Source organism: Mobula hypostoma, chromosome 24, assembly GCF_963921235.1.
Source record: "Mobula hypostoma chromosome 24, sMobHyp1.1, whole genome shotgun sequence".
Lineage (NCBI taxonomy): Eukaryota > Metazoa > Chordata > Chondrichthyes > Myliobatiformes > Myliobatidae > Mobula > Mobula hypostoma.
The window spans coordinates 51,903,808-52,015,491 of record NC_086120.1 but is presented as its reverse complement, the minus strand read 5'-3'; the positions used below and the strand labels follow the sequence as shown (position 1 = coordinate 52,015,491).

The 111,684-nt window shown below is 47.7% G+C and overlaps 3 protein-coding genes across 5 annotated transcripts; 2 read left to right on the top strand and 1 right to left on the bottom strand.

Annotated features, from left to right (window-relative positions):
- The first annotated feature begins 6,827 nt into the window (after window positions 1-6,827).
- Window positions 6,828-36,858, top strand: nr2c2ap (nuclear receptor 2C2-associated protein). Its single transcript, XM_063032664.1, has 5 exons — window positions 6,828-6,951; window positions 23,349-23,439; window positions 28,156-28,261; window positions 30,272-30,340; window positions 36,478-36,858. The coding sequence occupies exons 1-5, from the start codon at window positions 6,914-6,916 to the stop codon at window positions 36,654-36,656; spliced, it is 483 nt and encodes a 160-aa protein (XP_062888734.1). The 5' UTR covers window positions 6,828-6,913; the 3' UTR covers window positions 36,657-36,858.
- Window positions 36,859-38,677: 1,819 nt separating this feature from the next.
- rfxank (regulatory factor X-associated ankyrin-containing protein) lies at window positions 38,678-69,906 on the bottom strand. 2 transcript variants are annotated; one of them, XM_063032663.1, is made up of 10 exons: window positions 69,618-69,906; window positions 69,298-69,416; window positions 57,677-57,990; window positions 55,388-55,507; window positions 54,787-54,852; window positions 52,375-52,475; window positions 48,500-48,625; window positions 46,641-46,707; window positions 44,446-44,526; window positions 38,678-39,900 (listed from the first exon to the last, which is right to left on the bottom strand). In XM_063032663.1, the coding sequence occupies exons 3-10, from the start codon at window positions 57,984-57,986 to the stop codon at window positions 39,845-39,847; spliced, it is 927 nt and encodes a 308-aa protein (XP_062888733.1). In that variant the 5' UTR covers window positions 57,987-57,990; window positions 69,298-69,416; window positions 69,618-69,906; the 3' UTR covers window positions 38,678-39,844. The 2 variants fall into 2 exon arrangements, with proteins under 2 accessions (XP_062888733.1, XP_062888732.1); XM_063032662.1 differs by lacking the exon at window positions 69,298-69,416 and having other exon boundaries at window positions 69,618-69,903.
- Window positions 69,907-70,411: 505 nt separating this feature from the next.
- ankle1 (ankyrin repeat and LEM domain containing 1) lies at window positions 70,412-103,920 on the top strand. 2 transcript variants are annotated; one of them, XM_063032232.1, is made up of 10 exons: window positions 70,444-70,534; window positions 72,484-72,687; window positions 77,629-77,781; window positions 79,410-79,515; window positions 80,494-80,620; window positions 86,887-89,931; window positions 91,325-91,487; window positions 97,078-97,237; window positions 98,616-98,745; window positions 102,133-103,920. In XM_063032232.1, exons 2-10 carry the CDS (start codon window positions 72,596-72,598, stop codon window positions 102,291-102,293), a joined length of 4,137 nt encoding a protein of 1,378 aa, XP_062888302.1. In that variant the 5' UTR covers window positions 70,444-70,534; window positions 72,484-72,595; the 3' UTR covers window positions 102,294-103,920. The 2 variants fall into 2 exon arrangements, with proteins under 2 accessions (XP_062888303.1, XP_062888302.1); XM_063032233.1 differs by lacking the exon at window positions 72,484-72,687 and having other exon boundaries at window positions 70,412-70,534.
- The last annotated feature ends 7,764 nt before the right edge of the window (window positions 103,921-111,684 follow it).

Genomic DNA, 111,684 nt, shown 5'->3' with positions numbered 1-111,684 from the left:
GAAACTTCAATTATTTATTCCTCTCTGTAGATACAGTCTGACGTACTGAGTTCCTTCAATACTTTGTGTGTGTTACTCGTCCTTCAAAGGCTCACTCAAATTTCTACAGATGTACCGTGCAGAGCATTCTGATTGCTTATATCACTGTCTGGTACGGAGGGGACACTGCACAGGATCAGAAAAAGGGGCAGAAAGTTGTAAACTCATCCAGCTCCATCATGGGCACTAGCCTCCCAGTATCCAGGTCAGCTTCAAAAGTTGATGCCTCAAAAAGGCAGCATCCAACAAAGGTTAAAGTTAATTTATTATAAACGTGCATATATGTTGCTGTATACACCCTGAGATTCATTTTCTTTTAGGCATACTCCATAAATCCATAATAGAATATTAACCATAATAGAATCAGTGAAAGACTGCACAAAATGAGCATTCAACGTGTGTGCAAAAGGCAACAAATTGTGCAAATATAAAAATAAATAAATAAATATTAGTAAATAAATCAGCAATAGGTATCAAGAACATGAGATGAAGAGTCCTTGCAAATGGGTCCACAGGTTGTGGGAAAAGTTCAAAGATGGGGCAAGTGAAGTTATCCCCTCTGGATCAAGGGCCTGATGGTATTAACTGTTCCTTAACCGCTGTACCTTCTTTCTGACGGCAGCAATGAGAGGAGAATATGTTCTGGGTGGTGGGGTCCCTGATGTTGTTGTTTTGACACCGTTAGTCTTGCGAGACCATGGATCTGCACCTGGAAAGTCTTCACTCTCCAGGGCGCAGGCCTGGTCAAGGTTATATGGAAGACTGTCAGTTGCCCATGCTTCAAATCTCTCCTCTCCACGACACCAATGTTGTCCAAGGGAAGGACATTAGGACCCATACCTCTTGGCACCGGTGTCGTCGCAGAGGACACAAGGTCACAATATGTTGCCTCGGCTGGGGCTCGAACTCATGACCTTCAGGTCGCTAGTCCAATGCATTAACCACTTGGCCATGTGCCCACACGGTTTTGACACCACTCAGCCAGATTGTCAATCTCCCTCCTGTATGACGATTCATCACCACCTTTGATTCGGCCTGTGGCAGTGCTTAGCCCCACAGTCGTAAGTATAAAGCAAGTAGAGCAAGGGGCTAAGCACACTGCCCTTTGGTGCTCCTGTGATGATGGAGATCGTGGAGGAGATGTGACCAATCCAAAATGACTGGGCTCTACAAGTGAGGAAACACGGGATCCAATTGCACAAGGACGTATTGAAGCCAAGGACGTGAATCTTATTAAATGCTGAGCTGTAATTGATAAAGAGCATCCTGATGTTTGCATCTTTGCTGCTCAGGTGTTGCAGGATTGAGTGAAGAGCCATTAAGATGGCACCCGCTGTGAACTTGTTGAGCCAGTAGCAAATTGGAATGGATTCAAGTCGTTTCTCAGGCAGTTGTTATGTTTCGTCACCAACCTCTCAAAACACTTCATCAGTCTGGATGTAAGTTCCACTGGACAATCATCATTGAGACAGGTTACCAGGTTCTTCTCTGGTACAATTGAAGGCTGCTGAATTGAGAGGTTAAAGGTGTCAGTGAACACTGCAGCCAGTTGATCAGCACGGGGCTTTATTACATGGGCAGGTATCCCGTCTGAGTCGGATGCTTTTCGTGGGTTCACCCTCCCAAAGGATGCTCACACATCAGAGACTGAAATCACACGATCATCGGGCGCTGCGGGAGCTCCTGATGCTTCCTCCATGTTTTGATGGTGAAGTCTATGTCGCTTGATTTTACTTTATAAGAGGTGTTAGCGTACAAGTCCTGCCATTAAGGTCTCCTGTCACCCAGGACATGACTCTTCTTATTGCTACCATTAAGGAGAAGGCACAGGAGCCTGAAGACCCACACATTTAGGAACAGCTCTTCCCCTCCACCTTAGATTTCTGAATGAACAATGAACACATGAACACTACCTCACTTGTTTTCTCTCTTGTTTTGTGCTACTTTTTAAGTTTATTTTTTAATATACACTTAATGTAATGGTAGTTTTTATTAATGTATTACAATGTACTGCTGCCGCAAAAAAACAAATTTCACGATAAGTGCCAGTGATATTAAACCTGATTCTAATTCTAATTTCTTTGTAACATTGATATGCTTCAGGATATCCCGCCCCTGAAACTCACTCACGTCCATGTTCTTCTCCTTCTTCTTTGCCCTGAAACGTTGAGTGTGTGTCTTCAGGCTCCTGTACCTCCTCCCTGATGGTAGCAATGAGAAGAGGGCATGTCCTGCTTGACAAGGTCCTTAATGATGGATGCCATTTTCTTGAGGCATTGCCCTGTGAAGATGTCCTGGGGAGGTCAGTGCCCATCAGCACGGCTGAGTTTACAGCTTTCCTCAGCTGTCTCCAATCCTGTGCAGATGTTCAAACTCCCTCTCTGACTCTTTATTCATTTCCATGAATGTCCCCCGACCTGCTGAGTTCCTCCAGATTTTGTGTATGTTGCTCTCTGAATGCTGACTGGATGTAACTAACTGACCAGTCCAATCGACTGACACTTCCATAACTGAGTTACTAAGGAGAAAAGGTTGCCACACAACACTTGAGCTGCTTAGAATTGATTCTTCTGCTTGGCTGATCATGTTTTGCAGCATTTCCATTGATTCCACTTCTGTTAAAAAAGCTACATTGAAGGAGATCTCGTTCTATAAGGATACTTGTCGTATAAGATAAGGGTTCTCAGAGAATAATTCAAACGAAATACTTACATAGTTCTTCCTGTGACCTCGCAGTACATAATGAGTTTCATGGCCACTGGAAGTATTCACTGACCTATTGCCTGCTATGCAAGCACTCAGTGACACTGGCACCCCACCTCCTCCGAAAAACAGGACCTCAGGGTGTGAAGGGCCTGGATTACCAACTGTCTGGGAACCAGCATGAGGTGACAGGGAGATGTGGGGCCAAGAGCGGCCACTGCAGGGAACACAGCTACTGGAGGGAGCGATGCTAACACAGTTAGCTGGAGACCAGGATCCATGTGGAGTAATCAGAAGGAGAGGTGTGCAGAAAATGGAGGAGATGCAGGGGAGGGCAGCATTAATAGTGGAGGAGAGGAAATCCCATATTCATTTTTATTTTATTTTATTTAGACATACAGGTTCTTCCAGCCCAACGAGCCTGCGCCACCCAACTACATCCATGTGACCAATTAACTCACTAACCTGTACACCTTTGGAATGTGGGAGGAAAGCAGAGCACCCAGAAGAAATGCACGTGTTCACCGGAGAACACGCGCGCCCCTTACAGAAGAAACGCATGTGTTCACAGGAGAACGCACGAGCTCCTTGCAGAAGAAACGCGCGTGTTCACCAGAGAACACGCAAGCCCCTTACAGAAGAAACGCACGTGTTCACAGGAGAATGCGCGAGCTCCTTCCAGAAGAAACACACGTGTTCACAGGAGAACGCGCGAGTTCCTTGCCGAAGAAACGCACAGACAGGTTCAATTGAAACATTTTAGCAAAGTTTAGATAGGTAGAAATAAGAGGGTTTTGGAAGGATATGATTTAAGTGTTGGTAGATAGGACTAGGCAGATGATCAGGTCAGCACACATCAGATGGGCCAAAGGGCCTGTTTCTGTGCTGTAGTGTGCTATGACACGATATTGGAAGGGAACATTTTGCACAGTTATGGACAGAGGAAGGAAAGTGAAACAACCAGGATTGGTCTCCTATAGATGGGCAGAGTGGCCTTGTTCTTTGCTGTAACCATCCTGTCGTTCAGTAAAGGCTTTCTGTCAGTGAACATCTTCAGCACTCAGACACAAAGGCAGGCCCCAGAGTTCTAGCAACTTCACTCGACCAGCATTTGGTGGTGAAATGCCCCATCTGGTGGTGAGTTTAGAGTTTAAAGATTAGTTTGCTTTGTCACATTTACTTATTTAGAGAAATTGGGTAGAACAGGCTCTTCCAGCCCACTGAGCCGCATCACCCAGCAACCCCACTGTTTAATCACAGGAAATTTTACAATGACCAATTAACCTACCAACCAGTATGTCTTTGGACTGTGAGAAGAAACCAGAGCACCCGGAGGAAACCAAAGTGCAAGCAGGTAGAACATGCAAACTTTTTTTTACAGAGGACAGCCGAAGTGAACTCCAATCTCTGACACCCCATGCTAACCATTACGCTATCGTGGTGCCCAATCATTAAAACATACAGTGAGACGCATCAAATCGAATCAGCAAGAATTATGCCAGTGTCACCACGCTTCCAGTGCCAACACAGCATGTCCACAACTCAGTAACCCTGACCCGTACGTGTTGGACTGTGGGACAGACCAGAGCATCCCGTACGGTCACAGGGAGAAGGTACAGACTCCTTACAGACAGAATTGAACCTCGACCCTACCGCAGGCACGTTGTGCAGTGTTGTGCTGTCCGCTATACTACCTTGCCACCCCCACAATTACACTGTTCAAAGAGGGCCACTGTGTGAGCTGAGCCATTCACTTACTGTAATTCACAGGTTTTCTCCTCCATCATTATGCATTGTGTACTCCTGCTGCAAAGACAACAAATTTCACAACAGACAGTATGCCAGTGATATTAAACCTTATTCTGATTCAACCATCAGGCTCCTGAACCAGTGAAGATAACTTCACTCACCACAACTCTGAACAGATTCCAAAACTTGCAGACTGACTTTAAAGGATCTTTACAACTCATGTTCTCAGTATTATTTGCAGTGTTTCTCTTCTTTTGCACATTGGTTACTTGACTGTCTTTGTCTGCTCTTGTGTAATTTTGTTATGTAAAATTCTACTGTATTTCTTTTTCCCTATGAATGCCTGCAAGAAAATGAATCTCAAGGCAGTGAGTGTACTTTTTTATAACTTTACTTTGAATTCGTTCTGCATTATAGTACTTAAATCACAGGGTACTTCTACCCACTAAAATGATCTCTCCCTCCAACACTACTTTCGAAACCTGGAGTACTGTGTGGAGTTTTGGTCTCCAAATTTGAGGAAGGACATTCTTGCTATTGAGGGAGTGCAGCGGAGGTTCATAAGGTTAATTCCCGGGATGGCGGGATTGTCATATGTCGAAAGATTGGAGCGACTGGGCTTGTACACTCTGGAATTTAGAAGGCTGAGAGGGGATCTTATTGAAACATATAAGATTATTAAGGGATTGGACACACTGCAGGCAGGAAGCATGTTCCTGCTGATGGGTGAGTCCAGAACCAGAGGCCACAGTTTAAGAATTAGGGGTAGGCCATTTAGAACAGAGTTGAGGAAAAGCTTTTTCACCCAGAGAGTGGTGGATATATGGAATGCTCTGCCCCAGAAGGCTGTGGAGGTCAAGTCTCTGGATGCTTTCAAGAAAGAGATGGATAGAGCTCTTAAAGATAGCGGAATCAAAGGTTATGGGGATAAGGCAGGAACTGGATACTGATTGTGGATGATCAGCCATGATCACAGTGAATGGCTGTGCTGGCTCGAAGGGCCAAATGGCCTACACCTGCACCGATTGTCTATTGTCTATTGAAACAAATCTCTTTTGTTGATTCATGATAGGGGTGTGGGAATTTGCTTCCCACAACAACAGCTGGGACACTGGTTTCAATTCTACTTCCAAGTACTCTGAACTGACAACTGAAGCTGCCCAGAATGGCTGGAAGACCAAGATTTTACCTGTAGAAGTGGGATGCAGGGGATTCGTTGCTACATCTACGACCAGTCTATTGAGGAAGATGGGGGTGAGGGGTCACTCCCTCCAACTAGCAATCAAGTCCTTGTCAAATGCAGCAGAAGAAAGAAGCAATTGGATTTGGATTAAAAGGAAAGACAACAACTGGGCTGCAAGATGAAGACAGGAGGGTATGGAACTGAGGGGGGTGTATCTGGAATGCCAGGTAGCACTGTTGAGCCCCCTGGAGACGTTGTGGGCTTATCAACGAAATGTCAAAGAAGGAGGGTACCTACGCTCCCTCCTTGTCACCACTCCAAACCCACTGCCAACATCGAGAGTGCCGACTTACCATGGGGATTGAAACATCAGGTCCTAGTAGCTCTACCCATCCCCATGGCAACATGGTCCTCTCTACTGCCACCAAGAGGCCACTCTCAGGCTGGAGAAGAGGCACCTCATGTTCCATCTGGGTAGCCTCCAACCTGATACAGTACCATGAACATCCAGTTCTCCGATTTCAGGTAATTTTTCTCCCTCCCACTTCCCTCTTCTTCAATTCCCCACTCGGGCCTCTTACCTCTTCTCTTCACCTCATCTGCCTATCAACACACTCTAGTGTCCCTCCTCCTCCTTCCCTTCACCCATGGTCCACTCTCCTCTCCTATCGGATTATTTCTTCTTCAGCCCTTTACCACTGCCTCCAATCAGCTTCCAGCTTCTTACGTCATCCCCTCTCCCCCACAGATCCACCTGATTTCCCCCTCACCTGACACTTTGTCCTCCTTCCCCTCCCCCACCTTCTTATTCTGGTATCTACCCACCCTTTCCAGACCTGAAGAAGGGTCTTAGCCTAAAATGTCGATTATTTATTCCCCTTCACAGATGCTGCCTGACCTGCTGAGTTCCTCTCGCGTCTTGTGTGTTATTTCGTTAAACACCATTTAATTCTACTTACAGACAATTTATATCTGCTGAATAAGTTCACCGTACCTCACCGCTGAAAACCAATATCTTACTAAAGACGTTATATTTGCGAGACATTAATTCCAGTCCAAGTGAATGTAAATCTAGCTTGGATGAAAGAGCCACGGTGAATTTGACTCAGGCTAGAGATTCCAGGGTGATTGACAGCTTCCCGAGAACCGCAAACGCCTTTACGGTAACTGCCAAAAGTGTCGCGAAAGCAATCGCCACGATTATCGCAAACTGTGGGGTGCGGAGTTTACGGCAGCGTGATGGCGGAGTCAGTGCTTAGTGAAGACACGGTTAGCAGGTGAGCGCGCTCCCGCGGGGTTGTGAGCCTAGCGTTCGGCTCGTTCCCGTGGGAGGGGGTAAGGGGAAAGGACGCTCCCGATGGCGGGGTAGAGATACGTCTCTACCAAAGAAGGTGTAAGGCTGTCCTTCCCTCCCTACCCTGCAGGTCATCCTTGGTCAAAGTTTAGCACTTGCCTAGCCCCCCGATCAGGGTCGGGTTATGGTTATCCTCAGGCAAGGTGTAGTGCCCGCTTAGAACCCCCCCCATCAGGCTATGGGTGACGGTTCACGGTCACCTTTGGGCAAAGTGTAGTGCCTGTTTAGCCCATCCCCACACCCCCATCCCCCCATCAGTGTCACGGTCAGCCTTGAGCAAAGTGTAGTACTCGTTTAGCCCCCCCCCCCAATCAGGGTCTGGGTCACCCTTGGCAAGGTGTAGTACCTGTTTAGCCCCCCCCCATCAGGGTCTGGGTCACCCTTGGCAAGGTGTAGTACCTGTTTAGACTCCCCCTCCCCCCCCCCCCCGCTCACCGATCAGGGTCTGGGTCACCTTTGGCGAGGTGTAGTACCTGTTTAGACTCCCCCTCCCCCCCCCCCCCGCTCACCGATCAGGGTCTGGGTCACCTTTGGCGAGGTGTAGTACCTGTTTAGACTCCCCCACCCCCCCCCCACCAATCAGGATCTGGGTCACCCTTGGGCAAGGTGTAGTACCTGTTTAGACTCCGCCCCCCCCCCCCTCCGCTCACCGATCAGGGTCTGGGTCACCTTTGGCGAGGTGTAGTACCTGTTTGGACACTCCCTGCACCCCCCCCCCCACTGATCAGGGTTATGTTAAGCCATGGGAGCAGGTGGTGGATGGTCATATGAGCAGCTGGTGTATGTCTCAAGTCCTGGTTATACAACTACTGCAGGCAAGCAATCTCTGAAGGGTATTGTCAGTGGCTGGGGTCACCTGTCTTGTAAAGACACTGGCCAGAAGAAGGAACTGGCAAATCAGTTCTGCAGAAAACATTTGCCAAGAACAATGATTGTCGTGGAAAGACCCCGATTGCCTACATTGTACGACATGGCACAGAATAATGATGATAATGATAAAACCATAAGATATAGGAGCAGAAGTAGGCCATTTGGCCCATCAAGTCTGCTCTGTCATTTCATCATGGCTGATCCAATTTATCTCTCAGCCTTGATTTCTTGCCTTCTCCCCATATCTCTTCATTCCCTGACCAATCAAGAATCTATCAATCTGTCTGTTAAACAGATGTCAAGACTTGGCTTCCACAGCTGCCGGTGGCAACAAATTCAACTGAATGGGGGAGATGTGCTGGGGGTAAGGTTGAGGTAAAGGTTTGGGTTAAGGAGTTGGGGTTTGGGAATGAAATTGAGGGTTGGGTGGGAATTCAGACAAGGTACAAGACTGGGAGTATATTGGGGGATGGTTTGGTAAATGGGGATGAGTGACAGGGGTGTCAGGTATTTAGACGGATGGGCTGAGGGAGGAAGAGCCCGGCACAGATGGGTTTGCTCAGTAACACTGACTGCGGGAGGAGTGACAGCAGAGATACAGAGGATGGTGTCTGAGGTTTAGTGCTGGGATCTGAGCAGAGCCCTTGAGAAGGTGGGGGTGAGATACCTTATGAGCTGTTGCAGTTCCAGTCAAGCTGCTGCTGGCTGGGGGATTTCCAGGACTTTACACTGTGATGATGAACAAATACTTATGGCCTTCCAATCTGGATGGTGCATGAGTTGGAGGGACTGCAGGTGATGGTGTCCCTCTGCACACCTACCCTTGTTTTAGTTGGTGGACATCTCAAATTTGGAGAGGCTGTTGGTTTGGCCTGCGTGAGGATAATCTACACAGAAGAGAGATGTTTGTGGTGTATGAGGTCAGCCTTCCCATTGCTGCACTGCTGGAGATGGTCAGGCAGTATCCAAGGCCCAACCATCGTTGCAATGCTCAGTTCCATTTGCAACTCCTCGACAGGTGAAGTGACCCATGCCCTAGTGCCACAGATGGTCTAACCTCCTACCCCTGCCAGTCACCCTGATGGTTGGCATTAATGGCAAAGCCGATTGGACCAGTTACATAAACAGCATGGTTACTCAAGCAAGTGAAAGAATAAGATGGAAGAGAGTGAGATACCCATTGCCTGACCTCAGAAGCCTTTCTACTGTTTGTGTAGTGAGCAGGAGAGATTCGATAAGCCAGGTTTATAGTCATTGCAGTGCCAGAAGCTCGGTGATTAACTTTATGGAAATTTATAACATTACTTGTACGACACCGGGCCCCTAGGCCTGACTCGACGTAGTAGTAGTGTATGAGGGGTGATTGATAAGTTCGTGGCCTAAGGTAGAAGGAGTCAATTTTAGAAAACCTAGCACATTTGTTTTTCAACATAGTCCCCTCCTACATTTACACACTTAGTCCAGCGGTCGTGGAGCATACGGATCTTGGACCTCCAGAAAGTGTCCACAGCAGGGGTGATTGATACGTTCGTGGCCTAAGGTAGAAGGAGATGAGTTATACAACTCTCGTTACATGCACATACAGTTCAACTCTTTGAGTGATTATGCAGAAAGTTTGAAGTTAATAACTCATCAGGGGTGATTGATAAATTCATGGCCTAAGGTAGAAGGAGATGAGTTATTAACTTCATTACTCCCTTGTCCATTCGTCCCCCCATCCCTTCCCACTGATCTCCCTACTGGCACTTATCCTTGTAAGCGGAACAAGTGCTACACCTGCCCTTACACTTTCTCCCTCACTACCATTCAGGTCCCCAGACAGTCCTTCCAGGTAAGGCGACAATTCACCTGTGAGTGTGCTGATGTGATATACTGCATCCGGTGCTCCCGGTGTGGCCTTCTATATATTGGTGAGACCTGATGCAGATTGGGAGACTGCTTTGCTGAACACCTGCGTTCTATCCACCAGAGGAAGCAGGATCTCCCAGTGGCCACACATTTTAATTCCACATCCCATTCCAATATGTCAATCCATGGCCTCCTCTACTGTCAAGATGAAGCCACACTCAGATTGGAGGAACAATACCTTATATTCTGTCGGGGTAGTCTCCAACCTGATGGCATGAACATTGATTTCTCTAACTTCCGTTAATGCCCCTCCTCCCCTTCTTACCCCATCCCTAATTTATTTTTTTTCTCTCTTTCCCTCTCACAATAACTCCTTGCCTGTTCTCTTATCTTCCTCTGGTGCTCCCCTTCCCCTTTCTTTCTTCCAAGGCCTTCCGTCCTATGATACTCCCCCTTCTCCAGCCTCGTATCCCTTTTGCCAATCAATTTGTCAGCTCTTGGCTTCGTCCCGCCCCCCTCCCAAAACGTCAGCTGTACTTCTTCCTATAGATGCTGCCTGGCCTGCTGCGTTCCACCAGCATTTTGTGTGTGTTGGGGACAATTTAAACTAGAATTGCTGGGGGGTGGGAACCGAACTGAAGAGACGGAGGAAGGAGCTGTTGGCTCACAATAGAGAAGGCTTGGAGACAGTGCGAGAGGGAGGATAGGCAGGTGATAGAGAAGGGATGCGCTTAGACTGATGGTTTAAGATGTGTCTATTTTAATGCAAGAAGCATCGTGAACGAAGCAAATGAGCTTAGAACGTGGATCAGTACTTGAAGCTATGATGTTGTGGTCATTACAGAGACTTGGATGGCTCCGGCTGGCAAATGCAATGGGTCTCAACCCGGTGCCCTAATCCTGAAATAGGACGACCCCTAAGCCCTCTGCTGGCATCCGTGTGCAGTACATACGGCAATCAGGAGTCCGCAAAAGCCAGCACCGACACCTGGATCAGCAGCTCCTTCATCCCACCTCGATCCAAAGGGCTCTGATGGGCTACGATACTCTCCAACCTCCTGCCCTTTTTTCCCATTCCCTTTCTTCCCCAAGGGAGGTTAACTGCACAGAAGCTGATTCAACAGATGACTCACTTTCGCATAGCCCTTCACGAACTTCAGATAGTAACCAGAGAACCCGAGGAACGAACGCAGCGCGCTCACAGTGTGGGGTCTTAGCCAGGTGGTCACTGCCTCTATCTTAGCCAGAATGTTAGCTACTCCATTATGTGAGACTATGTGCCCAACATAACTAACAGAGGTTTTGTAGAACAAACACTTGTCCAGGGAAAGTTTTAACCCTTCATCTTTCAGGCGGCCCAGCACCTTCAGCAGCCTTGCTTCATGTTCTTCCAAGGTGGACCCAAACACTATGAGGTCATGTAGATATACCAATACATCAAGCAAATTCATATCCCCCACCGTCTTCTCCATGACCCGCCTGAAGGTTGCAGGGGCTCCCAATATGCCCCAGGGCATCCTTTCGAACTGGAGGAATCCCATGGGACATATAAATGTCATTTTCTCTTTATCGGCCTTATTCATGGGGATCTGGTGATATCCATTCCTCAAGTCCAGCACACTGAACCACTTCACACCAGCACACTTTCAATCCTCGGGACCGTATACTGGACAGGGATGGTACGCCTGCTCAGAGTCCAATAGTCCACACACATCCATACTTTCCCATTCTTCTTTCTGGCCACTACTATTGGTTACACATAGGGGCTTCAGGACTCGGTGATGATCCCAGCTTCCTTCATCTTACACACATGCTGCTGAGTATCTTCCACCTCCGCAGGGGCCAGTCTCCATGACTTCTCTCTGAACAGGGTGTCCTCAGTCATTTGGATAGTGTGATTAGTGCTCTTGGAACAATCCACATCAAACTCGTCAGTGGAAAAGGCACCTTCCAGCTTTAACTTCTTCTCTACCAACCTCCCAACCTGCAGGAACCGGGGAGTCTCCAAAGTTAAATGACTTAGTGGTCAACTTTCCCCCTTTGTCGAATAGTTTCTCCCCGGCGTGCCTCACGGGGGGCGGGGGGGGCACTAGACATTACCATCACCGGGAACAGATGCGCCAGGGGCATCCCCCACTTGAATAGTGTTCATAGTGTTCCTGACGATCACTGCCATTCTGCCCACCTGTATAACCAAGGGGTTTCTGCAGTTTGAGCCTAATCCCAGCCGGAAATCCCAACTACCCCTCATGGTCTTCTGAGGTGTCCACTAAGAGGGCCTCGCCCTCAGGCACTCTGGGAAATTTGGTCCCCATCGGTCTCACTACTTCCCCGGGCCGTAACACAATTGGCTTTGACTGGGTGAACCATACAGTCCCACGTCTACATTCAGTATCCGGCCCAATGCAACCATGCACTTTCTCAAAAGCAGCTCAAAACATTGGGTGCACGGACAATGTTCCCAGAAAACTCTCCCAGCCTTCTCCTTGCAGGCCCCCATGAGCCTCCTCACAAGAGTGGTGTTGGTCCCCACCAGAACCAAAATGCTGCCCTTCTTAGCGGGGTCCGGACAAACTGGCACTAATGTATCAAGGACCTCAGACACTACCACGTCGGCCTCTGAGAACTCCAGCTTCACTGACAAATTACGGTTCGTATGGATAATCACCAGCACTAAGACCCCAGATCTCCAGTGCACTGGATGGTGTCAATGGTAAATGCTTCAGATACCGGTTGTAAAATGAATGGTACAACAACATAACCTGCGACCCTGTGTCGAGTATGGCTCTAGCATAAACACCCTCTATCTGCAGCGACACACTGGAGCATGGACCCACTAAGCCTTTAGGAATGGGGTCTTTCACTTTCGGGGGTTCCTTGGTACAGTATATTATTGGGAACGTGTTCCCCTAGAGACACCACACTGGGTCTCCTCGAAGTTTTCATAGGTCTCTCTCTGCTTGGGGATTCACTCTCCGAGGGGCTTCCCACTGCTCACACTCCCGCCTGAAGTGTCCCTCTTCACTACAGTTATAAGACAATGTCGGCTGCTCGCCTTCTTGCAGAACCTCAGCCACCCGCAGCCCTCTGCATAGTCCGTCCCCTTAGGGGGTCCCCCTCTCTACCAGTCCTATCACACCCACTGTTAACACTGTTCTCAACTCTGCCGCAATCTCCTTTACTATCCGCCGGGTTGGGCTGGCCGTGGTCACCTCACCACTGGGCTACTGCCGAGTACTGTACCCTGCTGACAGAGCCCTCCTGCGCCTCCGACGCATTCTCCTCCTCCCGTACCTTTCTGATCAGCTCAACAAAAGAGGGAGGGGGCACGTCTTATGAGACAGTCGGAGACCGCAAGCGATCAGGTCCTGGGACTGAGTGCCTTTTTCTATCTGGTCATTCTTAACTGATCCATCTCAGCTGCCTGAATGACCCCTCTGTGCCACAAGCAATTTAACTGCCTCTCTAGCCAAAAAATGCAAGCAGAAAACTTCTCCCCCTTCTCCTGACACATGTACTGAAACCCCGTCATGAGCTCCGTTGGGCTCCCTGTCTTGCCAAAGGCGCTCTCCAATGCTTCCAGGTGATCATCAGTGTTGGCTAAAGGTTGCCATGTTTTCACAGCTCTCACCACGTCAGCGGCCAACCCCTCAAACTCTCAATCAATCTCTGTCTCTTTACGTCATCAGAGCATCGCCACTCATCTAACAACCGAGAGGTCTGCTCTGCTCAAGTCTCATGCTCCTCTTTCCCCTCCAGGGTGGGCGTTATTCCAGAGAATATTCTTAGCTTCCATTGGGGACCATCTGCTTGTACACTGGGTCACTTATTCGCTAGAGAGGCTGATGCCAACTCAGAACTCTCACTCTTCACTGGACGACGGGGACTAATTAGAGATTCCAAATCCGACCACTCTATCCCCTCACTCCTCAAAAACAACAGAACCCTGTCTTTGAAGTCTCTGCCCCCAGCTACTGGAAGCTCATCCTGTGACCAGGCCCGTTACACTACACTCCCCTCCTCCCTGACAGTATGGACAGGCCATGGCCCCGCCTCACCAGGGGCAACGATAGTTCCACTGCCAATACCTGAGTGCTAGTCTGAACTAAACAAGGTCTGTGCCTGCCATTTTATGAAACCTCCACCCTGCAATAGTAACTTTGCCCACAACTTTAACAGTAATCAAAAATCAAATTAACAATTCATCCGGAATACAAATATCCACCCCACTCACCATGCATACATTAGTTACTGGTAACCCCATGGAGGCACACCACCACTCCACCCCAGGTGCATCCATACCAGCACAGACTTAAACACACAACCCACTGGTTCAATGCTCAGGGCAATCACACAGCATCCAACGAAATCCATCCCAGAATGATACTCCCACAATGGCAACCTCAGGTTTGGCCGGCATGCGTTTATCCAGGGGAAGACAGCCTCTGGCCCAGCCAGACTGAGAGGTCTGGTTTGTGTGGATGCTGCGCGATGTGTTGCCCAGTTATAAGTCCGCACCGCAAAATATCAGATAGTACACCATATGCAATTAAACGATTGAGGTTTATAATTTTTAATCTGGCTACAGGGTTAGTAAAGAAAATAAAAAGAAAAAGGGTCCATTTTAATGAAACAGTCTTAACGCGCATGTTGGAACTCACAGTTCTGTCCATTCAATCCCCATCGACCTTCTCCGAGCGTCGTCAACTCCCGGACCCTCACTCCAAGTCCACACTGTTCTTCGGTCTACCAACTCTCTCCACTCGCATTTTCACTCTTCATCTCTCGCTGACAAAAGACCATGAAAACCTTCTCTTAGACACAGAAGAAGAAACAACACGCCTCTCCTTGGATGACGTACATTCCAAAGTCCCCTTTATCTCTAGTCATGACCCAAACATTGCTTCTACAGAGAAACTATTACATTAGCAGTGAAACATTACAGAGAGGCCATTACATTAGCTGTATTGCCGGAAGTTGGAGAATTCTGCCCCTGCCCCTTCCCCCTACAGTCCTGATGAAGGGTTCCGGCCCGAAACATCGACAGATCTTTTCCACAGATGCTGCCCGACCTGCTGAGTTCCTCCAGCGTGTTGTGAGTGTAGCTGTGAAACCTTACAGAGCGTTACACAGGGGAAAGGATGGTAGGGTACAGGAACCGTGGTGTACAAAGGCAGTTGAAAATCTAGTCAAGAGAAAAAGAAAAGCTTATGAAAGGTTCAAAAATCTGGGTAATGATAGAGATCTAGAAAATTATAAGGCTAGCAGGAAGGGGCTTGAGAAAGAAATTAGGAGAGCCAGACGGGCCATGAGAAGACCTTGACGAGCAGGTTTAAGGAAAACCCCAAAGCATTCTACAAGTATGTGAAGAGCAAGAAGATAAGACGTGAAAGAATAGGACCAATCAAGTGTGACTGTAGAGAAGTGTGTATGGAACCGGAGGAGGTGGCGGAGGTTCTTAATGAATACTGAAGCAAAGTATTCATTATGGAAAAGGACCTTGACAATTGTAGGGATGACTCACAGCGGGCTGAAAAGCTTGAGCATGTAGCCGTTAAGAAAGAGGATGTGCTGGAGCTTTTGGAAAGCATCAAGTTGGATAAGTCACCGGAACTGGATGAGAAATATCCCAGGCTACTGTGGGAGGCAAGGGAGGAAATTGCTGAGCCTCTGGCAATGATCTTTGCATCATCATTGGGGAGGTTCTGGAGGATTGGAGGGTTGCAGATGTTGTTTCCTTAATCAAGAAAGGGAGTAGAGATATCCCAGGAAATTATAGACCAGTAAGTCTTACTTCAGTGGTTGGTAAGTTAGAAACATAGAAAACCTACAGCACAATACAGGCCCTTCAGCCACAAAGCTGTGCCAAACATGTCCTTACCTTAGAAATGACCTAAGGTTACCCATAACCCTCTATTTCTCTAAGCTCCATGTACCTGTCCAAGAGTTTCTTTAAAAAACCTATCATATCCGCCTCCACCACCATCGCCGGCAGCCCATTCCATGCACTTACCACTCTCTGTTCCTGCCTGATAGCCTCATATTTCCCCTTACTCCAATTAAACACTTTCTTAACTTGTCTGTCCCTATCCCTCTCCAATGCTATGGTAAAGGAGATAGAATTGTGATCACTATCTCCAAAATGCTCTCCCACTGAGAGATCTGACACCTGACCAGGTTGATGGAGAAGATCCTGAGAGGCAGGATTTATGAACATTTGGAGAGGTATAGCATGATTAGGAATAGTCAGCATGGCTTTGTCAAAGGCAGATCGTGCCTTACAAGCTTGTGTGAATTTTTTGAAGATATGACTAAACACATTGATGAAGGTAGAGCAGTAAATGTAGCATATATGGATTTCAGCAAAGCATTTGATAAGATACCCCATGCAAGGCTTATTGAGAAAGTAAGGAGGCATGGGAGGCATGGTGTCCAAGGGTACATTGCTTTGTGGATCCAGAACTGGCTTTCCCACAGAAGGCAAAGAGTAGTTGTAGACTGGTCATATTCTGCACGGAGGTCGGTCACCAGTGGTGTACCTCAGGGATCGGTTCTGGGACCCCTTCTCTTCATGATTTTTATAAATGACCTGGATGAGGAAGTGGAGGGATGGGTTAGTAAATTTGCTGATGACACAAAGGTTGGGGGTGTTGTGGATGGTGTGGAGGGCTGTCTGAGGTTATAGCGGGACATCGATAGGATACAAAGGTGGGCTGAGAAGTGACAGATGGAGTTCAACCCAGATAAGTGTGAGGTGGTTCATTTTGGTAGGTCAAATATGATGGCAGAATTTAGTATTAATGGTAAGACTCTTGGCAGTGTGGAGGATCAGGGAGAACTTGGGGTCCGAGTCTATAGAACACTCAAAGCTGTTGCACAGGTTGACTGTGTGGTTAAGAAGTGATATGGTGTGTTGGCCTTCATCAACCGTGGGATCGAGTTCAAAAGCTGAGAGGTAATGTTTCAGCTATATAGGACCCTGGTCAGACCCCACTTGGAGTACTGTGCTCAGTTCTGGTTGCCTCACTACAGGAAAGATGTGGAAATTATAGGAAGGGCGCAGAGGAGATTTAGAAGGATGTTGCCTAGATTAGCGAGCATGCCTTATGAGAATAGGTTGAATGAACTTGGCCTTTTCTCCTTGGAGTGACAGGATGAGAGATGACCTGATAAAGGTGTATAAGATGATGAGAGGCACTGATCGTGTGGATAGTCAGAGGCTTTTTCCCAGGGCTGAAATGGCTAACAAGGGAGGACACAATTTTAAGGTGCTTGGAAGTAGGTACAGAGGAAATGTCAGGTGTAAGATTTTTATGCAGGGAGTCTTTTAAGAGACTCCTGGACAGGTACATGGACTTTAGAAAAATAGAGGGCTATGGGTAACCGGAGGCAATTTCTAAAGTACGTACCTGTTCAGCACAGCATTGTGGGCCGAAGGGCCTGCATTGTGCTGTAGGTTTTCTATGTTTAACATTACATGAGGGCTTAAGTAGGGTAGATTAAGTTCAAATTCAAGTTTTAATTATTATTCAACTATACACATGTTTACAGCTAAACAAAACAATGTTCCTCTGGGGCCAGGGAGAAAAACACGGTACATATACTAACAGTACAGTCACAGAAATAATATTAGCAATCCCCAGCATGTCTCATGTTGAGTGAGTCGCAGACGAAGGCAATCCCCAGCGTGTCTCATGTTGAGTCAGTCGCAGACGAAGGCAATCCCCAGCGTGTCTCATGTTGAATCAGTCACAAAGGAAGGCAATCCCCAGCGTGTCTCATGTTGAGTCAGTCACAAAGGAAGGCAATCCCCAGCATGTCTCATGTTGAGTGAGTCGCAGATGAAGGCAATCCCCAGCGTGTCTCATGTTGAGTCAGTCACAAAGGAAGGCAATCCCCAGCGTGTCTCATGTTGAGTCAGTCACAAAGGAAGGCAATCCCCAGCGTGTCTCATGTTGAGTCAGTCACAAAGGAAGCCAATCCAGGGAGCTCACACTGGAGAGCAACACTGACGGAAGAGTGGACCAGCAGGGGCCAGGCCCCAACCCAGCTTGGATTCCAGCCACACCCATTGCACCTTTGTTCTCTCCTACATCGCCTCCAGCGCCTCCCTTCTTGTGTGCCTGTAACAAGGCATGAGGGCCTGGTCCGTGCAACCACCGAGGGCATGCAGCTCTCCTGCTGTCAGTCTCACCAACGAGCCACAGAACCAGATTTTACCAATGGGGTCTTGCGATCACAAGAAATCATTTGACACACATTTGCACCATTTGTTGGACCCAGAGAGGGTGCTGCGACTAAGCGTGTAGACATCTTACCAGAAACAACAGTCTTCCTCCCAGGGCAGAGTGCAGGGCTAGAGGGCACAGGTATAGAAACATAGAAACATAGAAAATAGGTGCAGGAGTAGGCCATTCGGCCCTTCGAGCCTGTACCGCCATTTATTATGATCATGGCTGATCATCCAACTCAGAACCCAGCCTTCCCTCCATACCCCCTGACCCCTGTAGCCACAAGGGCCATATCTAACTTCCTTTTAAACATAGCTAATGAACTGGCCTCAACAGTTTGCTGTGGCAGAGAATTCCACAGATTCACCACTCTCTGTGTGAAGAAGTTTTTCCTAACCTCGGTCCTAAAAGGCTTCCCCTCTATCCTCAAACTGTGACCCCTCGTTCTAGACCTCCCCAACATCGGGAACAATCTTCCCGCATCTAGCCTGTCCAATCCCTTTAGGATCTTATACGTTTCAATCAGATCCCCCCTCAATCTTCTAAATTCCAACGAGTACAAGCCCAGTTCATCCAGTCTTTCTTCATATGAAATATCTGCCATCCCAGGAATCAATCTGGTGAACCTTCTTTGTACTCCCTCTATGGCAAAGATGTCTTTCCTCAGATTAGGGGACCAAAACTGCACACAGTATGGTAGTATAGTGGTCAGTGCAATACTATACAGTACTGTACCAGTAATCTGGGTTCACTGCTGTCTCTAAAGAGTTTGGACGTTCTCCTCATGACTGTGTGGGTTTCCTCTGGGCGCTCTGGTTTCCTTCCATGTTCCAAAGACATATGGTTAGGGTTAATCAGTTGTGGGCACTAGAAACATGGTGATACCTGCAGGCTGCCCCCAACACATCCTCGGACTGTTGGTCGTTGACACAAACAACATCACCCCCTGTAGCTGCCCCCTCAACAATAAAGTACTCCATTTTGAGTGCTGTTGGCGGGGGGGGGGGGGATGACCTACCTGGGGGAAGCAACAGCAGCCATACTTCTGGCCCCGTGGCTCAGAAGGGCAGGGAGCTGAAGAAGATGGAGCAGTAATAGGGCACTTTATAGTTAGGGGACAGATAGAAGATTCTGTGGACGCGAAAATGAAACATGGATGTTAGTTTGCCTCCCAGGTGCCAGGATTGGAGATGTTTCTGGACACGTCTACAATACCCTGAAAAGGGAGGGTGAGCAGCCAGAAGTCGTGGTACATTATTAGTAACAATGATATAGGAAGAAACAGACGAGGTCCTGAAAAAGGAATATTGGGCATTAGGAAGGACGCTGAGAAGCAGTACCTCAAGGGTAGTAATTTCAGGATTGCTGCCTGTGCCAGGCAACAGTGAGGATAGGAATAGAATAAGGTATCAGATAATTGTGTGGCTGAAGAATTGGAGCAGGAGGCAGGGATTCAGATTTCTGGATAATTGGGATCTTTTCTAGGGCAGGTGGAACCTGTAGGAAAGGGACGGGTTGCACTTAAGTCCGTGAGGGACCATTATTCTTCCGGGCACATTTACTACAGCTGTGGGAGTGGTTTAAACTAATGTGGCAGAGGGATGGGAGCCAGTATGATAGAGCTGAGGATGAGCCAACAGGTTTACAAGTAGATGATGGGTGTAACATGAATGTAAGGCAGGACAAGCCAATGATTGGGTACAAATGCAGACAGCAAAGAGTTAAATTGTACCACAGAGGCAAATTTCAAAAAGGCGAAAAATGTAGCACTAAAGGTGCCGTATTTAAATACACGTAGCATTTGGAATGAGGTGGATGAACTCGTGCAATTAGAGATTGATAGGTATGACAATTGTGGGTATCGCTGAGGGTAATGTCACAATTGTAATGGGGGACTGTGGTCATAATATGATTGAATTCGTACTGCAATATGACAGGGAGCAGGATAAGACACATGTATCAGTATCGCAACGGAGTAAAGGGAATGACAGAGGCCTGATCGAGGAACTTTCCCATGTGGATTGGAGGAGAATACTGGCGGGGATGACGGCAAAGCAGAGATGGCTAAAGTTTCTGGGAGTATTTCACAAGGTGCAGGATAGAGGAACAACTTGTTCTCATGGATAGGCAACCGTGGCTGATAAGGGAAGTTAAGGACTGCATAAAAGCCAAGGAAAGGGCATAGAAGGTAACAAAAGTGAATGAGAAGTTGGATGATTGGGAAGCTTTTAAAATCCAACAAAAGGCAACTAAAAAAGTTATAATAGGGAAAAGTGAAATATGAGGGCAGACTAGCCAATAATATAAATCAAGATACCAGAAGTTTTTTCAGTTATATAAAGAGGTAAAAGGGTGGTGAGAGTTGATATTGGACCACTGGAAAATGATGCAGGTGAGGTAGTAATGGGCGACAAAGAAATGGCAGATGAACTTGATGGGTACTTTGCATCTGTCTTCACTGTGGAAGACACTAGCTGTGTGCCAGAGGTCTGTGAGTGTCAGGGAGCAGGAGTGAGCGCTATTGCTATTACAAAGGAAAAAGTGCTAGGCAAACTCAAAGGTCTTAAGGTGGATAAGTCACCTGGATCAGATGGACTACATCCCAGAGTCCTGAGAGAGATTGCTGAAAAGGGAACAGAAGAATTGGTTATGATCTTTCAAGAATCACTTGATTCTGGCATGTTCCCAGAGGTATGGAAGATTACAAAAGTCACTCCACTCTTTAAGAAGAGAGGAAGGCAAAAGAAAGGAAATTATAAGCCAGTTAGCCTAACCTCAACGGTTGGGAAAGTGATGGAGTCTGTTATTAAGGGTGAGGTTTCAAGGTACTTGGAGACTAATGATAAAATAAGTCAAAGTCAGCATGGTTTCTGTTAAGGTTTCAAAGGTACATTTAATGTCAGAGAAGTGTACACAATATACATCCTGAAATGCTTTTTCTTTGCAACCATCCACAAAAACAGAGGAGGGCCCCAAAGAATGAATGACAGTTAAATGTTAGAACCCCAAAGACCCCCCCCCCCGATCCCCTCCCCCTAGCACAAGCAACAGCAAAGCAACGATCCCCCCTCCCCCACCCCCACTGGCAACAAAGCATCAGCACCCCCATCAAGCACTCAAGCATGCAGCAAAGCATTAATACAGACACAGACTTGCAGTACTCCAAAGACTACTCATTCACCCAGTAATTCGACGTAATAAGGGAAAAGGAGGTGTCTCCATTTCACAGCGAGAGGGGAGACATAACAACTTGCTGGTTTACGATGTTAAAAGTCTGTTGCGTCACTTTTTCCAGGCTCTGTGCCCAAAGAACTTGGGTCTCTGGGCACACAGCCAGAGGTCTTCCGTCTCCCACGACACACCGATTCTCTGCAGAGGCACCAACCATTAGTCCGCCCGCTTCCAGAGCCACGAGATCCCGGAAATCCGAAGGTGAGCTAACCTTTTAAGCCGTGTCCTTGGTATCTCAAATAACAGTCGTTCATGAGACCCCAAGAGCAGGTCCAATTCCCACAAAGAACCGAAGTCAGCATGTAACTCCAGGCCAGGGAAATCTTGCCTGACAAATCTGTTAGAGTTCTTTGAGGAAGTAACAAGCAGGGTGGACAAAGGAAAGGCAGTGGATGTCATTTACTTGGATTTTCAGAAGGTGTTTGATAGGTGCCACATATAAGGCAGTTTAACAAGGTAAAATCCAATGGCGTTGCAGGAAAGATACTGGCATGGATAGAGGAATGGCTGACAGGCAAGAGGCAGTGAGTGAGAATAAAAGGGCACCTTTTCTGGTCGGCTGCCAGTGACTAGTGGTGTTCCTCGGGGGTCAGTATTGGGACCGCTACTTTTCATATTGTTTGTCAGTAATTTTGATAATGGAATTGATGGCTTTGTGGCAAAGTTTGTGGATGATACAAAGATAGTGGATGGGTAGCTAGTGCTGAGGAAGCAATGTGATTGCAGCAGGAGTTAGACAAATTATAAGAATAGGCAAAAAGGTGGGAGATGGTTGGGAAATGTATAATGCATTTTCATAAAAAGAACAATAGTGCAGACTATTAAATGGGAAGAAGGTTCAAACATCAGAGGTGCAGAGGGACTTAGGAGTCCTCATGCAAGACCCCCCAAAGGTTAATTTATAGGTTGAGTCTGTGGTAAAGAAGCCAAATGCAATGTTGGCATTTATTTCAAGGAGAATAGAATATAAAAGCAAGGAGATAATGCTGACCCTTTATAAGACACTAGTCAGGCAGCACTTGTCAACAATTTTGGGCCCCACATCTCAGGGTGTGTTGTCATTGGAGAGAGTCCAGAGGAGGTTCACGAGGATGATTTCAGGAATGAAGAAGTTAACATATGAAGGGTAATGGCAGTTTTGGGCCTGTACTCTCTGGAATTTAGAAGAATGCGGGGGTATCTCATTGAAACCTACCAAATGTTGAAAGGACTAGATAAGGTGGATGTGGAGAGGATGTTTCCTATGGTGGGGGTATCCTGAATTGGAGGGACAGCCTCAAAATTGAGGGGCAACCCTTTAGAACAGAGATAAGGAGGATTTTTTATAGCCAGAGAGAAGAAAATCTGTGGAATGCTCTGTCACAGAGTTCAGTGGAGTCCAAGTCTGTGCATATATTTAAGGCAGAAGTTGATCGTTTCCTGATCAGTCAGGGCATCAAAGGATATGGCAAGATGGCAAGTGTAAGGGGTTGAGTGGGATCCAGGATCAACCATGATGAAATAGTGGAGCAGACTCGATGGGCTGAATGGCCTAATTCTGCTCCTATGTCTTATGGTCTTATTTCACTGTGTGTTTCAATGTACATGCTGATCTTTGTGAAGTTACCAAGGGATGTCTTGTTCCACTGTACGATGCATGGAAGGCCAGAATGCAGGAATCGCAGTCAACTGGAAAACTAACAGGAAAAACACAAGAAATTATGCAGATGCTGGAAATGCAAAGCAATACACAGTCCTGAACAAAGATCTCAGCCAAAAACGTCAACTGCTTGTTCATTTCCATAAATGCTGCCTGACCTGCTGAGTTTCTCCAGCATTTCATGAGAATTGCATGGGAATTAGATACAGCCATAGAGGGGATCTGCTTTAGTTACATATGGCCTTAGTGAGCTTGCATTTGGAGTAGTCTCCTGATGGATGGAAAGGCCTTGGAAACAGTACAGAGAAATTTCCCTGACCTCATACCCAGAAGAGATGGGTTGTCCTCTGAAGAAGGGATGGGTAGTGGAACTGTATCCAATGGTGTTTGATTCAATGGCCTAATGGCCAACTCCACCCTGCCATATTTGTCATATAGAAATCTAATCCAATTAAAATGTTTTGATCGTGTTACTGAACCTGTTCTATTGATTGTCCACAGAGTGAGCTCTGTCCTTAACCGTGACATAAAGCAGTTTGGAAAAAAGTTCTTATTTGACCGAAATGAGGAAACGTGTTGGAACTCTGACCAGGTGAGTGGAAATAGGTTTGGGGTCTCGAGCTGGTTCTGATGCCTCCATCAGGAGGAAGTATAATGTGGAGTTGTGGAGTGGTTCAGAGGCTGAATCGTGTCCCGTAGAAGCAAACAGCTCATGTTATTTTAGAGCAGCGTGCCAGTCAGTTTGTGTAGAGCAGGGGTTCCCAGCCCAGGGTCCAAGCACCCCTCGGTTAACAGTAAGAGTCCGTGGCATAAAAAGGGTTAGATATGGCTGTTATTGGTTATCCAATAACGACCATATCTTTTGGTTTATTGAACATTCATTAAACTGGGGAGTGGCTAAGTCAACTCAAGAATCAAGGATTAAATTTGTGCTTGCAGACAGAGGATGTGGGCAAGGTACTAAATGAGTACTTTGTGTTGGTACTCACTATGGAGATGGTATGGAGGACAGTGTGGGGCATGCTAATGGGCCCATTGGGAGGAGTTAGAAGAGGCATGGCCTGGGATGGTGGGGGTCTCTGATGATAGACACTGCCTTCTTGTGGTGATACTCCTTGTAAATGTGCTCAATAGTAGGGAGGGCCTTTCCAGTGATAGACTGGGCTGTGTCCACCACTTTGTTAAGCCATGTCCCAAAGCACTGTGTGAGTCAGAAGGTCTGGACACTCCAAAAGTAAGCCAAGACAGCTAGACTGAAACCCTGTGGTGCACTCTTGATCTCAATCATTGCCCTTTTTGAATTTATTGACAGGACATGAATCTGTCTGGCACTTACTGCCACTCTCAATTGTCCTTGAAAGCTGCTGGTGAGCTGTTGCCTTGAAGGACTGCAGTCCATGTGTTAAAGGTACTTACCCAGTGGGATTGCAGCTCCAGGATTTAGACTCAGCAACAATGAAGGAACAATGGCACATTCCGGAATCAGGATATTTATTTATTTATTTTCACTTTTTCCCTGAATCCTGCCTATCTGACCCTAACAGCTTTGAATTCAGGCTGATTGACCACAAATGGGGTGCACTCTGGATGTTAAATTCTTGGTGGGAGTAAAGGTACCACTCCTAACAACATTTATCTGCTACAGGTCATCGAACCAATATCAGTCATTGGTCACATTGCTGTTTGTCTGCTGCAGTTGAGCGCCACAAGTCATCGAATCTCTATCAGTCTTGGTCACATTGTTGTTTGGGGAATCTCACTGCACAGATTAAGATTTCCCTTCACAGAAACCATGCTGATTTTGGCTTATTTTATCACTAGTCCCCAAGTACCTCAAAACCTCATCCTTAAACATGAAGTCCATAGGCTAACTGGCCTATAGTTTCCTTTCTTTTGCCTTCCTCTCTTTGTAAAGATTGGAATGACATTTGCAATCTACTCCTCTGGGACCATACCAGAATCAAGTGATTCTTAAAAGATCATAACTAATGCATCTGTTATCTCTTCAGCAACCTCTCGCAGGACTCTGGGATAGTCCATCTAGTCCAGGTGACTTATCCACCATAAGACCATTGAGTTTGCCTGGCACTTTTTGCTTTGTAATGGCAATGGAACTCACTCCTGCTCCCTGACACTCAACGACCTCTGGCACATTGCTAGTGCTTTCCACAGTGAAGACAGATGCAACGTACTCATTACGTTCATCTGCCATTTCTTTGTCCCCATTACCACCTCACCAGCATTATTTTCCAGTGGTCTAATATGAACTCTCAGCTCCCTTTTACTCTTTATGTAACTGGAAAAACTCTTGGTAGCATGCTTTATATTATTGGCCAGTCTGCCTACATATTTCACTTTTTCTCTTTTGTAGCTTTTTTAGTTACCTTTTGTTGGATTTTAAAAGCTTCCCAATCATCCAACTTCCCACTCACTTTTGCTAACTTATTTTCCCATTCCTTGGCTTTTATGCAGTCCTTAACTTCCTTTGTCAGCCACGGTTGCCTACTCCTGCCATTTGAGAACTTCTTCCTCTGTGGGACATATCTATCCTGCGCCTTGTGAACTCTTCCCAGAAACTGCAGCCATCTCTGCTTTGCTATCATCCTTGCCAGTATCCTCCTCCAATCCACCTGGGCAAGCTCCTCTCTCATGCCTCTGTAATTCCTTTTATTCCTTTGCGATACTGATACATGTGACTTATGCCTCTCCCTCTAAAATTGCAGTATGAATTCAATCATATTATGACCACTGCCTACTAAGGGTTCATTTACGTTAAGCTCCCTCATAATTGGGGTTATTACACAACACCCAATCTAAGATAGCCTTTCTCCGAGTAGGCTCAAGCACAAGCAGCTCTAAAAGGCCATCTTGTAGGCATTCAACAAATTCCCTCTCTTGTGATCCAACACCAACCTGATTTTCCCAATCCCCTTGCATGTTGAAGTCCTTGCAATTTCTTAACTCCACCCACAAAGATGCAACAGTCACACCACCACCTATACCTTCCTGCCTGTCCTTTCAATACAAAGTATATCCTTTGATGTTAAGCTCTCAACTATGGCCTTCTTTAAGCCACGACATCATACTGACCAATCTCTAATTGTACCATGAGTTCGTCCACCCTATTCTAAATGCTAGTGCATTTAAATACAGCACCTTCAATCCCGCAATATTTGCCTCTGCAGTACAGTTTAGCTCTTCGCTCTGTCTGCATTTGTACCCAATCATTGTCTTGCCCTTCTTTATATTCATGTTACGCCGATCATCTGCTTGTAAACCTGCTGGCTGTCCTCAGTTTTATCATCTTGGTTCCCGTCCACCTGCCATATTAATTTAAACCACTCCCAACAGCTCGAGTAAATCTGCCCACAAGAATATTGGCCCCCCCTCGGATTCAAATGCAACTTGTCTCTTTTGTACAGATCGCACCTGCCCCAGAAGAGGTCCCAATTGTCCAGAAATCTGAATCCCTGCTCCCTGCTCCAATTCTTCAGCCACGCATTTATCTGCCACCTCATTCTATTCCTATCCTCACTGTTGCATGGCACAGGCAACAATCCTGAGATTACGACTCTTGAGGTCTTGTTTCTCAGCTTCTTTTCTAACTCCCTGTATTCTTTTATCAGGACTTCCTCCCTTGTTTTTTCTTGTGTCACTGGTACCAATATGTACCATGACTTCTGGCTGCTCACCCTCCCTTTTCAGGATAACGTGGATGCTTCCAGAGACATCTCGGACCCTAGCACCTGGGAGGCAATCTTTCTTTTTTGCATCCACAGAATCTCCTGTCTTACCCCCAACTATAGAATCCCCTACTACTACTGCCATTCTCTTCAGTTCCCTACCCTCCTGAGCCACAGGGCCAGACTCAGTGCCAGAGGCACGGCTGCTGTTGCTTCCCTCAGGTAGGTCCCCCCCCCCCAACAGTACTCAAATGGAGTACTTATTGTTGAAGGAGGTGGGCACAGGGGAGCTCTCAATTATCTGACATTCTCCTTTCCCTCTCCTGACAGTCATCCACTTATTAGTCTCCTGTAGCTCCTGTCTTCACTGCTTCACTTTCGCTGACAAGCCAAAGGTCATCAAGCTGCAGCTCCAGTTCCCTAACACGGTCTCTAAGAAGCTGCATCTCAATGCACCTGGTGCAGATGTGGCCACCAGGGAGGCCGGAAATCTCCTGGAAATCCCATGTCTGACACCTAGAACAGAACAATGGCTCTGTAGACATACCCCCTATTCTCTCGAGTAGCTGTATAGGGTATCTGTAAACTAAACAAACTGTGCAAATGCAGATATAAATAAATAACAAACAATATAACAAAGTGCTTAAATGAGTGTGGATATCCCCTTTTGTTCAAGAGTCTGGTGGTTGAGGGGTAGTAATGGTTCTTGAAGCTGGTGTGGCAAGTCCTGAGGCTCTTGTACTTTCTGCCTGATGGCAGCAGTGAGAAAAGAGCATGACCTGGGTGGTGAGAATCTCTGATGATGGATGCTGCTTTTCTATGGCAACATTTCGTGTAGATGTGCTCAGTGGTTGGAGGGATTTACCCATGATGTACTCAGCCAAATCCACTACCTTTTGTAGGATTTTCCACTCAAAGACATTGGTATTCCCATACCAGGCTGTAATGCAGCCAGTCAACACACTTTCCACCACACACCTGTAGAAGTTTGCCAAGGTTTTCGAGATATGCCACACCTCCACAGACTCCTGAGCAAGTAGAGGTGCTGTCGTGCTTTCTTTGCAATAATATTTATGAGATGGGTCCAGGACAGGTCCTCTGAGATAGTGATGCCCAGGAATTTAAAGTTAATAACCCTCTCCATCTCTGATCCTCCGATGATTACTAGCTCATGGACCTCTGGTTTCCCTCTCCTAAAGTCTACAATCAGCTCCTTGGTCTTATTGACTTTGAGTGACAGGTTGTTGTTATTACACCACTCAGCCAAATTTTTAATCTCCCTTTGGTGATTTTTCTTAAAGAAAGAGGAAGATTAGTTTTATTTGTCACGTGTACATCGAAACACACAGTGTATGTACGTCAATGACCAGAGGATGTGCTGGGGACAGCCCGCAGGTGTCACCACGTTTCTGGCACCAATATGGCTACAACATACTAACCCAAACCCGTACATCTTTGGGATGTGGGAGAAAACCAGAGCACCTGGAGGAAACCCAGCAGTCACAGTGAGGATGTATAAACTTTTCGGACTGCAGCAGCAATGAAACCGCGATTGGCAGTGCTTGAAAGCATTGCACTAACTGTGCTGACCCTCTTTTGATTGACTTCTCATTGTGCATTCTCAGGGCTCTGCTCAATGGGTGTTGCTCCAGTTTCCTCAGTTCGTAAAGATAACTGAACTACAGCTCCAGTTCCAAGGCGGCTTCACAGGCAGGATGTGCAGACTCGAAGGTAAATCCAGCCATGATACCAGTTAGTAGCCAGACATCATGAGCCAAATATGGATAACTTAGCTACCAATACCTTTGAGGCAGGAATGAACTATTTTCTTACAGGAAGTGGGTATTGTGGGCTAGGCCGACAATTATTCCTATCCCTAATGCTTGGAGAATGAACTGTTTGTGGCAGTTTCGGACACCGTGCATCTTGCTGGGCCAATACATCACTGTTGGTTTAGTCAGACTTTGCCAGACCAGGTAAAAATGGAAGATTTATTTCCCAAGGAGACTGAATCAGATCTTCTGGCAACAATCTTAAGTATAGAACAGTGCAGCACAGTACAGGCCCTTCAGCCCACAATATTGTCCTGACCCTTCAACCTTTTCCAAGATCAATCTAACCCCTCTCTCCTTCATAGCCCTCCGTTTTTCTATCATCTATGTTTCTATCTAAGATTCTCTTAAAAGTCCCTAATGTGGCTGCCTCTTCCACCACACCTGGCATGCATTTGCATTCCATGCACCCACCACTCTCCGCATTTAAAAACTATCTCTAACATCCCCTCTATACTTTCCTCCAATCACTTTAAAAGTTATACCCTCTCATTAGCCATTTCCATCCTGGGAAAAATGTCTCTGCCTGTCCACTCGATCTATGCCTCTTATCATCTTGTACATCTCTATCAAGTCACCTCTCATTCTCCTTCACTCCAAAGAGAAAAACCCTAGCTCACTCAATCTATTCTCATAAAACATGCTCTCTAATCCAGGCAACATCCTGGTAATTCTCCTCTGCACCCTTACTAAAGCTGCTACATTCTTCCTATAATGAGGCAACTAGAACTGGATACAATACTCCAAGTGTGATCTGCAACATTATGTCACTGCTCTCGAACTCAATCCTATGGCTAATGAAGGCCAACACATGATATGCCTTCTTAACCACCCAAACAACATGCGCAGCAACTTTGTGGGATCTATGGAGATGGATTTCAAGATTCCTCAGCGTTCTATGGGATAAATCCTGATACCAGCATTTCATTCCCAATTGATTAAATTAAATCAGTTTAAAATTACCAGATGCTGTGGTGAGATTGGAAATGCAGTCTCTGAATCAGTGGTCCAGTGACCTCCTTATTGCATCTCAGACTAGTTTCCAAGCCTATTTTCATTTATCATGCATTGTGGTATCTCACTGCATCTTGAGTTAAGCCATACCCTCACTGATGTTGCAATTATTACAAGAATAACCTTGGATATCATAGATATGAGCAGCTGAGACTTTGGGGCAGGAGAGTCTGTCGTAGTTGACCATTGCTCAGACTAAAAGTGCCTTCACGTTATCTCAAGTAACATGCAAAATACTGAAGGAACTCAGCATGCCCTGATGAAAAACCTTGTCCTGAAACATCAATTATTTATTCCCCTCCATAGATGTTGCCTAACCTGCTGAGTTCCTCCAGCATTTTGTGTGTGTTGTTTTGGGTTTCCAGCATCTGCAGAATCACTTGGATTCATGTTATCTCTGCTAGATGGACTGAACTGAGATTTATGAGGGTATAGATTGGGTAAATGTATCAAACTGAGGTGGGATGGGACTACAACTAGAGGTCATGTGTTAAGGGTGAAAGGTGAAGTGTTTAAGGGAAACCTGAGGGGTAACTTCTTCACTCAGAGTGTGGTATGAGCTGCCAGTGAAAGTGGTGGATGCAGATTCAATTTCACCATTTGAGAGATTTGGATAGGAGGGGTATGAAGGGTTATGGTCTGGGTGCAGGTCGATGGGATTAAGCAGATTAATGGTTCAACATGGTCTAGATGGGCCAAAGGGGTGGTTTCTGTGTGGTTGTGTTCTATGACTCCATGTATAAATGTAAATGAGGTTACTGTAAAACTAGTGATAATGGGTGGCTGATGGTCAGTGTAAATTCGATGGGCTGAAGACTATTTTCTCTGCCGGGTCTCTCCATGACTCTGTTTTCACACCAGCTACCTTATTTAAGTTATTTATCTTGTCTCTTAGGTAGCAGTAGAGGAGCTGATTTCATGAAAATCACCAATTTCTATCCTGAAGACACCAACTGCCAGCAGATATCCTACAGAACTTGAATTGGCAATATATGTCTTTGTGGTTGCACTGTGTTTGAGTGATGGGGGCAGCTCACTGGATGTACTTTAGGTGTCACACTGGGGTTAAACTGGGGTCACACTGGGGTTAAACTGTTCAACCTGATGTTGTGCTGCGAGGACAGGAGCTCCCTCTGTCTGTCGCAGTATTTCTTCTGTTCAAGAGGGGGAAGCCAGGCTGCAGCTCTGAGCCCTTGGTGAAGGAAACTGCCAGATCGAAATAAGGTGAAGTTAAATAACCATACAATAATTTCAGCACGGAAACAGGCCATCACGGCCCTTCTAGTCTGTGCCGAACTCTTACTCTCACCTAGTCCCACTGACCTGCACTCAGCCCATAACCCTCCATTCCTTTCCTGTCCATACAGCTATCCAATTTAACTTTAAATGACAACATCGAACCTGCCTCAACCACTTCTGCTGGAAGCTCATTCCACACAGCCACCACTCTCTGAGTAAAGAAGTTCCCCCTCATGTTACCCCCAAACTTTTACCCTTTAACTCTCAACTCATGTCCTCTTGTTTGAATCTCCCCCACTCTCAATAGAAAAAGCCTATCCACGTCAACTCTATCAATCCCCCTCATAATTTTAAATACCTCTATCAAGTCCCCCCTCAACCTTCTAAGCTCCAAAGAATAAAGACCCAATTTGTTCAACCTTTCTCTGTAAGTTAGGTGATGAAACCCAGGTAACATTCTAGTAAATCTTCTCTGTACTCTCTCTATTTTGTTGACATCTTTCCTATAATTCGGTGACCAGAACTGTACACAATACTCCAAATTTGGCCTCACCAATGCCTTGTACAATTTCAACATTACATCCCAACTCCTATGCTCAATGCTCTGATTTATAAAGGCCAGCATACCAAAAGCTTTCTTCACCACCCTATCCACATGAGTTTCCACCTTCAGGGGGACTATGCACCATTATTCCTAGATCCCTCTATTCTACTGCATTCTTCAATGCCCTACCATTTACCATGTATATCCTATTTTGATTAGTCCTACCAAAATGTAGTACCTCACATTTATCAGCATTAAACTCCATCTGCCATCTTTCAACCCACTCTTCTAACTGGCCCAAATCTCTTTGCAAGCTTTGAAAACCTACTTCATTATCCACAACGCCACCTATCTTAGTATCGTCTGCATACTTACTCATCCAATTTACCACCCTATCATCCAGATCAATAATGTATAATACAAATAACATTGGACCCAGTACAGATCCCTGAGGCACACCACTAGTCACTGGCCTCCAATCTAACAAACAGTTATCCACCACTACTCTATGGCGTCTCCCATCCAGCCACTGCTGAATCCATCTTACTACTTCAATATTAATACCTAACGATTGAACCTTCCTAACCAACCTTCCATGTGGGACCTTGTCAAAGGCCTTACTGAAGTCCATATAGACAACATCCACCACTTTACTCTTGTCAACTTTCCTCATAACCTCTTCAAAAAATTAAATAAGATTTGTCAAACATGACCTTCCACGCACAAATCCATGTTGACTGTTCCTAATCAGACCCTGTCTATCCAGATAATTATATATACCATCTCTAAGGATACTTTCTATCAATTTACCCACCACTGACGTCAAACTCACAGGCCGATAATTGCTAGGTTTAGTCTTAGAACCCTTTTTAAACAATGAAACAACATGAGCAATACGCAAATCCTCTGGCACCATCCCCATTTCTAATGACATTTGAAATATTTCTGTCAGAGCCCCTGCTATATCCACACTAACTTCCCTCAGGATCCAAGGGAATATCCTGTCAGGACCCGGAGATTTATTCACCTTTATATTCCTTAAAAGCTCCAGTACTTCCTCTTCTTCAATCATCATAGTTTCTATAACTTCCCCACCTGTTTCCCTTATCTCACAATTAAATATCTTTCTCCTTAGTGAATATCGAAGAAAAGGAATTGTTCAGAATCTCCCCCATCTCTTTTGGCTCCACACATAGCTGTCCAGTCTGATTCTCAAAGGGACCAATTTTATCCCTCATTATCCTTTTGCTATTAATATAATGGTAGAAACCCTTGGGATTTATTTTCACCTTACTTGCCAAAGCAACCTCATCTTCTCTTAGCTTTTCTAATTTCTTTCTTAAGATTCTTTTTACATTCTTTATATTCCTCAAGCACCTCATTTACTCCATACTGCCTATATTTATTGTAGATATCTCTCTTTTTCCGAACCAAGTTTCCAATATCCCTTGAAAACCATGGCTCTCTCAAACTTTTAACCTTTCCTTTCAACCTAACAGGAACATAAAGATTCTGTACTCTCAAAATTTCACCTTTAAATGACCTCCATTTCTCTGTTACATTCTTCCCACAAAACAAATTGTCCCAATCCACTCCTTCTAAATCCTTTCGCATCTCCTCAAAGTTAGCCTTTCTCCAATCAAAAATCTCAACCCTGGGTCCAGACCTATCCTTCTCCATAATTAGATTGAAACTAATAGCATTGTGATCACTGGACCCGAAGTGCTCCCCAACACAAACCTCCGTCACCTGCCCTATCTCATTCCCTAACAGGAGATCCAACACTGCCCCTTCTCTAGTTGGTACCTCTATGTATTGCTGCAAAAAACTATCCTGCACACATTTTACAAACTCCAAACCATCCAGCCCTTTTACAGTATGGGCTTCCCAGTCTATGTGTGGAAAATTAAAATCTCCCACAATCACAACCTTGTGCCTACTATAAATATCTGCTATCTCCTTAAAAATTTGCTCCTCCAATTCTCGCTCCCCATTTGGTGGTCTATAATACACCCCCATAACAGTTACTGCACCTTTCCCATTCCTCAATTCCACACAAATAGCCTCCCTAGACGAGTCCTCTATTCTATCCTGCCAGAGCACCACTGTAATATTTTCTCTGACAAGCAATGCAACACCTCTCCCTCTTGTCCCTCCGATTCTATCACACCTGAAGCAATTAAATCCAGGAATATTTAGTTGCCAATCACACCCCTCCTGTAACCATGTTTCACTAATAGCTACCACATCATACTTCCAGGTATCAATCTATGCTTTAAGCTCATCCACCTTTCTTATAATGCTCCTAGCATTAAAATAAATGCATTTAAGAAATTTTCCACCTCTTACTCTCTGTTTATCACTAACGGTGCAAACAACTTTACTATTTTCTTTTTCTTCCTTCTTCCCTACATCTGTTCCTACACTCTGGTTCCCCTCCCCCCTTGTATCTAGTTTAAATCCACCGCAGCCTCTCTAGCAAACCTACCTGCAAGAATATTTGTCCCCCTCCAGTTCCGATGTAGACCATCCCGCCGGAACAGGTCCCACCTTCCCTGAAAAACTGCCCAATTATCTATAAATCTGAAGCCCTTCCTCCTGCACCATGTCTTCAGCTACATGTTGATCTGTGCTATCTTACTATTTTTAAACCTGCCTGCACATGGCACTGGTAGCATTCCTGAGATTGCTATCCTGGAGGTCCTGTCCTTTAACTTGGTGCCTAACTCCCTAAACTCACCTTTCAGGATCTCCTCACTCCTCTTGCCCACGTCATTGTCCCTACATGGACCACGACATCCGGCAGCTCACCCTCCCTCTTGAGAATACTGAGAACTTGATCCGAGATACCGCGGACCTTGGCACCAGGGAGGCAACAGACCATCCGGGATTCTCGATCTCTTCCACAGAACCTCTTATCTGTCCCCCTAACTATCGAATCCCCTATCACTACTGTTGTCCTCTTTTCCCTCCTTCCCTTCTGAGCTGAGGGTCCAGTCTCGGTGCCAGAGATGCAACCACTGCAACTTGTCCCTGGTAGGTCATCCCCATCAACAGTATCCAAAACGATGTACTTATTATTGGTGGGAACGGCCACAGGGGTGCTCTGCTCATTCTGTCTATTCCCCTTCCCTCTCCTGACAGTCACCCAGCTACCTGTCTCCTGACTCTCAGGGATGACTATCTCCCTGTAACTCCTGTTTATTTCTGCCTCTGCCTCCCGAATGATCCGAAGTTCATCCAGCTCCAGCTCCCTAACTCGGTTTGTCAGGAGCTGCAGCTGGATGCACCTTTCCCAGGTGTAGTTATCAGTGACGATTGTGCTCGCCTTGACTTCCCACATTCTGCAAACGAAGCACTCAACTGCCCTAACTGCTGCCTCCATTACCTACTCTTAAGGTAAATCAGAAAGGCAAAGGTTTTAAAACTTGTGGATAAAGAAATAACACAGGAAGGAGGGTTTTGCAGTGCAAGGTGTGTGCTTAGAAGGTCCAGACATGATTTTAACAGAGAGAGGAGAAAGGTAGAGTACGAAATAGGTTTGACGACTATACTGCACACTAAGGCATTTTACAATATGGAAGTTCTGCCACTGTTATAATGTTCTGGTCACCTACATTACAGGAAAGATGTCAATAAAATTGAGAGTACAGAAGAAATTTACAAATATGTTGCCAGGACTTGAGGACCAGAGTTACGGGGAAAAATTGAATAGGTTCGGATTTTATTCCCTGGAGCATAGCAGAGTGAGGGGAGATTTGCTGGAAGTATGCAAAATTATGAGGGGTATAGATAGGGAAATGCAAACAGTTTTTTTTCCCCACTGAAGTTGGGTGGGACTACAACTGGAGCTCATTAGGGGTGAAAGGTGAAATATTTCAAGGGAACCAGAGGGGATATTTCTTCATTCAGATGGCGGTATGAGTGTGGAACGAATTGCCAGCGGAAGTGGTGGATGCTAGTTCGATTACAGTATCTAAGAGAAATTTGTTTTAAGTACATGGATGGGAAGGGTAAGGAGGGATATGGCTTGGTTCTAAGTAGATGGGACTAGGCAGAATATTTTCGCATGAACTAGATGGGCCAAAGGGCCTGTTTCAGTGCTGTAATGTTCGAACTCTATGTAGAAAAGTTAGCAATTAATTTGCACGTAGTAAGCCCCCACATATCACAGTGATGATGATGTTGGCCAAGACAGTGGATAGTCTCATGTCAGTGTCCTCTCTGAGAGAGAGCAGCTCTAACAATGCTGAACTCAACTGAATCAGCAATCTCAATTTTTGTACGTGACGGGTGTGACCCTGCAACACCGACTCAAGACACCAAGATACAGTTGATAATCACAAGCTCTGAGTGCATGAGATCATAAAGTTGAGGTAACCAGTGGTCAGGATGGTACTGCTGGGGTTATAGTTGCAGATATCTGTTAAGCATCAGATAAAAAAACGGTGGGAATTTCAAGTTCCGGCAGTTAACATTGCAGTGCCAGCGCTGGGCGGTCTAATAGTCTCATCCAGCTGCAGGCAAACTCCAAATCAGCTGCTTGTTTGATCCTGGGTCAGTCTGTCTTAAGGCCAGAGTGTTCTCCCTGAGAACATAGAATATTACAGCACAGTATAGGCCCTTCAGCCCACGATGTTGTGCCTTCCTCTCAACCCACTAAGATCAATCCAACCATTCCCTTTCTCAGAGCCCTCCATTTTCTATTCATGCATGTGCCTCAGTCTCTTTTGTATCTGCCTCTGCCACCACCCACAGCAGTGTGCTCCATGCACCTACCACTCTGTGCATGTAAAAAATACCTAGCTCTAACCCTCCCCCCACCATACTTACCTCCAATTACCTTAAAATTATGCCCTCCCATATTAGCTACTTCTGCCATGTGAAAAAGACTCTGGCTGTCCACTCAACCTATGCCTCTTATCATCTTGTACACCTCTATCAAGTCATCTTTAATACTACTTCACTCCAAAGCAAAAAGCCATAGCTAGATCAACCTATCCTCATAAGGCATGTTTTCTAATCTAGGCAGCATTCTGGTAAATCTCCTCTACACCCTCTCTAAAGCTTCCACATCCTTTCTTTAATGAGTCGATCAGAACTGAACGCAGGTGTGTTTTAACCAGTTTTAGAGAGCTGCAAAGTTTTAGCATGCAGATGCTGCCTGGCTGAGGGCAAATCTGAAACTCTGTGGACTGACCACAAGCTGAACTGGCCCCTCCCCCACAAATAATAAGCACTGCTTCAAAATGAATCTCTACATGTGAAAAATATCCACGTTGAATAAAGTCATCTTCCTCCTTAACCTGTGACTCACAGATTTTCGATCAGTGAGCAACCAGTTGTTGACAAACTGAAGATCACGTTTGAGGAAAGCACTGATTTCTTTGGAAGAATTATTCTCTATCATCTTGATGTTCTTGGTGAGAAAGAGTTAGAACCTTCGCATCACAGTGCCCAGCAGCAGCGTGAAGGAATGGGCCAGGAACCAGCTTGACAAGTTCCAGTAATACAAAGAGTGCCCAATGATGCATCAACCTGACCAGGTACATCAGGCGATTCAAACAAGCCTTGGAGAGGAGGTTTCATATCTGATGACTCACAAAATGGATGGATTATTAATAATTCAAAATAAAGCAACACTTTATATATTTTTACACTTAGTGTTCACACAGTATACTTTCAGTGTGATGGTGGTGATTACGTGGGCAGGGTCCTGGAAACAGCACGAATTGGCACATATACTGGTAAGGTAAAGTGAGTATCTCTTTTCACTGTGACCTCTGAGCTTAACTGGCATTTACTCTATAAGGAAGGCTTGTTTATAGTCATCAGTTTCACTTCCCATTTAGATAAACCACTTTGTTTATTTAGAGATACAGCACAGAACAAACCCTTCCTGCCCAACAACCTACCTACTTAACCCTGGCCTAATCACAGGGCAAGTTACAATGACCAGTTAACCAATGACTGGTATGTCTTTGGACTGTGGGAGGAAACCAGAGCACATGCTTACATTGGAATTGAACTGCGAACTCAAGCCACCCCCGAGTTGTAATAGTGTCACATTAACCGTTACGTTACCATGCTGCCCCAGTGAATTGTTTTCCAAAGTCCAGAAGTGTTAAAGTGTAGGAAATGGGCAACTTGTTAGCAGAAACTCTGGGCCTTGCTAGATGGCTGGTATTAGAGTATCAGGATTAATAACACTGGGGGTTTCATAAAGGCCAAGATACTCCAGGCAGTTCATTCTCTGTAAAGTAGCATCATTAGATCCTTTCCAAGCACCTGAGACAACAGACAGGGCCTGTTTCTACCAGTGCAAGACTCTTTCAGGTGGTTATGCAAGTCTTTAAGACTACAAAGTATGTTTTGTCTTTAATTTTTTTGTCTGTCTTGGAGACTAATTTTCTGAGAGATACAAAGGTGTGGCTCAGGGAAGTTGTGTTGGTCCCCTATTCTCCTTATACATGCTTCCCTGAGGAGACATCATTAAACAACATAAGCAATACACGAGAACATAAACTTGATTTCCACAGTTCAGCAGATGACATATTCTGGTCAAGCCTGATGATAACACCGATCTTCTCAGACTTCTGATATGGCAGCAATAAACAAATAGCTGAGCAATAATTTCTTAAAACTAAATGAAGATAAAACTGAAATACTTTCGGTTGGTTCCAAACCCGAAAGAGATTACCTTCTTGATAAACTTGGCTCCCCTTGTAAAATCAGAAGTAACAATACTGAGTATTACCATCGATTCAGATTTGAATATTAAATCTCACATAGACAATGACCAGAGCAGCATTTCGACACTTAAGAAATATTTCAAAGGCATGTCCATTTCTGAAAGGGAATGATGCTGAGAAACTAATTCACGCCTTCATATCGATTAGACTAGATTACTGCAATGCACCTTCCAAAGCAATCTGGTGACAAACTTTAATTCACTCAGAATGCTGCTGCCAGACTTTCACCCAAAAACAGGATGAGGGAATATATCACTCCTGTACTGGCTACTCTACATTGGTTTCCTGTATCTTTTAGAGTTAATTTTCAGTTCTTTCTTGTTTTTAAAGTTTTTAATGGTCTGGGAATGCAGTACAACATGGAATTGTATTCGTTTTCTAATCCTACTCAAACTCTCAGGTTTTCTTCCGCCAGTCTCTTAAATTTAAACAATCTCCCTCAAAAGGTCACTGGCCGGTCAGCTTTTTTGAACTACACTCAACTGTGGAATTCAATAACCAAGACTTCAAGTAATGCTGACTTTTAAATCACAAACAAGAGAAAATCTGCAGATGCTGGAAATCCGAGCAACACACACAAAATGCTGGAAGAACTCAGCAGGTTAGGCAGCATCTAGGAAAAGAGTACAGTGAACACTTCAGCCCGAAATGTCAACTCTACTTTTTTCCATAGATGCTACATGGCCTGCTCAGTCCCTCCAGCACTTGATGTGAGTTGCTGACACTTTTAAACACCAGTTCAAAACATATTTATTTAACCTTTGCTTTTAACTGTCATTTATTTTTATATTATTTTCATATTTGTACTTTTATCCATTGTAAAGCTCTTTGGACTACATTTGTATGAAAAGTGCTCTATAAATAAAACATACAATATAATAAAGTTTATGGCCACACATTAAGTCACACGGACAGCTGCTGCTTACTGGGCACCCACCGCCTGTGATGGTGAACAAGGATCAACATTGACCACCAAATCACTCTCATTCTGTAACTGGGACAAGGGGCATGTGCAATCCCTGAAATCCATAGTGGGAGCTGTGGAAACTGCCTCCCATACATTCCTGCTGGTGAAGATTGGCAAGGAGGTGTTGCCATTTTCAAAGCGCCACAGTAAATGGTATGGGGTCAGTGTCTGGCCTGTTGGGATTCAGATGTTGGTGGAGATACAAGGATTTTATTTAGAGATGCTGCCCAGCTAGCTTCACTGCCCAATTACACCAATGTGGCCAATTAACCTACTAACCTGTACGTCTTTGGAATGTGGGAGGAAATCTGCATGGTCACGAGAGAATGTACATACCCCTTACAGACAGCGGCAGATTTGAACCCATGTCGCTGGCGCTGAAATAGCATGACATAAATCGCTCTGTTACTGTGGTGCCCATGTGTACACCATGCAGATTGCCACTTGGTGGCTGCAACGTATCCAAGAAGACAGAGCAACACTGGGTTGTCCAGCTAGGTTATTAGATGGCTATGGGTCAAATGGAAGAAACTGGGACTGAGCGGACACTGGTCAGTGTGGAGTCTATAGGCCGAATAGCCTGTATCCGTGCTGTATTGTTTTCTATGACACGTGGAAATATCATAGTACATGCAACTCCCTGGCTGTAATCTAGAAATACATCACAACAGATCTGGGGAAAGCATATTAAAAAAATAAACTTTAATGTCTTGTTTGCATGTTAGAAATCTGCAGGTTGCCTTCTCCAGACCAGTGCCAAACAACAGACACTTGCCACCAATTTACAGTCGAAATGCTCCTGCACTAAGCACTGTGATCCAGCAGGTTCACGGCCGGTCGATTCCATTTCATCCGCAACAGACGACAGCTGTTCAGTTAGCCATGGGAGAGTGTCAGCAGGCTGTAGGCAGGGAGTAACGGCAGGATCTTCATTGCCACCCCAGGAGTCGACCACTTGCACTGTGATTATTCCTTGCTGTTCTGGAGCAGCTTCAGTACGTGATTTTCAATTACTTGCTGGACTGCAAAACAATGAACAGGGTGCAAGATTCATAAAAACAAGCCATAACAGTGTGCCAAGTACCACGCACCAAGTACCACCTTCTCAAATCAGAGCGCGGTGCTGGTGGATGGGGGTAATTCTGACTGCATGTCTGTTCCACATAGATCAGTACTACATAGAATAGTACCAGCCCTTCAGCCATGATGTTGTGCCAACAATCCAACCCTTCCCTCCCACACAATCCTCCAGTTTTCTATCATCCATACATCCATCCAAGAGTCTCTTAAATGCCCGGAATGTATCTGACTCTGCCACCACCCTGGCAGGGTGTTCCACACACCCACCACTCTCTGTGTAAAGAACTTACCTCTGCCATCCCTCCTATACTTTCCCCCAGTCACCTTACAATTATGCCTTCTTGTACCAGCCATTTCCACCCTGGGAAAAGGTCTCTAGCTGTCCACTTGATCAATGCCTCTTATACACAAAGAAATTTTAGCAAGCTTGTTGAAAGCCGAGAAACAGGACCTCCAGGGTAGTAATCTCTGGATCACTGCCTGTGCCGTGTGCCAGTGAGGGTAAGAATAGGATGATTTGATTGGTGAATGCATGGTAGAAGAATTGGTGCAGGAGTAGGGATTCAGATTTCTGGATCATTGGGATCTCTTCTGGGGAAGGTACGACATATACAAAAGGAACAGGTTACACCTAAACCTGAGGGGGTCCAATATCCTTGTAAGCAGGTTAGCTAGAGTTGTTTGGATAGATTTAGACTAACTTGGCAGGGGGATGAGAACAAGAGTGATAGTGCTGAAGATGACATAGTTATTTTACAAACAGAGACACCTAGTAAGGAAAGGCTGATGATAGGGCCAAACTGCAGTCAACAGGATGAGTTGCAACATAAGAGGTGGTCAAAATTGAAGTGGGTGAATACAGGACTGAAGGTGCTATCACAAAATCTGCAAACACTGTTAATCCAAGCAACACACACAAAATGCTGGAGAAACACCGCAGGCCAGGTAGCATCTATGAAAAAGAGTAAACAGTCAATGTTCGGGCCGAAACCCTTCATCGGGACTGCAGAAAAAAGATGAGAAGTCAGGGTAAGAAGGTGGGGGAAGGGGAGGAGGTGATGGGTGAAACTGGGAGAAGGGGAAGGCTGAAGTAAAGAGCTGGGAAGTCGATTGGTGAAAGAGATAAAGGGGGAATCTGATGGAGAGGATAGAAGGCCATGGAAGAAAGGGAAAGGGGAAGAGAACCAGAGGGAAGTGATGGCAGGTAAGGAGAGAGGGAAAATGGTGAAAGGGTAGGGGGCAATTACCAGAAATTCGAGAAATCGATGTTCATGCCATCAGATTGGAGCTACCCAGATTCCTGCAACCCAAGTGTGGCTTCATCATGGCAGTCAAGGAAGGCAATGGACTGACATGTTGGAATGGGAAAGGAAATGGGAAGTAGAATTGAAATGGGTGGCCACTGCAAGATCCCACTTTTTCTGCTGGTTGGAGCATTGATGATCAGCGAAGTGGACTCGCAATCTACATTTGTACGTCGGGTCTGACCAATATACAGTACAGGAGGTCACAATGGAAGCAGCAGATACAGTAGATAACCCCAAAGGTGAAGTGTCGCCTCATCTAGAAGGACTGTTTGGGGCCCTGAATGGTAGTGAGGGAGGTGGCATAGGGACAGGTGTTGCTCTTGTTCTGCTTGCTGTTATATTTGAATGTGCACAGTACACAGAATAAGGTAGGTGAACTTGTAGCACAGTTACAGACTGGCAGGTAGAATGATGTAGGCATCACTGAATCATGACTGAAAGAAGTTAATAGCTGGGAGCTTAATGTTCAAGGATACACACTGAATCGAAGGGACAGGCAGAAAGTCAGAGAGGGTGGGGTGGCTCTGTTGGTAAAAATGAAACCAGATCATTAGAAAGAGGTGACATAGGGTCGGAAGGTGTTGAATCATTGTGGATAGAGCTAAGGAACTGCAAAGGTAAAAAGACCTTGATGGGAGTTATATACAGACCCCCAAACAGTAGTAAGGATGTGGACTACAAATTATAACAGGAGATAGAAATTGCATGCCAAAAGGGCAATGTTAGAATATTCATGGGGGATTTCACTGTGCAGGTAGATTGGGAAAATCAGGTTGGTGTTGGATTCCAAAAGGGGAAATTTCTAGAATCCCTATGAGATGGGTTTTTAGAGCAGTTTGTGGTTGAGCCCACTAGGGGATCAGCAATTCTGGATTGGGTGTTGTTCAATGAACCGGAATGGATTAAGAGAGCTTAAGGTAAAAGAACCCTTAGGGGAAAGTGAATATAATATGATCAAAGTCACCCTGAAATTTGCATAGGAGAAGCTAATGTCAGATGTATTAGTATTACAGTGGAGTAAAGGAAATTAGAGACATGAGAAAGGAGTTGGCCAGCATTGATTGTAAAATAACACTTGCAGGGATGACAACAGAGCAGCAATATCTGGTATTTTTGGAAGCAATTCGGAAGGCACAGGATATATACATCCCAAAGAGAAGGAAGTATTCCAAAGGCAAGATGACATAACTGAGGCTAACAAGAGAGGTCAAAGCCAAAGAGAGGGCATATAATAAAGCAAAATTCTGTGGGAAGTTAGAGGATTGGAAAACTTATAAAAACCAAAAGAAGGCAACTAAAAAAAATCATTACGATAAAGATGGAAGGCACTAGCAGTATAGTGCAAGTTCCATGCGTCAGGGGTCACAAAGTGTGCGATGTTACCATTACCAGGGAGAAGGTTCTTGGGAAACCTAAAGGTCTGAAGGTGGATAAGTCACCTGAACCAGATGGTGTACATCCCAGGAATCTGAAAGAGATAGCTGAAGAGATTATGGAGGCACTGGATTCTGGAATGGTTGCGGAAGACTGGAAAATTGCAAATGTCACTCCACTCTTCAAGAGAGGCAGAAGAAGGGAATTTGCAGGCCAGTTAGTTTGATCTCAGTGATTGGGAATATGTTGGATTTGATTGTTAAGGATATGGTTGTACTTGGAGGCACATGATAAAACAACCCATAGTCAGCATGGTTTTCTTAAGAGAAAATCTTGCCTGACAAATGTTGGAATTCTTTGAAGAGATAACAAGCAGGGTAGACAGAGGAGAATTGGTGATGCTGTGTACTTGCACTTTCAGAAGGCCTTTGACAAGTCTGCTTAACAAACTGTATTACAGGGAAGATTCTAGCATGGATAAAGCAGGGGCTGATTGACAGGAAGCAAAGAGAGGGAATAAAGGGAGCATTTTCTGGTTGACTGCCAGTGACTAGAGGTGTTCCACAGGGGTGTGCTTTGGAACTGATTCTTTTTATGTTACAGTGTCAATGCTTTAGATTATGGAATTGATGGCTTTGTTGCAAAGTTTGCAGATGATATGAATAAAGGTCTGGGGTAGGTAGTTTTGAGGAAGTAGAGAGGCTACAGAAGGACTTAAACATTAGGAGAATAGGCAAAGAAGTGGCAGGTGGAATGCAGTGTTGGGAAATGTATGGTCATGCACTTTGATAGAAGATATGAAAGGGTTGATTATTTTCTAAATAGAAAGAAAATATAAAAATCTGAGGCATAAAGGGACTTGGGAGTCCTTGTGCAGGATTCCCTAAAGGTTCATTTGCAGGTTGAGTCTGTGATGAGGAAGGCAAATGCAATGTTAGCATTCATTTCAAGATATAAAAGGATGTAATGTTGAGATTTTATAAAACACTTGGAGTATTGTGAGCAGGTTTGGGCGCCTTATCTTAGAAAGGATGTGCTGAAACTGGACAGGGTTCAAAGGAGGTTCACGAAAATGATTCCAGGATTGAACAGCTTGTCATACAGAGTGTTTGATAGCTTTGGCCCAGTATTCACTGAAATTCAGAAGAATGAGGAGTGACCCAATTGAAGCCTATCGAATGGTGAAGGGCCTTGACAGAGTGGATGTGGAGAAGATGTTTCCTGTAGTGGGAGAGTCCAAGACCAGAGGACACAACCTAGAATAGAAGGGAGTCCTTTTAAAATGGAGATGAGGAAAAATTTCTTTAGCTAGAGGGTGGTGAATACTTTGCCACAAGCAGCAGCGGAGGCCAAATGTTTATTTATATTTAAGGCAGAGGTTGACAGATTTTTGACTGGACAGGACATGAAGGGATAAAGGGGGAAGGCAGGAGACTGGGGCTGAGAGGAGAATTGGATCAGCCGTGATAAAATGGCAGGGCAGACTCAATGGGCCAAATCACCCAATTCTGCTCCTCTATCTTGTTTTAGACCATAAGGCCATAAGACCATAAAGCTAAATTAATGTCACTAATTCTTCAACCTCTATTACAGCTGGATCACCAGGACAATTGTGGAAGGGCTTGTGATAAGTCTTTCACTGATGCCTTTTTGACTGGACGCCTATAACAAGTAGCCCCAGGGACTTTGGACTTTATGGAGCATCTGTTGGGACTCACAGAAGAGCAGCAAGGAAACGGCAGGGATGGGGGGGGGGTGGAAATAAAGAATCTGGGTGAGATTGCAGAAAGGACATGAAGAACTTGCCTTTCTTGAAGCCCAGAGCCACAGCCAGATCCATCGGACTGTATCCAGAATCCGCCTCCATCGTCAGATCCGCACCCCTGGCTGTCGGAAGAGCAAGAGACAACAGAGTGCGGCCTTAGATTAATTAATTTTATTTGTCAAACATACATTGGAACATCAAAACATACAGTGAAATTCATTGTCTGCATGAATGACCAACACAGGAAACTGTGCTGGGGGGGATTGGGGGAGGGGGAGTGAGCCAACAAGTGTCCCCACACCTCCAGTGCCAACCTAGCATTCCCACAACTTACTAACCCTAATGCGCTCGTCCCTGCAATGTGAGAACAAATTAATAACCTCGCAGGAAACCCACGTGGTCATGGCGAGATCATACAAACTCCTTAAGAGTATGCGGAATTGAACCGTGACCGCTGGTGCTGTAGAGCATTACACTAACTGCTACTGTGTCCTCCAGGTTTGCTTCAGACACTCTAGGTTCTTTGGCTTACAATGGAGGCACTGGCCACTTTATTAGGTACACCTGCTCATTTATGCAAATATCTAATCAGCCAATCACGTGGCAGCAACTCAATGCATGAAAGCATGCAGACGTGGTCAGGAGGTCCAGAGAAATGCGATCTAAGTGCCTTCGACTGCAAAATGATTGTTTGTACCAGATGGAGTGGTTTGAGCATTCAGAAACTGCTGATCTGGGATTTTCATGCACAGCAGTCTCTATACAGTTTACAGAGAGTGGTGCAAAAATTTCTTTTAAAATCCAGTGAGTGTCAGTTCTGTAAGCAAAATCACTTTCTTAATGAGGGCGGTCAGAGGAGAAGGGCCAGACTGGTTCAAGCTGACAGGAAGGTGACTTTAGCCAGATGGCAATAATATGTATTACAACCGTGGTGTGCAGAAGAGCATCTCTAAACCTTCAACACATCGAAACTTGAAATGGACGGGCTACAGGAGCAGAAGGCCATAAACGTAGTCAGTGGCCACTTTATTCAGTACAGGAGGTACCTAATAAAGCAGAGACTGAGTACATTATCACAGTTTAAGGTTATTAAGGAACTGACACACTGGTTCACGTGGTGAGGGTCCCCACACAAAGGCAGAATTCAAAATGGGCAACTCAGTCGACAAAACACTTACATGAGGTAGGACTGGGCTGCTGAATAAATTATGAGTGATCTCTGAAATAGGAAGGAATAAAAAGCATCGAGAAAGTTTAGTTTATGAAGCAAGCGGGATATCCTCTAGTGAACATCCGTCAGTGGCCTCTGCTCAGCACCACTGCTCTACCCTGTGTACATTGGTTTCCTAACACTTTGAAAGCTTAAAGTAAATTTATTGTCAAAGTATGTATATCTCACCAAACACTACCCAAGATTCATTTTCTTGTGAGCATTTACAGCAAATACAAAGAAACACAAAAGAAGCAATAGAAAAACTACACACTGATTCTACTGTGCATTGCATTCTGTGCAAAAACCCCCATCTCTAAATGCACTTACCCCTGCCAACCGTGGTCGTGCCCACGTCTGGAGCTCTCAGTCTCTGACAAGTGTCCAGCCTCCCCCACCCCCAGCTCACGGCTTTTTCTCTGGCTAATCAGCCCATCCATCGTTGTGTCCCCACTCTCTCCCAAACAACGGGTAGGAGGCTCCTTCCTTTCTCATCAGATATCACTTAGAAAACTTTATTTAATGTTTTTTATAAAGGTAATGTTATTGCTGCTGATATTTTCAACAAAGTCACTTGGATTACTCCTTCATCCCTGCAGACTCTGGGGAAATCCCGGATACTTCTCTGTGAGAACAGGGAGCTGAAAAACCTCGAACCTCATTTCAACCCCGTTGGGAATGTGCCCCAGTGAGTCAGTTGGTGACCCGACAGAGCACATCTGGGGTCTCGCGAGTAGATAGGAGAAAACTGGGAGGTGAGGAGCTAGAAGGGGTTCTTTCTCTTATTGCCTTCTCCTCACTCCTCTGCTCTCGCTGACCCTGCTGTGGTTTCCCTCATGCTTACCGCTCACCTCACCACAAATGACACAATTATTCACGGCCATCATTCCTTTCTGTGTCAACAGCAGCTTCAGCTGTTCCACATGACACCTGACTCAGCCTACAGTTCTCAAGTACTGCTGGTCAGGAACTCCTTGACAAATCCTCTAAGAATCTTCTCCTGCTCGACAATTGATTCACACATACCCAGCAGAGCTTCCACACACCGCACGTGGTTCCCGTGTACAGCATACAGCAATGGCGTGCCTCCATTCTGCGGGAAAGAAAAGCTTGTGTTCACCGAGCTCCTTTAACACCCATTTCAGAATCGCTCAGAACAGCAACCTGCCAGGCCACGTCTCAAGCATTGTGGCAATGATATTTGTTCATGTTACTGGCAAAGATTATCCGTCCACGTACATCGAAACATATAGTGAAATGCATTGTCTTACGCCAAAGACCAACACAGTCCAAGGATGTGCCAGGGCAGCCTACTTCCAGCAGCAACGTAGCATGCCCACTACCTGTTAACCCAAACCCAAAGGGTTTGGAATGTGGGAGGAAAGTAGAGCACCAAGTGCAAACCACGTGGCCACAAGTAGAAAATACAAACTCCTGACAGCCAGTGGCTGGAATTGAACCTGGGTCAGTGACACTGTAATAGAACTGGATTGAATTGAACCTGGGTCAGTGACAATGTAATAGAGCTGGCTGGAATTGAACCCAGTTCAGTGACGCTGTAATAGAACTGGTTGGAATTGAACCCAGGTCGCCTGTGCTACATTAGCTGCTATGCTACCATGCCATAAACTAATATTTAGTTACCATCCCTAACCCGCCCACCACCCCACGAAACTGTTGGTACACAAAGCAGGATATGATGCTGATAAATCTTGTGCTCAGGATACAGGGAGAATACCCAGCCTTTCCCAACAGCAGGATGGTACTAATTAGCATCTACTGAGGACAGACAAGTCTGTGGTTTACTCTCAGCCAATGCTCCCTCAGAATTTTGATGCATAAGCCTCCAGGACAGAACTTCAACCGTTAATCTTGCTAATCAGAAGCATGAATATCACCAATGCCATATCATAAACAGCACAGTACAAACCTTACAGCCCAATATGAACACGGCAACCTTTTAACCTACTCCAAGACTAATCTACCCCTTCCCTCCCATATAACCCTCCATATTTCTGTAATTCATGTGTTTACCTTAGAGTGTCTTAAGTGCCCCTAATGTACCTGCCTCTACAACCGCCCCAGCAGGGAGATCAACACACCCACCACTCTGTAAAAAAAACCTACCTGACATACTTCATACTTTCCTCCAGTTACCTTAAAATATGGGCTCTCATATTAGCCATTTCTGCCCTGGGACACGTCTCTGGCTGTCCACTCGATCTATGCCCCTTATCATCTTGTACACCACCCATCCTCCTCCACTCCAAAGAGAAAAGTCCTAGCTCGCTCAACCCATCTTCCTAAGACATCGTCCCTACTCCAGGCAACATCCTGGTAAACCTCACCCTCTCTAAAGCTTCCTACAGCTGTCTGACCAGAACTGAACACAGTATTTCAAGAGTGGTCTAACCAGGGTGTTACAGAGCTGCAACATTACCTCGTGCCTCTCGAACTCAATCCCGACTAACGAAGGCCAACACAGTAAATACTTTCTTAACCACCCTATCAACTTGTGTGGCAATGTTGAGGGATCCATGAATGTGAATCCCAAGATCCCTCACCATTTGCAGTTAAGAGTGAATTATAAACACAAGATGCTACCTGACCTGCCGAGTTCCCCCACCATTTTGTGTGTCCTACCCTACTGAATTAGTTCATTAACTCACACCCATAGATTCACAGTGGGTAACCTGAGGTGCAGAGTTGGGGATCTAATCGTTCATATAGTTCCTCGGTACAAATCCAGCTGGCACAAATAAAGGCAGGAACATCGCCATCTCTAACAGCTGCTCTTATCGCCTGGTGCGAACAGCAACAGAATCAGCTCAGCCCCTCATGGTGTAACAGAGAAACAGCGTGACCTCTGACCATCCATAGCCTACCCAGTCGTAAATGTTGATGTCCACTCCATGCTCAAGCAGCAGCAAGACAATGTCCGTGTAGCCCTGGATGCTGGCCAGAGCCAGCGTGCTCTCCCGCTCCTTTGCCAGGATGCTTGGGTCAGCTCCCTGCAACAACAACAGATGCGATCACAGCTCCAGGCAACCTGTGGCACCGAGTCTGTCCTCTGCACCCATCAGCGATGAGCTCACTCCTTCGCAGCCACCCAAACTGTTCCCCACGACATAAGGAGGTTCAGTGAACTGGGGCTTTTCTCTTAGCAGTGGACCAATCAATTCGAAGAGAGAGGAGGCCTCGCACACGTCAGGGAGAAGAGTTTAAAAAAAAGGAGTGTTTCATGGGGCTCGGCACATTACCCACGGACCAATCGATTCCCGATTCATTAGCAAGAGCAAATAAAAGTAAGACAGGATCAAAGCAGAGCGGCCATTGTGTGAGGAGTGGGAATTCGAGGCTTTGGCGAGGAGGCACAGGTGAGTAGCAGGTAAGGCTCTTGTCGTGGTTCAATTAAAAAGTCACTAAATTACAGCTAATTAAATAAAGGGTTGATGTGCTGTATGATGTGGGAGCTGGTGGACTCCATTATGGTTCCTGGTGATCACATCTGCAGCAAGTGTTGTCTGCTTGAGGAACTCAGGCTCAAAGTTGATGATCTGGAATCTGAGCTTCAAACACAGCGGCACATCAGGGAGGGGGAGAGTTACCTGGATTCTCTGTTTCAGGAGGTAGTCACACCCATTAGATCAGCTGCCTCAAATTCAGTCTGTGATCAGGGACAAGAGGGTGTGACTGCGAGTGAGGCGGGTAGTGGGATCCAAGAGACAGTGCTGGAGGAGCCTCAGCCCTTGAGCTTGTCCAGCAGGTCTGAGATTCTTGTTCCCTGTGTGGATGAGACTGGGGGCTGTAGGAAGGATGAGCAACCTAACTGTGGAACTGTAGTTCAGGCAGCCATTCAAGAGGGGGAAAGGAAGAGAAATATAGTGATATTTGGCTAAAGTGAATGTAGGTTCCTTGGAGAATGAGAAGGCGGAATTGGTATTGGGTAATGAGGAAATGGCCGAGGCTTTGAATGACTATTTTGTGTCGGTCTTCATGGTGGAGGACACATCTAACATGCCAAAGAGAAATGTTATGGATACAATGGGAGGTGAGGACCTGATACAGTAGCGATCACTAAAGAGGTAGTGCCGAGCAAACTTGTGGGCCTGAAGATAAATAAATCCCCTGGTCCCGATCGAATGCATCCCAGAGTAATGAAAGAAATGGCAGGAGTTATAGTAGAGGCTTTGGTGATGATTTACCAGAATTCTCTTGACTCTAAGCAGGTCCTGACGGATTGGAAGACGGCAAATGTCACGCCACTGTTCAGAAAAAGGATGTAGGCAAAAGGCAGCTAACTATAGGCCAGTAGGTTTAACATCTGTCATTGGAAAATGCTGGAAGCTATCATTAAAGAAGAAATAGTGAGGCATCTGGAAAGAAGTGGATCCATCAGGCAGACGCAGCAAGGATTCAGCAAAGGTAGATCCTGTCTGACAAGCTTACTGGAGTTCTTTGGGGATATAATGAGCACAGTGGATAGAGGGGAACAGATGGATGTTACTACTTGGGTTTCCAGAAGACGTTCAATAAGGTGCCACATGAAAGACTTATCCATAAGATAAGGATGCATAGAGTTGGAGGTGATGTATTGGCATGGATAGAGGATTGGTTAACTAATAGAAAGCAGAGAGTTGGGATACATGCGTGTTACTCTGGTCGGCAATCAGTGGTGAGCGGTGTGCCACAGGGGTCAGTGCTGAGCCCACAATTGTCCACGATATACATTAACGATCCGGAAGAGGAGACCGAGTGTAAATGATACTAAATTGAGTGTAAAATCAAATTGTACAGAAGATACGGAGAGTCTGCAGAGAGATATAGATAGGTTAAGTGAGTGGGCAAGGGTCTGGGAGTGTACAATGTTGGTAAATGCGAGGTCATCCATTTTGGAAGGAAAAATGTAAGTGCAGTTTATCATTTAAATAATAAAAAGTTGCAGCACGCTGCTGTGCAGAGAGACTTGGGAGGGCTTGTGCATGAATCACAAAAGGTTGGTTTTCAGGTGCAGCAGACTATCAAGAAAGCAAATGTAATGTTGGCCTTCATCGCCAGAGGGATTGAATTTAAGAGCAGGGAGGTTATACTGTAACTGAACAGGGTACTGGTGAGGCCACACCTGGAGTACTGTGTGCAGTTCTGGTCTCCTTGCTTGAGGAAGGATATACCAGCTTTAGAGGCAGTGCAGAGGAGGTTCACCAGGTTGATTCCAGAGATGATGGGATTAGACTATGAGGAGAGATTGAGTCACCTGAGACTGTACTTGCTGGAATTCAGAAGAAAGAGAGGAGATCTTAAAATTATGAAAGGCATAGATAAGATATAGGCAGCAAAGTTGTTTCCACTGGTAGGTGAGGCTAGAACTAGGGGACATAGCCTCAAGATTCAGGGGAGTAGATTTAGGACGGAGACGAGGAGGAACAGCTTTTCCCAGAGAGTGGTGAATCTGTGGAATTCTCTGCCCAATGAAGCAGTGGAGGCTACCTCAGTCAATATATTTAATGCAAAGTTGGATAGATTTTTGCACGATAGGGAAATTAAGGGTTATGGGGAAAAGGAGGGTGGGTGGAGATGAGTCCATGGCCAGATCAGCCATGATCTTATTGAATGGCGGAGCAGGCTCGACGGGCCAGATGGCCGACTCCTGCTCCTATTTCCTTTGTTCAAAAGATGATGAGGAGAGACTTGATAGAGGTGTACAAGATGATGAGAGGCATTGATAGAGTGGACAGTCAGCACCTTTTTCACGAGTGGAAATGGCTAAAACAAGGGGGCGTGATTGAAGGGAAAAAGAGGGTGATGTCAGAAGTTTTTTTTAAAAAACACAGATAGCAATGGGTGCATGGAACATGCTGTCTGGGCAGTGATAGGGGCAGATACATTAGGGACGTTTAAGAGGCTCTTAGGCAAATGCTTGAAAGAAAAATGTAGGGTATATGCAGGAGGAAAGAGTTGGATTGATCTTGGAGTGGGTTAAAAACAACATCATAGGCTGAAGTGCCTGTACCTGGTTGTACTGTTCTATGTTCTATGAGCAGAGACACACGAGTGGCCATTTATGGTGTGTAGACACTCCAACACCATCTCAATCAGCTGAACGATACTTCATTATGGTTTCCTCAGTAGGATTTTTCTGCCAGGCTACTGGGGTTGCAATGCACACTCACATAGACAGCTGGTCAGATATAATCGGGTTGCAGTAGTGGGAGATTTCAACTTAACCTGTTTCATCTGGGACCATCCTAATGTAAAAGGGTCAAAGAGAATGGCATTTTTAAAGCAGATGAAGGAGAAGTTTTTAAACCACAGGTAGATATTCCAACTAGGGAAGGGTGGTATTGGACCTAACCTTAGGGAATGTAGTCAGTATCAGTGGAACATCTTGAAGACAGCAAACACAAGGACGTTATTTTTTTAGATACGGCACAGAATAGGTTTTTCAGACTGTGCCTCTAACAACCCCCATTTAACCCTAATGCAATCCTCGAACAATTTACAATGACCAATTGACCTTCGAACTGGAACATCTTTTGACTCTGGGAGGACACCCACTGTTCACAGGGAGGGCACACAGACTCTTTACAGAGGACATGGGGATTGAACTCCAAACTAGTTAATGCAACAAGGTATGGAAGGTCCTGAAATCAAGGCATAGCTTAGGGTGAAGGGCAATTTCAATATCAGAATGCAGGACTTGGAATGGGTAAGTTTAACATGTTGAGTGGTGGAATCCCTCATTCTGCTCCCATGGTCTCACCATCTGCAGCAGAAACCTCACCACAGCGATCTCTCCAAACGCTGCGGCCCACATTAGCGGTGTGAAGCCCCGCTCGTCTGGCGCGTTGAGTAGCGAGCTCCCTGACAGACAGAGGAGAAAGCTGGTGTAAGCAGTAGTTTTTAACCATGACCAGACTCAGCCCAGCAAACCTCTCCATCCCAGGACTAACTAGTAAAAACACCAAATATTGAAGAGCAGGTGGTTACTGTGGGTCAATGAGATTAGTAGCTGTCGAATAAATGGGGACGGGACAACAGCAACACACACTTACACCATTCACACCTCAGACCTCTTCTACTAATCAACCAGACATCAGTTAAAGTCCACTTTAAATCCATCAATATCTTTTGTATTAGAAGCATACAAAAGTAATAGAAGTGTTAGAGCAAGTATTGCATCAAAAGAGACGATCTTGTCCCAGTAATCCACAGCAAGCAGTAGGCCCTCTGTCACAATGATCCCAACATCCAACATTTGACCAAGATCCTCTAAGGCTAAACAGGTGTACACCCAGACACTTCTCAAAGGTTTGTTTCCATCTGCAGGGGCCCAGTCTATCACAAGAAAAGCTCTCCCACCACCAAGCACATCTACAAGGAGCGCTGCCACAAGAAAGCAACTTCCTTCAACGTTCCCCACCATCCAGGCCACGCTCTCTTCTTGCTACTACCACTGGGCAGGAAATACAGGAGATTTAGGTCCCACACCACTACGTTCAGGAACAGTTACGACCCTACAACCATCAGCTTTCTGAACCAGTGTGGATAACCTCACTTACCCCAACTCTGAACTGACTCCACCACCTATGGACTCACTTTCAAGGAATCTGCAATTCATGTTCTCAGTTTTATTTATTTACTTATATTATTATTTGCATGACTTGTCTTTTGCACACTGATTGTTTGTCAGTCCTTGTTACTTACAGCTTTTCATAAGTTATTGCTATTTATTTTCCTGTGAATGCCCACAAGAAAATAAATCTCAAGGTTGAATGTGGTGACATATACGTACTTTAATAATAAATTTACATTGACTTTGCATTTATGGAACAAATTGAAAATTTCTCATTTAGTTTTTTTAAGAAAACCAAACTTTAAAATCTCACTCTCTACCAATGGGGCCAGAGACCAACTGAAGTCAAAGACCATCACCTTAATCACAGGAAGAAGAGTATTGGTAATACATGGGGGAGGAAGATATCTGGGCCTCTGAGTCTGTTCTGTCATTAAGATCATGGCAGATCTGGAACCCAGGATCAGTCTCAGAAAAAAGGGAGGTGGTTTGGGACCGAGGTGGCGAGAAATTCCCTCAACCAGAGGGAATGGGAATTTTGGAATTCTCCATCCCAGAGGCTGGGTTACAGAGTTCCCTCACACCAGAATTAAATTCACCAACTGGTGTGGTGGGATTTGAACAGATGTCTCCAGGTTTGGACAGTTACACGATCATTGGTAATTGGTTTATTGTTATCAAATGTACTGAGATATAATGAAAAGCCTCACTTAGCTTGCAATCCAGACAGATCAGCTCAAAACACACATGTGGAGGTATTAGAAAGGAAAAGACAATAGCAGATTGTAGAATATATGTTACAGTTACTCTTACAGAGGAAGCCTAGTGCAGGCAGACAACGAACAAGGGCCACAACACAGCCAAGAGTTCATTTTTATTGGCTTAGGAAATGTTTAGAGGGAAATGGGCCTGGGCAAAGGGAATGAACCCAGGAAGACTAAGGATTAGCTTTATTTGTTATATGTACTGTGAAATACAGTACGTCATTTGCATCGATGACCAACACAGTCCGAGGATGCGCGTGGGGAGCCCGCCAAGTGTCGCCATGCTTCCAGTGCCAACACTGCATGACCACAGCTCACAGCCTAACCTGCAAGTCTTTTTCATGCTGTCATGTGGGAAGAGACTGTGGAAAATGTACAAACACTTTACAGACAGCAGCAGGAATTGAATCCTGATTGCTAACGCAGTAGACAGCTTAGCAACCTGTTTCCATGTGCCTAACTCCACGGTTGACACTGTCCAGACTGCTGAACAATGAACTGGTACCTTACCTGCTATAGCACTATACGCCTCCTCAATAATGTCTTGACAAACGGCTCTGGTACCCTGCTATATAGAGGAAAGCTATGCTTTCCAAAGACCTTTCTTGCCTGGACTGACTGCACACCACCTGTAAACTAAACTTTGCTGGACATCATCTTAACCCTTGCCTTGCCACAACTTCCACATCGCCCGACTGACAGCTTCCTACAACTGTTCCAGGAAAGCCTCATTACCCAAATTATGAAAGTGCAGCATTTTCAGCTCCAGGACTTGATGAAATTTCAGTGATGGCGTGATCACAAGAATTCAGCAATAGATGATATTGTCACTCACCTTGCTGCAGGCAGGAGCTGAGCTGGGAAAGATCTCCCTGGGCAGCTAGTTGATGTATGGACAGAGCTGTGAAGCAGGAAATACACTGGTCATTCTGAGCAATGGTGTCATGGGTCAGTCAGATTTTAAAAAGACTTGGTCCATATCCAGTTCAGTCAAATCTCTCCTTCCAGACACTGAGTAATCATTATACTCAGACCTCCCGCCAACGACTTGATGACAGCACCCACATCCCCATCCTTCGCAACACCTGTCTGTACTGCAACCCGGGGCCATGTTACACCAGCCCTTGGGGCTACATAACGCAATCTCTATAACAAACCCACAGCTGTGCACGGTCAGATCTGCTCAAACCTACTGTCTAAGCACAATGCCGCATCCAGCATCCATGCAGAACAAGCCCTGCCCAGAAGCCCAGCGGCAATGCTGAATCATAAGGCAGTGTGTAGCAGGCTTTACGTAGAACCCCGGGGCTGCATACATCACATCCCACCCCCAACCCCAGGGCTGCAAATCAGTGCCATCCTGGGTCAAGCCAACACATCTCTGGCCTCAGGCACAAGGTGCGGGTTTTAGGGACCAGCCGTCTGTGGGTACTCACTGTCCAAGTTGGCCGGGATGGACGAAGGTTCGTTCCCTCGCTGTCGGTTGGTGAGTGCTGTGGCGAACTTGTGAGAGGTGCTCGTTTTGTCCCGGGGCAACAACGGTGCGGCAGCAGCATCTGACGAAAGAGGAGAGCCCCCCGGCGGGGTGGGGCAGTCAGAGCACGGACACAGGGATGTGCTGACAGGTCAGTGCACGGACACTGCGCTGTGGAGACAGACACGAGACGGGTTGTGGGGGTGGGGGGAAGTCAGTGCACAGAGGGCTGGAGAGACACAGGAATCCACACTCTGTCAGCAACCAGCCTAGTGGAACATGGACCCAGCAGTACACAACGACATGCTCGTCCACCAGAAGCACAATCGCAGCTCCACCCCTGACCAGACTCCCAACAGAGGCCGGATCTCTGCCCACTGCCGGTAAACAATACTCATCATCTCTGGTAAACCCCTGGCGATGGGCAGCCTAGCCCAGAGGCATTGGAGCCTGGGCCCATCGTCCGGGCAATATCAGCCTCTCCACTGGATTCCCCGCTGTTACGGTAACTCGACAAACACAGATTGTTGTTGTAGCACAGGCTGAAACTTTGTTTAAAATCACATCTGTACCGAGATCCCGCAGGACTAACTGTTTCCAGGAACAAACTTCTGGTTGTCCAGCAGCTGTAGAGGGGAAGGGGTGGTGGACAGACTGATACAGGGTCTCTCCCCCTATACCACTGACCACTCCATCCCCCCAGATGCTGCCCAATCGCAGCTTATGCTTCAGTTCCTGCTCTGGGCCCGCAAGTGTCACAAAACTCTTGATTCCATCATCTAATCATTGATACTTAACGTGAAAAGATGGCACAGATGGGAAAAGAGGCCAAATCATTGGGTATATTATACACCAGGGGTACCCAAATGTTTTTATGCAATGGACCAATACCATAAAGCAAGGGGTCCATGGACCCCAGGTTTGGAGTCCCTGTTATACACAACTATCGTTGGCAGGATTTCAGATGGTGACGAGGAGGTGTTCGGGAGTGAGATAGATCAGCTGATTGAGTGGTGTCACGGTAACAACCTTGCACGCAACATCAGTACGATCAAAGAATTGATTGTGGACTTCCGGAAGGGTAAGGCGAGGGAAAAAACAGCAGTCCTCATCAAGGGATCAGAAGTGGAAAGGGTGAACGTGGAAAGTGGAAAGAAAGGGAAGTTCCTGGGTGCTAACACCTCTGAGGATCTATCCTGGACCCAAAAGATTGATATAATTTCAAAGAAGGCACAACAGCAGCTATATTTCATTAGTAGTTTAAGAAGAATTTGTATCTCAAACACTCTCCCAAATTTCTACAGATGTACTGTGAAAAGCATTCTAACAGGCTGCATCACCATCTGCAACGGAAGGCCACTGCACAGGGTCAGAAAAAGCTGCAGGAAACGGTATCCATCACGCACGACATCCCTCTCCTCATCGCTACCAACAAGGGAGGTGTACAGGAGCCTGAAGACACACTCAACATTTCAGGAACATCTTCCCCACTGCCACCAGAGTTCTGAGTGGATAATGAACCCACGAACACTTCCTCAGTACACTTCCTCTCTTTCTGCACGACTTATTTTATAATTTATAATCTTTATTACCAAACATTACAATGTACAACTGCCACAAAGCAACAAAATTCATGACACGTGCCAGTGATATTAAACCAGATTCTGATTCTGATATTTAAACTGGAGGTTGATTGGTTCTTGATTTGTCAGGGCATCAAAGATTACGGGGAGAAGGCAGGAGAATGGGGTTAAGAGGGTTAATAAATCAGCCATGATGGAATGGCTGAGCAGACTCAATTGTCCAAGTGGCCTAATTCTGCTCCTATGTCTTATTGTCTGATTCCCAAAGATCCCAGCCTCTTTCTTCTTCTTCACAAACCCATGACCCAGTAAGGGTGACCACCGACAGCAGCTCAACAAAGACTTGTGTCCTTGGTCAAGTTGTCCCCAGGTGTAGCCCATCTTCTAGGATCCTTCCTCTCCCAGGGACGAGGTCTTTGGAACTTCTGTTGGCGTTTCTGTAGCTCTGGGTTTTTGCGGGATGGGGTTGCTCACCCCGTACCCAACAGCCGGGTAGCTCTTTCTACAGCCGGGCTGGGGACCGTCCATGGTGGAGTTCCAAACTCCTTCCAGCTGTCCCAATGTTGGAATCACTGTCCCATTTTTTCACCTATCCCCACCTTACGTCCACCCCATGTCTCCCTCTTCCAACAACATTCGTTCCTCTCTCCTGGACGCCTCTGACCTACCATTGCCTGGGACAGAAACGTGTCTCGAGCTGGAAGAGACCGGATCCAATACATTCACAAGGCGGATTGTTATAACTTGCTCCCCGTGCTCGGTGACCTTGGGAGCTGCACACTTTATCTGCATTAAGTTGTTCAGTGCAGTCATCGCTGGGGGCTCCCTCCTCATGGTGTTGTCTGAAGAGTTTTCCTGGTCCTGGTGGTGATCCCCATTCCTGTACGGGGGTGGGTGGTCAGTCTCCCTCGGACCCCCTGCCCCAGGTCCTGGTCTCTCGTCCTCACAGTGAGGGCCACTTCTGTTCCCCTCATCCATCGCACTGAAAAGGAACAAGAACATAACTCAGCAACTCACACACCATGGTTATCCAGCCAGCACTTACACATTCTTCCCTCTGTGAGCTGAGGGCCGCAGTTAGTACTTCCCACTTAACACAGCACCCTGACGGCACCTCTCCCATGCTTTCCTGGCTGGCTCAAAGAACTTAAAGTCACTCAATTATTGCGACATAGTGGGTTCAGCCCAGTGCGTCACAGGCAAAGTCCTCCCCACCATTGAACACACTTAGATGGAGCAGTGCCACAAGAAAGCAGCCTCCATCACAGACTGCACCATCCAGTCCACGTTCTCTTCTCATTACTACCACAAGGAAGGTACAGGAGGTATAGGTTCCACACCACCAGTCCACGTTCTCTTCCCATTACTACGAGGGAGGTACAGGAGATATAGGTTCCACACCACCAGGTTCAGGAACAGTCATTACCCTAAACCACCAGGCACCTGAACTAACATGGATGACTTCACTCACCATAATTCTGAACTGATTCCACAATCTAAGGTCTCACTTTCAAGAACTCTTAACTCAATTTCTCAATATCATTTATCTATTTATTTGTAATTGTAGTTTTTCCTTCTTTTCACATTGGTTATTTGTCTTTGTGTCTAATTGTTCATTGATTCTATTGCCTTCCTCTGTACTTACTGTGAACGCCCGTAAGAAAATGAATGTTAGTTTTGTATATGGTGACATATTGCTCTTTAACGTTGTTATTTGGGGGGTGGGGGGGGTAAATGTGAAAATAACTCCTGCTACCTATTAAACGCTCCCAATGGCGCATGCCTCAAATAGCCTCTGACAACCAAGTCCAGCTTCTGGCCTTCACGTGTGGCTTCACTACTGAACCCAGAAGAATAGTTTCTACTGACAGGAGAAGAGGCAAAGGCCGGTTACTGGTGCCTTAAAACCCATCACTTCGGGCAAATGGAGCTCGTCAGCCGCAGTCGGCAGCTCATCTAGAAGATCTAATCTCAAACCTCCGCTGCCTTGCGGCTGTACCCACTCATGGGGAAAGCTTTGGGAGTAAACCCCAAAGGAAAAATCCCTAAGGTAGTCCTAAATTGAGTTCAATGCTGACCGGCAACCCCTGCGACTCTTTGGGTACCAAACTATATCGGTCTCTGCCGTTCCTTTGGGTTCACCAGACGGGTGGAGAGGGGGAGCCTGCTACATGGGCAACAGCTCACTCTCCATATCGTACTGCCCAGACTGGCGTTTCTACACAGACAACAGCTCACTCTCCATATCGTACTGCCCAGACTGGCGTTTCTACACGGACAACAGCTCACTCTCCATATCGTACTGCCCAGACTGGCGTTTCTACACGGACAACAGCTCACTCTCCATATCGTACTGCCCAGACTGGCGTTTCTACACGGACGACAGCTCACTCTCCATATCGTACTGCCCAGACTGGCGTTTCTACATGGGCAACAGCTCACTCTCCATATCGTACTGCCCAGACTGGCGTTTCTACATGGGCAACAGCTCACTCTCCATATCGTACTGCCCAGACTGGCGTTTCTACACGGGCAACAGCTCACTCTCCATATCGTACTGCCCAGACTGGCGTTTCTACACGGGCAACAGCTCACTCTCCATATCGTACTGCCCAGACTGGCGTTTCTACATGGGCAACAGCTCACTCTCCATATTGTACTGCCCAGACTGGCGTTTCTACATGGGCAACAGCTCACTCTCCATATCGTTTTGCCCAGACTGGCGTTTCTACATGGGCAACAGCTCACTCTCCATATCGTACTGCCCAGACTGGCGTTTCTACACGGGCAACAGCTCACTCTCCATATCGTACTGCCCAGACTGGCGTTTCTACACGGGCAACAGCTCACTCTCCATATCGTACTGCCCAGACTGGCGTTTCTACATGGGCAACAGCTCACTCTCCATATCGTTTTGCCCAGACTGGCGTTTCTACATGGGCAACAGCTCACTCTCCATATCGTTTTGCCCAGACTGGCGTTTCTACATGGGCAACAGCTCACTCTCCATATCGTACTGCCCAGACTGGCGTTTCTACATGGGCAACAGCTCACTCTCCATATCGTTTTGCCCAGACTGGCGTTTCTACATGGGCAACAGCTCACTCTCCATATCATACTGCCCAGACTGGCGTTTCTACACGGGCAACAGCTCACTCTCCATATCGTACTGCCCAGACTGGCGTTTCTACACGGGCAACAGCTCACTCTCCATATCATACTGCCCAGACTGGCGTTTCTACAAGGGCAACAGCTCACTCTCCATATCGTACTGCCCAGACTGGCGTTTCTACACGGGCAACAGCTCACTCTCCATATCATACTGCCCAGATTGGCGTTTCTACATGGGCAACAGCTCACTCTCCATATCGTACTGCCCAGACTGGCGTTTCTACATGGGCAACAGCTCACTCTCCATATCGTTTTGCCCAGACTGGCGTTTCTACATGGGCAACAGCTCACTCTCCATATCGTACTGCCCAGACTGGCGTTTCTACACGGGCAACAGCTCACTCTCCATATCGTACTGCCCAGACTGGCGTTTCTACACGGGCAACAGCTCACTCTCCATATCGTACTGCCCAGACTGGCGTTTCTACATGGGCAACAGCTCACTCTCCATATCGTTTTGCCCAGACTGGCGTTTCTACATGGGCAACAGCTCACTCTCCATATCGTTTTGCCCAGACTGGCGTTTCTACATGGGCAACAGCTCACTCTCCATATCGTACTGCCCAGACTGGCGTTTCTACATGGGCAACAGCTCACTCTCCATATCGTTTTGCCCAGACTGGCGTTTCTACATGGGCAACAGCTCACTCTCCATATCATACTGCCCAGACTGGCGTTTCTACACGGGCAACAGCTCACTCTCCATATCGTACTGCCCAGACTGGCGTTTCTACACGGGCAACAGCTCACTCTCCATATCATACTGCCCAGACTGGCGTTTCTACACGGGCAACAGCTCACTCTCCATATCGTACTGCCCAGACTGGCGTTTCTACACGGGCAACAGCTCACTCTCCATATCGTACTGCCCAGACTGGCGTTTCTACACGGGCAACAGCTCACTCTCCATATCATACTGCCCAGATTGGCGTTTCTACATGGGCAACAGCTCACTCTCCATATCGTACTGCCCAGACTGGCGTTTCTACACGGGCAACAGCTCACTCTCCATATCATACTGCCCAGACTGGCGTTTCTACATGGGCAACAGCTCACTCTCCATATCATACTGCCCAGACTGGCGTTTCTACACGGGCAACAGCTCACTCTCCATATCGTACTGCCCAGACTGGCGTTTCTACACGGGCAACAGCTCACTCTCCATATCATTTTGCCCAGCTGGCGTATCTACACGGGCAACAGCTCAATCTCCATATCGTTTTGCCCAGGCTGGCGTATCTACACGGGCAACAGCTCAATCTCCATATCGTTTTGCCCAGGCTGGCGTATCTACATGGGCAACAGCTCGCTCTCCATACTGTTTTGCCCAGGCTTATGTATCTAGACATCTAGGATGCAATATCCACAGTCACCTCTGACCGACAGAGGCCCTCACTCACTCCTATGGTGACATGTATGTGTACTTGGATAATAAATTTACTTTGAAGTGTTGTCACTTCTATATCAAGAAGAAACCAGTGACCAAGTTGCACAATTTTTGTACCTGAATGAAGTTTGGTTATAAATAAAACAGCTATAAATGATCACAGTGCAAAACTCTTGGCATTTATCTAGTAGTTCACAATGTTTTTTTAAAACAGCACAACTGGCACTCATGTGCCCCCTGAAGTGTTTCAGGGAGTTACCCTCCCAACTCAGCCCCTCCACATGCAGTAGTTGAAGGAGCCCAGACAGTGATCTTTCCCCACAGAGCCTACACATTATCTGCACCGGGCATCAGTGCGTCTCCCAGCACGTCCTCTAACAGCCTGGAATGTGCAAGTCGGCAGCATTCCCTTACCGATATCTCGAGGTGCTGGGAGACCAACACGTTTCAGGGAGATCAAAGTGTCCTTTATTGAATTGGTCCCTGTGTTTCTCAAGCAAAAGCCCAGAGATCAAACCTGTTAGCAGCTGCTGGGGATGAACTGTGACACTGACTCATGCATCTGTCTCCACCCGCTCCAAATCTAGTCTTCAGAGGGGTAGGTGACCCCACCGCAGCTGTCCTAAGATCAGTGTGCACTGCAAGATCCCAGAAAACAGCAACGAAACGTGACTGAGGGACGAGTCTCGTGCGAGGACACTGGACTCAAGCCCGCTTTCCCTGATTGCAGTGACAGGATATCAGGTAAACCCACCTGGGACCGAAATATCATTCACTTCTTTCCCAAAGCGCAGCACTTCGATACTCACTTCAGGATAAATAGGTCCTCCCTGGTTGGCAGTGAGTGGTGAGCAGCGTGACATAGGAGTTCGTGCTGTGCCCACCAGTATTCAGGATATACACTAATCATTTGGAAGCATTCCTAAGTTTGCTGGTGACACTGGAACATAGACCAGTACAGCACAGCAACACAATGTTGTGCCCAGCCAATTAAATTAGTCATTAAATGGCCAATTAATCTCTTCTGCGAACACAATGTCCATATCCTTCCACTTTCCTCATTCATGTACCTATCTAAACGTTACTTTTTGAAGTGCCTAATATATCTGTCCCTAACATCACCCCAGACAGTGGCATTCCAGGCTCCCACCACCCTCTGTGTAAAAAAAACTTGCCCCTAACATCCCCTTTGAAATTTCCCCCTCTCACCATAAATGCATCCCCCTGGTTTTAGACATTTCAACCCTAGGAAAAAGATACTGGCTCTCACTATCGATGCCTCTCATAATCTTATAAACCTCTATCAGATCTCCCCTCAGCCTCCACAACTCCAGAGAAATCACCCAAGTTTGTCCACCCTGTCTTTATAACACATGCCCTCTCATCCAGGCAGCATCTTGGTAAACCTCTTCTGCACCCTCTCCCAAGCCTCCACATCCCTGAGTCGGGCTGCTGGAATACAGCATTGGGAAACGTGAGTTGTCCGCATTGGAAGGAAAAGTAGAACAGATTATTATTTAAATGGTGAAAGCTTGGAGCGTGCTGTTGTGCAAGACTTGGGAGTGTTTGAGCATGAATCAGAAAAGCTTGGTTTGCAGGTAAAACAGGTTATCACAAAAGCAATTAACAAGCCTGATAGAGTTCTTTGAGGAGGTGACCAGGCATATAGATGAGGGTAGTGCACTGGATGTGATCTATATGGATTTTAGTAAGGCATTTGACAAGGTTCCACATAGTAGGCTTATTCAGAAAGTTAGAAGACATGGGATCCAGGGAAGTTTGGCCAGGTGGATTCAGAATTGGCTTGCCTGCAGAAGGCAGAGGGTGGTGGTGGAGGGAGTACATTCAGATTGGAGGATTGTGACTAATGGTGTCCCACAAGGATCTGTTCTGGGACCTCTACTTTTCGTGATTTTTATTAACGACCTGGATGTGGGGGTAGAAGGGTGGGTTGGCAAGTTTGCAGACGACACAAAGGTTGGTGGTGTTGTAGATAGTGTAGAGGATTGTCGAAGATTGCAGAGAGACATTGATAGGATGCAGAAGTGGGCTGAGAAGTGGCAGATGGAGTTCAACCCAGAGAAGTGTGAGGTGGTACACTTTGGAAGGACAAACTCCAAGGCAGAGTACAAAGTAAATGGCAGGATACTTGGTAGTGTGGAGGAGCAGAGGGATCTCGGGGTACATGTCCACAGATCCCTGAAAGTTGCCTCACAGGTGGATAGGGTAGTTAAGAAAGCTTATGGGGTGTTAGCTTTCATAAGTCGAGGGATAGAGTTTAAGAGTCGCGATGTAATGATGCAGCTCTATAAAACTCTGGTTAGGCCACACTTGGAGTATTGTGTCCAGTTCTGTTCACCTCACTATAGGACGGATGTGGAAGCATTGGAAAGGGTACAGAGGAGATTTACCAGGATGCTGCCTGGTTTAGAAAGTATGCATTATGATCAAAGATTAAGGGAGCTAGGGCTTTACTCTTTGGAGAGAAGGAGGATGAGAGGAGACATGATAGAGGTGTACAAGGTAATAAGAGGAATAGATAGAGTGGATAGCCAGCGCACTCTTCCCAGGGCACCACTGCTCAATACAAGAGGACATGGCTTTAAGGCAAGGGGTGGGAAGTTCAAGGGGATATTAGAGGAAGGTATTTTACTCAGAGAGTAGTTGGTGCGTGGAATGCACTGCCTGAGTCAGTGGTGGAGGCAGATACACTAGTGAAGTTTAAGAGACTACCAGACAGGTATATGGAGGAATCTAAGGTGGGGGCTTATATAGGAGGCAGGGTTTGAGGGTTGGCACAACATTATGGGCCGAAGGGCCTGTACTGTACTGTGCTGTACTATTCTATGTTCTATGTTCAATTAGAACGCTGACCTTCATTGCTAGAGGGATTGAATTTAAGAGCAGGGAGGTTATGCTGCAGCTACAGGGTACTGGTGAGGCCGCACCTGGAGTACTGCGTGCTGTAATGATCTCCTTACTTGAGGAAAGATATACAGTGGATTCTGATTAATAGGTCCATGAGTTAATTGGGACAGCTGCTTATCTCAATGCATGGAGTGTAAGAAACAAGGTGGATGATCTTGTTGCACTATTACAGATTGTCGGGTATGATGTTGTAGCCGTCACCAATTCGTGGCTGAAGGATGGTTGTAGTTGGGAGCTGAATGTTCAAGATTAGACGTTGTATCAGAGGGGTAGGAAGGTAGGCAGAGGGGGTGGTGTGGCTCTACTGGTAAAGAATGGAATCAAATCAGTAGAAAGATGTGACTTTGATACAATGTTATGATAGTCATGGGAAATTTTAACATGCTGGTAGATTATGAAAATCAGGTTGGTAATGAATCTCAAAAGAGTGAGGTTATTCAATGCCTATGAGATGGCTTTTTAGAGCAGTTTGTTGTTCAGCCGACTAAGGGATCAGCTATACTGGATTGGATGTTACGTAATGAACCGGAAGCAATTAGGGAGCTTAAGATAAAAGAACCTTTAGGAGACAGTGATCACAATATGATTGAGTTCAACTTGAAATTTGATAGAGAAAGTACAGCCTGATGTAGCAGTATTTCAGTGGAGTAAGGGAAATTACATTGGTATGAGAGAGGAGTTGCAAGTAAATTGGAAGGAGATGCTGGCAGGAGTTTCTGGGAGAAATGAGGGAGGTGCAGGATAGATGAATTCCAAAAACAAAGAAATACTCAAATGGCAAAATAGTACAATTGAATTGTCGTTACTACTTACATCCTTCATATACATGAGGAATAAAAATCTTTACGTTACGTCTTCCTCTAAATGTGCAATTTATAGTAATTTATATAAAAAGTGTGTACAACAGGACAGTCAATATAACATAGAAATACAATTGTATCAGCGTGAGTTAATCAGTCTGATGGCCTGGTGGAAGGAGCCGTCCTGGAGCCTGCTGGTCTTGACTTTTATGCTGCTTTCGGCTCCTATGTTTTATGGTCTTATTTGGGACAACTCTTATAGAACAAAAACTAATCGAGAAAATAACCTTTCACTTATTTTGGACACTACACCACTTAATTAGGATAAGACACTGTTGCCAAACTGTTTCTAACTAGCGTCAATCACAGAAACGTGCAGCCATTAGTCACACCACCATGCTTACAGCAAAGAGTTTCTAAATATGTCATTGCACGTGTGTGTATGTTGACAAAGCAGTGACAACAGTGGCAGGGTGGAGATACAACCTACCAAAGGAGCTGAAAGGTGCTCCATTCCTCTGCTGGCCAATACATCTGCTCTTGCCCCCATCTTCCTGCCACCCTAGCAGGAATAGGGTTCCTCTTGTCCTCAACTACCAAGCCACCAGCCTCCGTATCCAACACATAGTTCTCCGGAACTTCCGCCATCTCCAACGGGATCTCACCACTAAGCACATCTTTCCCTCACCCACCCCCCAACTTTCTGCTTTCCTCAAGCATTACTCCCTACGCCACTCCCTTGTCCATTCGTCCTTCCCCACTGATCTCCCTCCTGGTACTTATCCTTACAAGCGTTACAACCGCTGTATCTACCCCTACACCTCCTCCCTCACTACTATTCAGGGCTCCAAACACTGGAAACACCCGGTTTCCTCGGCTGTGTAGGTCTGGGAAAGACAACCTCCGGCCCCACCAAACTGGTGAGATTGGGGTGCGCTCGATCCCACCCCAAACCTCGGTTTGTGTGGATGCTGTGCAATTGGCTACCCTGTTACAAATTAATGCCACAAAGTAACAGATACTACACTGCATATGATTAAAGGAATTACATTTATGAATCTTAACTAAAGGTTTAGTAAAGAATAACAAAAACAAAATGGCCCATTCTCATTGAACAGTCAAATGTGCACAAACTGGAGCTCATCTTGAACTTCTCTGTCACTCACACTGGGTCCTCGGTCAACGTGAATGCCCACACCACCTTCCGAACATCCCTCACAATCCATCTCGAACAAACGGGGGTCCCACCAGATCGCATGCTATGACCAGTTCTCCCCAGCGTCTTCTCTCTTCATCTCCCCCCTAACAAAAGCTCCAAGCCCAACCTTAGGGTCCCTCACCAGAGACACCTCCCCTTAATCCGACCATCCTAATTGGATGGCACACATTTCTCCTCTCTCTTATCTTCAACAGTAACCCAAACAAACACGAAATCACAGCAGACTGCTCTTACAGAACTGCCAAAATGAAATACATACAGCGCAACTTCTTCGGCTGTCCATCGATTTCAATGTTGACTGTTTTTCCACGCCTTGCACAGTAACAAGACAGATGGTGTTGTGCCCCCACCATACAGTCTCTCTGGGATTCCAGATCTGATGCTAGGTGGTACACAGGAGTGTAACAGACTGAGCGGATAAGGAAGCTGCCCCACAGTGACAACTAACTAGTCTAGTGATGCCGTCCGTGACCAGCACTCTGGTTCCTCCGCATGTCACCAGGGTGACTGTACCACTGACCCTTCTGGATTCATCTGCCACAGACACCATCACCCCACGCCCTGCTGCCGGCATCCTCATTGGGTGCAGCCTTTGCCTGAAGAGGCATTACCTACAAAGTAACAAAGGCATGCTTACCTCCTTGACTTAGCTAGCCACGATCCTACTACTAGATCTAGTCTAGTAGTATACCGATGGACCATCACCTTCACGAATAGGTTAGACCTGCCAGAGGACGAATCTCACTGATGTTCGGCCAGTGTCATTCGTGCGCCACGGTGAGGCGTCAAGGTCAGATTTTGTATGAGGACAGCATAACAGTAAAGATATGAACCAGGGCATTACACAGTCCTTCCAGATGAGGCAACACTTCACCTGTGAGTTTGTTGGGGTCGTATAAAGTGTCTGGTGCTCCCAGCGTGGCCTCCTGTATATCAGTGAGACCTCACATAGATTAGGAGACCTTTTCGCCGAGCACCTGCACTCCGTCCACCAGAAGAAGCTGGATCTCCCAGCAGCCCACCATTATAATTCCACTTCCCATTCCAATATGTCAATCCATGGCCTCTTCTAGTGTTGCGATGAGACCACACCCAAGTTGGAGGAACAACACCTTATATTCCATCTGGGTGGCTTCCAGCCTGATGGCATGAACATTGATTTCTCCATCTTCCAGTAATGGTGCACCCCACTCTCCTTCACCATTTCCCATCCCCTTTTCGCTATCTCACCCTATCTCCTTCACCTCCCTCTGGTGCTCCTTCCCCCTTACTTTCTTCCATGGCCTTCGGTCTCTATGGAACTCCTCCCTCTCCAGTCCTTCACCAATCAACTTCCCAGCTATTTACTTCATCGCTCCCCATCGCGGTTTCACCTATCACCTTGTGTTTCTTTTTCCCCTCCCCCACCTTTTTAAATCTACTCATCTTTTTTTTTCCTCCAGTCCTGCTGAAGGGTCTCAGCCTGAAACATCGACTGTAGTTTTTTCCGTAGATGCTGCCTGGCCTGCTGAGTTCCTTCAGCATATCGTGTGTGTTGCAAAGACCGTGAAGGCCCACTTGATATGATATGGCACATAATGACAAAACAAAAAGCAGTAAATCAGATCACAACAAAGTTCACCATGCAACCAGTGACCAGACCCCTCCCTACAACTGAGTTTCTGTAATGTTGACCAAACAGCTGATTGATGGTATATTAAGGCCAAGCATTCGGAGACACACTAATTAACAGTTGCCAAGATTGGAGAACAACTCAACCAAGCAGTAAGACAATTCAGAACTGTTCTGCTCACCACAGTTTCAAGCATTCAGGCTTAGAGATGCCGGAAACGACCCAGGCTGAAAATGAAATGATTTCACTACTTCAGCAAGTTAGGAATGACAAAGAATTTGAAGGCAGTGACAATCATCTTAAATGTTACAATGAAAATGAAGATTTGGAGGATGCAAACATTTAAAGCGTTGCATGAAGGCAGTCCATTATTTGGCTCATTTTCCAAAAGAACACAGCAACATGTTGGTTGTCCAATGACAGGACGGCTGTGTGGGAGCGTTTTTAAAAGTGGAAAAGCTGTTGCATTGATGTAGCTCCCTCCCTTGACCTCAGAAGTCTGGGTTCAGTGGTATGAACAGTTGTCACAAACTGGGGTCTTCTTTGCTCATTGCAGAGGATGACCATGACTTCCTCCAGTGCTTCGTCGCGCCCTTCGCTCACCATGGAGTGTCACAGAACGGCCTCCTGGCCACTGGGCCTCACTGTAGAGCTCATCCACCCAGTCCAACTGGCCCACCACCTCCCTCTCCTGGTCTTGCCGGCCTGTTGAAGCAGTGTACCAGAGTGTGGCCAGAGTCACATGCAAACAGCTAGTGAGAGCTGCATGTCTGTTGGGAACCAAAGGTGAGTGAGCTGCCCCTGAATGGTAACCACTACACACTAGATGAATTCCTCTGACAATAACTGTAAGCAACTAATTTAGTTTTATAATACTGTAGAAGTATTGATAATACATAATTTGTTAGTTGTTAACCGTTAGTTTGTCTTTTCTTTATACCTTTCTATTTCTTTCCATGAAACTTCTGCCAATTGGGACAGCACTTAATTGGGCCAAAATGTACTGGTCCCTAAATGTCCCAATTAAGCGGAGTCCAGCACTGGGTTTGGAGACAGTGCCGAGGAGGTTGGTTCCGGAGATGAGTTGTTTAGCCTATGCAGAGGGGGGGATGTCAGAGTGGGTGAAAAGGCAGACAGAGGAGCAGAGGGAGCGAAATGCAAGTCGCACTGACCATTCTGTGCTGAGACTTGACCCGAACAGGACTCGGCTTCACTCTCTGACCGCCGCCCAACTCTAGCAAAGCTCCGAGGCCTCTTCACCCCACAGGGGACCGAATCAACTTCTGAGAAGCTGCGAAGTGAAGATAGCGAGTATAAAATGCCCCAAATTCACATCACCGAGATAAATCTTTCACCCTATGTGATGGCAACGATTCCTAACAACTACAGAATTCACCACACCCCTGGGTAAAATCAGCGCACTTTCGGGAAACTCTGCTGCAGTGCAAACACTTTCAGGACCGGCTGAACAAGTGCAAGCCCCATACTGTACCTGGAAGGTGAGGCACGTCTGGAATTGCCCTCAGTCCGAGTCCGGAGTAGACGGACCACACTGTCCCTCCAAAAGTGAAAGTAACCGGGAGGTATCCCACAATGCAGCGCAGCAGATGCAATGCATGGATTTCGTTGCGATGTTTATGATCCAGCAGCACTGGTGAACCCTGCCAGCACGGCAGCAAACATCCCCACAGCCAGCCGAGCCGAGCCGCCCCGGCCCGGCCCGTTCATCGCCGGTCACGCCGGAGGCCGGATCACCCTGCATGAGTGACAGCCACTGCAGCCAATCAGCGAATGAACTGCGGGCTGTGACCTGTAGAAATAAACAAGAGGCAGCCCTTTAATGGAAATTAATTTATTTTCATGCAGGAACTTTTAAACCACATATATCGACAGCAGAAGGCTGCGGGCAGAATGAGGAACACCGGCCGCTTGCAATCGCGTCAGCATCGTCGACCCCCCCCGGCTCCGCCGACTGTCAATCAAACGCTACCATCGAGATGGCGGGGGTGCTCAATTAAGCATGGAAGCTGTCCTTCCCACCTAAAAAAAACTGATACAATTCTTCTCCAGTAACAATAGACTATTACAATTTTATCTTCCTTTGGTAGGTTTTTTTCTTGGTATCAGACTAAAAGTCACCAGCATTTCAAGGATATGTTCCACCGCCCCCCCCCCGCCGCCCATATTAATATTGCTTGTACTCCGATTTGAAAGGAGAAAGGGGCGGACCCATCTTTGAGGGACAGGGTGACCAGCCAGTAGAAAGGCGAGATTGGGCTGTCGCGATGCGGATTGGATGAGATGACTGCTCCCCGGACGGCGGCGGGAGATGGACGGTGGGCGATGAATGATGAACGGGGAGCACGGAGTGCGGCGCCTGCACCGGGCGCTACGACAGCAGGATTCTCGGTAAGGACACCGGCCGACTGGGTGGGCGAGCAGCCGAGGTTTGCGGCTCTGCGGCAGTCAGCGCACTCTGCGCCAGTCCTGGCACTTTGGACAAGTCCGGCGCATTCGCGATCGGCGGCAGAGTCCGGTCCGGGGCACGGAATGTCGGGCGTGCCTCACAACGCGTACTCGTGCAAGGCAGTGCGCGTTGCGTTTGCCCCAGATTGGGCCAACTAGCCTTACAAAAGGGAACGGTGTGGCGTAGAACTGGGAATAGGCTTGAAGGGTTTGTCGTTCCGGGGGCCGTGGACAGAAAACAACCCGGGGTGCAAGGATCCTCATTGATGATTAACACCTTGATGCATCGTTTCTGGAGATGTCGATGGTGGGAGCGTTGTGACCATGATGGACCTGGCTTAGTCTACAACTCTGCAGCCTCGTTCGATCCGAGCATTGGAGATCCGTTCCAGACGGCAATGCAACCAGTCGGAATGCGTTCCTATCCCCTTCCGTCGAGGAGAAAGATACAAAACCACAAAGCATGCGCCACCAGTCCAGTTTGGAGTGGTCTTGTCTTTGGAATCGATTTGTTATTGTCTCATGTACCAAGTCAGTGAGAAACGTGTCTTACCGTTCTTACAGTCCAATTAATTACAACGGTGCCTTGAGGTAGTACAAGATAAAACAATAACAGTGCAGAATGAACTGTACCAGCGACAGAGAAAGTGCGGTGCGGGTAAACAGTAACGGGCAAAGTCGGTTGTTGGGTCAGATTACTTCTGCTGCACTAGAGACAGGGAAACAGAGAATTACCGATTATGTCTACCGCGCATCACTCACAGAGGCTGAATGTCTGCTACACCCGGTGTGATGTGCAGAACAAAGTGCTGGTGAGGAAGGTATCCCGACCCCGAGGGGAGCAGACATTCTGGTTGAAGCTGAGCTGAGGGAGACCCTGGCCAGAGTCAACCCACGAAATACGGCGGAGTCCGATAATGTACCAGGCTGGGTCTGAAAGACTCTGCAGCCCAGCTATACGGAACACTGCTTTGTCCTGTCAGTTTTTAAGGAAACAACCACCATTCCCGTGCCAGAGAAGGCGACAGTAACCTGCCCAAATGACCATGGTCCTGTGGCATTAACACCAACTTTTGCCCTCCACCCTGTCCTGTCCCACCTGGAAAATGGGGTTTCACAAGTCAGACTTCAGTTCTGTGTTCAGCACCATCATACCCCAGAAACTGTCCTCACTGGGTCACAACACCTCCATCTGTGACTGGGTACTGCACGTCTTAACAGCCAGTCCCTGTGGGCAGCAACATCTCTCCACCCATTACGCTGAGCACTGGCACCCCAACCACCCAAGACTGTGTGCTCAGCCCACTGCTGACGCTGGGCATGGTTGAGAGTGTGCTGACCTCTTGCATCACAACCTGGTACTCCAGCTGCAGTGCTGTCGACAAAAAAGCCTTGCAGAGGGTGGTTAGGGGAGCAGAGAAGGTTATTGGGGTCTTCCTACCTTCTGTCCAAGACCTCTTTCAGAGTCGATGCCTCCAGAAGACACGGTACATCATTAAAGACCCCTCACACCCTCTCCATGAACTGTTTGTTCTTCTGCCGTCAGGCAAACGTTACAGGAGCATCAAAACTAAAACCACAAGGCTACTAAACAGCTTCCTCCCACAGGCAGTCAGACTGCTAAATAGCTGCTCTACCTGACTCTGCTTTGGACACTTTTAACTTGCACTGGACACTTATAACTGATTTTATCTGACATGTGGCTGTTGTGTTTTACTATTTATTGTTATGTTTATTATTTAGTGTTGCATTTGTTATGTTATGATTGCTCTGCTCCTGGGAAACGCTGTCTCATTCTGCCCTGCAGAGCTGATGTACGGTTAGAATGACAATAAATTTTTTGAATCTTTGAATGACTGTCTCACAGAATCCAGCTCAAACTGTGTCATCAGTTTCTAGGTGACACAGCAGTAGCTGGCCTTATCAAGAACGATGATGAGACGGAGTATAGAGAGGAAGTGGAGTGGCTGGTGGATTGGTGTGAGAAGAACAACCTAAGCTGGAATGTGGAGAAGGCAAAGGAAACTATTGTGGACTTCAGGAAGGTGCAGACAAATCATCCCCCTCTGTGAATACATGGCTCCTCCACAGAGAGAGTTAAGTGCACCAAGTTCCTGGATTTCAGATCATGGGTAACATCATCTGGTCTCTTAATATCACCCCCCACCCCTTGCACAAGAAGGCACAGCAGCTCCTCCACTTCCTAAGAAGACTGAGGCAAGCAAGGCTCACTCCCCCCTCCCCTTGCCCCCATCTGGTATAGGACCAGCCAAGCATTGGACCGGAAGTCCCAACAAAGGACTGATCATGGGGATCTCCCTACTTTCCATCGGGGACACTTATCAGGAGGGCCCATCCACCCAGCATCCTTGTTAACATTCTCCCATCAGGCAAGATAAATAGATACTTTAATGATCTCAAAGGAAATTACAGTCTCACAGTAGCATTACAAATATTGTTGGGCGTAAGCCTGTGGTGAGAGTAGGAGTGTCAGGCTTTGACTTAAGAGGCTGAGGCCTAAGTCACAGGTTAGAAGATTTGGTGTTGGTTGCCCATCGTACAGTGCAGGCAGGGTGGTAGATATGGCAGTGGAATCCTCCTCCTGTAGGATGTGGGAATTCATGGAACCTGATGACGACACCTGTGGGAAGTGCAGCCAGCTTCAGCTCCTGAAAGAAAGCCGTAAGGAGCTGGAGCTGTTTGCACAACGGATCATCCGGGAGGCAGAGCAATTGATAGATAAGACTTTTGAGCAGGTGGTTACACCCAGAGTGCAGAATTCGGGGAGTAGACGGGTGAACACAGAGAGAGGTAAAGGGAGAAAGAAGTCAGTACAGGGTCCCCCGGGGCCATTCCTTTGACCAACAGGTATACCCCTTTGGATACTGCTGAGGGGGGTGACCTATCTGGGCAAGGCAGCAGCAGCCAGACGAATAACACTGTGGTTGGCTCTGAGTCTCAGAAGGGTGGGGTGAAGTCAGGTGGAGCAACAGTCATAGAGGACTCGATAGTTAGGAGGACAGATAGAGACGCCAGGATGGTGTGTAACCTCCAGGTGCTAGGGTCCGGGATGTCTGAGTGGTTGCAGAATATTCTTGAAGGGGAGGGTGAGCAGCCAGAGGTTGTGGTACATGTTGGTGCCAATGACATGGGCAGGTAGAGGTGCTGCGCTGTAAGTTTAGTGAGTTAGGAAGGGGGCTGAAGGGCAGGACCTCCAAGGTGGTCATCTCCAGATTACTCCCAGTGCCACGAGCTAGAGATGGTCAGAACAGGAAGATGGTGCAGACGAATGAGTGGCTGAGGAGATGGTGCAGGGTTTCAAGTTCTTGATTCATTGGAACCTTTTCTGGGGAAGGGATGACCTGTACAAGTGGGACAGGTTGCACCTGAATTGGAGGGAGGTTTGTTGATACTATTGGGGAGGGTTTCAACTAGATTTGCTGGGGGGTAGGAATTGAAGTGAAGAGGCAGAGGATGGGGTGAATGACACACAAGTAGAGACAGCTTGTAGGGAGTTTGTGGGGACGGACAGGCAGGTATGATGGAGCAAAGGTGCACTCAGTCAGATGGTTTGAGATGTGTCTATTTTAATGCGAGGAGTGTCATAAACAAGGCAGATGAACTGAGAGTGTGGATCAGTACGTGGAACTATGATGCTGTGACCATTGCAGAGACTGGGATGTCTCAGGGCCAGAAATTTCTGCTGACTGCCAGGCTTTAGATGTTTCAAAAAGGACAGGGAGGGAGTCAAAAGAAAAGTATGGAGTGGCTCTATTCAAAAAGGACAGGAAGGGGGCTATAACTCTACTGGGTGTTTTTTAATGACCCCCCCACCACCACCAATAGTAACAGAGACATCGGAGAGTAGAGAGGGAGGCAGATTCTGGAACAGTGCAATAATAATAATAATAGGGTTGTTATGGGTGATTTTAACTGTCTTAATATTGATTGGCATCTCCTTAGACAAGGGGTTTAGATGGGGTGGAGATTGTTAGCTGTGTTCAGGAAGGTTTCCTGACGCCATATATAGATAAGCCAACAAGAGACGAGGCTGTACTTGATCTGGTTTTGGGAAATGAACCTGGTCAGGTGTCAGATCTCTCGGTGGGAGAGCATTTTGGAGGTGGTGATCACAACTATATCTCCTTTACCATTGTGCTGGAGAGGGATGGGAGCAGACAATTTGGGAAAACATTTAATTGGGGTAGGGGGAAATATGATGCTGTTAGGCAGAAACCTGGGAGCAGATGTTCTCAGAGAAATGTGGCAAAAGTTCAGGGAACATTTGCATGGCGTTCTGCATAGGTATGTTCCACTGAGGCAGGGAAAGGGTGGTAGGGTAAAGAACCATGGTGTACAAAGTATGTAGACAATCTAGTTAAGAAATGAAAAGTTTATGAAAGATTCAACAAACTAGGTACTGTTAGAGCTCTAGAAAATTACCAGGTGCAAGGAAGGAGTTTAGGAATGAAATTAGGAGAGCTAAAAGGGGCTATGAGAAGACCTTGGTGAACAGGATTAAGGAAAACCCCAAGCCATTCTACAAGTATGTGAAAAACGAGGCTGAGCCGGGCGAGAATAGGACCGATCAGATGCAATAGTGGAAACGTGTGCATGGAGTCTGAGGAGGTAACAGAGGTACTTAATGAATACTTCGCTTTAGTATTCACCAGGGAAAAGGATCTTGGCAATTATGGACTGAAATGCTTGAGTATATAGACATTAAGAAAGAGGATGTGCTGGAGCTGTTGAAAGGTACTAAGTTAGATAAGTCGCCGGGACCAGACAAAATAAATCCCAGGCTACTGTGGGAAGCGAGGGAGGAGATTGCTGAGCAACTGGCAACGATCTTTGTACTCAGAGAGTGGTTGGTGCGTGGAATGCACTGCCTGAGTCAGTGGTGGAAGCAGATACACTAGTGAAGTTTAAGAGACTACTAGACAAGTATATGGAGGAATCTAAAGTGGGGGCTTATATGGGAGGCAGGGTTTAAGGGTCAGCACAACATTGTGGGCTGAAGGGCCTGTACTGTGCTGTACTATTCTATGTTCTATGTATCATCAATAGGGACGGGAGAAACACCAGGGGATTGGAAGGTGGCAAATGTTGTTCCTTGTTCAAGAAAGGGAGTTCGAGATAACCCAGGAAATTATAGACCAGTGAGTCTTACTTCAGTGGTGGGCAATTTGTTGGAGAAGATCCTGAGAGGCAGGATTTATGAGCATTTGGAGAGACATAATCTGATAAGGGATAATCAGCATGGCTTTGTCAAGGGCAGGTCGTGCCTTACAAACCTAATTGAATTCTTTGAGAAGGTAACAAAACACATTGATGAAGGTAGAGTAGTGGATGTAGTGTATATGGATTTCAGTAAGGCATTTGATAAGGTTCCCCATGTAAAGCTCCTTCAGAAAATAAGGAGGCATGGGATCTAAGGAGACCTTGCTTTGTGAATCCAGAACTGGGTTGCCCACAGAAGCCAAAGGGTTGGTTGTAAATGGTTCGAATTCTGAATGAATGACCGTGACCGGTGGTGTTCCACAGTGATCTGTTCTGGGACCCCTCCTCTTTGTGATTTTTATAAGTGACCTGGATGAAGAAGTAGAAGGGTGTGTTAGTAAGTTTGCTGATGATGCAAAGGTTGAGGTGTTGTGGATAGTCTGGAGAGTTGTCTGAGGTTACAGTGGGACATTGATAGAATGCAGAACTGGGCCGAGAAGTGGCAGATGTTCAACCCGGATAAGTGTGAAGTGGTTCATTTTGGTAGGTCAAATTTGAAGACAGAATATAAATTAATGGTAAGACTCTTGGCAGTGTGTGGATCTGAGAAATCTTGGGGTCCATGTCCATGGGACACACAAAGCTGCTGCACAGGTTGACAGTGTTGTTCAGAAGTCATATAGTGTGATGGCCTTCATCAACCATGGATTTGAGTTCAAGAGCCGTGAGGTAATGTTACAGCTAAATAAGACCTTGGCCAGGCCCCACTTGGAGTACTGTCTTCAGTTCTGGTCACCTCGCTACAGGAAGGAGGTGGATACTATAGAGAGAGTGCAGAGGAGATTTACAAGGATGTTGCCTGGGTTGGGGAGTATGGCTTATGAGAATAGGTTGATTGAACTTGGCCTTTTCTCCTTGGAGCATCAGAGGATGAGAGGTGACCTGATAGAGGTCTATAAGATGATGAGAGGCATTGATCGTGTCGATAGTCAGAGGCTTTTTCTCAAGGATGAAATGGTGAGATGGCTAACATGAGGGGGAATAGTTTTAAGGTGCTTGGAAGTAGGTACAAGAGGGATGTCAGAGGTAAGTTTTTCACACAGAGAGTGGTGGGTGTGTGGGATGCACTGCCAGCGACGGTGGTGGAGCCGGATACAATGGGGTCTTTTTTTAAGAGACCCTTGGATAGGTACATGGAGCTTAGAAAAATAGAGGGCTATGTGGTAGGGCAAGTTTAGGCAGTTTCTAGAGTAGGTTACATGGTCAGCACAACATTGTGGGCCGAAGGGCCAGTAATGTGCTGTAGATTTCTATATTTACTCTTTTCCATAGATAGTGCCTGGCCTGGGCTCCTCCAGCATTTTGTGTGTGTGTGTATGTTGTTTTAATGTTTGTTGCCTTTATCTGAACTGCGAAAATCACTCCCCCTTCCCTCAACTCGTAATGTCTCCACAACTCGAGAGCCACTTCAGTATACCTTGTGTTCCCAGTATCTCAATGTAACAGTCTGACAGATGATCGATCCTGTTGGGTATTTGTCACCACATTAACAAGTGCTTGATTATCGCAACACAAATGCCATGGTCGGGGTGGAGGGTATGGGTGCGGCTCAGGTGGAGGAATAGTACAAACTGACGGGTGATCACTGAGACCTGTCTCTTTATTATGTCTTCCATTATTGATGCAGTTAACTCTTTTTCGTTTTCCTTTGAATTACCTCGAAGTGCCTGTATCTGGATGGCGCACAAACAAAAGCTTCTCCGCTTGCCTGACAATAAGTCAATTACTGATGCCAAGGTAATTTTCTAATCCCGCAGGTCCTTGGAGAAATGGCTGAAGGAGGGAGCAGATCCCAGCCTGGTGCTGCCAGAGGGAATTGCAGCCATTCACCTGGCCGTGGGACAGGACACGGAAGGCGCAGTACGCTGTTTAAAACTTCTCCTGCAGTATGGAGCTGATCCCAATGTCAGGTGAGGCACTCACTCGCGTAGCTGGTCCAGTCGGTAGCCTTTCTGCACTCTGTCGTCAAACCCACCAACTGATCCAGTCTCTGCACTCTATGATCAAACCCATCAACTGGTCCAATCTGCTGACTTTCTGCATTCCAGAAGTCAAGATGGCAAGCCCTGGGGTTAAACAGACCCGTCCCCTCCAGTATTGTACCCCAGTGTTATACAGTGATAGACCCATCCCCTCCAGTGCCTTACCCCAGTGTTATACAGTAATAGACCCATCCCTTCCAGTACTGTACCCCAGTGTTATACAGTGACAGACCCGACCCCTCCAGTACTGTACCCCAGTGTTATACAGTGACAGACCCGTCCCCTCCAGTACTATACCCCAGTGTTATACAGTGATAGACCCATCCCCTCCAGTGCCATACCCCGGTGACCCACCCCCTCCAGTACCGTACCCCAGTGTTGTACAGTGACAGACCCGTCCCCTCCAGTACTGTACCCCGGTGTCATTCAGTGATAGACCCACCCCTCCAGTACCGTACCCCAGTGTTATACAGTGACAGACCCGTCCCCTCCAGTACTGTACCCCGGTGTCATTCAGTGATAGACCCACCCCTCCAGTACTGTACCCCAGTGTTATACAGTGACAGACCCGTCCCCTCCAGTACTGTACCCCAGTGTTATACAGTGACAGACCCGTCCCCTCCAGTACTGTACCCCAGTGTTATACAGTGATAGACCTGTCCCCTCCAGTACTGTACCCCAGTGTTATACAGTGATAGACCCATCCCCTCCAGTGCCATACCCCAGTGTTATACAGTAATAGACCCATCCCTTCCAGTACTGTACCCCAGTGTTATACAGTGACAGACCCGACCCCTCCAGTACTGTACCCCAGTGTTATACAGTGATAGACCTGTCCCCTCCAGTACTGTACCCCAGTGTTATACAGTGATAGACCCATCCCCTCCAGTGCCATACCCCGGTGACCCACCCCCTCCAGTACCGTACCCCAGTGTTATACAGTGACAGACCCGTCCCCTCCAGTACTGTACCCTGGTGTCATTCAGTGATAGACCCACCCCTCCAGTACCATACCCCAGTGTTATACGGTGACAGACCCGTCCCCTCCAGTGTCATACAGTGATAGACCCCCCTGTCCAGTACCGTACCCCAGTGTTATACAGTGACAGACCCGTCCCCTCCAGTACTGTACCCCGGTGTCATTCAGTGATAGACCCACCCCCTCCAGTACCGTACCCCAGTGTTATACAGTGACAGACCCGTCCCCTCCAGTGTCATACAGTGATAGACCCACCCCCTCCAGTGCCGTACCCCAGTGTCATACAGTGATAGACCCACTCCCTCCAGTGCCATACCCCAGTGTCATACAGTGATAGACCCACCCCTCCAGCCCCTCCAGTGCCGTACCCCAGTATTATACAGTGACAGGCACGTCCCCTCCGATACCCTACCCCGGTGTTATACAATGACAGACCCGGTCTGACCAGTACTATACACCGGTGATAGTGATATTCTAGGATATGTTTATGTTACTGTACGATAGTGGAACTGTGAGTTGTAATTGGGTTGTTTGCTGTTGAAATCTGGTGAAATTCTGGTGTGATTTTATCATGTAGATCATCTGAGGATCTCACTCCATTACACGTCGCTGCTTCCTGGGGATGTATCAAATGTGTGAAGCTGTTGCTGAGGAACGGAGCAGATCCGAGTCTGCTGGACCAGGTGGGGCTGATCCCATTTCCCATGACGAGCTCTGTGGGGTAGGAGCAGTAATCGAGGCTGCACAGTACAGAGGGACATGTGCGGAATCGTGTTTGCTCGGGTAGATGTCCCTTACCTCAGCCGCTGTTGGACACCGTGGGGAGGGAGTGGTTGGGTTCTGGGAAGTGACCTGATTCCTGGGTTGTTTTGCCTTACCGAGTGGTGAAAGCAAGAAGCCGTGACAGAACCACTTTCAAAAGATTAGGAAGGTGTTCAATGTGATGGCATGCTGGTGGATACCGCTGCATCAATCTTGAGAGGTCAGCCCAGTCGAGAAACCGAATGGCCATCACCTCACCTGTGAGAATTTGATTGATGTTGAGGTGCCCTGATGCAAGATGATCGGGGTGATAATGGCTCTATTTTTGCATTGACGTAACTGAGCCAGTGTGGACTGGATGGGTCAATGGGTCTGTTTCTGGCTTTATATATATATATATATATATATATATATATATATATATATATATATATATATATATATATTCATATGTTAACCCGCTCTCCACTCCCCACGTGAGTGTGAATGCGTGTACACATGTGTAGCTCGCTCTTCACTGTCTACATGTTAACCCACTCTCCACTCCCCGTCTGTGTGTGTGTGTGTAACCCACTCTCCACTCCCCGTGTGTGTAACCCACTCTCCACTTCCTCTGTGTCAGTGTGTGTGTGTGTGTGTAACCGACTCTCCACACCCATGTGTGTGTGCGCGCGACCCCCTCTCCGCTCCCCATGCGTGCACGTTTGTGTGTGTGTGTGTATAACCCCCTCTCCGCTCCCCGTGTGTGCGCGCGAGACCCCCCTCTCCGCTCCCCGTGTATACGCGCGACCCCCTCTCCGCTCCCCTTGCGTGCACGTTTGTGTGTGTGTGTGTGTAGCCCACTCTCCACTCCCCACGTTTGTGTGTACACGTGTAACCTGCTCTTCACTTTCCCCCAGGAGGGACAAAGTGCCATTGACCTGGCCAGGGAGCAGGGGAATGTGAAATGCTGCCAGATTCTACAGCAGTACCAGGACTACAGTCTGCTCGAGGACACTGCGGAAGACGTACCAGCCTTTCGCTATGGTGAGAGCTCGCCTCTCGGCTTTGGTGGTTGGGTGCTGGCATGCTGCTGGGTTCTATGGGTCCTGCTCTAACTCATTACCTGGGGAAGGGGTGGTGGAGGGTAGGTTGGTGTCAGTGTCTGAGGAAGTGGCTTGGAAGTTGTAAGGCCCATGTTCTTACAGCGCTCACATCATCCAATATCATTTTCCTCTGCTATTTCCCTGTAGGCGTATCCGAAGGAGATTGGTAAGCTTAGTTAGTCACATGTGCATTGAAAGATGCTCTGAGATGCATCATTTTTGTGTCAAATGAAAATCAATGAGGATTGCATTGGGCAGCCCGCAATGTCGTTACGTGTCTAGCAAATATCTGACAGCTTGTCCACAGCCCACTGAAACTAACCTGTTCATCTTTGAAATGTGGGAAGAAACTGCACCCTCGAAGCAGACCCAAGGCAGATGGAGAACGTACAAACTCATTGAAGACAGTCATGGAATTGAACCCTGATCGCTCAGCTGGATTTGTAATAGCATTTTGCCAACCACAACAGTAGCACGCTGCTCCGTCAAGCCCTCTGCTTTCCCCACCTCTGGAAAGGCCCTCATGCTGCAGTTCAGGCTCAGTGTAACAGTGGCTTCCTTGCGTTGATTGTGTCCCTGGTTTAGTCTGATTTCCCCTGTGGAAACGCCTGCATCAGTTCCTCCCTCACCACCATTCAGGGCTCCAAACAGTCCTTCCAGGTGAGGCGACACTTCACCTGTGAGTCGGCTGGGGTGATATACCGCGTCCGGTGCTCCCGATGTGGCCTTCTATATATTGGCGAGACCCGACGCAGACTGGGAGACCGCTTTGCTGAACACCTACGCTCTGTCCGCCAGAGAAAGCAGGATCTCCCAGTGGCCACAATTTTAATTCCACGTTCCATTCCCATTTTGATATGTCTATCCACGGCCTCCTCTACTGTAAAGACGAAGCCACACTCAGGTTGGAGGAACAACACCTTATATTCCGTCTGGGTAGCCTCCAACCTGATGGCATGTACATTGACTTCTCAAACTTCCGCTAATGCCCCTCGTACCCCATCTGTTATTTATTTATATACACACATTCTTTTTCTCTCTCTCCTTTTACTCCCTCTGTCCCTCTGACTATACCCCTTGCCCATCCTCTGGGTTTTTCCCCCCCTCCCCCCTTTCTTTCTCCCTAGGCCTCCTGTCCCATGATCCTGTCATATCCCTTTAGCCAATCAACTGTCCAGCTCTGGGCTCCATCCCTCCCCCTCCTGTCTTCTCCTATCATTTTGGATCTCCCCCTCCCCCTCCCACTTTCAAATCTCTTACTAGCTCTTCTTTCAGTTAGTCCTGACGAAGAATCTCGGCCGGAAATGTCGACTGTACCTCTTCCTAGAGATGCAGCCTAGCCTGTTGTGTTCTCCAGCAACTTTTATGTATGTTGCTTGAAATTCCAGCACCTGCAGATTTCCTCGTGTTTGCGGCCACTAAATCAAATTAGTTTTGTGAATGAAGACTTGATTCCAGGGTCAGGGTCCTGGTGCTTTTGGTGTTTGTTAGACCTTAAGACATAGGAGCAGAATTAGACCATTTGGCCCATTGAGTCTGCTTCACCATTTGATTATGGCTGATCCATTTCCTTCTCAACCCCGTTCTACTGCCTTCTCCCTGTAACCTTTCACGCCCTAATGAACTGAAACCTCTGCCTCTGCCTTAAATGCACCCATTGACCTGGTCTTCACAGCTGGCTGTGACAACAAATTCCACAGATTCACCACTCTCGCGAAAGAAATTCCTCCTCACCTCCATTCTGAATAGATGCTCCTGTATTCTGAGGCTGAGCTGTCTGATCCTAGGTTTCCCCAGCATAGGAAGCATCCTCTCCACATCCAATCTACTGCCACCTTTCAACATTCAACAGGTTTCAAAGAGATTCCACACCAAACCCCAACACCACCATCACACTCTTCTGAATTCCAGCGAGAACAGGCCCAGAGCCATCAGTACGATAACTCTCTCATTCCCCGAATCATCCTCGTGAACCTCCTGAATGCTCTCCAATGTCAACACATCCTTTCTTAAATAAGAGGCCCAAAGCTGCTTACAATACTCCATGTGAGGCCTCGCCAGTGCCTTAAATCCTCCTTCAATACTTGGATCTTGCGTGTAATGCCATGGGCTCTTATCTTGCTAAAGAGCCTCATGTGTGGCACCTTATCAAATTCCTTTTGAAAAACCAAGTTCACAACATCAACCGATTCTCTTTTGTCTAACCTGCTTGCTATTTTTTCAAAGAAGTCCAACAGTTTTGTCAGGGAAGAATTCTCCTTAAGTAAACAGTTCTGACTGGTCTATTTTATCATGTGCCTCCAAGAACACTGTGACCTCATCCTTAACAATAGACTCCCGAACCACTGTGGCCAGGCTAACTGGTTTATAATATCCTTTCTTCTGCCTCGTTGCCTTCTTGAAGAATAGAGTGACATTTACAATTTTCTAGTCCTCCAGAACTGTGACAAAATCTAGTGATTCCTGAAAGACCATTACCATCGCCTCCACAATCTCCCCAGCTACCTCTTTTAGAAACCTGGGGTGAAGTCCATCTGATCCAGATGACTTGTCTACCTTCAGATCTTTCAGTTCCCTAAGCACCTTCTCCCTAGTAATAGCAATTGAACTCACTTCTGCCCCATGACACTCTTGAACTTCTGGCATATTGCTATTGTCTTCCACAGTGAAGACAGGTGCAAAGTATTCATTTAGTTCATCCCAATTTCCTATTCCCCACTACTCCTTCTCCAGCATCATTTTCCAGTGGTTTAATATACTCTTGCCTCTCTTTCACTCTTTATATATCTGAAAAAAACTTCTTGTATTGTTCTTGATATTTTTAGCTAGCTTACCTTCATATCTCATCTTTTCCCTTCTTTTGACTTTGTAGGACCCTCACTACCATTCAGGGCCCCAAACAGTCCTTCCAGGTGAAGCGACACTTCTCCTGTGAGTCCTTTGGGGTCATATACTGTGTATGGTACTCCTGGTGTGGCCTCCTGTGTATCGGTGAGACCCGATGTAGATTGGGAGACTGCTTCACTGAGCATCTACGCTCTGTCCACCAGAACAGCTGGGATCTCTCAGTGGCCACCCATTTCAATTCCACTTCCCATTCCCATTCCGATATGTGTATCTATGGTCTCCTCCACTGTCATGATGAGGCCGCACTCAGGCTGGAGGAACAACACCTTATATTCCAATTGGGTAGCCTCCCACCTGAACATCAATTTCTCGAACTTCCGGTAATGCCCCACCCCCTTTTCCCTCTCTCACCTTATCTCCTTGCCCACCCATCACCTTCCTCTGGTGCTCCTCCCCACTTTTTTTTTCTTCCATGGCCTTCTGTCTCTTTTACCAATTTACTTCCCAGCTCTTTGCTTCACCCCTCCCCCTCCACATTTCACCCATGGCCTGGTGTTTCTCTCTCCCCTCCCCCACCTTTCAAATCCACTCTTCGGCTTTTATTCTCCAGTCCTGCCGAAGGGTTTCAGCCTGAAACGTCGACTGTACTTTTTGCCGTAGATGATTCTGCTGTGTTCCTCCAACATGTGTGTGTTGCTAGGATTTCCAGCATCTGCAGATTTTCTGTTGTTTATGGCTTTTATCATTACCCTCTGTTGGTTTTAAAAGCTTTCCAGTCCTCTAACTTCCCATTAATTTTTGCTCTATTATATGTCCTCTCTTTTGCTTTTGTGTTGGCTTTGACTTCCTTGTCAGCCACGGTTGCATCATCCTGCCTTTAGAATACCACTTCTTTGGGATGTATCTGATCCTGCACCTTCCAAATTGTTCCCGGAAACTCCAGCCATTGCTGTTATGCCATCATCCCTGCTAGTGTCCACTTCCAGTCAATTTTGCCCAGCTCCTCTCTCACCCTCTGTAATTTCCCTTACTACACTGCAGTACTGATATATCTGACATTAGCTCTCAAATCAATTCCAGTTCATTGCACAACACAGAGTCCAGAATAGTTGATGTCCTAGTAGGCTCAACCATAAGCAGCTCTAAAAAGCCACCTCGTAGGCATTCTGCAAGTCTCCTGTCTTGGTTTCCAATACCAACCTGATTTTCCCAATCTACCTGCATATTGAAATCCCCCATGACTATCATAACATTGCCCTTTTCACATGCTTTTTCTATCTCCCATTGTAATTTGTAGCCACATCCTGGCTACTGTTCCGGAGGCCTGTATATAACTCCCATCAGGGTCTTTTTACCCTTGCAGTTTCTTACCTCTACCCGCGAGAACTCTACATCTTCTGATCCTATGTCACCTCCTTGTAATGACTTGATTTCAAATTTTTACCAACACAGCCACCCCACTCCCTCTGCCTACCTGGCAATCCTTTCGATACAATGTGCCTCCTTGGATGTTAAGCTCTCAATTAGAATCTTCTTTCGCCCACGATTCTGTGATGCCCACAACATCATACCTGCCAATCTCTAACTGTCTCACAAGATTATCTACCTTATTGCATATACTGCGAGCTTTTATATATAACACCTTTAGTCCTGTATTTGTTACCCCTTCGGATTTTACCCCGATGTTACACTGCAACTCATCCCACTGACTGTGGTTTTGCCCAGTCATCTGCTTGTCCTTGCTGACAGTCTCACTACACACTGTACCTACTTGTATGCCAACTACCCCATCCTCAACCCTATCACTTTGGTTTCCATTCCCCTGTGGCCAATTTAGCTTAAACCGTCACCAACAGCTCTAGCAAACATGCCTGAAAGGATATTGGTCCCCCTCGGGTTCAGGTGGTAATCCGTCCCTTGTGTACAGGTCATACCTTCTCCAGAAGACATCCCAGTGATCCAGAAATCTAAAGCCCTACCCCCTGCACCAGTTCCACAGCCACGCATTCATCTGCCAATTCATCTTATTCTTACCCTCAGTGGGGTATCACACAGGCAGCAATCCAGAGATTACTACCCTTAAGGTCCTGCTTTTTAAATTCAGATTGACCTCCTCCCTATTCCTATCTACGTCACTGGTGCCAGTATGAACTAAGACTTCCAGCGGATCACTGTCCCCCTTTAAAATGCCGTGGACCCAATCTGAGATGTCCCTGACCCTGGCACCTAGGGGTTAACATACCATCCGGGTGTCTCTTTCACATCCACAGAATCTCGTGTCTATTCCTCTGACTGTGGAATCCCCTATCACTACTGCAGTTCTCTTCCGCTCCCTTCGGAACCACAGCACCAGATTCAGAAACTGGGTCGCTGCTACTACTGAGGGGACGGCCACAGGGGTACTCTGCACTGACTGCCCATTTCCTTTCCCTCTCCTGACGTCACCCAGTTACCTGCCTCCTGCAATCTAGGGGCGACTGCCTCTCTGTAGCTCCTGTATATCACCTCATTTTCCCGTTTGAGCCAAAGGTGACCGAGCTGTGGATCCAATTTGTTCACACACGTTCTCTGCAGAGCTGCAGCTCGTTGCACCTGGTGCAAATGTGGTTTTCCGGGAGGATGGAGGTCTCCCAGAGTTCCCACATCTCACACTAAGAACACAACCCAGCCCCTGGAGCCATCCCCACTGCTCTAACAGACAGAGAATGAAGAAGAAGAAACTTACCTCACCCAAGCCTGTTGAGCCAAAGCCTCCCCACTCTAACACTGGTCTACTTACACAATGGGCACTCCACTTTGCCCCTACCTTATTTTTATTTACCCTTGCTGATGAATCGCAATTCGATTAGATCATCAGAAAAAGCTGAACGCCCACAAACGCTCTTTTTTAAATCTCTCATCTCAGCCTGTGTGTTGCCTTCTCTCTCAATTCGATTGGACCATCACAAGAAGCTGAATGCCCACGAACGCTCTTTTTTAATTCTCATCTCAGCCTTCTCTCTCAATTCGGTTGGGCTGCTATGGAAGGGTATTAGCAGCCAACTTTTCGGGCCGAGACTCTTCATCAGGGGTTTGGCTATCAGGGCCTCTCCATGCTCAGATTGTTCACAGTCTGGGTTCACATCTGGTAGAATGACATCCTACAGGGAGGACGTCCAATGTTCACAAGAGAAAGATGTGGTAGAACTTTCCTCCAATGGGGACATGGTGCTACAGCAGTTTTGCTCTCTGCCTTGGCTGGGAAGGGCCACGGAATCCACGGCAGTCCAATTCCCCGCTGATTGCCTTCACATGTGGGGTGGGAATGGTGCTGAGCGTATCTCAGAGAGGTTACTAACTTTGTGTCATTGGTCATTGCAGTGGGTTTTCGAAGAGTGAGCAGTGCTCTTTGTTCCTTCACCAACCTGGCCGAGCTTGGTGTCACTGACTCCGTACTACCTGGAAAACCTGAGGAGTTTGACGCAGTCAGCAGAACGTGGAAAACCTTGTCTGAGGGTCAGTGGGAGTTTGTGTCCTCTGCTGGTGCACTAAGGAATGGCTCCGGTGGTCCTTTGGGAGAAGTCACATCGGTTTGGTCTCAGGCCTGCGGACAATCAATATCTACAAAGCCACCCAGTTTGTGTGAACCCAGTGGTATTCCTGAAGACGGAGGTGAAGGGAAAGTTGGTGAAGATGCAGAACATGCCAGCTGTGTGTTACTGAGTACCAGCCTGTCTCGTTTTGGGAAGTTTGAGGAGCAGGCTTTGGAAGGATTGGTTTCTGAGGCTGACTCTCTGAAAGACCATTCACCATCAGACCAAGATTTCAGATTCCAAGATGCTCAGGGCTTTGTTCCTGAAACTGTCAGACTGCTCTCGGACACTTCAGCAGATGATGACAGCTTTCTGCCTCCATCTGCCCCAGGAACCCCTCTCCCTGGGATCCACAGATCAGCTACCTCCACCTGTCCTCACCCTGTCACAGCAGAACACTCGTGTGCTCCACAAACCTTGGCTGTTTCACTTGAAGAAAAGGAAGTTTTCCAGGGTGGTGGCCTCACCGGTAACACTGAGTGGCTCTCAGAGCTGGACTGTACCTGTCCTCTGATGACGAAATCCCAATCCTACGTATCTCCATCCAATGGATTGAACATGGATTCTGAGCTTCTGGTGAGACTGCCCAGGGGCAAAGGCATTGATGTGACCTCCCCAGACCATATCTATGAATTTACGCATTCGAGTGTGACCTTCTTAACGGATTTGGACAAAACCACTGCAGTTATTGAAGGCAGTTTAGACCACAGCCAGGTCTCAGATCGTGATGGCTCTCTGCACATTGAGTGTGTCCAGTCTGAAAGTGGTGTTTCGACATCTGGAGACAGCCCCTATCGTAGCTGTGTCAGTGATCCTGAAGTCTTGGCCAGTTCAGTGGGAAACTTCAGCCACATGTGTCGACCACAACTGGACAGGGAAGATCTGATGATCCCAACGGACGAGGGCTGCCTGTCCACACCAGCAGTTTCTTCAGCCGGTTACGGGGGTTCTTCTCCTTCAAGGTGTCGAAGCGGAATTGTCCTACGGCTGTCCGATTCCGTGCCAAGATGCAATGTCTCCCAGCGTTGTCCAGACTCCAGGCAGACACCCCAGTTCAATGGTGTCCAGCTAATTGACGAAAATCCGGCTGCCAGCCCTTTGTCAGGGGGTACTGTACGGTCCATGTATTGTCTGAGTTCCCAAACTCAGTGTACTGCTGGCCAGCAGGACAGCCCACCGGCCAAGCCAGGAGCCAGAGGGAGTGGGTGGGGGGGAGTCACCTGCACCAGTGGCTGTTGGGGCCGGGTGGAGAAAGAAGCAATGGTTCCTGGTGACGGAATTCGATCTCTCCCCCTGATGACCCCAGCCGAGGGCACCGAGGAGCAGAGCGAGCCGGAAAGTCGGCGAGCCAGAGGGTCCATTCCCATTGGAAGTCAGGTGGAAGGCGAGGGTGTCCTGGGTTCCAGCGTGAGTTGTTCACTTTCTGACCAAGGCCCTGGGGGAGTACTCGGCCAGGGGGACGAGAGCAACACACGAGCAAGCTCGGACCAGGAACATCTGCTGCTGGGAGACGGAGCTGTCTTGCAAATGAGATCCATGAACATCAGACCTTCTGAGGGAGGACAGCCATCGTTTGAGCAAAGCCTGTCACCTTTTGTTACCATACGCACCAGGAAACGATTGGCCAACCCGGCACCTCAGATCTGTGACTCTTCGCTCTTCGACCAGAGCATTCCCATGCCGACCAGAACCAGGCGAGTACGAAGGCAGCAGGAGGATGCGGGGACTCGTTCCAGCTGGTTCTGTCCCTCTGGTAGTGTGTCTCGGGATGGGGAGGGTGAGGATGGCTCCCTCTCCCCCACTAACTTTTCAGCTGAAGAAGATGCAGACTTTGACACCGTCCCCTTTGTCCTGTGTGACGGTGACAAGCCAGCCAGTGGCCAGGCATTGGAGTCAGCAGCTGCCCACACAGTCCCCTTTTCCATAGAAAGAGAGGCTGGAGTCCTCCCTTTGTCCTGTGATGAACATGGCAACAGGTTGAGTCTGCGGAGAAGAGGTCTGGCCAGCAGTGGGGAGGAGCAACAGACCCCAGCCCTTCCCCCTCGGGAGAGCCCTGCTGAACCAGAGAAGAACCAAGTGGGCCCACTGGCCAGCGGGCAGGTGGGGCCAACATTGGGATTGAATGGTGCCGTTGAGAACGAGCGCTGTGACCCAGCACTGAAAGCCGTCACCCTGTGCTCTCCCGCGGGTACTGTGAAGGTGGCGGACGGCTCCAGCGTGAGTGGACTGGCAGAGTTCCCTGGCATTCCCAGACACCGATCTATGGTGTGTCCATGTCTGGTGCCACTCAGTGGAGGACTGGATGCTCAGGGCTGGTACTGCGGTATGCCTGAGTGTGCCAGTAGTTCACGGTCAGAGGATCCGAGAGCAATCTCCAACCATTCCACAGGACTGGTGGCAAGCCAGCTGTCTCACACAGAGTGTGAGGGTCCCCTCAGTGACCACCCAGTCTCGCTGTCGCCCGGCGGACGTCCAGTCAGCTGTGGAGCGGGCGAGGCGGTGGAGTATCTATACACTGATGCCAAGGGTAGCCCCGCCCTGATCGAGTGTTGCCTCCCCTCCAGGGATGTCATTTGCCAAAACACAACCACCCCCAGCCCTGAGGACACCATTCTCTATGATTGGAAGGCCTATCGGAGGGCTGAGGAGAAGGAGAACATCCCGCAGAGTGATGAGGGGTTGCCTCCTCACCTGCAGCTCCTGTCCAACAGGCAGATCCTCGGGCAGCTGCGGGAGTATGGGGAGGACCCTGGGCCTGTGACCGACCTGACCAGGGCTGTTTATCTGCTCCGGCTGCACGAGGTACAGAAGCAGCCCCGTCCCCGGACAGCAGGTGAGTGCAGGGGGAGGCCTCGACTGTTATGCACTGGGGTTCATCACACCTGGTCCCACACTCTCTTAGGATGAGGCACAGGCAGTTTCGCAGATTTTGGAAATCCAGAGCAAAGCGCTGGAGGAACTCTACAGGTCAGGCAATATCTGTGTAGAGGAATAAGCAAGCAACGTTTCTTGCTGAGTCCATCTTCACGGTTGAGAAAAAACACGGTTGAGCAGCACAAGCTGAGACCGAGTGAGGGGAAGGGTGGTTGGTTGGGGTGGGGGTAAAGTAAGAGTCTGGCAGATGACGGGTGGAAGAGGTAAAAAGCTGAAGAGAAAGGAACCTGATAGGAGAGGAGAGTGGACCATGGGAGAAAGGGAAGGAGGAGGGACACCAGGGGGAGGCGGTAGGCAGGTGAGGAGAATAAAAGGAGTAAGAGGAGAACCAGAGTGGGGAATGAAAAAGGGAGAAGAGGAGGCAGCAGAAATTACCAGAAGTTAGAGAAATCACTATTCATGCCGTGGAGATAAGCTCCCAATGGTGTGAGTCTCAATGGCCTCTGACAAGCAAGTTGATGGCTTTCAGGTATGGCTTAGCTACTAAGCCCAATGGATCTGTTTCTACTGTCAGGAGAAGGGGCAAGGCTGGTTACTGACACCTTAAAACCAGTAGCTTTGGGCAGACGGGACTCATCAGACATAGTTGGCAGCTCATCTAGCAGAAGGAAAACTCTGATCTCAAACCTCCATCGCCTTGCAGCGATACACACTCATGGGGAAGGCTTCGGGAGTAAACCCTGAGGGAAAAATCCGCAGCAGGAGTCCCTGAGGCTGTCCTGTGTTGTTCAGTGTTGACTGGCAACTCTGGAGATGCCACTGGTGCCAAACTATTGGTCTCTGCCGATCCTGAATTCATCAGCTGTGTGGAGAGGCAGAACCTGCTGCATAGCCGCCAGCTTACTCTCCATATCGTACTGCTCTGGCTTGCGTCCTAGCCTGCGTGTCACATAGACAGCCAGGACGCAGCGTCCCGGCCTGCGCGTCGCGTAGACAGCTGGGACCCAGCGTCCCGGCCTGCGCGTCACGTAGACAGCTGGGACCCAGCGTCCCGGCCCGCGCGTCACGTAGACAGCCGGGACGCAGCGTCCCGGCCCGCGCGTCACGTAGACAGCCGGGTCGCAGCGTCCCGGCCTGCGCACCATGCAGACAGCTGGGAAGCAGCGTCCATGGTCGACCAACGGAGGGCCTGTCCCTGCTGGTTCCTTCGGCCCTTGGTCACTCAGCACAGTTGCCTGGGAGGTTCGCTGCTGGCTGCATTGCCACTGTCTACAGGCTCTCTGAGAGTGTGGGAAGCAGATACGGGGTAGGACAGCAGCCCAGCTTTGCCTGACCTTGGTTTGTGTTGACAGGCTACAGCCCTGAGCTAGCTCAGAGTTTGGAGAAGTTTGTCTTCCCGGATTGCAGTCAGGATGAAATGGCGTTAGTGCAACAGTTTGACCAGCCGGACCCCAAGCGCCGGTGGAGGGAAGGTGTGGTCAAGTCCAGCTTCAACTACCTACTGCTCGACCCCAGGTAAGGTCGTCCGGAAAACAGTGGTGCCTGTGTTTCCTCCAACCTGACAGCAGTGAGACCTGAATCTTCAAGTTCATTTGTTGTTCAACCATACACATGAATGCAGTCACAAGAAACCGTGTCCCCCTGGGGCCTGGCTGCAACACACAGAACCAACAGTCACACATGCAGCACATTGAATGACAGAAAAAAGTCAGAATGTAATAACGTAGCCCAACTATCTGAGTGTCTTGGCCAGCAACGTGATGGCGCGTGGATGTTGGCCTGGAGCCACGGTTCTGAAAGAGCAGCCCGCAAAACCTCCTCGCCTTGCGCAGTGCCGCCACCATCAAACACAGTCCAGCATGTGTCCATGGAATGAACACAGCACGGCAGCACTGACATGAGGGGTATCTATGTCCACGAGGATCTAGGAGGGGTATCTGTGTGCACAGGGGGCTGGGAGGGGTATCTGTGTCCACTGGGGCGAGTATGGGCTATCAGTGTCTACAGGGGGCTAGGAGGGGTATCCATGCCACGGGGGTCTACAAGGGCTATCTGTACATGGGTAGCTGACGTTGGACTAAGATTGTGTAAATGGGGGCTAGGATGGGGTATCTGTGTACACGGGGGTAGTGAGGAGTATCAGTATCAACAGAGGGCTAGGAGGGGTATCTGTGTACACGGGGCTGGGAGGGGTATCTGTGTGCACAGGGGGCTAGGAGGGGTATCTGTGTACACGGGGCTGGGAGGGGTATCTATGTGCACAGGGGGCTGGGAGGGGTATCTGTGTGCACAGGGGGCTGGGAGGGGTATCTGTGTGCACAGGGGGCTGGGAGGGGTATCTGTGTGCACGGGGCTGGGAGGGGTATCTGTGTGCACAGGGGGCTAGGAGGGGTATCTGTGTGCACAGGGGGCTAGGAGGGGTATCTGTACACAGGGGGCTGGGAGGGTTATCTGTGTGCACAGGGGGCTGGGAGGGTTATCTGTGTGCACAGGGGCTAGGAGGGGTATCTGTGTGCACAGGGGGCTAGGAGGGGTATCTGTGTGCACAGGGGGCTGGGAGGGGTATCTGTGTCCACTGGGCGAGTATGGGCTATCAGTGTCTACAGGGGGCTAAGAGGGGTATCCATGCCACGGGGGTCTACGAGGGCTATCTGTACATGGGTAGCTGACGTTGGACTAAGATTGTGTAAATGGGGGCTAGGATGGGGTATCTGTGTACACGGGGGTAGTGAGGAGTATCAGTATCAACAGGGGGCTAGGAGGGGTATCTGTGTACACGGGGCTGGGAGGGGTATCTGTGTGCACAGGGGGCTAGGAGGGGTATCTGTGTACACAGGGGGCTGGGAGGGGTATCTGTGTGCACAGGGGGCTGGGAGGGGTATCTGTGTGCACGGGGCTGGGAGGGGTATCTGTGTGCACAGGGGGCTAGGAGAGGTATCTGTGTGCACAGGGGTCTAGGAGGGGTATCTGTGTACACAGGGGGCTGGGAGGGGTATCTGTGTGCACAGGGGGCTGGGAGGGGTATCTGCACAGGAGGCTGGGAGGGGTATCTGTATGCACAGGGGGCTGGGAGGGGTATCTGTGTGCACAGGGGGCTGGGAGGGGTATCTGTGTGCACAGGAGGCTGGGAGGAGTATCTGTATGCACAGGGGGCTGGGAGGGGTATCTGTGTGCACAGGGGGCTGGGAGGGGTATCTGTGTGCACAGGGGGCTGGGAGGGGTATCTGTGTGCACAGGGGGCTAGGAGGGGTATCTGTGTTCCCCGGGGTCTGGGAGGGGTATCTGTGTGCATGGGGCTGGGAGGGGTATCTGTGTGCACAGGGGGCTGGGAGGAGTATCTGTGTCCACTGGGCGAGTATGGGCTATCAGTGTCTACAGGGGGCTAGGAGGGGTATCCGTGCCACGGGAGTCTACGAGGGCTATCTGTACATGGGTAGCTGACGTTGGACTAAGATTGTGTAAATGGGGGCTAGGATGGGGTATCTGTGTACACGGGGGTAGTGAGGAGTATCAGTATCAACAGGGGGCTAGGAGGGGTATCTGTGTACACGGGGCTGGGAGGGGTATCTGTGCACAGGGGACTAGGAGGGGTATCTGTGTACACAGGGGGCTGGGAGGGGTATCTGTGTGCACAGAGGGCTGGGAGGGGTATCTGTGTGCACAGGGGGCTGGGAGGGGTATCTGTGTGCACGGGGCTGGGAGGGGTATCTGTGTGCACAGGGGGCTAGGAGGAGTATCTGTGTGCACAGGGGGCTGGGAGGGGTATCTGTGTGCACAGGGGGCTGGGAGGGTTATCTGTGTGCACAGGGTCTAGGAGGGGTATCTGTGTGCACAGGGGGCTGGGAGGGGTATCTGTGTCCACTGGGGGCTGGGAGGGGTATCTGCACAGGAGGCTGGGAGGGGTATCTGTATGCACAGGGGGCTGGGAGGGGTATCTGTGTGCACGGGGCTGGGAGGGGTATCTGTGTGCACAGGGGGCTGGGAGGGGTATCTGTGTGCACAGGGGGCTGGGAGGGGTATCTGTGTGCACAGGGGGCTAGGAGGGGTATCTGTGTGCACAGGGGGCTGGGAGGGGTATCTGTGTGCACAGGGGGCTGGGAGGGGTATCTGTGTCCCATCCGTGCCACGGGGGTCTACGAGGGCTATCTGTACATGGGTAGCTGACTTTGGACTAAGATTGTGTAAATGGGGGCTAGGATGGGGTATCTGTGTACACGGGGGTAGTGAGGAGTATCAGTATCAACAGGGGGCTAGGAGGGGTATCCGTCCACAGGGGACTAGGAGGGTATCCATGAACATGAGTAGCTGACGTTGGACTAAGATCTCTGTGGAATCAGGGGCTAGGATGAGGTATCGGTGTGTACAAGGTGGCAAGGAGGGGTACCTGTGTGTACAGGGGATGTGGGATATCTAGGCCCACAGGCAGCTTAGAAGGATATCTGTACACGGGAGCTAGGAGTGGTGGCTGTGTCCACAGAAGGCTACAAGGGGTATCTGTGTCCAGAGAGGGCTAGGAGGGGTATCTGTGTACATGAGTACTAGGCGGGGTATACCTATGAGATCACTTTTTAGAGCTGTTTGTCGTTGAGCCTACTAGTGGATTAGCTATCCTGGATTGGGTGTTATTTAATAACCGGAGGCGATTAGGGAGCTTAAGGTAAAAGGTCCCTTAGGAGTCAGTGATTACAGTATGATTGAGTTCAACTTGAAATTTGATAGGGAGAAAGTGAAGTCTGATGCACCAGTATTTCAGTGGAGTAAGGGAAATTATAGTGATATGAGAGAGGAGTTGGCCAAAGTAAATTGGAAGGAGCTGCTGGCAGGGATGTCAGCAGAGCAGCAATGGTGTGAGTTTCTCGGAGAAAAATGAGGAAGGTGCAGGATAGATGCATTCCAAAAACAGACATACTCAAATTGCGAAATAGTACAACCATGGCTGACAAGGGAAGTCAAAGCTAATGTACAAGCAAAAGAGAGGCATACAATAAAGTAAAAATTGGTGGGAAGACAGAGGATTGGGAAGCTTTTAAAAACCTACAGACAGCAACATTAGGAGGGGAAAGATGAAATATGAAAGCAAGCTAGCAAACAATATCAAAGTGAATAGTAAAAGCTTTTATAAGTATATTAAAAAAAAAGATGAGAGTGTATTTTGGACCACTAGAAAATGAGGCCAGAGAAATAATAATGGGGCCAAGGACATGGCAGATAAACTAAATGAGTATTTTGCATCAGTCTTCACTCTGGAAGACACTAGCAATGTGCCTGATGTTAAAAGGTGTGAGGTAAGAGAAGTGGATGCAGTTACTGTTACAAGGGAGAAGGTGCTCAAAAAAACTGAAAGACCTGAGGGTCCATAAGTCACCCGGACCGGATGAACTGCACCATAGGGTTCTGAAAGAGGTAGCATTAGAGATTGTGGGGGCATTAGTAATGATCTCTCAAAAATTATTGGACTCTGGCATGGTGCCAGAGGACTGGAAAATTGCAAATCTTACTCCAGTCTTTAAGGAAGGAGGAAGGCAGTAGAAAGGAAATTATAGATCAGTTAGCCTGACCTCAGTGATTGGGAAGATGTTGGAATCAGTTGTTAAGGATGAGGTTATGGAGTACTTGGTGACACAGGACAAGATAGGACAAAGCATGGTTTCCTTAAGGAAAATTCTTGCTTGAACAACCTGTTTGAATTCTTTGAGGAGATTACAAGTAGGATAGATAAAGGGGACATAGTGGATGTTGTATATTTGGACTTTTGGAAGGCCTCTGACAAGGTGCCACACATGAGGCTGCTTACCAAGTTAAGAGCCTGTGGCATCACAGGAAAGTTACTGGCATGGTTAGAGCATTGGCTGATTGGCAGGAGGCAGCGAGTGGGAATAAAAGGATCCTACTCTGGTTGGCTGCCAGTGACTAGTGGTGTTCTGCAGGGGTAGGTGTTGGGACTGCTTTTTATACTGTATATAAATGATTTAAATGATGGAATAGATGGCTTTGTTGCCAAGTTTACAGGCTGTAAAAGGAATTAGACAGATTAGGAGAATGGGCAAGAGAGTGGCAAATGAAATATAATGTTAGAAAATGCATTGTCGTGCACTTTGGTAGTAGAAATAAATGTACAGACTATTTTCTAACTGGAGAGGAAATCCGAAAAATATGAGACTTGAGGACTTGGGAGTCCTTGTGCTGAACACCCTAAAGGTTAACTTGCAGGTAGAGTCAGTGGTGAGGAAGGCAAATACAATGTTAGTATTCATTTCAAGAGGTCTAGAATACAAGAGCAAGGATGTGATGCTGAGGTTTTATAAGGCACTGGTGAGGCCTCACCTTGAGTATTGTGAACAGTTTTGGGCTCCTCATCTGGGAAAAGATGTGCTGACATTGGAGAGGGTCCAGAGGAGGTTCACAAGGATGATTCCAGGAATGAAAGGGTTATAGGAGGAAAGTTTGATGGCTCTGGATCTGTACTCACTGGAATTTAGAAGGATGAGGGGGATCTCATTGATGAAAGGCCGAGACAAAGTAGATGTGGAAAGGATGTTTCCCATGGTGAGGGTGCCGAGGACATGAGGACACAGCCTCAGATTAGAGGGGCTTCCATTCAAAACAGAGATGCAGAGAAATTTGTGGAATTTATTTCCACAGGCAGCTGTGGACGCCAGATTATTGGGTGTATTTAAGGCAGAGCTTGATGGGCTCTTGACCCCGTGTATGCAGATAGGCCTCCTCGCCCCCCCAAGGCATCAGAGGCTACGAGGTGAAGGCTCAGGAGTGGGGCTGAGGAGGGGGGAGAAAGGATCAGCCATGATTGAATGGCGGAGCAGGCTCGATGGGCCAGCTGGCCTAATTCTGCTCCTATGCCTTATATCTGTGTACATGGGGGTGTAGGTGTGGGAGGGGTATCTATGTCTATGGGGGGGCCAGGAGGGATATCTGTGTCCACAGGTGGCTAGGAGGGATATTTGTGTACATTCGTAGCTGACATTGGACTAAGGTCTCAATGTACCCAGGGGACTAGGAGGCTGTGATCTCTCCCACGTTTAGTCACACGTGCTGTTGAAAGCTTTGACCGACTGTAATGTCCTGTCTTCCTGTTTACCTCTCCGAGGGTGACGAAGAATCTGCCAACTCGCTGTCATGTCCTGTGCCCAGCAGAGTGTTTCCGAACGTTCATCAGCTCCATCTTCTACGTGGGCAAAGGCAAGCGTTCTCGGTCGTACTCACACGTCTGCGAGGCACTGAAGCATTTCAAAGGTGGAAACCGGCAGGTAACGGGTTTTATTTTGAAATAGCTTTCCCCGAGGGTATGGAATCTTTCACTTGCAGGAGTGGAGGTTTTGATCTGCAGGGATCGACCTTTCTGTTGTCTGCTGCTGCTGTGTGGATCCCGATGTTACCTGGCTCACTCCAGAGTCTCAAGGTGGCTGACAGGACGAGATTCCAATAATCTGGAGTCTCCAGCAGCTGACAGGCTGAGATTCCAATGATCCGGAGTCTCCAGCAGCTGACAGGATGAGATTCCAATGATCCAGAGTCTCCAGCAGCTGACAGGACAAGATTCCAATGATCCGGAGTCTCCAGCAACTGACAGGATGAGATTCTAATGTCCTGGAGTCTCCAGCAGCTGACAGGACGAGATTCCAATGACCGAAGGGGATGCAATTGGATTTCTGGCACACCGCTCACAGTCTCAGGACTGAACACTGCTGTAGTGTAAAGAGTGTGGGACTTAATATGTGCACAACAGGGTCCCAGTCCTGAGCCTATTTTGTGACAGGTGAATAGGGAGTAGAGTCCTGGGACATGAGTGCTCCAACACGGAACCCTCACCCTTCCTCTTCACATTGTCCAGATGCTCTGGCCAAGCCTAGCAGCCCGACCGACCATCCATCCACACCTTCCAACGCTCGGAAGCTTGGAGACCCTCTCTGCCCTCGGTGGTCCGGCTAGGAGCACCCAGTAGAAACCATAAGACCTAGGAGTGGAATTGGGCCATTCAGCCCATCAGGTCTGTTCAGCCTTTGCATCATGGTTGATTTACTATCCCTCTCAACCTTATTCTCCTGCCTTCTCCCTGTAATCTCTGACACCCTGGCTAATCAAGAATCTGCACAACTGCAACCTACAGTGACGTCCCAAGTCCTGTACTCAGGCAAAAATGCTGAACACCTTTTCTCAGCACCTTGTCTACCTGTGATAGAGTTTTTAGTGAACTATGCACTTGTACTGCAATGTCCTCGGTTCCATTACACACCTTAGTGACTGGTAACCATTCATAACCAGGGCACTATTCATAATACTATTCACCAGAAAAAAAAAGGTCAGTTTTAGCACAAAGTGGTCATAGTGTTGCTGAACTATAGTGGTTTGATTTGTGCGGTTGGTTTAAGAACCAAGTTGTTGAAGGGAAGGGAAGTGGCTGTTCCTGCACCAGCACCAGTGTTTACCTGTGCTGTGTGTGATGTATCTATTGAGGGTAAGCTAGTGCTGATGTTTTACCAATAACACATGAAATGAAAGTTATCCTTTGTCAAGGGGTCGGGACTGATGTCCTGGTTAGTAGTCAGGTCTGCACCCCTCATCAATCACTCAGATGACAAACTATTCTGGCCCTGACACATCCGCCTTTCCCCTGATCTCCCACAGGTGAATGCCAAACTGAAGCACATCATGGACATCTGGGAGAGTGGACATGGGGTGATCTCCTTGCACTGTTTCCAGAACGTTATCCCGGTGGAGGCCTACACACGGGAAGCCTGTATGGTCGATGCTCTGAGTGAGTTGGATGTAATGTTGCTCTGTTTCAGGACGCATCATTCCCCCGCCCCCCCCCCCCCGTTTCAGGACGCATCATTTACCCCTGTTTCAGGGCACATCATTTACCCCCGTTTCAAGGCGCATCATTTCTCCCCCGTTTCAAGATGCATCATTCCCCTGAGTAGCCAATGATTCCAAAATTGTCTGCTCCATAGCCCTGGCACATCATCATCACATTCAAACCCTGAAAACTACTGCCCGTGTCCAGACCTAGTCCAACTCACAGATCAGCAAGTTCCTTTGACCCCCTCCCTCCCCTACACCCCTCCCTGTCTCTGTAACCCCCTCCCTCCCCTACACCCGTCCCTGTCTCTGTAACCCCCTCCAGCCCCTACACCCGTCCCTGTCTCTGTAACCCCCTCCGGTCCCTACACCCCTCCCTGTCTCTGTAACCCCCTCCAGCCCCTACACCCCTCCCTGTCTCTGTAACCCCCTCCAGCCCCTACACCCCTCCCTGTCCCTGTAAACCCCCTCCAGCCCCTACAACCCTCCCTGTCTCTGTAACCCCCTCCAGCCCCTACACCCCTCCCTGTCTCTGTAACCCCCTCCAGCCCCTACACCCCTCCCTGTCTCTGTAATTCCCTCCAGCCCCTACACCCCTCCCTGTCCCTGTAACCCCCTCCAGCCCCTACACCCCTCCCTGTCTCTGTAACCTCCTCCAGCCCCTACACCCCTCCCTGTCTCTGTAAACCCCCTCCAGCCCCTACACCCCTCCCTGTCTCTGTAACCCCCTCCCTCCCCTACACCCCTCCCTCTCTGTAACCCCCTTCCTCCCCTACACCGCTCCCTGTCTGTGACCCCTCCAGCCCCTACACCCCTCCCTGTCTCTGTAACCCCCTCCAGCCCCTACACCCCTCCCTGTCTCTGTAACCCCCTCCCTCCCCAACACCCCTCCCTGTCTCTGTAACCCCCTCCCTCCCCAACACCCCTCCCTGTCACTGTAACCCCCTCCCTCCCCTACACCCGTCCCTGTCTCTGTAACCCCCTCCAGCCCCTACACCCCTCCCTGTCTCTGTAACCCCCTACACCCCTCCCTGTCTCTGTAACCCCCTCCAGCCCCTACCCCCCTCCCTGTCTGTGACCCCTCCAGCCCCTACACCCCTCCCTGTCTATGTAAACCCCCTCCAGCCCCTACACCCCTCCCTGTCTCTGTAACCCCTCCAGCCACTACACCCCTCCCTGTCTCTGTGACCCCTCCAGCCCCTACACCCCTCCCTGTCACTGTAACCCCCACTGATCCCTACACACCTCCCTGTCTCTGTAACCCCTTCCAGCCCCTACACCCCTCCCTGTCTGTGACCCCTCCAGCCCCTACACCCCTCCCTGTCTCTGTAAACTCCCTCCAGCCCCTACACCCCTCCCTGTCTCTGTAACCCCTCCAGCCCCTACACCCCTCCCTGTCTCTGTAACCCCTTCAGCCCCTACACCCGTCCCTGTCTCTATAACCCCCTCCAGCCCCTACACCCGTCCCTGTCTCTGTAACCCCCTCCAGCCCCTACACCCGTCCCTGTCTCTGTAAACCCCCTCCAGCCCCTACACCCGTCCCTGTCTCTGTAAACCCCCTCCAGCCCCTACACCCCTCCCTGTCTCTGTAAACCCCCTCCAGCCCCTACACCCCTCCCTGTCTCTGTAACCCCTCCAGCCCCTACACCCCTCCCTGTCTCTGTAACCCCCACTGATCCCTACACCTCTGCCTGTCTGTGACCCCTCCAGCCCCTACACCCCTCCCTGTCTCTGTAACCCCTCCCTCCCCTACACCGCTCCCTGTCTGTGACCCCTCCAGCCCCTAAACCCCTCCCTCCCCTACACCCGTCCCTGTCTCTGTAACCCCCTCCAGCCCCTACACCCCTCCCTGTCTCTGTAACCCCCTCCAGCCCCTACACCCCTCCCTGTCTCTGTAACCCCCTCCAGCTCCTACACCCCTCCCTGTCTGTAACCCCTCCAGCCCCTACACCCGTCCCTGTCTCTGTAACCCCCTCCAGCCCCTACACCCCTCCCTGTCTGTGACCCCTCCAGCCCCTACACCCCTCCCTGTCTCTGTAACCCCTCCAGCCCCTACACCCCTCCCTGTCTCTGTAAACCTCTCCAGCCCCTACACCCCTCCCTGTCTCTGTAACCCCCTCCAGCCCCTACACCCCTCCCTGTCTCTGTAACCCCCTCCAGCCCCTACACCCCTCCCTGTCTCTGTAACCCCCTCCAGCCCCTACACCCCTCCCTGTCTCTGTAACCCCCTCCTTCCCTTACAATCCCCCCTGTCTCTGTAACACCCTCCTGCCCTACACCCCTCCCTGTCTCTGTAACCCCCTCCAGCCCCTACACCCCTCCCTGTCTCTGTAACCCCCTCCAGCCCCTACACCCCTCCCTGTCTCTGTAAACCCCCTCCGTACCCTACACCCCTCCCTGTCTCTGTAACCCTCTCCAACCCCTACACCCCTCCCTGTCTGTGACCCCTCCAGCCCCTACACCCGTCCCTGTCTCTGTAAACCCCCTCCAGCCCCTACACCCCTCCCTGTCTGTGACCCCTCCGGCCCCTACACCCCTCCCTGTCTCTGTAAACCCCCTCCAGCCCCTACACCCCTCCCTGTCTCTGTAAACCCCCTCCAGCCCCTACACCCCTCCCTGTCTCTGTAACCCCTTCCAGCTCCTACACCCCTCCCTGTCTCTGTAACCCCCTCCAGCCCCTACACCCCTCCCTGTCTCTGTAACCCCCTCCTTCCCCTACACCCGTCTCTGTCTGTGACCCCTCCCTCCCCTACACCCCTCCCTGTCTCTGTAACCCCCTCCCTCCCCTACACCCCTCCCTGTCTCTGTAACCCCTCCCTCCCCTACACCCCTCCCTGTCTCTGTATCCTCCTTTCCTCCCCGTGTTTGTGACCCCTCCCTTCTCTTTACCTTCCTCCCCATCTCTGTGACCCTCCCACCTCTTCACCTTCCTCCCGGTCTCTGTGACCCCTCCCTCCTTTTCACCACTCCGCATCTCTGTAATCCTCTCCCTCGACTACACTGCTCTCTACCTCTGGGACCCCACCCCTACCGTACACCCTCCACAACTCTGTGACCCCTCCATTCCCTACATTCCTCCCCATTGACCTCCCTCATCGTGGCTCGGGATGAAGGTCTGTGTTTCCTCCTTGCTGCTCACATTTTCGCTCAGCCCTCCACCAGATTGCTGAGCCGAACCAGTCCCACCTCACCGCGAATCCTCAGCTGTCACTCCCACCTCACTGCGAATCCTGCCATTCAGCACCTCTGTCTTGTGCTATATCTGCTCCCACACCCACCATCTCTACCCCTGCAGGGTTGTGGGGTGTGCAGGACTGTGAGTAAGTAGTTTCTCTCACTCCAGGCCTGCGGACACTGACCAACAGGAAACGTGGGGACTACTACGGACTGGTGGCTACCTGGCCCCTACGGCGGAGGCGACAACTGGGCGTCCACATGCTGAAGCGAGCGATGGAGATTCTCCTGGCTGAAGGCGAGAGGCAACTCCGCCCTGCTGATGTGTAGACAGCTGCTGCCACCGGGAGAGTGAGGGGCTCGCAGACCGGAGCTGCTGTCCGTGAGAGGGGAGACTGGCACTTTCTGACCCACCATCCCTTGCCACCCCCAGGGTTCTGCAATGTCTGGATCCCTTGGTGAATAGAGGAAGGATCAGCCCCCTCCTTCACTCGATGAAGTGGGAGGTGGGAAGCCCCTCCCTCACTAGAAGGGAGGGGCACCCTGTCTCCGACTGTGGGGAGGAGGAAGTTCACCCCCTCTTTCAGTGAGTGGAGTAGGAGGGGGGAGCCCTACCATCAGTGTGGGAGGAGAGCAGTTCAGCTTTCTGCAGCTCCTGGGAATGGAAGGTGGGAACTTCACACAGACATTGATTTTATTCTGTTTTTGTTGACGGGGTCACTTCTGCCTCTTATTGCCCAGAAGTTAGGAGCTGCTTACGAGCCGGTCTTCAGATGGGTGTCATGGCTCCGCCCCGCAGGACATCTGTGAGCGAGGCTGGTGTCTGGTCTGTCTGGCAGTGTCTGCCCCTCGGTGAGGAGACATTTCCAGAGTGCCCTGGGTTTCGGTCCTCTGGCTACTGACCTGGGACTGGAGGAGGACTGATCTGGTCCTGACAGATTATTTGTGCAGGAGGAGCCATGGCCCTGCTGTTGACTGCCTGGGATTCATGATCTGAGACCAGTGTGTGCTCAGAGTTTCCCCACATCCCTTCAGTATGCTGCTTACACATGCCTTCTGCCAGTGAATTCACCAGAACTGACCTAACACAACACACGTGTTTACCAACAGAATGCAGACACAGTGCCAACCCTTGTCCCCAAGGTAACACGACAGGTTACAGTACCAGCTCTGTGTCTGAGTACAGGTGAAATGACAGGTTACGGTACCGACCCTGTGTTTCTGAGGACAGGCGAAATGACTGGTTACAGTACCAGCCCCGTGTCCAGGGACAGGCGAAACTCGTTCAGACTTGTGTTTATGTGACTCCAGACCAACTCCCAGCAACAGAGCTAGGATCAAATAAACGGACACTTTCTAAATCTGGGGAGTGAAGGAGACCTGCAGCTTGTGTGACTGCTCACTGCATGCCTGCTTTGGGTTTCTCATTCGTCAGTCATTAACCAGTGGCAATCTTGCCAAGGTGAGCCTGATGTCCACAAAAGAACTTTACGAAGGACTTGCTGAATCGCATTCTAAAGCGGGAACTTTCTGTGCTGTACTCTTCCTTCTCCCCACCGGATGATCGATGGTGTCAGGCTGACTGCTCCCTCTCTGCCTCTCGACGTTGCTGATGCAGGGCTGTGGCTCGGTGAGTCAGGAAATCTGTCGTGGTGTGTTCCTGTCTCCGGCTACTGAAAGAGAACTCTAACTGGTCACCAGCAATGGGAACCAGTCATTGTCACTATGCCTGCCGTGCTGGGTTTCTGAAAAGCATTTTTAATCTGTAAAATTTTTTTTATAAAAAATATGGATTGTATTTTTGAGAAAGTAACTGAATCATCTGACACATATGAGAGATTCTGCAGATGCTGGAAATGTGGAGCAACACACACAAAATGCTGGAGGAACTCAGCAAGTCAGGCAGCATCTGTGGTCCTGATGGAGGATCTCGTCCTGAAACATGGACTGTTTATTCCTCTCCATTGATGGTGCCTGACCTGTTGAGTTCCTCTGGTGTTCTGGACCATAAGACATAGGAGCAGAATTAGGCCATTCAGCCGAATAAGTCTGCTCCACCATTCCATCATTGATTGTTCCTCTCAACTCCCTTGTTCTGCCTTCTCCCTGGAACCTTTGACGCCCTGATTAACTAAGAACCTATCCACCTCCACCATAAATACACCCAATGACTTGACCTCCGTAGCTGTCCATGGCAAAGGATTCAACATCCTCTGGAGGAAAGAAATTCCCCTCCTTCTATTCAAAATGGATGTCCCTCTATTCCGAGGCTGTGCACTCCAGTCCTAGACTCCCCCATTATAGGAAACATCCTCTCCACATCCACGCAATACTTGCTGGGTTTCAAACATGTGTAACAAGCGACCATGTTAGCACACTCTTCCCCCATGGCCATGACTCCTCTCCAACGATGAGCATCTCTGGTCACCCCCACTCCAAAGGTGAAATGCCTTGGTGTTGGACATCGGAGTTGTTGATGGGCAGAGGGAGAGAACAGGCTGCAGGGGGATGAGACTGGGCTATTGTGGGAGATCTCCAGCCTCCTGGAAAACCACATTTGCACCCAGCTGCAGCTCCTCAGAGAATGTGTTCAGGAACTGGAGCTGCACCATGATGATCTTCGTCATACAGGGACCTGAGGAGCACAAAGAGGAAGTCACTATGAAGTTGAAGGAGGCAGGTAAATGGATGACTGTTAGGAGAAGGAAGGGAAATGGACGGCTGGTGCAGAGTATCCCTGTGACCGTTCCCCTCAATGATAAGTATACCACTTTGGACACTGTTGAGGGGTCGACTTGCCGGGGAGCCACAGCGACCCAGGTCTCTGGCACTGAGTCTGATACAACAGATCAGAAAAGAAGGGAGGAGAAGAGGACTGCAACAGTGATAGGTGATTCCATAGTTAGAGGAGTAGACACAAGATTCTGTGGATGTAATGGAGACGCCCAAACAGTATGTTGCCTCCCTGGTGCCAGGGTCAGGGATGTCTCGGATCGGGTCCATGATATTCTAAAAGAGGAGGGTGAGCAGTCAGCAGTCTTGGGATATATTGGCACCTATTACATGGGTAGGAAAAGTGAGGAGGTCCTAAAAAGAGAATTTAGGGAAAAGCAGGACCTCAAGGTTAGTAATCTCTGGATTGCTGCATGTGCCACTCAACAGTGAGGGTAAGAACAGGATGATTTGGCAGATGAATACGTAGCTGAGAAATTGCTGCAGGGGGCAGTGTTTCAGATTAATGGATGATTGGGATCTCTTCTGGGGAAGGTGTGACCTGTACAAAATGGACAGGTTGTACCTGAACCCAAGGGGGACCAATATCCTTCAGGCTAGTTTGCTAGAGCTGTTGAGGAGATTTAAACTAATTTTTAACCAGGAGATGGGGCTGAGGATTGGGCTTTTGGTTTACAAGCAGAAGCAATGTGTAGTGAAACTATTAGGAAGGATAGGAAAATGGGTAAAATTACTCAGTGCACTGAGTTACAGTGCAAAAAGGAGACAAAATGGAAAAGGGTGAAGGATACAGGACTGAAGGTGTATATTTGAATGCATGCATTATATGAAATAAGATGATCTTGTAGCACATTTAGAGATTGGCAAGTATGACAATGTGGCCATCACTCAGTCTTCGTGGAAAGAAGATTGTAGTTCAGTGTTTAACATCCAATGCTACACATTGTATCAAAAGGACAGGCAGGAAGGCAGAAGGGTTGCATGGCTCTGTTGGTGAAAAAAAATGAAATTAAATCCTTAGAAAGAGGTGACATGGGATCGGAAGATGGAGAATCTTTGTGGGTAGAGTTAGACTACAAGGGTAAAAAGACCCTGTTGGGAGTTCACTATACGGCCCCAGGATGTGGGCTACAAATTACAACAGGAGTTAGAAAAGGCAGGCCAAAAGGGTAATGTTACAAGAGTCGTGGGGAGTTTCAATATACAGGTAGATTGGGAAAATCAGGTTGGTGCTGATCTTCTATCCCAAAAGAATTTGTAGAATGCTTACAAGATGGTTTTTTTGAGCAGCTTGTGGTTGATCCTGCTGGGGGATCAGCTGCTCTAGATTAGGTGTTGTATAATGAACCAGATTTGATTAAGGAGCTTAAGGTAAAGGAACTCTTAGGAGTCAGTAAGCACAACATGATAGAATTCACCCTGGAATTAGGGAGAAGCTAAAGTCGGATATATCGGTATTACAGTGGTGTAAAGGGAATTACAGAGGCATGAGAGAGGATCTGGTCAAAGTTGATTAGAAGGGGACACTAGCAGGGATGACGGCAAACCAGCAATGGCTGGAGTTTGCAGGAGTAATTTGGAAGTTGCAGGATAGATATATTTCAAAGAAGAAGTATTCTAATGGCAGAATGACACAACACTGGCTAACAAGGAAAATTGAAAGCAAGAGAAGGACATATAATACAGCAAAAATTTGTAGGAAGTTAGAGGATTGGGAAAATTTTAAAAAACCAAGAGAAGGCTACTAAAAAGAGCCATTGGGAGATGAAATATGAAGGTAAGCTAGCCAATAATATAAAAACTGATACCTTTTTTTTTCAAATATATAAAGAGTGGGAAGAGTAGATATCAGACCACTGTGAAATGATGCTGGAGGGGTAGTAATGGGAGATAAGGAAATTGTGGATGAACTAAATATGTTTTTTAAGAAAAAGGGATTTAGTGCTTCCCTGGCGTATATGACGAATTAACTCTTCTCGGACTTCCAGTCAGGTACAGATAATGGAAACTAACTGACGTTTCGATATTGAAATGTCAGTTATAGTTTAAACTTGTACCCAGCTGGAATCCTGAGAAGAGTTTAACTAAATACTGTACTGTATGAACTTTGCGTCTGCCTTCACTATGGAAAACACTAGGAGTATGCTCCAAGTTCGAGAGTGTCAGGGGCAGAAGTGATTGCAATTGCTATTACTACAGAGAAGGTGTTTAGGAAACTGAAAGGTCTGAAGGTAGATAAGTCACCTGAACCAGATGGTCTACATCCCAGTGTTCTGAAAGAGCTGGCTGGGGAGATTGTAGAGGCACCGATAATGAACTTCCAAGAATCACTAGATTCTGGCAACATTGCAAATGTTACTCCACTCTTCAAGAAGCGAGGGAGGCGGAAGAAAGGAAATTATAGGCCAGTTAGCCTGACCTCAGTGGCTGTGGAGATGTTTGAGACGATTGGTAAGGATGAGGACAAGGAAATGGCGACTGAACTGATTAAGTATTTTGCATCAGTCTTCACGGTGAAAGACACTGGCAGTATGCCAGATGTTCATTAAAGGAAAATCTTGCTGAACACATCGGTTGGAATTCTTTGTGAAGAAATAACAAGCAGGATAGACAAAGGAGAATTGGTGAATGTTGTGTACTTGGATCTTCAGAACACCTTTGACAAGGTGTTGCATATCAGGCTGCTTAACAAGAGTCCATGGTACGACAGGAAAGGTACAAACATGGAATACCTGTAATACCATGGTCTGTTGGTTACACACACAAAATGCTGGAGGGACTCAGCAGGCCAGGCAGTATCAATGGCAAAGAGTAAACAGTCGACGTTTCAGGCCAAGACCCTTCATCAGGACTGGGAAGGGTCTCAGCCTGAAATATGCTGCCTGGCCTACTGAGTTCCTCCAGCATTTTGTGTGTGTGTCTGTTGCTTGGATTTCCAGCAACTGCAGATTTTCTCATGTTTGTGATACCATGGGTTCTTAACTTATTAAGCAGCCTCATGGGTGGGACCTTATCAAAGGCTTCTGAAAATTCAAGTGTACAACATCTACTGATTCTCCGCAAATATTGGTGTTGGGACTGCATTTTTCATGTCACACATCAATGATTTGGGTGATGAAATTGACAGCTTTGTGGCCAAGTTTGCAAACAATACAAAGATAGGTGAGTTTTGAGGAAGTCAGGAGACTGCAGAAGGACTCAGGCAGATTAGGGTGAACAGCCAGAGAAATTGTGATACGTTTTGGTACCAGTGACAGGTACAAAAAGGGAAGAGGTCCTGAAAAAAGATTACAGGGAGTTACAAAGGAAGCTGAGAAGCAGGACCTTAAGGGTAGTAATCTTGGGATTACTTCCTGTGCCATGCGACCGTGAGTATGGGAATAGAATAGGGTGGCTGAAGAATTGGAGCATGGAACAGGGAGTCAGATTTCTGGATAATGGGGACCTCTTTGGGGCAGGTGTGTGACCTGCTCAAAAGGGGCGGGTTGCACTTGAATCTGAGGGGACCAATATTCTTGTGGGTAGATTTACTAAAGCTGTTGGGAGTTGTTTAAAATAATAGGCAATAATCATAATATGATTGAATTCATACTACAGTTTGAGAGGGAGAAGCATAACTCACATGAATCAGTATCGCAATGGAATAAAGGGAATTACAGACACATGAGAAAGGAGCTTGCCCAGATGGATTGGAGGAGGATACTAGTGGGGATGATAGCAGAGCAGAGTTGGCTGAAGTTTCTGGGAATAGTTCACAAGGTGCAGGGTAGATATGTCCCACAGAAGAAGTTGTTCTCAAATGACAGGGTTAGGCAACTGTGGCTGACAAAGGAAGTCAAGGACTGCATAAAAGCCAAGGAAAGGGCATATAAGGTAGCAAAAGTGAGTGGGAAGCTTTTAAAATCCAACAAAAGGCAACTAAGAAAGCTATAAGAAGGGAAAAGATTAAATAACAGTGCAAACTAGCAAATAATATAAAGCAGGATACTAGAAGTTTGTTCAGTTATATAGAGTAAAAGGGAGGTGAGTTGATATTGGGCCACTGGAAAATGATGCTGGTGAGGTAGTAATAGGGGACAAAGAAATGGCAGATGAACTTAATGAGTACTTTGCATCAATCTTCACTGTGGAAGATACTAGCAGTGTGCCAGAGGTCTGTGAGTGTCAGGGAGCAGGAGTGAGTGCCATTGACATCACAAAGGGAAAAGTGTTAGGCAAACTCAAAGGTCACCTGGACCAGATGGACTACATCCCAGAGTCCTGAGAGAGGTTGCTGGAGAGTTAACAGATACATTGGTCATGACCTTTCAAGAATCATTTGATTTTTGCATGGCCCTGGTGGACTGGAAAAATTGCAAATGTCACTCCACTCTTTAAGAAGGGAAGAAGGAAATTATAGGTCAGTTAGCCCAACCTCAGTGGTTGGGAAACTGTTGGAGTCTATTTTAAGATAAAATCCTATGGCGTTATAGGAAAGATACTGGCATGGATAGAGGAATGGCTGACAGGCAGGAGGCAGCAAACAGGAATAAAAGGGGCCTTTTCTGGTTGGCTGCCAGTAACTAGTGTTCCACAGGAGTCAGTATTGGGACTGCTACTTTTCACATTGTTTGTCAATGATTTGGATAATGGAATTAATGGCTTTGTGGCAAAGTTTGCAGATGATACAAAGATAGATGGATGGGTAGCTGGTGCTGAGGAAGCAATGCGATTGCAGCAGGACTTAGACAAATTGGAAGGATGGGCAAAAAGGTGGCAGATGGAATACAGTGTTGGGAAATGTACGATAATGCAGAGGAACAATAATGCAGACTAGTATCTAAATGGGGAGAAGGTTCAAACGGCAGAGGTGCAGAGGGACTTCGCAGTCCACTTGCAGAAGGTTAATTTACAGGTTGAGTCTGGTAAAGAAGCCAAATGCAATGCTGGCATTTATTTCAAGGGCAATAGAATACAAAAGCAAGGAGATAATGCTGAGCCTTTTAAGACACTAATCAAGCCACACTTGGAGTATTGTCAATGGTTTTGGGCCCCATATCTGAGAAAGGATGTGCTGTCATTGAGAGAGTCCAGAGGAGGTTCACAAGGATGATTCCAGGAATGAAGGGGTTAACATATAGGGAGCATTTGGCAGCTTTGGGCCTGTACTTGCTGGAATTTAGAATAATGCAGGGCAATCTCATTGAAACCTACTGAATATCGAAAGGACTTGATCTGATGGATGTGGAGAGGATGTTTCCTATGGCGGGGGGGGGCGGGGTTATCCAGAGCTAGAGGGCACAGCCTCAAAATTGAGGAGCGACCTTTTAGAACAGTGGTACAGAAGAACTTTTTTAGCCAGAGAGCACTGAATCTGTGGCCTGCTCTGCCACAGACTGTAGTGGAGGCCAAGTCTATGGGTATACTTAAAGTGGAAGTTGATTACTTCTTGACTGGTCAGGGCATCAAAGGATATGGCAAGAAGATAGGTGTATGGGGTTGAGTGGGATCCAGAATCAGCCGTGATGGAATGGTGGCGTAGACTTGGGCTGAATGACCTAATTCTGCCCCTATGTCTTATGGGCAAAGAAGTGGCAAATGGAATACAGTATCAGCAAGTGTATGTTATGCACTTTGTTAGAAAGAACAAAAGCCTAAACTGTTTTCTAAATGGGGAGGATATTCAAAAATCTGAGATGCAAAGGGACTTTCGAGTCCTCTTCCTGGATTTCCTAAAGGTTAATTTGCAGGCTGGGTCAGTGAGGCAGGCAAATTCAACGTTAGCATTCATTTCGTGAGGACTAAAATATAAAATCAACAATGTAATTCTGATCTTTTATAAGGCACTGGTAAGGCCTCACTTGGAGTATTGTGAGCAGTTTTGGGCCCCTTATCTAAGGGAGGATGTGCCGACTTGGAGAGGGTTCAGAGGAGGTTCAAGAGAATAATTCTGGGAATGAAAGGCTTGTCGGGTGAGGAGCAACTGATGCCTCTGGGCCTTTACTCTCTGAAATTCAGAAGAATGAGTGGTGACCTCAATGAAACCTATCAAATGGTGAAAGGCATGTATAGAGTGGTTGTGGAGAGCATGTTTCCTATGATGGGGGAGTCTAAGACCAGAGGACACAGGCTCAGAATAGAGTGATGTCCATTTAGAACAAAGGTGAGGAATTTCTTTAGCCACAGGGTGTAGGGAAAGATTGTGTCAACGTTTCGGGCCAAGACCCTTCATTCTGAAGAATGGCCTTGGCTTGAAAAATCAATTCTTTATTCCAGTGGTAGGCAGAATAGAGTGTAGGGAAGTATATGTTCGTGCACTCTGGTAGAAAGAATAAAGGCGTAGACTATTTTCTAAATGAGGAAATTCACAAATCAGAGGCGTAAAGGGACTTGGGAGTCCTTGTGCAGGATTCCCTAAGTTCCCTAACTTGTAGATGGAGTTGATGGTAAGAAGACAGATACAATGTTAGCCTTTATTTCAAGAGGACTAGAATATAAGAACAAGGATGTAATGCTGAGGCTTTATAAGGCATTGGTCAGACTGCAGTTTTCTGGCCCCTTGTTGCAGATGTGCTGGCATTACAGAGGTTTCGAGAATGATTTCGAGAATGATTCCGGGAATGAAACGATTACTGTCTAACTCTTCCTTCAGTTAGTCCTGACGAAGGGTCTTGGCCTGAAACGTCGACTGTACCTCTTCCTAGAGATGCTGCCTGGCCTGCTGCGGTCACCAGTAACTTTGACGTATGTTGCTTGAATTTCTAGCATCTGCAGATTTCCTCGTGTTTGCACTGTATGAGGAGCGTTTGATGACTCTGATCCTGTGCACTGTGAAGTTTAGAAAGATAAGGGGGTTCTCATGGAATACTATTGAATATTGAAAGGCCTCGACAGAGTGAATATTTCCTATAGTGGGGGAGTCTAGGACCAGAAGGCACAGGCTCAGAATAGAGGAACGTCTATTTAGAACAGAAATGAGGAATTTCTTTAGCCAGAGGGTGGTGAGTAT

What these genes read in the sequence shown, in the direction of transcription:
- nr2c2ap (XM_063032664.1), top strand. Translation starts at nt 6,914, where the DNA reads ATGGCGGAGTCAGTGCTTAGTGAAGACACGGTTAGCAG. An exon ending in AGTGAAGACACGGTTAGCAG is followed by an intron (nt 6,952 to 23,348) that starts GTGAGCGCGCTC and finishes GATTGTCCACAG; the next exon opens with AGTGAGCTCTGTCCTTAACC. An exon ending in AGACACCAACTGCCAGCAGA is followed by an intron (nt 30,341 to 36,477) that starts TATCCTACAGAA and finishes CTGTGACTCACA; the next exon opens with GATTTTCGATCAGTGAGCAA.
- ankle1 (XM_063032232.1), top strand. Translation starts at nt 72,596, where the DNA reads ATGTGGAGAAGGCAAAGGAAACTATTGTGGACTTCAGGAAGGTGCAGA. An exon ending in ATCCGAGTCTGCTGGACCAG is followed by an intron (nt 79,516 to 80,493) that starts GTGGGGCTGATC and finishes ACTTTCCCCCAG; the next exon opens with GAGGGACAAAGTGCCATTGA. An exon ending in CTGTATGGTCGATGCTCTGA is followed by an intron (nt 98,746 to 102,132) that starts GTGAGTTGGATG and finishes CTCTCACTCCAG; the next exon opens with GCCTGCGGACACTGACCAAC.
- rfxank (XM_063032663.1), bottom strand. Translation starts at nt 57,986, where the DNA reads ATGGATGAGGGGAACAGAAGTGGCCCTCACTGTGAGGACGAGAGACCA. An exon ending in CATCCCGGCCAACTTGGACA is followed by an intron (nt 54,853 to 55,387) that starts GTGAGTACCCAC and finishes CCTGCTTCACAG; the next exon opens with CTCTGTCCATACATCAACTA. An exon ending in TGAGGTTTCTGCTGCAGATG is followed by an intron (nt 48,626 to 52,374) that starts GTGAGACCATGG and finishes TTGTTGTTGCAG; the next exon opens with GGAGCTGACCCAAGCATCCT.